Genomic DNA, 129,213 nt, shown 5'->3' with positions numbered 1-129,213 from the left:
AGTATCTGTTCTCTAACTGAACTGATTTTATGAAAATGAACGTGGTCACGGTGGGAAAGTGAAAGTGATCAGTGATTCAGTAGCTTTGGGAGTGGCCTTGTAGGGCAGCGAAGCATTCTGGGAATTGTTGTCTTTCATCCCCGTGAGACAAAAATACATGTTCTGTCATTTCTCAGTCTACCAAATAAAAAAATAATTTCACATTTCTACTACATTAATGACCTAGTTTAAATACAGATTCATCTTCATCTGAAGTACCCCTTTAACAGACGTTCTTGAACAGGTTCTGCTCGATCATCTTCACTAAAATGTTCTAGTTCCTTACGGCCTCAAATTGGTATGGTACAGAGTAAAGGTAAAGATAAGGGGCGTGACAATTCTGAAAAACACGCACTAGGCGGTTAGCCAATGAGAACATACTGGGCCAGCTGACCAATCTGAGCCCATTGCGTATTTTTGAGGAATAGGCTTCATAGAACCTGGAAACCATCAGAGCGCTTTTACAAAGAGGGACAGAGCAGTGTAAAATATATGAGAAATAATGCCATTTTTTAAAAACGAAGCATGAACACGTTACAGTGCACTCCACAAACACAATCAAGCCTTCCAAAGAATGTTTTACCACCCCTTTAAAACGTTAGGCTATAAAGTAAAATATCTAGCTTCCTATTCAACTTACACAGAAAGTGTCACAGTTCAAAAACTTACGCTACGTCCAACACCATCATTGTGCCATTTACGTTTTTTCTGTAATCACTTTGACAGTGAATAACTTTATATCAGAGGCGTTTAAAGACTCCATTTGTCCATTGTTTATTTATAAAGAAACACGACAATACATAAAAGACTCTATTACCCTGTATCTAACACTATCGCCCCTTAGAAGCTGTTTTTGTAAAAAATAGGCTAACGATTGCGTCATAACCAACGTGACTCTGTCGCACAGTTGAGAAATTACCGTATAGACAGGAGGAGACGCTCGCAGGCAATCTTTTACTATGAGACAGTCGGGGGGACGTGGAGACATAAAGACCGATACAGTCAAGGGGGTAGAATAAGGAGAAGCCCATAGAGAGCCAAAAGCAACGGGACAAAACATTTAAACAACATGATTCAGATTTTCCTTTCCACAACTACTAGAAGACCTACAACTGTCAGACAGGTTGGTTACGTCACATCCACATCCTCAAGCTGAGTCTGAGCCTGCACAGTACGCTCAGCCATCAGGAAGTGAGTGCTTCTAATTGACTTTATTTCTCGCTGTTGAAGTCTATGGGATCGCTCTGTCCATTTCTTTAAGAGGAGTAATTATCTCGGAACAGAAACTGTTCGGACCAATGAAATCATCAGGGCGGGCTTTAGACGATGACGGACAGATGATCAACAGTAACATAATCATGCACGTCATCAACGGGGCTTGGATTATATGTGTTCGAATCCTAAACGGAGAGCTTGTTTGTATAACCTTCACTATTTCTCTCAAAAATGATGATCATGTTGGGTAAGTTCTCTGTGTATCATTAAATTATTTTATTTTTTTACAACACTGGCAAAGATCGTTTATTCTAGCGCGCGTGCAGATAGGGTTGCCAAGTTTTTACAAACAAAATTTGTAACAGTTGAGCTCTGTTGACATTTGACAACTTCTCTGATTGGTTGTAGGTCTGTCCAATAGAGGGAATGCATCGATGTCACTTTCCCGCCGGAAAACGCCCCCTCAGCCAGGACTGAGTGGCAGAAAGGCTGCTGCGTGACCGCAGCTATTAGAGGAAAACGCGAGTATAGCAAACAATTGTCAGTTTATACTAAAGGTTGGGCTCGATATAGTGGTCCTTACAACTACCACAGATTCAGTGATCCATGGATAATGACATGCAGCCAGGAATCGTGTTTTCCTGACATTTTTATGAGCCTGATTTCGACATTTTTATTTATAACTGATCAGTCATCAAATTTTTTCAGTGAATCCCGCTTGTATATGTGGATGGGTTCGTGTATTGAAGCGTATATAGCCGCTTGTCACGAATGGAAAACAAATTTTATTCAAATTCTGAATATAAGACCTATTAATAAAGAAGAAAATAATAAATATTGCACAGACAGCATGCAAAGAGTGCTCCCTTTATAATCACCAAAAGCTGTCACTCAATAAACGCAATCTCACAGATTTCCGCAATGTCTGCACTTACTGAGACGCGCATGTTAACTGAACTCAGTCAGCACCCGGACAAAGAAACACTCGAGCGGTGAGTGGATTCCAAGTTCAACACCTGTGATTGGACAACTGCGTTGTAGATATCTAAAAACATGTCTGTGATTGGCTACATTACTCACCGAGGCGAAAACATGTTGGAAATGTAATCATTTCACGAGTGCAAATTCAGATATAGCCTAGAAATCTAGACGCACCCTAGCGGCAGCAAATTTAATTTGCCCGCAAGTGTGGTCTAGCAACTTTCAATTCCTATCTGAGCTGTATTCCTCAGAATCTGGACGGCCCAATCACATCGTGTAGGTAGGCTATAGAGTTGTCGGGCGGGGCCATAATGACGATGGCCGAGTTGCGTTTGCGTGCTTCTAGTAACACAGTCTTCTAGTAAACACAGAAACTGGCGAACTGCGGCGGTCTTTCGAATCAGCTCTGCCCGCGCCTCCGGAAGACTTGGAGTTAAGCTTTCCTCTGAGAAAAGAACAAAGAACGGCACTGAAGTCATTCTTAAAAAGGGAAGATGTGTTTGGAGTTTAGCCGACCGGATACGGCGAATGTTTAATCAGTCAGCGAGGAGCGAGCTCCCCTTCACCGTCGTTGCTCCGGTTGGTGTACCGCTATCCTATCGCGTGCAGAGGGAGTTTGAAAGACAACCGTTTATCCCGCCCCTCGGACTGAGCCCTGTCTATGGTGAATTTCCAGACCAAACTTGATGTGGGTCTGGCTTGTCAGGCTAATTCAGATACACACTGGATCATTTGCTTGCTCCTTTTTGCTAATAATATGCTTTTATTACGAATTCTTACGAAGGATTGCATATCCTAGACAAGCAGTTATGGGCAGCGTTTCCCTCTTAAAGCAGAAGCAGCAGCAGGTTGGTGGTTTGAGTGTGAAAATTGCACGCTATTATCAAGTCCGTCTCAAGCTCGGAACAGCGATGTCCATTGGGTTCGTGGACAAGCCTCCGTCTACCCCCCCTTCAGGCGCCGGGCCTGGTTTTGTATGTTTTCGCTGCATTCATGCTGTAAACCAATGCTGCCTCTCTGTCTTTCTGCCACTCAGCGGGGCGTAATCACAGTTGCTCCAGCTGACAGTGACGTCACGTGCTTCCCCTCTATTGAGGTCTTTCCTGGTTCGGTTGAAACACGCCCCATAATCACAGCCCAATGGAGCAGTATCAGACTCATGTTCTGACTAGAACTGAGTATGACCACGTCAGGCTAGGAGAATGCCCTTTGACCCCAACAATTTTGCACCCGACAAGGCAGTCATTCATTTCAACTGAGTGAATCTTTAACATTTAAAATTGTGTTTAAACAAACTTACAATTTAAATTTTTAAAATGCTACATGTCTCATGGATCTATATGATTTTACTTTTCCTACTTCTACAAAAATATTGATCTTTTAATATCAATTAAGTTCCTAGAAAATATAAAGTAAAAATATGATAACACAAAAAAAAAAAAAAATTTACAATATGTTTGCTGCAATGCTACTCCAAACAGTTCCTCACATCACTGTAAGATACACTACATATATGTAAAATAGTTTTCTGCAAAATCAAACCAGATTTTCTTCTTTTTGACGGACACAAATTATTTTCCCTGGGGTGTTGGAATAGGTCTTTTTCCGGTCATGTTACAATCATGCATTACATGAATTCAGATGAAACTACTTAACAAAGTATATTTCAATGTGTTATGCGATATTTGTACACTAGTATCACACTTTCATGCCATTTCTAATAGTCTTTTTTACCAATGCCTAATCCAGCTAGTTATCAGATAAGTTTGCTTCAGCTGTTTATTACCATTGTCTTTTTATTTAGCTTTCCTTTTTTTATCATTTTTGACTCAAATAAATAATCAATTTGAAGTTTACTGCTTCTTCCCTACATATAAAATGTTCTTATAGGAATGATGTTTGCACAAATTCGGGTGTAAATTCAAGAGTCCTAGAGTAAGAAAGCAATGACATTGTGTATAAGAAAAAGTGTCCACTTTATTGGGATATCCATTTTTCCAATTGTGATTGCCTATTCTTAGTGGTATGATAAAGATTACTGTTCACATTTTATTTTTCATGTCTATGTTTTTACTTTTAAGATTCCTATCTGGTTGTTGTCAGTGCAAGTTAATGCGAATCATTTTAAGCATTTTTTAAATATATGACTTTTGACAAACCTACATTTCAAACGATTGACCTCCAGTGTTTCGCAGCCACAGGGAAAACATATTGTTTTGCAATACTCATGAAACCTAATCTTGGTGAATTTTTCACCTAAAACATAAAAATTTTGTTCATACCAAACGAGTACTGTTTTATACACTTTTACTATTTAACTATTTTTGTAGGTAGCATTTAATATTAGAGGATTTACTAAAAGATTAAATGCACCATAATTTTGTAAATTAGTATATTTGTTATGTTATTAACATAATGTTAAATTGTTAACATTAGGTTTATGTTCGTAAATTGTTTTTTACTACTCCACTAGATTGATCATATTTAGTCCGATTTCAGATGATCATTTTGTTTATTTGACAGACTTTTGTTTGACAACAGCTCTTATTTGAGAACCATCAACATTATAGGAATAAATAAAAATTCTATTTGAGAGTGATTCACTAAATTGATATTTCTTTTAGTGCTCCAGCCTAGCCTGGATGCCAGCCAAACTCAGCCCCGCCCACAACATTTGAGCTTGGGCGGTTCGGTCTGGACTCGATCCATAGAGGAGTAATTATCCCCGAACAAAAACTGTTCAGACCAAGAAACTGTTTGGGGCTATTGTTTAAGCGCTCTGCGTAGCTCACAAACTTGCGAGCTCAGCTAAAGTGCGCAGAGGGTGCATAAGCCGCAAAGGGGGCGCTCACGAGCACCCTTCTTAAAGCTTAAATGACGAATGGGACACAGTCCCTGCGTCCCAATTCGCATACTATCCACCCTAAATAGTATTCGAAAATAGAATTAGTATGTCCCAAATCGTAGTATGTTGAAAAGAGTATTCCAAAGATTCCCGGATGGTTTATTATTTCCGGTCCGAATTCGTAGTATGGATCGATGGGCACTCTAACGGCTGATATTGCCCACAACCCCTTGCGAGTCGGACGAGGATTCGATTAGAACTACAAACGCGGATAAAAAGCATTAAAAAACTACAAACATGACGGATGTGCAAGTTCGACGTTAAGTAGAAAAGTTTAAATAAAGGGGTTTGAGTGACCAACTATCAATAAAATTTTAAAAAATTTAACCCGACAAAAATATATTTATTCAGTGTTGTCCACATTATATTTCACCTGCAGCAGCATTGTGAAATTTTTTAATGACACGTTTGGCCATTAACTTTTAAATGCATAATTATATTTAAACTGCAAACACATGAGGAGAGTCTCTGACCCACAAAGACCCACCCATGGCAGATCAACGAGCGTCTTCATTTCTCTGCGATACGATAGGAGATTAAATTGAATGTGGATGATTTGAAGTGTGACGAATCTGACGATGATTGACAGGGCAGATAAACGGTGACGGGATGCACGTAACTAAGCGACAGAGTCCGTTAAAGATGGCGAAGTAGTATGTCCCGAAGCTTGCATACTTTTCTGCTACACACTCAAAAGTATATACCTTTTCTTCACAAAAAGAGTACATACTTTTAGGACGTAGTATAAGTAGGCGAATTGGGACGCAGCACATATGGTCTTGTGGACTTAACGGACACGCGCACACAATGGCCATTGTAAGTCCACAAGACCGAAAGTGCACATGAAGTGTGCCATTTAGGACAGGGCCTCAGACTAGATCCTGGGTTAGTTCACCCAAAAATGAAAATTATTTCATTAATTACTCACCCTCATGTCGTTGGGCACCCGTAACACCTTTGTACATCTTCGGAACACAAATTAAGATATTTTTGTTGAAAGCTGATGGCTGAGAAAGGCTTCCCGAAAGGCCTCCATTGTACATTTCCACTGACCCACTCACAAGAGCCATAAAAGGAATTAAAAGCGTCGTTACAAAGTCCATCTCACTACAGTGGCTGTACAATCATTTTACCAAGCAACGAGAATAGTTTTTGTGCGCAAAAAAGAAAATCAAAAGAATGACTTTTTATCTGACGCGAACTCAGGCGATAGTGGCGCTCCTCCTCCTCTTCTGGGTCATGTAGTCGAACGGTGGAGCTGCGTCATATTCTCGCGCATGCGTCGAGTTCACGTCAATAACTTGGTGGAAAAAGTCATTATTTTGATTTTTGTCCAAACAATAACTCTTTTCGTCGCATTGTAACATTATTGTACAGCCACTGTAGTGAGATGGACTTAGAAACGAAATCTTTAGTGCCTTTAATTGGTCTTGTGAGTGGGTCAGTGGCAATGTACTGAATGCCAATGGAGGCCTTTCTGAAGCCTTTCTCAGCCATCAGCTTTCAACAAAAATATCTTCATTTGTGTTCCGGAGATGAACGAAGGTCTTAGGGGTGTGGAACGACATGAGGGTGAGTAATTAATGAAATCATTTTTATTTTTGGGTGAACTAACCCTTTAAGACCAATACAAAGAAAGGATTTTTAGAAATCTTGGCCAACTGAAAAGTATGAACATGAACAGCAATCACAGCACTCAATACTTAGTTGGGGCTCCTTTTGCCTGAATAACTGCAGCAATGCGGCGTGGCATGGAGTCGATCGGTCTGTGGCACTGCTCAGGTGTTATGAGAGCCCAGGTTGCTCTGATAGTGGCCTTCAGCTCTTCAGCATTGTTGGGTCTAGCATCCCTTACGAAAGGAAAATATATTTACCAATATATTTTCTTGAAATATATGGAATAATATATTGATGGTATTATAAAATATATTATATATTCATGCAATATATTGGAAAATATACAAATGATTTCCGCTTTCAATATATTGGAAAATATAAATATTAAATCCCATATATGTGAATATATTGCATGATATTTTTAAATATATTGCAATATATTTTTGTTTCGTAAGGGATATCGCATCTTCCTCTTCACAATACCCCATACATTTCCTATGGGGTTACAATCAGGCGAGTTTGCTGGCCAATTAAGAACAGGGATACCATGGTCCTTAAACCAGGTACTGGTTGCTTTAGCACTGTGTGCAGGTGCCAAGTCCTGTTGGAAAATGAAATCTGCATCTCCATAAAGTTAAAACCATCAGCAGCAGGAAGCATGAAGTGCTCTAAAACTTCCTGGTATACGGCTGTGTTGACCTTGGACCTCAGAAAACACAGTGGACCAACACCAGCAGATGACATGGCACCCCAAACCATCACTGACTGTGGAAACTTTGCACTGGACCTCAAGCAAAGTGGATTGTGTGCCTCTCCTCTATTTCTCCAAACTCTGGGACCCTGATTTCCAAAGGAAATGCAAATTTTACTCTTATTAGAAAACATAACTTTGGACCTGTCAGCAGTCCTTTTTGTATTTAGCCCAGGCAAGATGCTTCTGACGCTGTCAGTTGTTCAAGAGTGGCTTGACAAGGAATGCAACAGCTGAAACCCACGTCTTGCAAATGTCTGTGCGTAGTGGTTCTTGAAGCACTGACTCCAGCTGCAGTCCACTCTTTGCGAGTCTTCCCCACATTTTTGAATAGGTTTTGTTTCACAATCCTCTCCAGGGGGCAGTCATCCCTATTGCTTTTACAATATACTTATGTACAAGACAACCAATTACTTTTTTTCTACCACATTTTCTTTCCCATCACCTCTCTATTAATCTGCTTGGACACACAGCTCTGTGAACAGCCAGCCTCTTTTACAATGACCTTTTGTGTCTTGCCCTCCTTGTGCAGGGTGTCAGTGGTCATCTTTTTGACAACTGTCAAGGCAGCAGCCTTCCCTATGATTCTGTAGCCTACTGTACTAGAGAGACCATTTAAAAGGCCTTTGCAGGTGTTTAGAGTCAACAAGCTGAATGTGGCACCTGGTGACTGTAATATTGAACCGTCTCACAATATTCTAATTTGAGATACTGAAGTTGGGATTTTCCTTAGTTGTAAAAAAGACACACTTGAAATATATCTGTGTGTGTAATGAAAATACAAGTTTCAATTTTTAAAGGAATTAGTGACAATCAACTTTTTGAAGATATTCTAATTATATGACTAGCACCTGTATAGGGTATGATTTTACCCCAAAAGTTAATCGTTTTTACTTTTACTCTGTCACAACAGGGAATAAATGACTATCATAACTTGTTTTATGCCAACCTTAAGAACAGAGACGCACACCTTATTCTCATTCGCAAAGAATTTATTGCAAGGAAAGTCAGTGTATTAATCATCTGAAATAAAATAAAATTTAAAAATAAAAATAAAAATCCTACTCAAGTTTCAGCATACTAGTATTCTACCATTACCATTTCTGTCTCTACATTAAGAAAGTTGTTTCAAGTCCAAGATGGCATACAGATAGGCTACCGTATTCTGCAAGATAAAATAAAAAATTAGTGCGTTCATTCAGATTAGCAACAGATTTAAAACTAGCTGAAGCATGCAAATTCATTGCTCTATACAGCATCACTTACACACACAGGAGTAGGAGATGTACAAGTATTTGAATGTGCCAAAACATGGATCCGTGAAGACATTGTTGGAGGCTGCCATAGAGCATTTGTTTTTCCCTTCACATCTATTCCATACAAATAAAAATAAAAAGTGTAAATCAAACTTGATTCGAATATGGGTGGGTGGGTGGGGGGGAAGGATTTAGCTAAGCCCCTTTCACACTGCGATTCCGGCAAATACACAGATAATGCGACCCGGCATTTGTTCCCGGGACGCTAGATTTGGTCCAGTCACACTGCCAGCGAAATACCGTAATATGTGCGTTTTCAAACAACGCTTAAAGGGGGGGGGGGTGAAACACCCAGTTTCACTCAATCTCATGTCAATCTTGAGTACCTATAGAGTAGTATTGCATCCTTCATATCTCCGAAAAGTCTTTAGTTTTATCATATTTATAAAAGAAATATCTTTCCGGAAAAAAACGAGCGCCTGGAGGCGTATCGTGTGGGCGGAGCTAAAGAATGACAAGCGCGCAAAGCGGTGACGTCCTCAAGCGTGGACAAACCCATCGCTATCTCAGCTAATACAGATAATGATCCAGAATCAAATCTGAGAGAGAAATAAATTGAACAGGAGAAACGGCAACATCAGGACGTCCGTCTCTGTGGTATGTAAGTTACTGTATTTAATGGCCTCTCCACATTTCTGTGTGTTTACTCGCAGTTTATGAGGACATGATTCGGTTTATGGACTATTGTATGCGACTAGACCTTAGCAGTAGCAAGCAAAACGGTTTTGCACGTCAGAATACTGTAACGTTATACAGAGAACAACAATGGAGTAACCGTTAGCGCATTTGAATGACGAAGCACGCGATCGTGTCGTTTACTGATGTTTACTCATGCGTCCGTAGCCAAAAGCAGAGACATTTGAAGCAGTTTAAGTTAAGTTAACTCACCGGCTGCTTCCAAAGCTTTATCGCTGGGACTGCTCCGTCAAAAACACACTTCTTTGGTATGATTTGGTAAAGTCCTGACAGCAGTGGCGTGTAAATCCATTTTGAGACGCAACTGAAACGATGTTGTGAAGCTTCCCGTCATTTCTGCGTTCAAATCGGTTCAAATGCAGCGCTGCCTTCCCGGAATGCTGTGCTGAAGCGTTGAAGTCGCTCGATGTCACCCAGAGGAATAAAGAGAAGCGCGGCGCCACATAAGTGTTCACGGACGACTGGATCTGCATCTGAGAGACTGTTTACGCCATGCTCTAGTCACGCGCGCGCGCGCACCCTACCGGGAGAAGAGCCCGTACGGCCCATACAAGGACCTTCCACTCTTATTAACGTCAAGTAGACTCATACTCGAAAAAAAACTCGCCGAAACCGGAAGGAGTATTTTTGACACAGAAATACTCCATCAAACATCCAACATTAGTTTTTGAAACTTTGTCTATGTTTAGGATGGGAATCCAAGTCTTTAACAGTGTAAAAAGCTCAGTATGCATGAAACAGCATTTCACCCCCCCTTTAACTTTCCCGGGTCGAGTTGACACGTGACATCCTGATGTGACGTATAACGGCGAGCGATCTCAGCTTCAGCGTGGATAGTAAGGAGCTCCGTGGTCTCGACTTGTGTCCAGTTTGCGCACATTTCTGCTCGTTTAATTTTAGTTTATTTTGTGTACGAACACTTTGCGTTTAAAACACCGACTAGCTCTTCTGGCACTGCAGGGTTGTATTATTGAAAAAAACAAGCTCTAGGAGTCGCATGATAACTACGTACACGTTGCGGCATTAGTTTCGGCTTTTGTTCACACAGCGCTCTTAACAGGTCGAATACCGCAATATTACTAGGTCCCCGACCCAGGTCGAATTCGGTAATCAATCCCGGGACGTGGTTGCTTTCACACAGAAGGCGACCCGGCAATGTTCCGGGAATATTGCGGGTCCGACGTGCAGAGTGAAAGGGGCTCTAGTCTCTCAGCCCGGTTAGCATCGTTTGGATTGTCTACCAGTGTAGAGACTGAATTACATGTAAAAAAAAAAAATTGTGTATGTTAACGGACCCATTAGTGACTATTGCCAGTGAATTTAAGGCGTAGCAGTCCGTTTTGGCAAGCTGAGAAGCAGGTCGTCCAGTAGAACATGTGCTGTTATCAGTTCGCCCGTAGTTAGCGCTGAGAATGTGTATTTTAGTTCCAGCCTCTGAAAAACAGTTCAACATTTTACAATCTTTTAGAAGTAGTTACATACTATAACTTACCATTTATTAATAAACTCAGAATTATCGGTTGAAACATTAAAAATTAGCAGAAAAAGTACCAACATAATACACACCACAGCTCAGGTCATTCTTTGCATGTTCACAGACCAAACTTGAACCTACAAAAAAAAGATGCGGAATTTTTTTTAATTTAAAATGAAACCAAAACATTCATAGTGAAGTATTGTGGGCTGTATCACGCCTTTTAAAGTATAGCAAAGGGAAACTGTTTGTGCTTTGCCTTGTGGGGAAAAAAAATAAAAATAAGTGCACTTAGCTGTACTGATTTCTCTTGTGTACTTCATTTTAAATCCATGTTACCAAAATTAAAACTAATAATGAAAAAAAAAATGTTTTTAACACGATGTAATTAGCATGCAATGAAGTATCCAAAAACATTACATTGTTCAAACAAGAGAACTACTCACGGGTTTGAGATGGGAGGCAAAAATAGGAGATTGCAAGGTACTTGTATATACCAAGGCAGGGGTCGGTAAAGACTCTATCCGTCACAAAAACGTCACAACTTTCCAGGCCGTTGCAGCTTTACATGTCCAAAAAAAAAAAAAAATTAGTCAATGCACTATCCCAGCTAAAAATGTAACTTCATAACTTTGAGAGGACCTTGCCAGAATGCTCTTTGTTAGCCAAGATGGTAATTAAATATCAAGAATATAAATGTACATTCAAAAGACCAAATTATAAAGCAGTTTGGTCCATCTACCTTTTTGACACAGGAGCCAGTGCATTGGGAAAATAGCAATTGGTTTTTCTAAGCTCATTGGATGGACGTCCTTCCGAGCAGGTGGTTTTATCTGTACGTCCATAGTTTGCAGTATTTATCTGAATCTTGCCAGTTTCTTCATGGAGATAAAAACAATACAATTTCTTTAATCCATGTGGTCCGATTTCTTGAAACGAGATAAGGTCACATAAAAATAGCTCACCACATTTCAAGAAACTGTATCCACCATGACAAGTCACACTTGTTTCTGGAAGTTAGAGTACAGAAGATCGTCATAGGCTTGCACGGAGATGCAAACTAAGCAGGAAGGAGAAAAAAAAAAAAACCTGCTTGGATGCAAATATAGTTGGTAGTGTAGTACTTGTAGGTTCCGTCGCAAGGATCTTGTTCTGCAAGTCCTTGAGTGTTTAACTCGCACACTCTCAGTCCATCACACCTTTTGAACGATAAAGTCAATCACTAACAAAATCAACCAAGGAACCAAAAAACGCTTCTGCACTGAAAAATGTACTTAATTTTTCATGTTTTTGAAAGCGTATTTAAGTAAACACTACTTAAATTAAACTTGGTAAAAGGAACAGAAAACAAGGGTTCTGTCATACCACTAAGTATAGACTATAATAGCAGTTCTAATAGAGAATCGGTGTAACATCCCCCATCTGCGCAACCACAGCTCACGCTTTCTGCTGGTTAGATCAGCATTAAAGAACTCAACTGATAAATAACAGATACAAAATTAAAATATCAGATTTGTCTTAGTTAAAGAAATAAAAAAAACTGATGAAAAAGTTATATTAAACTTTTGCTTTGGTTAAAACTAAAGTTCCAAAGTTTTTTTTTAGCATTTTTCTCTAAAGAACATTCATATGGCAGAGAGTAAATACAAAGTTTCATAATCCTGACATGTGGAAAGTTTTTAAAACCAGCCCAGCGTGCCCCTAAATTAGTTTTTTTCTTTAGTATTTACAACACCACAATCATTTATCAGTGTCAAGTCACAAACAAAGAGACAATTAAAGTTACCTTCTAGAGGCCGCAGGAACATCCATTGAACACATAGTATTAGATGTTTCGCCTTTTGGTCGTCCAATGCTGCAAGTGTTGCCGTTTGTGCGGCCATATGTTGTAGATTGTACACTAATCACACCAGAGTCTGAATATAAGAAAAACATAACCTGTTGAAGCTACAACAAAAGCAGTACATAGAAAAAATAACTTAGCTGACTAACACTACAAAACCTTACCACAACTGAGACGCTGGACAAACCCATCACACGTAACTACGGTCTCTGAAAATTTAAAGAGCCCCTTTTAAAGGCAGCCTATTATGTCATTTGTAACCAAGTGATTGACAGACTATATACAAAGAGAAAAGAAAAATGAACTTAAGATACTACATAATTAAAAGAAATACAGTATGGTGACATTGACACCACAACCCGCACACACAAATTATGAAGTTTAAGACTGTACTTCACAATTAAGCCATATAATCCTTGCTTAACTGTGGTGATTGTTGATGTGGTTCATGGTTAAATGAAATACCTGCAGATATCAGCAATCTGGAGTTTTGAAGCACCACTGTAGACAACAACAAAAGAGAACCTATTAAAATTCCAATGCTAATCTTAAAGTCAATTATTCTATTATCTGTCATAAATTTAACCCAGAACAGCTGCTGTAACATCTAAAAATACAGTTATATATTAGCCAACTGTGCATATGAGTTTTAAACTTAGTCAGATGAAAGGCACTTACAAGTAAGCAGAAGGACATTGAGAGACACCATGGTTCTGCTATTACTGGTAAAGTTATAGACCGGTGTAGCCAAAAAGGTTGATTCATATTTATGTCCTGTTGTCTGATTGCTTGTCACATCAAATTGGTTGCTCTTCCAATAATCCCTTAAACTGTCACACCGTCACAGCCACAATCACCCACTCATCAGGACAGGCCCACTCGTTAACAATCACCAGAATACTGACTCGCTACACCTGCACGGTTGCACCTGATCAGAGACTCACTGCACCCAGTCACCATTCATGTCTCGTCTCCTTACGTGCTGAAACTACAGGCGGCTTACCAAAATGTGGTTAGTGGTGACAAAATGAGGCTTCCTGATCCACTGAGACCTCGCAGCTAGGGATGGGGAAATTAAGCCTCATGAAGCAGTGAGGCTTTACCCTAGGTGCAGTGGTGTAGTCTACGTGATACGCAGGTATACGCCGTATACCCACTAGGAAAGGACAAGGATTTCCGTATACCCACTTAAAAAAGCGTGAGGATACGTAACAATATCGTTTTGTGACAGAACTTTCATTCATAAATTCACCACGTCTGTGTTGCGTACACACACAGACTGTGGTTGCGATTGCGAATCACTAACGTTTTTGGACCATTGGGGCTTCCGTGGCCTGTGACATTGATCTGACGTCACCTACCAAGGAAAATCAGTTGCTTGGCGGTCTTTTTTGGCGCAAGTTTGAAATTAACTAATGTGAAAGAAGATATGAAACGAAAGTAGACTCTTTGAGTGTTTTCGGAAGCCTGCCCTTAGAGCTACAGCAGCTTTGCGTGACACTTCAGCTGTAGCAGATGACACGGATGTTACAGAAAATCCAGTGCGACTCGCAATTTTGACCAATCACCGCAACTTTTCTGCACTTTGATCAACTATTCGCTGCGTCCTGATGTTTACTCGAGCACATCTCTGCAGTCTGAGCGCGATGCACCGAAGCTCACTCTCGCTCATATCTGAGGTAAATCATTAACACCATTACCGCTTACATTACATGTTTTATTGAACTAAATGCATTGCAATCGGCTAAAACGAATACGCAGTTTACTTTTCTAAACAAAAGCGCTCCAAGTCCGTGTTTCTCATACTGTTTGTGTGAATCGCGCCACAGTTCTGCACACACACAAAATACTGGCATTTCAATGGGGGACGCGCATCTCTTAAAGGGGCCGCACTATATTCCTCCTCCAGGTATTGTGTGGTTCTGGTGCGCTCCCAGGTCCGCATGACAGCTTTCACATTACCAATTGTTCATAAAAACTGTTCCCTATTCTGAACTAAACTGCCAGTGTAGAAACTCAGAAGACAACAATCTTCAAGATACAGTAAAGCTCCCATATATAACGTATTGGCACCTCAAAATAAAATGTGTGTGTGTGTGTGTGTGTGTGATGGGTAGGTTTAGGGCTAGGGGTTTTAGTGTGTCTGTGTGTGATGGGTAGGTTCCGGGGTAGGGGTATTTGTGTGTTAGGGAATTTAAAAGCAAGCATCCTTGGTTAGAGTGGAGGCAGGAGGGACAGTACGTTAGGTAGATAACAGCTGATAAAACCTGTGTTTCAGGTACCATTTTCATATAACATTTAAGGCTAAATGTAGCTCTTAAAGGTAGGCTATAGATCACCCAAAAATGTAAATTGTGTTATCATTTCCTCACCCTCAATTTGTTCCAAGACTGTGTGAGTTTCTTCTTCTGTTTAATGCAAAAGATGATATTTTATTTATTTATTTATTTATTTATTTATTTGATTGGGACAGTGCATGTTAATGAACACAACATGGAGTACATGCATGTAAACATGCCGGATTGTAGCCGAGGGCTAATTTCCATCCGTAGTCCCACGAGCTAAGGTCACATAGCTCACAAAAACAACCGTTATCTAATGTCCTATAAACTATATTTACATAAAAATAAAAAATTAATTAGTCATCAGATATACATCCATATGCACAAGACGAAATACAAAAGTTAAAATACGACGCAACATACTCACTAATGTGTGCAACTTTGGTTTGCCCATAACCATTTTTTTAATTGGACTTTGAACAAACTATATGTAGGGCATTCTCTCAATGTTAGAGGAAGACTATTCCACATGTTCCCACCTCGGACAGACAGGACTGTCTGTCCAAAGGTGGTATACCTGTGGGGTATTATCAAGTCTCCTCTGGTGGAGGCGCGTGTGGTTCTTTGTGAAGAATCTTTAGTTTTGATAAAATCCTTCAGAGGTGGAGGAGCGAGGGAATGTAAAACCTTGTAAATCTGACAGGCCATTTTCAAATTTATCATATTCTGAAAACCCAATAGTCTATGTTTTTTCAAAACATGACAGTGGTGATGTGATACTGTTTTTTTATCAAATATTTTTAATGCCTTTTTGTAGAGACTTTCTATGGTTTGGAGTGTTGCTGGGCATGCAAGAGACCAGGTAGTCAAGCAATACTCAAAATGAGAAATAATCATTGCAAAAAAATATGTTTTAGCCGCACCCACGGTTAAATTATTTCGAATATGTCTAAAATTTTGGAGATTGAATTTAACAACTTGTGCTACTTTTTTTACGTGACTTTTGAAGCAAAATGTTCGATCAAGGACTACCCCAAGATATTTAAATTCTGACACCAGTTCAAGTTCCATTCCATTCAGAAAGACACTTGATCTAGTTATTTCCACATGACGTTTAGAAAAATACATACACACAGTTTTTCTGGTGTTCAACATGAGGCATGAGTCCTTGAGCCAATTCTGCACATGAGATAAAGCAGCTGTGAGATCAACAGATGCTTGTTGAATAGTTTTTGCTTGAGTGTAAATTACTACATCATCTGCGTACATCTGCGAGAAGACGTTTGGACATGAATTTGGTAGGTTATTAATAAAAAGAGAGAACAGAACCGGCCCAAGGATAGACCCCTGAGGGACACCTACTCCCGAATCTAAACAAGGAGATTTGACACCATCTACTACCACATACTGTTTCCTGTCGGACAGATAAGATTTAAACCATAAAAGTGCTTGATCAGAGATGTTAAACTGAGTCAACCTAGATATTAAAATCTGGTGGTTTACAGAATCAAAGGCTTTCTTTAAATCTAAGAAGACAGCCCCGACATAAGGACTCTTGTCAAGTAAACCTTTTATGTTTTCTGTTAACACACATAGGGCACTATCCGTGGAGTGATGGGTCCGAAAACCGAATTGTAGTCTATGCAATGAAGGTTGGACCTTTTCTAAGTGGGCCGTCAACAGCCTGACTACCCACTTCTCTGCGATCTTTGATATAACGGGTAGTATACTAATTGGTCTATAGTTTGACATGTCTGTTTTAGCACCTGATTTAAATATCGGTGTCGCTGCAGCCACTTTCCAATCTGCAGGGACTAATATTTTGAGAAATGTTGGTAATCAGACAGTCGGCAGCATGCATTGACTTTCATAGTCTATATTTGTTCCTACTGTGGAAGTCACTGGGTGCTGCCAACTGTCTGATTACCAATATTTATCCTTAAATGTTATATGAATATGTCACCTGGACCACAGGTTTTTGCTTAAAATGAGCAAAATAATCTGCCAAAGGGGGGAGAGAAATAGTCTTAATTCAAACAGAAAACAACATTATTTTTCTTACCCCAATGGCAGATTATTATCTTATTTTAAGCAAAAACTCTTAATTTTGTGTATTTTTTTCCAAAAACAAGACAATACTTTTTACTTGTCTAGTAAATGTTTCTTAATGTACGAATTTTATATATATATTTTGACTAGAAACAAGACGAAAAATACTAAGAAAAGCATTTTTTGCATTAGTGAGTGTGGTGGTGCCTGTTGTGTGTCGCTCTGGGATGGGTGCGTATGGGGGCGGGGGGAAATCACAGTATACTCACTACAAAAATCTAGACTACACCACTGCCTAGGTGTTTCTCAAGCTGTGTCCCAAAGTGAAGTGCGCGCACTTAGAAGGCCGCATTTGAAGTGCGATTACGTCATACCTGCACTTCGAAGACTGTCCTAATGTGAAGGCTGCACCCTCTGAAGGCCGCATTTGAAGTGCGATTACGTCACAGCGGCACTACGTAGGCTGTCCCAAAGGGAGAGCTGCACCTCTGAAGGCCGCATTTGAAGTGCGATTACGTCACAGCGGCACTACGTAGGCTGTCCCAAAGGGAGAGCTGCACCTCTGAAGGCCGCATTTGAAGTGCGATTACGTCACAGCGGCACTACGTAGGCTGTCCCAAAGGGAGAGCTGCACCCTCTGAAGGCCGCATTTGAAGTGCGATTACGTCACAGCGGCACTACGTAGGCTGTCCCAAAGGGAGAGCTGCACCCTCTGAAGGCCGCATTTGAAGTGCGATTACGTCACAGCGGCACTACGTAGGCTGTCCCAAAGGGAGAGCTGCACCTCTGAAGGCCGCATTTGAAGTGCGATTGCGTCACAGCGGTGCGACGAAGGCTGCCGCAATTCATGAGCGACTTCAAAATGCGCCCTTCGGTTCTCAGGCAAAGGAAGGGCACAGCAGATGGGACCTTCCCATAACTTTGCAGCCTTCCCTATCCCAGAATTCATAGCACACTGGTGACTACAGGATTTGACTGGTCCGCATTCCCGCGCCACTCGATCAGATTCCAGTTAAAGACGGTAGCGGTCGGTAACTCAAGTGTAGCCTGGGTACTATTGAACACAACAGCGCAAGCGCTAGAAGTAAATAAAACGTCCAACGTTAGTGCATTCACACAGTTCCCAGTTCCCTGCCCTGAGCAAGATAAACTTTAATTTCCCAATTTTTAAATGCTATTTATTTCTCAACCATTATCTCAAGAAGAGGAATCAGTCCATTATCACCCTTTTCGCTGTTTCTTTTTTTCCCATACAAAATTTCTTTAAATAGCCTTTAAAATATAATCTGCGGCGCTGTATTTTCGTCCTGCTCCCGCTATTCCGCACCGCACGATCCGCTCGCGCAAAATTCACTCGGTGCTCACCCGCTATACATTATTTTATTCCTGAACCGACTGATCCAGCTAAATTTAGATTTTGTTTCCAGAATCTATCTTTTAAATTTCCCTTACAGAGAGACACTGGGGATAGGAATTGTCCGTGCAATCATTTATTTTTCTTATAGCCTAGGCTCCTGTCAACACCGTAACTAAAACAAATATCACAGAAAAATAGGCTAAATCAAATGTGACATCTGTCACTCAGAATTATCAGAAAAAATACAAACAAACGAAAACTGCTGACTTAGCTGCTAAAATAAAGTTTTTTTTTTATATAAATGAATGAATGAATGAATGTTCACTGACGACGGTCAACGAAACATCGATCCTCCAAAGGCTGAATGCGTGGCCGACACAACAATTTAAATGGCTAGCTTATTATTTTTTATGCAAGTTATTTGTAAATTAAACGAACTGCTGTCTATTGTTCATTTTCGTTAACTTCAAACGTAGGCTAAAATAAAGAGAAGTGGTTCTCTATAGCCTAGCTATTGTTTATTTTTGTAATGCACGTTATAATTTGTAGCTACATTAAACACATTTATGTTTATACATATATTTTCTTGTCATGTAATTTAAAATGTGTAAATAAAAATAAATTGGTCTATTAGCCTATGTAGGCTTTTTACAACTATAGCCTATTTATAGACCAATAAAATAACTTAAGTTTAACATTAGAAACAACAATTTTTTATTATCAGCCAAACCAGAAGAAAACCCTTTTCTACAATTTCATTGCGCTGAGCGGGAGAAGCTGGACCGGGATGGGGAATAATGCACAATAGAGACTCTGGTAAGGCCTGAGCGGGACATCATCTTCTGGGATGAGTGCATATTTCCACTGTCCGCAGCTTTGCGGGGCCGAATCGGTCGAACGGCTGCATGGCATGCCATAAAAAAAAAACTTGGACGTATATAGGCTAAATGTAAGCTCAAAAAAAGTATGTATATATATATATATATAAATATATAAAGTAGTAGTATATGCTCCATTTCTCTTTTTAAATTTCCTCACGAACGCTGTCAGTTGTCAGAACCTGCTAGTCCATTAACGGCGCTTTGGTTCATTGTTGCCAAGTCTGGAATGAGGTTGCATTTAGGCTACTGTTGCTTTGGGGTGTTTGTAGCCTATAGTCCACAGGTTAAGTTGTCTTTACTTAAGCAATATTTCTACTGCCCGCGCCCCGCATTTTGGGATATTTTGGCCCATTCTGGCTGTGATTCCGATACTTTTGAATAACAATTGGAGGGGTTTTATTATTCAGACCTGGCAACCCTGTCCCTCGGTTCGCCCTTCGTGCACTTCGTGCACTTTGAAGGCGTGGCCTGGTCTGGCCTTCGAAGTTCATGGCCTTCGAAGTGTGCACCCTTCACTTTGGGACACAGCTTCAGTGTCAAGGATGCTTCCTTGACATTGAGAAACGCCTCCTGACTGTTTCGGAAAAAGATTCGAGGCACCGCGAGTGAGAACAGCGCCATCTGGTGCTTATTTAAAATAAAGCGGGAAGCCTGTGGAAGATCGAAGCTCTGTCCGATAAAGCAATCACAACACACCCCATCGTTTCAATGATATGTGTACAAATAAAAGCCTTGTGTTTAATTTGTCCATTAAATAAATTAACTTACCAATTAAAGTGTGTCATTAAAATATATGAGCTATATGTGATTCAAGAAGATCTAATGTAGGCATACTCTCCACACACATAAAGCCAGTCATATGATCATTAAATGCGCTTATGACACTTAGCAATGATAATGCTTGTGTACAGTGAATGACAGAAAAGTGATAAAGTTCTGAAATATTTTTATTAAGACATGAAAGCTGTTTTACAGTGTTGGGACTGAGTCTATTTCTTCTCTTGAACAATATTTCCCCATTTATTTATTTTGTAAAGCATACACACAATGGAAGCTATAAACTCAAAATATTCCCAGATAGGTAAAGGCCATTACCTCCCCCCCCCCCCATTACTCTAAATACAAACACCAACACCCTATCCCCTAATACCAAATTAAGACAAAGAAATAAATAGTGACACATACATTTTGGTTATCTAAATGTAATGTATTGATTAACTTTTAAAGTACACTCTCCTCACAAATACATCAACCAGACTGACTGAGCCAACAACTCGATCTTAAAGCCCATCTTTCAAGTTGAAGATCACTGTTAATGAACGTGTAGATAAATAGTATAGGAACTCGACTTGCGTGAAGAAATTAATCATAAATGTGCATTAAAACAGTTTTTTAAAAGAAATCGTGAGTAGAATTACTTCCGTTGTGAAAAACGCTCTGATCGGAAGTGACGCAACTGCCGGTAAATATCGTCTTTTTGTAATGGAGTCAGACAGCGAAGAGGTTGGAGTTGGGATAAATGTCAACTCTTACGATGAGCTATTGCCGTATAATTACGAGCCGCCTAGGCGAGAGAGGGGTCAGGGAGAGTTAAGGGGAAGGGTAAATGGACAGAGGAGAGAGATAGAGTTGTGGTGTGAGGAGAATCGGTTGAGAATTGGGCAGGTGTCTGGCAGGTGTCACACTGCGATTCCGGCAAATACACGAATAATGCGACCCGGCATTTGTTCCCGGGCCGCTAGATTTGGTCCATTCACACTGCCAGCGAAATACCGTAATATGTGCTCTTTCACACACAACCCGTAACGGTCCCGGGTCGAGTTGACACGTGACATCCTGATGTGACGTATAACGGCGAGCGATCTCAGCTTCAGCGCGGATAGTAAGGAGCTCCGTGGTCTCGACTTGTGTCCAGTTTGTGCACATTTCTGCTTGTTTAATTTTAGTTTATTTTGTATACGAACACTCTCTGCGTTTAAAACACCGACTAGCTCTTCTGGCATTGCAGGGTTGTATTATTGAAAAAACAAGCTCTAGGAGTCGCGCGATACGTACACGTTGCGGCATTAGTTTTGGCTTTTGTTCACACAGCGCTCGTCCCAGGTCGAATCCTACAATGTTACTAGGTCCCCGACTCGGGTTCAATTCGGTAATAAATTCCGGGACGTGATTGCTTACACACAGAAGGCGACCCGGCAATGTTCCGGGGATTGCGGGTCCGACTTGCAGTGTGAAAGGGGCTTTGGTGAGTGACCACAGGGTATAGCTAATTGTGGCTAACGTTGTCTCCATGTTTATCACATTGCAGTATCTTTAATAAATCATATTTAGCAATATTGTTGTCGACTTTGTTGTTTTTCAAGCATTCATGTAGATTGTCACCATCTATGCCAGCAATATGTGTCTTAAAATAATTAATTTAGATCCCAGATTTTAAATGAATGTTGTAGGATGTAGGCTATAGCTTACACCTGTGACGGTCAGACAGGGATAGACATTCTGTGCATTTCTACACAACATCTGGAATTCCGAGCTTAGTCGGCTGTTATACTACTCACCTCTTAGTATTTCCGACGGACATAATGTAAATGAGCTCACATGTACTGTGGAGTACGTGTATGAAACCAGTTAGTCTTTCGGCTAGGACGGGAATATGCTGTTCATGTAAATACAGTCATTGTAACAAGGATCTTTTATTGATTCACCATTGTGACAACAGAATTCCCCATTGTGATGACTCAAACCTACTATAACTATAATTACGATAAGGACAATCTCTATTTTCTGTTTCCACCGCTCAGACTACGTAAACCCACAATGAGAGCCAGGGCTGCAGCGCCTATGTTTGCCTGTCGTTGCGTCATATGACGCGTTCTCTGGGAAAAGGCGGGTTTTTGGAGCGTAGCTTAGAACAGGCACTTTTTTTTAATTAATTTCTGCCCGTGGGTGTTGTAAAACATATGTATTCTTATGTATGTCTTTTGAAATTTACATTTTCATACAATATTCTGTATAAATTAAGTTATAAAATTAAATTGAAAGATGGCCTTTAAATTCGGACCTTCTGAGATGCAAAGCGAAACGCGCACGTGATTGGACAGAAAGTGAGGCTTCATCTGTCATCAGTCACGTGACTCTGGGAAACCAATAAACACCCCGATACGGAGCTTCACTTGAAATGGTCTCACATGCGCAATACGCGCATCGAAGCTTCAGTGTCATAAGCCTACTTAACATCACTACTCGCAGCCCATTGCTTCAAGGGTTAGTTCACCCAAAAATGAAAATTTTGTCAAATTAGTAGTGATGGGCAGACCGAGGCTTTGTGAAGTGAAACAGTTGAAGCAAATGTGCTGAAACGACATCCATCTCCATGACGTAATCTAGTGGTCACTTGATCTGAAATAACCTTGACAGTGAACTATGTAAAAAACCTGTAGCCTCCTCATTGTGAATAAGGTTTTGTTTTGTTTTTTCATGAAAAATGAAGGTTGTCATGAACTGGCTTTTTTTATACTGTTATGCTTACTAATGACATTTGTGTGGTTTTTACAATCAAAAACATCATAACTAATAAGTAATAGGCTATTTTCTACACTGGTTTTGAGGCTCTCTCCTGGGTTATGATGGGTGTGATGCACTGGAGACTTGAAAGTAAACGCCCACGGCAAGGATTGGATAAGATTTGCATATTTAATGAGCTTCAGCTCTACTGTCATATCTATGCCCTGTCCATAGTTGCCAAGTCTGCGTATAACACGAGTTTTGACAAGTCGCGTTAAAAGAGTCGCGGGTGCGGTTTTTTAGGCTTATTTTAAAAAATGTGGTTGCTTGTTAGGAAAATATGACAAGCAACTTCGTTTCTTTACATTTATGGTCGCTACTTTGTCCAATACATTGCCTGACATTGTCTTCTCACAGCTAATGGCTATTCAATGCAATGATACAAGTGCTGTAGTAATTCATCCTCATACATTCCGCCTCCTTCTTCCCCTCATTGGGTGCTTCTCAATATCCCTCCTCGTTTCCTCGCTCCTTCGTCCTCCATCCTATGACCCGGAAACCAATGGAGCTCAGCCATCTTGTAGGAGATATCAGTTCTATAAGTGCACCACGAGGAGGCGAGGATGGAGGAGTGAGGAGGCTTCCTGAGGAGCGATGGGCTGCGTCCGAAAACCTAGGCAGCTGACTCATTGCCTCGCTGCCTCATCAGACAATCAGACTCTGCAGGAAGCGTTTTGTGCATGAAGGCACCTCACGAAACTAATTTCGGACAGACTTCTAAGGCAGTGTAACAGTTTAATGATCTACAGCTAAATAGAGAGAGCTCTGGTGATAACTAAACACATATTTAATTACTACAGTAGTGATTTCTCGCTAGAAAGGATATCAGAACTGGAATATGTTGGTAAAAAAACGTAGATTTACACACAAACTGACCCGCAAACACAACTTCTGGACGCCATCTTTTTTCCCCAGCTCAACTGTCACAGGATTGTGGGATATCAAAGGCAGCGAAGGACACTTGTGCTGCCTTCAAAAATCGATCAGATTAAGGTATCTCAGGAGACAGGAAGTGAAGCAAACATTAGATTCGGACTTGGCTCGATGCCTTCCTGCCTTGAAATGTGTCCTCTGAAGGCAGCATTTTGCAGGTTTCGGACGCAGCCATGAGCCAGGATACACTGGAGTATCCTTTGCGGAAGTGTTTTATCGACTAAACGTGACGCACTCATTTATTCTCCTACCCCTTCATATCATGCCACAGTTTATTCATCATTATTATTATGTTAACATGTACAAGACACAAATGTTTGTCAAATAACAACAATTGACAGTTGCAGAATTATATCAACACAAGAAAATGAACGAAACAAATAGAGAAACACATAGAAACCAATACTATACAATAAATAAAAAGCAGTTAATAACTGATATTCGTTGTTAATAATAACCGGTAATATTAATTAAAATATGGACAAATGTGGTATTTTGTGGAGGCTGAAGCTCACAATATAAATAGTTATCGCTAATGTTCAAGAATCCCGACTAAATCCAGCATTGCAGAGTCATCATTAACGCTTTGAAGTGACGTTAAAGGGAGCGAGGATATATCATTTCACTTGATTCAATTCCTCCGTCCTCGCGTCTTTTCCTCACGTCCTTCCATCGCATCCTGAAGGGGCGGAGCTAAGGAGCGAGGACAGGAAGCTAGAAAAGGAAACAAGGATGCACAAATAAGAATTGGGAATAGGGTTGGGAATCGTGAGAAATTTTCCGGATCCGGTTCCGATTCCGCCTAACGATTCCAGTTCTGATTCCAGTTCCATTAAAATTATTAAACAAATAGTGGTAAAGGAAAAAGGCACAATATGCAACTTTAAACAATCCTTTTTTGTGTTTATTACTTGCTCTTAAATGAATTTACAGGTTGGCAATGTCAAAAAAAAAAGTCCTGTACTATACATATATTACAGGATTAATCGAGCCAAATGGAATTTATGGAAATTAAAATAAACATGTTCAAATTTACACCTCTGAAATTGTCTTATTACATTTTCTCTCTCTGTTTTAGGGATGTTAACCGATGACCGTTTGACCCATGGTTGACCGTATCAACGTTAACTGATCAAAGTTGTCGGTTGTCGGTTAAAAAAAAAAAGTGATCTCTAAAGTAACTTAGGCTATTATAGACAGTGGACTAAACGCTACTACAGTTAGCCGTCTCATTATAAAATCTTTTTGTGTGAAGTGAACATATCCCTCGCACTCAATTTTTCATAACTCTCCTGTTTGTACTTAATAAACCAATAAGAACATTTGGGGCGAGGTCGCAGCGTTTGCGCGCTCACAAGGTTTGCAAAAAGTAAACAAGCTAAAACACTCGAGGTTAGAGCCAGAGCAGACGACAGAATGAAGTGTGCATTCCGCATAAGATGGGCTTACATTTGGAAATATAATATCTACATTTCAGTGGAAACACATAAGGTGTTGATCGTCTTTCTTTATTATTGTTAGCACTAACTTACCTCGAACTAAAGCGGCGTCTCTTCAGAGTTGTTATTTTCTTAAATTCAACCCTAATTGGGAAGCACTCACTGAAAAAAAAAATCGCGTTCAATGTGCAGCCATGTGATGTGACGTTATAAATGCACGTAATGACAATTCGTAGACCTAAATAGACAAATACATTTTTTACAAACAATGCAGCAGAAATGTACAGAGATGGAGAGGAAACAGGGAGGAGAGGCACCCAATTTATTTAAAAAAATATTTTTGTAATGTATTTATTATTCACATTCACATTGACATTTACATATCATTTAGCAGATGCTTTTATCCAAAGTGACATACAAAAAAGGGGAGAGCAATAGAAGCAACAAAAACATATAAGGGCAACAAGTGCTGTAAGAAGTCTCAGCTAATCGAGCATAGTACGCAATCCCCCCCAACAAACAAACAAACACAATTTTTATTGGATAGTTAAGTGCTAGTCAGTTGCAGTTGGAAAAGATGTGTCTTAAGATGCTTTTTGAAAATGGCTACAGACTCAGCTGCTCGAATTGACATCGGCAAGTCATTCCACCAGGTGGGAACGGTCCAGGAAAAGGTCAGTGAGAGTGATTTTATGCCTCTTTGTGATGGAACCACGAGGCGTCGTTCACTTGCAGAACACAATCTTCCGGAGGGTGTGTAAGTCTGAACAAGCGAGTCTAGGTATATTTGTGCAGAGCCAGTGCTTTGTAGGCGAGCACCAGTGCCTTGAATTTGATGAGAGCAGCCATTGGCAGCCAGTGCAGTTTGATGAAGAGAGGCGTGACATGCACTCTCTTTGGCTTGTTAAAGACCACTCTCACTGCTGCATTCTGGATCAGTTGCAAGGGTTTGATAGTGCATGCTGGAAGGCCAGATAGAAGAGCATTACAATAGTCCAGTCTGGAGAGGACAAGAGCTTGGAACAGGAGTTGTGCGGCCTGTTCTGATAGGAAGGGTCTAATCTTTATAATGTTGTATAAGGCAAATCTACAGGACTGGGCTGTTGCAGTAATGTGGTCAGTGGAATTTAACTGGTCATCAATCACAACTCCAAGGTTCCTGGCTGTCCTGAAAGGAGTTGTGGTTGATGAACCAAGCTGAATGGAGTCATTTTGATGAAGTGCTGGGTTGGTTAAGACAACAAGTAATTCTGTCTTTGCAAGATTGAGTGCTCCTTCATCCAGCCAGAAATGTCTGTTAGGTAGGAAGCGATATGAACACCAAATGTAGGATCATCTGGTTGAAATGAGAAGTAGAGGTGAGTGTCATCAGCATAGCAGTGATAGGAGAAGCCGTGTTTCTGAATGACAGAGCCTAATGATGACATGTAGATGGAGAAGAGAAGTGGTCCAAGCACTGAGCCCTGGGGAACCCCAGTAGCTATATGATGTGACTTAAACACTTCACATCTCCAAGACACCCTGTAGGACCTAACTGAGAGGTACGACCTGAATCACTGGAGAGCAGTTCCTGAGATCCCCGTCTTCTTAAGAGTTGACAGGAGGATCTGGTGGTTAACTGTGTCAAAAGCAGCAGACAGCTCCAGCAGGATGAGCACTGAGGATTTGGAAGCTGTTTTGCCAGTCTCAGTGCCTCAGTTACTGAGAGCAAGGCAGTCTCAGTGGCTGCTTTTGAAGCCAGATTGGTTGTTGTCTAGGAGGTTGTTCTGTTCAAGAAACATAGAGAGTTGATTGAACACAACTCGCTCAAGTGCCTTTGCAATGAAAGGCAGAAGGGATACCGGTCTGTAGTTTTCTAAAAGTGCTGGATTCAGAGAGGGTTTCTTAAACAGTGGGGTAAGCCGAGCCTGCTTAAATGCTGTGGGAAAGGTTCCCGTGTGAAGAGAAGTGTTGACAATGTGAGTGAGTGCAGGAGTGATTGAAGAAGAAATGGCCTGAAGGAGGTAAGTGGGTATAGGATCAAGCGGACAGGTAGTAGGTTGATTGGAAAGGATGAGTTTAGAAATATCTGGCTCAGAGAAAAGAGAGAAGGATGGAAGCGTGTTTGTGTTAGTTGTTGAGATGTGTGTGTCAGTTTGTGGTGAGGAGAACTGGCTGCTGATGAGGGAGGTTTTGTTTGTGAAAAATTATGCAATGTCATCAGCTGTAAGAGTTGATGAAGGAGGGGGAGGAGGAGGACAAAGAACAGAGGAGAATGTTTTGAAGAGAGTGCGAGAGTCAGAGCAATTGTTGATTTTGTTGTGGTAGTATGTTGTTTTAGCAGTGGAGACATTTGTAGAGAAAGAAGAGAGAAGAGACTGATACAAGGTAAGGTAAGTATAGCTTTTAAATTTCCGCCATTTCCTCTCTGCCGCCCTGAGTCCTGAGCAATGTTCACGGAGAACATCAGACAGCCAGGAGGCAGATGGGGTGGGGCGGGCTGGTCTGGATGAAAGGGGGCAAAAACTGTCTAAGCAAGATGTTAGAGTGGAGCAAAAATTGTCAGTAGCACTGTTAGTGTCCATTGCTGAGAACTGAGCAGGTGGAGGGAGTGAAGATGAAACCATAGTGGATAGGCGAGAGGGAGAGCAGAGCGTAGATTACGCCGAAAGGTAATCTGCAGAGGAGTGTGTGTTATGTTCAGAGTCAGTACGAGGTTAAAAGTGATGAGAAAGTGGTCTGAGGTGTGCAATGGAGTAACTAAAGTGTTGTCCGTGGAGCAGTAGCGTGTGTAGACGAGGTCTAATTGGTTACCAGATTTGTGAGTAGCCGTAGTAGATACTAACTTGAGGTCAAATGAGGTCATTAGAGTGGTGAAGTCTGTGGCTAGGTGTTTATCAAGATGGATGTTGAAGTCACCAAGAAAAAGTAAAATTAGTTGAGAGGGCTGCAGGATTTCTGCCGATTATCACAGGCTATTATAAAAAATAAAAAAACAAGTAGGCTACTAATAATAACAACAGTAGGTATGGTTCAAATGTATTTTATTATAAATATGTTGCTATATTTCAGCGCTCCCTTAGTGCTTTCATGTGTCCCAACTCCCAATCATAGACTGTAAAAAAAGTGCATATTATTAATCCTAAATAGTAGCTATGTGGCATTAGTAATTTTAAATACTATTTAGGGCAGATTTGCACATTGAGATGCAGGGCTTATCGTTTTCACGGTTTGCAGTGTGCATGTTCACCACTGCTCCTAATATGTGCACTTACTCCGACTGGAGTTACCATAATCCTTCACGTCATTTTTTCTCTTTTTCCATCTCCAAACCTCTTCTGTTCACAGCCTTTATTGCAATTCGAAGAATTTTGTAAAATCACAAATCACATCTGTTTTTGCTTTTCAAACTCCGAGGTTTCAATTTAATGTTGCAGGCTCATTTATTGATAAATTATTGATCATAAATTATATTGATGATAATAAATAATATCATAATATTGGGCTTGTTTTGGAAGCTGTGGTTGCTTATTTGTCTCGCGAGAGTTGGCAACACAGGCCCTGTCAGTTTACATGAGGGAGAGATTATTTTGAAAGCGGCAACTGCAAAGATTCTCTCGACCACAGGGCTCGTAAACGTCTTTATCAAGCAAACACAATGATCTATTTCTCATCCACCCGCGATTGATTGGAAGATTATTTCTGTATTGCATGGCCCCCAGGATCAGTCGATATAAGCGCGAACCGTGCGGCGCACACAAACACACACACATACGCAACCAGATCAAGAAAGAATTTCTGCCGATGGTCGTACGTTTTGGAAAACACACAGCCCCCGGACTACTGTTACTTCATGTAAAAAAGACGTTTTACACACATAAGTTTGTTGCACCATTCCTGTCGGATCCAGTATAGAAGGCACAACATTGTGTCTGCAAATCCACCTGAGACTTGTTTACAAACAATTCCGCAGTGAAATGAAGCGAACACACATATACGGTCTTCCCCACGTGAGCTGGAACTTTATTAAAAATAAATTAAGTATCACACATTCCTAATATTATGATCTGAAGGAAGCTTATGCAGCGACTGTGTTCTTCCACAATATCTTGCTATCTTCTTCCACATTGTTATTGATGATGGCTAGCGATCTGGGGCCCGTTTCAGAAAGGAGGTTAATAAGGCAGCTCTGAGTTTTTTTAATGTTAAACCCAAGAAAGCAGGGTAAGTCAAGCCCGTTTCTGAAAGGGAGGTAACTTATACTCAGTCAGTTAATGGGGTAACTTACTCTGTGAACCTAAGCTGGTCTGGAGCAGGTTTTCTTCGGTAAACCCAGAGTTTCTTTTGCATATTTATTTGAGCCGTGCTAGTTTTAATGATTTTTTAATATAATATCAGGGATGCAGAGCATATTAGCAAGGCCGTTGTATGCAGAGGTCAGGAAAGTTCGCCTCACTCTCACATGAGATTTTTTTTGCAGAGTTCCGCACATGACATGCAGTAAAAAACTAGTAGGCTAAATCATGCAGGATTTCTAAATCGAGGGAACGAAATAGTAAATCGTGCGCACGATTTATCTTTTTTTTCTTGCATGTCATGTGTGGAGCTCCGTACTTTCTGAATATTTGTGCACTGCAAAAAACTTCCTTCTACTTAGTTATTTTGTCTTGATTTTTGTCTAAATATCAAAAAAAAAAAAACTTAAATCAAGATGCATTTACTAGATAAGTAAAATTACATGATATTTTTCTTCATGTTTTGTTGAAAATCAACTCAAAATGAATTGAGTTTTTGCTTAAAACAAGCAAAATTATCTTCCAATGAGGTAAGAATAATAATCTTGTCTCTGATTGAAATCTTGTTTCTTGTTTCCATCCCAAACAGAAATAAGATTATTTTTCTCACCCCATTAGCAGACAATTCTGCTTGTGTTAAGCAAAAACTTACTTCATTTTGATTTATTTGGTCATTTTTATTTGCTAAATATAAAATCAACAGTTCTTTTTTTCCCCTGTTGGATTTTAATATTGTTTCTCCATCTTCTCTTTTTCTGTCAGTGCTGGTGCAGGTCCTCCCAATCATTTTGTGAGCCTCTTCCTTCTTTCTGTTGGCTGAGTAGAAGTTAAATGTTAATTTCATTACCTTAATTCACAAATGTAACAGGTTGGATTAGAGAACATTATATGAAAAGAGCATTAGACTATGTGGAAAAGCTGCTGAACAGTTAAATATACACTGAATGATATTTATTATGTCAAATGTTTGTAAAGTCATGAATTCTACACCAAAGAACGTGAAATGTACTGTTTTTCTCAAATGCTAAACAGTACCTCTATGTTCCCCAATGTCTAAACACAACATCCTTTTCTAAAGCTAGTAAGCTACATAAACACAACCACACTTTCTCACTTCAAAACTCAAACTTTCACACCGAAAGAGCAGCTCGAAGCTTTCAAAAATGTAAACACTATACACATCATTACACACTACAGCAAAACAATTGAAAACACAATGCTCAATTTGTGAGAAGGTTCTTTGTTTTATAACTGCCCATGTATATTTTTTAGAAACTTTACAGTAATGGATCTTCCTGGATCTCTGCAGAGGATTAGGCATTTAGATTTGTGAGTTTCATATGAAGAGTATAAATCTATAGTAAATTCTGTATGTACACTGCTGTAACACATCTTAATGCAAAAATAGAATCTATTGCACACAACAGTACTCTTGAAAACATGATCAGGATGTGAAGTTTTTTTGTTTACTTTATTCACACCACAATCACTGTGCGGCATCATGTCGCTGAGCTGCATCGGGCCACATCACCTCATCCACGTCACAGGCTGTATTGTCTCTTGCCAGGCACCGTGGGAAAAAAACCCCTGGAATGGCGAATCCATCCTTGGAAGGCCTCCACTAGGATGTCAACACAGGCCAGCTCCATTGCCCTTAGGAGGTTCTCTCTAGTGTATGGTTGTCTGTCATAAACCTTCCATCTCAACAATGAGAAGAACTCCTCTATAGGGTTCAGTTAAAGGGAAGTAGGGTGGCAGACAGACGTTTAAAAAGTGGTTGCTGTTGGTGGTGAACCACTCTGATTTGGTTTGTTCTGTGGAAGCGTACATTGTCCCAAATGATCACTTAAATATGATGTGCGGGCCCAGGATGGTCTTATTGGCAGTCCAGGAGGAAGTCTTTTAGCTCCTCTAGGAAGGTGAGGAGACGTTGGGTGTTGTAAGACCCAAGGACAGCATGCCGGTGGGCAAGCCCCTCCAAACCCATGGCCGTCGTGGTTTTTAACTGTTCATTTGACTTTAAAGGCCATAACATCAATAACTACCTACTGCCAGGACCAGCCTTAGGTCCATCCTTGTTAGGTGTATTCCTGTGCTTTCATGAACATCCAGTGGCAAAAAGCAGTGACATTAAAGGGATGTTCCATCAGGTTCGTCTCTTCCCAGAAGTGTGTATTGTGTATTGTATTGGCCCAGAATGCATGATCCATTAACTTAATTTTCATATATATATATATATATATATATATATGTTGACTAAATCCTTCACCAGCAGAGCAATTCATATTTCTGAATAAAAATGTTATGTAACAAATAACAAATTACACATTTTATTTCTTTTAATAATCTTAATTTTTCATGACAAAAACAAAAGACTAAAGTTATTTACAATGAGGAGGCTACAGGTTACAAAGCCAAGTAGTTGTCAGACAGATGTTAAAAACATGTTTTTTGTTGTTTTGTTTAGTAGTAGATCACTGTCAAGGTTATTTCAGATAAATACACGCAAGTGTCCACTAGATGGCGTCATGGAGACGGGTGTCGGGTGTTGTTTCGAAGCTTCGGCACATTTGCTTCAACTGTTTCAGTGCTTCACGAAGCCTCGGTCTGCCCATCAGTATGTAGAGCTTAGTAAGGTGCCTGTAGATTCAGCACATAGACTACTGACACGAGACCAGGCATGAATGGTGACTGAGTGCATATATAGTGAGTCTCTGATCATGTGCAGGTGTAGCGAGTCAGTATTCTGGTGATTGTTAACGAGTGGGCAGGTCCTGATGAGTGGGTGATTGTGGCTGTGCAATCAGACACAGGACATAAATATGAATCAACCATTTGGGCTACACTGGCCTTTACCAGTAATAGCAGAACCATGAGTTCTCTCAATGTCCTTCTGCTTACTTGTAAGCTCCTTTCATATGACTAAGTTTAAAACTCATATGCACAGTTGGCTAATATATAACTGTATTTTTAGATGTTACAGCAGCTGTTCTGGGTTTAATTTATGGCAGATTATAGCATAATTGTCTTTAAGATTAGCGTAAGCATTTTAATAGTTTATCTTTTGTTGTTGTCTACAGTGGTGCTTCAAAACTCCAGATTGCTGATATCTGCAGGTATTTCATTTAACCATGAACCACATCAACAATCACCACAGTTAAGCAAGGATTGTATGGCTTAATTGTGAAGTACAGTTTTACAGTGGGTGTGGTGTTTAGTTTTTTTTCTCTGTCTGTATATGTGTCAACCGCTGTTAAAAATGACAAATAATGCCTTAAAAGGGGCTCTTGACATTTTTTTAAAAAAATTTTGTTTAATTCTTTAGAGATGGCAGTTACGTGTGATGGGTTTGTCCAGCGTCTCAGTTGTGGTAAGGTTTTGTAGCGTTACAGTCAGCTAAGTTATTTATTCTATGTTCTGCTTCTGTTGTAGCTTCAACAGGTTATGTTTTTCTTATATTCAGACTCTGGTGTGATTAGTGTACAATCTACAACATATGGCCGCACAAACGGCAACACTTGCAGCATTGGGCGACCACAAGATGAAACATCTAATACTATGTGTTCAGTGGATGTTCCTGTGGTCTCTAACAGGTAATGATCTTTTTTTTATTGTCTCTGTTTGTGATTCCACACTGCTAAAAATAATTCTGTGGTGTAAATACTACAGAAAAGAACGAATGTAAGGGCACAACCAAAGTCTTGGGTAATACCTGGGTATAAAATAAAATAAATTCCACACTTAAGGTGCACTATGCAACTTTTCGTCCACTGGAGGGCGGCTATTCTAAACGGCTCGCGAGTACCGGGACTTTTATTATGACGGGACGGGACACAGTAATTCCACTTTTTCCGGTCAGGTAAAAACAGCTATTTTTATCATATCAGATACATTTAAGGGGCCAAGGGCTTCGGCCATCCGTCCACTCTCTTCCCTAAATTGAAATGAAGTAGTGGGCTGTACTTTCCACACAATTGACATCAGGTTCAAGTATGCCAGGTTGGCTGGTGGTTATGTTGCCCGCATACCGCCTCCCATGGCCGAGACTGGTATTGCCTGTCGGGCTGGGGCTAGTAATGCTACTGCTAATTAGGGTTGATATCTCTGCAGCACTATAACTTGACATTTTTTTTAAATGACATCATCGCCCTTATTTCTTCTCATTCTTTTGATGCATCTAGGTCATTTTTTAGATATTTTTACAGATGACACCTTTTAAGGATGATGAAACTCTGTATTTACCAGTTGAATGTTATTTGGAGAAATTGTCCCAATGAAAAAAAAAAACTGGATTTTTTTTTTTTTTTTTTTTAACCAAAGTTAAATATATTTTTCATCTGTTTTATTTAAAATAAGACAAATTATATTTTAATCTTGTATCTGTTATTAAACAGTTGAGGATTATTTAATACTGATCTAACCAGCAGACAGAGGGGGCAATGGTTTAAACCCCATTTGTGCAGATGGGGCGCATTGTCAGTGTGTTAAAATGATCCCATGTTAACTGCTATTATATTCTATACTTGAGAAAAGGGTGAATAATGACGTAGGGTCAATGTTCAGAAATTATTCATTATGTTTTTAACTATGTTGTATTACTGAATTTAGCAGTTATGTTTGTCAAACTCAAATTAGTTTATTTTTAATGATTGAATTAGTCTGGATGCCAGCTAAATTCAGCCCCGTCCACAACATTTGAGCTCTGGCAGTTCGGTCTGGACTTCATCCATAGAGGAGTCAATATGCCCAAACAGAAACTGTTTGGACCAATGAAATTGTTAGGGTGAGCTTTAGACGATGATAAACTGTAACGTAATCCTCCACGTCATCAAAGAGTGCTAGGGTTGAATTCATTCTAATCCTAAATGGAGAACTTGTTTGTATATGCTTCACTATTTCTCTCAGAAATGATTGTGTTGGTTAAGTACAACACTGGCAAAGATCGTTTACACATCTTTTACTTCTAACGTTTATTCCAATGTGTGTGCAGACAGGGTTGCCAAGTTTTTACAACAAAACCTGCCCACTACTAGCCCAAAAAAGCCCAATAGCTTTTCAGTAGGGTTCTCTGGGAAAAAAAAGGCATTTGGGGGGTGATGTTATTTTGGCAAGGTTGCCTGCTAAAATTCACATTCCTGGGTGTATATCTCTCAGTTGAGGTCGCTTCAACCTGCAGACATGGAAAACAACCAGTGGGAAAATCGCAGACTTGGCAACAGTGCAGTTGAGTTCTGTTGACATTTGAAAACTGGGGGCTAAATGGGTAACCGCGGTTGTACGACTGAGTGGAGGACCGCCAGAGCGGTATCCTAGCTTATCTAGTGGAGTGTCTCCCTGGTGCTCTTGTCTTTGCCGAGTATAAATCTCGGGCGTACAGCCTATAAAAGGCACCCATCGTCATGTCCGTTCTCTGGCCATTCTCGTCTACCCAAGTGACCAAAAATTGTGGCGGGCCTCCACTCAGTCGTAGAACCACAGTTACCTACGTACCTTTCAGTTCTACTTCCTTTCATTCCGGACCGTCAGAGCGGTATCCTAGCTTATCTAGTGGAGGCTGCATACCAAAGTCGTCACGAGGGTTGCATGCCCATCAGTACATTTGTAACAATAGAAAAAATAAATGTTTAATATGTTTTTAATATAAAATACACACGAAACACTTAATTCCATGCTGAATTAACTTTTATTCAATTTGTGAATCCTTCGTCACCATCACTGAACACACTGCAGGTATTGTGGCAACATTAAGCCTGTAAAACTTAGCAAAAGTAGCTGGAGTTTTCCATGTTGCTGCATCACAGATGTCAGATAGCTGCACCCCACACAGGGCTGCCCAGGAAGTGACAATTGCACGCACTGAATGGCACTTCACCAAAGCTGGAACTTCATGACCTGCATTAGAATAAGCTTGCATAACTACCTCACCCAATGAGATAATCTAGCCTTAGACAAAGCCATACCCTTTTTGTGGTCACCATAACACACAAACAGCTGATCAGTGATCCGCCAGGCTGCTGTAACGTCGACATACAGTCGACGAGCTCTGACTGGGCACAGTGCTGAACCTTGTACATCTGTAAAAGCAGACAGTCATGGGTTTATTTATGTATTGTTGTGACAAACCTTTGGAAGAAATGCAGGATTCGGCCATAGCGTTACCTGTTTATACTCTGGTCCCCAACGTAAACACCATGGGCTGACTGACAATGCATGTAATTCATGAACACGCCGTGCTGTGGCCAATGCCAGCAAAAAAGCTGACTTTAGAGACAGCCATTTAATGTCCACAGTCTAATGGTGAACCCAAGAGGCTACTTAACACCACATCTAAAGCCCATTGTGGAACCACGGTCTTATGACTGGGTCGAAGTCGACTAACACCTTTTAAGAAACATCTTAATTAACTGAGGCCTGTTGCATAAAGCTAGTTGAACAAACTCTGAGTTTCAGAGTAGGTTTAGAGTCGATAAATCCAAACTGGTTTAGATCAATCTCAACCGTTTCTCAAAGCTTGGTATAAACTTTCTCTGTCAACTCGGGTTTAATCCAGAGTTAGCAATCAACTCTGAAGCGCGTGCACCTAAAAGTGTGACACGTACCGGCAAACAGCCAATCACAGTGCCTGTCTGATTCACTTCTCATCTGAAGCTTGAGAGATCGTTTTGAAAATGATCATGAAATTAAATGTTTACAAAGCAGGAATAAACACTACTGCTGCGGAGAGAGTTTGAGAAGGCAGCTGAAAGATGATCTGACTATATCAATGCATGATGTGACTCAAAGAAATATGCCTAATAATTATAGGTTCACAAAGAGCTCAAATGAATACACATTGTTTAAAAGAATTATGAATGCATGTATTATATTTACTATTTGGCTACTTGTCAATCAATATAATATTTATATGAACATGTTGTATTAATTCAAAGTGATTATAATTCATATAATATAAATATAATTAATTAGCACCAAAAGATTTTAGAGAATTTAAAGAATTAGCACCACAATTTCATTTCTACAGTTTTTTTCTCATTATAAACTGCTTTAATTTGGAACAACAGATACAGGGGGCGTGGCTTCATTGTGTCTTTACTTGTAGCTGATTGGTCCAGTTTGGGTTTGTGATCTCTAACACAGAATAAAACCTGCTCCAGAGCAGGTTAGCCGTGCAGTGTAAGTTACCATGGTGATAAACGCTGCTAAAAACCAATCCATCTTGAGCCCGAAAAACCAGAGTTTGCTCAAACTAATCTCGAACTTATCTTGGTAACAACTGAAACCAGCTTTGCAACAGGCCACTGATGTGTGCCTACTGACACCCATTCTACTAGTCCTCTGTATGCAGAAAATCAGCCACATAAACTTGGGTTGTCTAGCTCAGCCTTTCTCAAAGTGGGTGCCGCGGCACACTGGGGTGCCCCCTGACTGTGTCAGGGGTGCTGCCAAAAAATTACCTAGGCTAAAAAAAAAAAATCAGAAATTTCATATATAAAATATATTTGAATTTATATAAATACATTCTTCTTCTTTGTATCCCTTTCGCACGTACGATCACACATTCACACCTGATAGAACGGTCAGTGCATCACGTTCATTCAAATGTAAATTCAAATGTGCTTTCGCGTTGGCTTGCACTGAGCCAGAGACAGGCGCGCTCAGAGCTGTCATATCACAACTTTTCAGTGTTTTCAGCCACATAATGTTTATTTAACGAAATTCCAAGGTGTTACTTTATAGTGCAAGTGTGAGGATCAATTTTCCTTTTTCACACCACTGAGAAAAAAAACTCTCTATTTGTCTGCATACTGCCTTGTGGAAGGTGCCCTTGCAGTTCAGTGGTGTGCTCGACCCCTTGTGAGCATTCCAATATGCCTGGTTTGCTCCTAGAGGCCAAACCCATAACTTCACTGGCCCTCATTTATCAAAAGTTTCAAATTTTCAGCGTACACCCAAACCCATGGTGACTTTGAGATTTATCAATATGGACGTTGGCTTACGGCACGCTCAAATCCTACGCCAGCTCAGGAGGTGGTGTGCGCACGTTTGAGTTAGGAATTGTTTTTCTGCGCATTTTCGCACTAACACCACAAAACGCACTGACAAAGATATGCTATATTATGACCCACCGTAAAAAACAACAACATAATTATAAACTTCAGTGTTTATTTTTGTGCAACATCAATGTTTAATTTGTTTGATACCAAGCATTTGATTTGTAGGCATATGTATTCCTCCAGCTACGAGCCTGTGCTCTTTACCAGACGTTTCAGGGTTCGGCCCGGCAGCTGCGCACGGACTGGGACTGAAAATAATTCAGACTGACAAAATAAAAAAATTAACATTGTCGTTATTATTATTATTAAAAAGAAGAATATTCTTCTTCTAAATAACAAGCGGCATTAATAATAAAAATCATAATGATAATAAGAAACTTACAAATTGCCATGCAATTATTAATGTGAATGAATGGTACTCCTCATCACATCATCACTATCGTACACCCCAATAGCCTACATGTGCCGTGATTACAAAATTAAATGCTAATTGTTTCAAAATCACTGTTCTGTAAAATAATGCATTGTGATAATTTATCATCCAAACAGCTATTTAAACTGCTGGAGTGCGCTTCTCAACCCCCACACTGTTAGGCCTACTCGTAATTTGGGTCCATATTTTGTTTTTGTAGGTGCCTTTTATCCCACTCTTTAAACTCCATAATAAATAAAACAATTTTGCGCTATCAGCAGAACTGTTTGCCTTGTCACCTGAATTCACTTCAATGTCATCCATACTAATGGCAGAGGTGGGAATGTATATAGGAGAACTTGCGGCCAATTGTGTGCCAATGCATCCTACCCCAACGCTTCTGGCTCGTCCTCGTCTGAAAACCACCTTGGACGATGAGTTGTCTGTCTGTCTGTCCGCAAATAAGTACACCCCTGCCCTGCCATAGGCGTTCCAGATTAACTGGATCACCTCCTGGTGACTCAGATTGGCCCAAGATAGCGAGTCTGCTAAAGATATACAGCTCTCAGTAAGTGGAGATGGACATCTGCCCATTTCCAAGGTCTGTGTGCTAACCTTTGCAGGCTCTGATATCTTGTCCCTCCTTGGTGGTTGACGTAAAACACCACTGTGGTATTGTCTGTCCTTACCAAAACATGTTTGGCTTCTAGCTGATGTTGGAAATGCTGCAGTGCTAGCCACACTGCCTTCAACTCGAGTACATTGATGTGCTGAGACGTGCTCTGCCACAGACCGCTGACTTTCCGGTGCCTCCATACAGCTCCCCAGCCTAGTAGGGATGCATCTGTGGTTACAACTTCCCTTTGTACAGGAATGGTTCCCAAGGACACACCCCTGAGGAGAAATTGTTTGCGAGACCAGTGCCTCAAGGTGTGCTGTTTTACATTGCTCTGGACTGGTGCGGTGGTGCTAACCCCTCCTGCATTCTGCCCTGCACAAAGCCAGTATTACGTTGCTGATAATGAGGATAAGAGCCTCTGTGCGACTACTGAACATATTGCCTAAAGATAGTTTGCCACCTTAAATGCTTTGAACGCATTTCTGATGCGAGAAGACGTCTGTCTAGTACTTCCTGGGCCTGTGCTCCAAACACCTGTCCTGGAACAAGGGGAAGCTGACACATGTTCTTACCAGCTTCTGGTAATGGAGTCTGGGCTAACTAAACCTGCTTTCTCAACTGTGTCAGCAGAACCAGGGACCTACCACATTCTGATACAGCTGCTCCAGCCGCTTGGAGAGAAGCTTGCAATATTTCAGCACATCCTGAATTGTCAGGTGAAGGAAGTGAAATATTAAGTGCCAACAGCAACTGTCAGCGAATTAGAAACGCGACCAACGTTTGCTACAGCACCATACGTTTTTTGCACAAGTGCATCTGTTTGTTTATATTCTGGCTGCAGACAGCGAGTTTCAGAACGTAATGCTTCATCAGCCTGCACAGCAAGGGATGCCACTACGGCTTCTACTAGTTGCATCGAATCCAACCCAATTGACCCTGCATTTGCCATATTAACCAGCATGTGCGTTACCTTATCAGGTCATATGGTCAATGCACTTTTAAAGCCAAATGATAGTTCTTTAATGAAGTCACCACACTGTGGAATAATTAACTCATCAACATGACCAGAAGTCCGACCAAACAGACTAGGAGCATGATCATCTGCAATAGTTGGAATATCAATATTTAGTCTTGCCATAGCCACTTTTAATTTGGCATGCAGAGAGCTTGCTGCTGATGTCGTCTCACCTTCATGATCTGAACTCTGTACACTGCTTGAGTGCAATGAAACTGGGCTTCCAGCTCTTCCTGTCATGCCAGGTTGTTCATCAAAAAAAGAATCTGATGAAGATACTGAAATTACACCAATCTCTGGCTGTACCAGGAACAGCTGCATTGGGTTCTGTCAAGCGCTGCCCTTCATTATGCTGCTTTATAGTAGCCAGCATTGCCTGGATCTGGCTATTACCTTCAATCAATTGATCCACTCTGTGCTCTAATGCAGATTTGCATTAGAAAGCGCTTTTTCAAGGTGCTCAGGTCCCAAACAAAACACAACAATCGTGACCGTCTAATTCCTTTGGTGAATCACACAGCGTGCAGCTCGCCATTAGAACAGAAATATCTTCAATAGTAAACTCAAAATTAACTTAAACAGTCCAATCACATTGGCCCTCATTTAACAATCTTTCTTAGAAACAGGTATATATGTTGGCGTAAGATTATGCTTGCACTCCTCTCACCGCCTGATTTATGAAGCTGTGCGCACCTCTGCAATCCAGGTGTATGCAGTACTTGCCCTTGATAAATGCCGCAGCTGAAAACGATCATTAGAATAACACACCCCTATATATTCAAGTCTCCGCCTCCCCCACGCCCTCATTTTACGCCATGGACACACGGAAGACGGCAAAGAAGCGAAACTTCTCCGACGTGGAAATCGGGCGCATCTCAATCATCTTACTAGTCCACTAGTCAGGGCACTGATTAAGACATAAGTAAATGGGCTGACTCCCTGATCAGTGTCCTGACTATTGAACTAGTGAAATGATTGAGACGCGCCCATCGAGACCATCACCAGGGAAGTGGAAAAAAGCCAAATCGTTTTGAGTTTAAAGAGTGGGATTAAAATCACCCCCAAAAACAAAACGTGGACCTAAATTAAGAGTACTGTTAATAGTGTGGGGGTTCAGAAACGCATGCAGTTTAAATAGCTGTTTGAATGAGAAATTATCACAATGCATTATTTTACAGAACGTGTTTTGAAACGATAGCATTTAATTTTGTATCACAGCACAAGTAGGCTATTAGGGTGTACGATAGTGATGTGATGTGGAGTACAATTCATTCACATTAATAATTGCATGACAATGTGCAAGATTCCTATTATTGATGACGCTTATTGTTATTTAGAAGAAGAATGTCATTATTATTATTATTTTTTTAAAGAATGTCCTTTATTTTGTCAGTCTGAATTATTTTCAGTCCCAGTCCGTGGGTAGCTGCCGGGCCGAACCCTGAAACGTCTGGTAAAGAGCACAGGCTCGCGACTGGAGGAATACATATGCCTACAAATCAAATGCTTGGTATCACACAAATTAAACATTGAAGTCCATGTTGCACAAAAATAAACATTGGAGTTTATAATCACTATGTTGTTGTTGTTGTTTTTTTTACAGTGGGTCATAATATAGCATATCTTTGTCAGTGCGTTTTGTGGTGTTCGGAATTGTTTTTCTGCGTATTTTCGCATTTACTCAAACGTGCGCACCACCTCCTGAGCTGGCGTAGGATTTGAGCGTGCCGTACGCCAACGTCCATATTGATAAATCTCAAAGTCACTGGGTTTGGGTTTATGCAAGGTGTACGCTGTAGTGTTGTCAAAAATATCGATATTTCGATATGTATCGATACTGGAATATCTGAAACGATACGATTCTCAGTTTTTACAGTATCGATACCAGCTGTGCTCTCCTCTCCGACCGAAAGCGAGTTGACACACCGGCATATTCTCACTCAGCCCGGTTAACCTGAGCACGGCGACAGCACGTTCTGCTGGACTTTTTCCTCATGACAGTGTGTTAGTGTTAGTGTGTGTGTGTGTGTGTGTGTGTGATCGGTCTGAATTTGCGCGGGATTGCTCATAAATTAATTCTACTAATCCCGCAGATTTCGTGCTCCCATCTGAAGCGCACACACATAGCCTACCGTAATAAAGCCGCCTCTGACATGATACAAGTGCAAACATTTGCTTCTTTTTCCAGCTTATTATTGGTCAAATACACTCAAAGAAATATCAGTGCACATCTGGAAGAGTATTAACGTAAACAGTCGCAAACAGTTCAGGAAGAACGAGTAACAGGAACAGTGTTTAGGATCCATGCGTCCGTTAGTCTTAAAGGGACCGCAGTCATTTGTTATTCAAACTACAAAAAGACAAACGATCAACTGCTCTTGACTGATCAACTTGTGTAACTTTAATAGTTTCATCTGTACGCTATTGAATTTTTTACAAAGAACATTATCCAATGTTGTTTTAAATGTAATTACTATGAATTTTTTTATTCAGTTTCTTATCTGAATGTTAGACCTACCTGAAAAAAAATAAAGCAGTCTATTTAATTTGTATCTTCTATTCTATTGCATTTATTTGTGCTATTGTTTGTAATCTGTTTATTTGTTCTTATTTTATTACTGTTTACTCGTCTTTTAAAATTCAATTTACCATTTCTACATCAAGCTTTCTTGTGCTGTCTAAGCTATTGCAACACAATTAACCCATTGTAAAACAATGAAGATCAAGAACATGCTGGCCACATGAATTTTTAGTAAAATTTACAATGAATAATAAGTTCTGTTGTCATATTAAGCATCTTATTTTTTATTTTTTTTTAACTGTGGTATTGATATTTTAGTCTGGTATCGAAGTCATAATTTTGGTATCGTGACAACACTAGTACGCTGGAAACTTGGTGTACGCACTTTTGATAAATGAGGGCCATTATTTCTACAAAAAATTATTTTATGGTCAGCTGCACCAACGATGTAAACAAAACGAGATTTGGTGAACAGCAACTACTTAACGTTAACCCTTACTTCACAGGCGTTCAAAATAGCAGCAAAAAGCAGTAGGGATTGAAAAACTCTCCGAGCATCTCCCGCAACTTCACTTCCGAAAACTTCTCCGCAATGACGAGAATCGAAAAGAGCGGACATGACGCAATGGGTTCCTTTTAAAGGCTGTACACCTGAGCGCCATGGTCACGGGGTGACAACTATGACATTTATACTCTGCAAAGACAAGAGCACCAGGGAAAGACTCCAGTAGATAAGCTAGGATACCGCTCTGGTGGTCCGGAATGAAAGGAAGTAGAACTAATATGCGTTGCTCTGATTTGTTGTAGGTCTATCCAATTTAGGGATGGGCAACAGTGGTCGAGTACTCGATTACTCGAACGTGACCGTGACGATCGATCATGAAAACGATGATCGCCCTGACTTTAAAAAATATATTTGTATATTTCTCGGATTGGTTATCATTAGACAGCACGCCTTCCAGACCACGAAATAAAGTGAAATTAAAGCGCGCAGTGATGCCTGAAGCACTGAGAATGATCATGAAATACAGTACAAGATGTGCGGCAGCCAATATATCGCATACACAGCATTTCAATGAGAACATGATTGTCATATAATGTTGTATTCTCCGTGCTTTAGTTCCACGTGGATCAGCGCGCGCTGTTAATAAAGGAAATCCCCAACCAGAGTCAGAGCGCGGTCAAGTTCATCTGCGTATCCGCGTCCTTTTCCACAAATGAAAGTTGTAAGATTATTTGTTTTATACTTGATTATATGTTCTCTATATCAGATTAATCTCGTATAGGACGGCGTTTGGTTGAGTTTAATAACCAGCTAGCAAAGCGCTGCCGTTATTTCGGCTGGTGTTCATTCTCTTCAGCTTCAGCTCAAATGCAAACAGCCCGACATTATCGACTCTGGGTTATTTGAGACGGTCATATTATTTTTAGATAGGCTATTTCTTTTTCAAAATCATTGATATTAATAATGCAATCTGTTTTAATGTTTCTCATGGATTCAAAAACGTGCAGTGACGCTGTTCTCACTTTGATCATGAAAAATACAATTACGTGCAGCGCCAATCTGTCATGTAGGCTACATAGAATTATAATAAGAACACGATTAAAGTGTTGTAAATTATCTGTTGTTTCGTTGCCCGTGTATTAGCGTTGAAGAGCATTCAAAATCAGTTTTGTTTTCAAGCCTGTTGGCCAGGTTCACGTGCGCATTTGCGTCCTTTTGGGCTGATGTAAATTGTAATAGGCATATACAGTATTGTTCAAAATAATAGCAGTACAATGTGACTAACCAGAATAATCAAGGTTTTTAGTATATTTTTTATTGCTACATGGCAAACAAGTTACCAGTAGGTTCAGTAGATTCTCAGAAAACAAATGAGACCCAGCATTCATGATATGCACGCTCTTAAGGCTGTGCAATTGGGCAATTAGTTGAAAGGGGTGTGTTCAAAAAAATAGCAGCGTCTACCTTTGACTGTACAAACTCAAAACTATTTTGTACAAACATTTTTTTTTTCTGGGATTTAGCAATCCTGTGAATCACTAAACTAATATTTAGTTGTATGACCACAGTTTTTTAAAACTGCTTGACATCTGTTTGGCATGGAGTCAACCAACTTGTGGCACCTCTCAGCTGTTATTCCACTCCATGATTCTTTAACAACATTCCACAATTCATTCACATTTCTTGGTTTTGCTTCAGAAACAGCATTTTTGATATCACCCCACAAGTTCTCAATTGGATTAAGGTCTGGAGATTGGGCTGGCCACTCCATAACATTAATTTTGTTGGTTTGGAACCAAGACTTTGCCCGTTTACTAGTGTGTTTTGGGTCATTGTCTTGTTGAAACAACCGTTTTAAGGGCATGTCCTCTTCAGCATAGGGCAACATGACCTCTTCAAGTATTTTAACATATGCAAACTGATCCATGATCCCTGGTATGCGATAAATAGGCCCAACACCATAGTAGGAGAAACATGCCCATATCATGATGCTTGCACCTCCATGCTTCACTGTCTTCACTGTGTACTGTGGCTTGAATTCAGAGTTTGGGGGTCGTCTCACAAACTGCCTGTGGCCCTTGGACCCAAAAAGAACAATTTTACTCTCATCGGTCCACAAAATGTTCCTCCATTTCTCTTTAGGCCAGTTGATGTGTTCTTTGGCAAATTGTAACCTCTTCTGCACATGCCTTTTTTTTAACAGAGGGACTTTGCGGGGGATTCTTGAAAATAGATTAGCTTCACACAGACGTCTTCTAACTGTCACAGTACTTACAGGTAACTCCAGACTGTCTTTGATCATCCTGGAGGTGATCATTGGCTGAGCCTTTGCCATTCTGGTTATTCTTCTATCCATTTTGATGGTTGTCTTCCGTTTTCTTCCACGTCTCTCTGGTTTTGCTCTCCATTTTAAGGCATTGGAGATCATTTTAGCTGAACAGCCTATCATTTTTTGCACCTCTTTATAGGTTTTCCGCTCTCTAATCAACTTTTTAATCAAAGTACGCTGTTCTTCTGAACAATGTCTTGAACGACCCATTTTCCTCAGCTTTCAAATGCATGTTCAACAAGTGTTGGCTTCATCCTTAAATAGGGGCCACCTGATTCACACCTGTTTCTTCACAAAATTGATGACCTCAGTGATTGAATGCCACACTGCTATTTTTTTAACACACCCCTTTCAACTAATTCAACTAATTGCCCAATTGCACAGCCTTAAGAGCGTGCATATCATGAATGCTGGGTCTCATTTGTTTTCTGAGAATCTACTGAACCTACTGGTAACTTGTTTGCCACGTAGCAATAAAAATATATACGAAAAACCTTGATTATTCTGGTTAGTCACATTGTACTGCTATTATTTTGAACAATACTGTATCTGATTAATCACATATAGGATGACTGAGTTTATTAATTCTCTAGTAAAGTTCTGCGGGGTGGTGTATTCACAGTTGCAGCTCAAATACAATGCCCGATATCATTGACTGGGTTATTTGAGACAGTTAGGCCTATTTAGTTTCTTTTTCTTTAAGACATTTATGCATCATAATGCAAGTTATTTTTTTATAGTCATATGTTCATATTTGCATGGACATCTCATGTTTTTGTCGCATACATTTTCATAACAGTCTTAAAATAGTTTCATATCTCCATGACGGAGACGCCCTGCCCATGGTTAATCGATTACTCGTTTTTGAGACCTATCGATGATCGAAATGAAAAATTGACAAAAATGCCCATCCCTAATCCAATTGAGGTCTTTCCTGGTTCGGTTGAAACACGCCCCATAGCCCAATGGCGCAGTATCAGCCTGACATCATACCCAATTCTACAAGTCTATGATTTAATTGCCTTTTTATTTAAAAGTTAATTATTTTGACAAAATATTTTTGTCTTGAGATAGGAGAGAGCGGGGTTCTAATTTCTACATTAAAGTTAGTTCAGGAATTCATTAATTAAACTCTAGATTAGTACTCAATTCAAGCTTGTAGAAAATAAGGCGTAGATATCAACATCACAAAATTAACGCTTCAGTCTGTAACTTTGCGCTCTAGAGGTTAATAAACAGAACTGCAGGTCTTGCAGAAGAACACGTGGCAGCCAGAGTGACAGTTTCGGTTCGGGGAAAATTACTCCTCTATGGATTGAGACCTGGCCAGACCGAACCGCCCGACCTAAAAATGTTGTGGGTGGGGCTAAGTTCGGCTGGCATCCAGGCTACACTTTTACTATGTAATTTTAGTAAATCTTGAATGGTTACGGACAGCAACTTTAAAGGGTGGTTCTGTTTTTATTTATTTTTCTAGGCTTGGTTGTTTATGGGGCGCAGTGTAAAGTCTTAACTTTTTTTTTAATGCTTTTTTTGTTTACTTTATATAGTTGACCTTTATTCCACACTGCTGTCTCCTGTCCTTTGAACGGCTTATTTGCTTCCTGCTTCTATGAAGCCCATCCCTCTAAAAAAAAACCTCAGTGGTCTTACCGTGGAGATCCACTTTTGCGACACGACTGAAGTGTGATGTTTTGACGCTTCCCATTAATTGCGCGTTCAAATGCAGCGCTGTCTTTCCGGAATGCTATGTGGGTGCTTTAAAGATGCTTGACATCACCCATAGGAATAAAGTGGAGTGTGGCGTAACAGAAGTGTTGCACGGAAAAATGGATCACCACCTTGAGATTGGTTAGATGGCCAAATGCAGTTTCCTGTATTTTCATTGGCTGAAGTATCAAGCACAGGTTTGCCAGAAACGCCACGCCCCTTACCATTACGGGCAGAAGTGATGCGGTGACTAGCAAGGGTTTATGATGTCACCAACCCGGGAAGAAGTTCATTGTAGTCCAAACCGGCTGTTTTTGTAGGCAATAAACTGCCATAACTTTAAAAGACTATCTCCGTTTGCATTGAACTTCCAGCGCTGTAACTTTGCAGATACTGTTTATGCTCAAGCAGCAACATTACACACTAACTAAAGCTAAAAAAGTGAAATCGCATGCAACCACCTATACTTAATTCTACTCAACTGTTGTGCCCATCATGCACTGGGGTTTGAATATTTCATGAGGCTTTTATTTTCTTTACAACTTTTTATTTATCCTTTTTTTTTTTTTACACATTGTTTTCTTATGCAAAGTTATCACCGTTGTAATTGATGTTCAAAGTGCTTTACATAAAATTCCCATTGTGTATGAAATGTGCTATACAAATAAATTTGCCTTGTCTATAACTTGCCATTTTGTGACATCTGGAGTTCTTTCTACTCAAAATGACAAACTGGCTCAAACGATCCATTGACTGTTACAGTCACTGTGTCTTGTGTACCAAGTATTGAGGTGTCTGTTGAACAGATACTGTTCCATTATTTACTTGGATATTTTATAATTAAACTGTACACTTTAAAAGCGGGTTTACTTTAGTGTTATATTTGTTTAAGTAAAAAGTATTTAAGGAGATTTCAACTAAGATGTTACTCATAGCCTGGATGCCAGCTGAACTCAGCCCCGCCCACAACATTTGAGCTCGGACAGTTCAGTCTGGACTTAATCCGTAGAGGAGTGATTATGCCCGAACAGAAATTGTTTGGACCAATGAAATTGGTTCAGAAGAGTTTTGCTTACTGTGTTTAGTTGATTTGTTAGTGATTTGACTTTATCCTTCAAAAGGTGTGATGGACTGAGAGTGTGCGAGTTAAACACTCAAGGACTTGCAGAACAAGATCCTTGTGAGGACACCTACAAGTACTACACTACCAACTATATTTGCATCCAAGCAGGTTTTTTCCCCCCCTTCATTTGTTTAGTTTGCAACTCTGCAAGCCTATGACGATCTTCTGTACTCTAACTTCCAGAAACAAGTGTGATTTGTCATGGTGGATACAGTTTCTTGAAATGTGGTGAGCTGTTTTTGTGACCTTATCTTGTTTCAAGAAATCAGATTACATGGATTAAGAAATTATATTTTTATCTCCATGAAGAAAATGGCAAGATTCAGATAAATACTGCAAACTATGGACGTACAGCTAAAACCACCTGCTCGGAAGGACGTCCATCCAATGAGCTTGAAGAAACCAATTGCTATTTTCCCAATGCACTGGCTCCTGTGTCAAAAAGGTAGATGGACCAAACTGCTTTATAATTTGGTCATTTAAATGTACATTTATATTCTTGATATTTAAATACCATCCCAGCTAACAAAGAACACTCTCTCAGAACATTCTGACAAGGTTCTTTCAAAGTCATGAACAAATGTTCTTCCAGTAACCTTAAAGGAACGTTAGCGTGTGCGGCAGAGGCTGATTTTACAAATGTGGAAACCTGATTCTGTGCTTATGTTTGAAACCTCCATAAGTAATATTCCCATAACGCGCTCTAATGTTTGCATAAAATGACCGAAAACATTTCTGAATGTTTTTTAATGTTTTTATAAATGTTCTCTGAATGTATATTGTTAGCTGGGATAAATATGCAATGATTATGTAAGCATCCTTTTTTGACATGTAAAGCTGCAACGGCCTGGAAAGTTGTGAGGTTTTTGCGACGCATACAGTATTTTCCGACCCCTGCCTTGGTATATACAAGTACCTTGCAATCTCCTATTTTTGCCTCCCATCTCAAACTCGTGAGTATTTATCCTGTTTGCTACCATTTTATCCGGTTTGGATACAGTTAAAGGTCCACTGAAATCAAAATGGAAGTTTTTTAGCTTTTAGTAGTAGACTGTTAGCCTTAAAGTTATGAAAACTGGTATGTTCCAAAACATGACGATTTGCATTTAGGAGATATGCGCATTCAAAATGTACAGTCTCACTTTAAAACAAATCTCAGATTTTGATGACATCATCGCAGACTTAACTTTTTTGTCAAATCTTCTGTCCAATCAAATGCTCTATAGAATCTAAAGCTACACTGCTGAAGCTGCGGCTGAAATCGTCAGTTGGTTATTATTGACACGCTAACTAATTTCTACATGGTGAAAGGCACAGCACACTGATAGGAAACGATTCAGTGTAAATATGCTTTCATTAGAGGCGAATAAAGTCTGTTTTCTTGTTAGTTTCACACACCGCAGCAGCGCACACACACCAACGGCTCTGGTCTAAATTTAGACCCGAGACACAAGTGCAGCTCTGATCATATGCGCTGATCATGTCCGCACAGACAACAAACATATCAATCCATTTGAATTCTGCACAGTGCTGCATTTCAAAGCGATATGAAGATTATGATAAACAGTGTTAGAGGAACTGGCTTTACCAAATAAAGAAGGTCCGCTCTTGCACTCTAGTCAAACTGTATATTAACAAAACTCTATTGGCGGTTTCAAAAAGGGGGAGGAGCTGCTAACAGCTGAAACCGTTTCAGGGGAAATTACATCAACACATTGATGCTGCGCGTTCCAAAGCACTTCAGTAGGCATTTAACAATTCGCCTTATTCCCCTGGCGGCCATTTTGAAAACTCTACCGCTGTTGTGGGGTACACAAACCCGGAAGCTGGACTCCGATACAGTACTAATCAGTAGCAGCATTTTGTTTCACTGCACTTCGTCACTCAGGAAAAAATCCTACAGAGGACAAACCTTTTACTGTTTTCCGGAGGATAAGGGATTACACGGAGAGTGGATTAAAAAAATATCCAAATGGTAGGGTTGGGCATCGAGAACCGGTTCCAACTTGGAACCGTTTAAAAAATAACGATTCCATCGGAATCGTTTAGAAAATTTGTTTTCGGTTCCGATCTTCGGTTCCAAACGCGCAAGTTTTGGTTTCCATGGCCACCTGATTTCCGGTGCGCGCCCGCTTGTTCTTTTAGCCATGGAAGTCCGGTAAACGGCGCGCTGAAGTGTGGATTTATTTCACTTTTAAAAAGCCTGGGTCGAAACAACAGTGCAACTAGTGTTGTCAAAAATATAGATACTGAAATATCTGAAAAGATACGATAGCCTGCTCAGTTTCTACTGTAGCCTATCGATCCCAGCTGCGCCCTCCTCTCCTCTCCTCTCTGACTGACAGCGAGTTGACGCGCAGCCGCATATTCTCACTCAGCCCGGTTAACCCTCTGAACACGACGGACGCGCATTCTGCTGGACTTTTCCTTACGACAGCGTGTTAGTGTGTGTGATCGGTCTGAATTTCGCGCGGGATTGCACATAAGTCTACGAATCCCTCAGATTTCAAGCTCACATCTGAAGCGCACACACACACATACCGTAATAAAGCCGCCTCTGACATACAAGTGCAAATATTCGCTTTTTCCGTGCACATTTAGAAGAGTATTAATGTAAACACAGTCGTGAACAATTCAGGAAGAAATGAAGAATGAGTAACAGGAACAGTGTTCAGGATCCATGAGTGCCGCAGTTCTTAAAGGGACAGCAGTCATTTGTTGTTCAAAGTCAAACTACAAAAAACATTATCCAATGTTATTTTAAATTTAATTAGCCACTATGTTTTTTAATTCAGTTTCTTACCTGAATGTTAGACCTACCTGAAAAAATAAAGCAGCCTATTTCATTTATATATTCTATTTTATTTATTTGTGCTATTTTTTGTAATCTGTTTATTTGTTCTTATGTAATTACTGTTTAGTCGTCTTTTTAAATTCAATTTACCATTCGAAATCAAGCTTACTTGTGCTGTGTGTAAGCTATTGCAACATAATTACCCCGTTGTAAAAAATACATTGAGTTAGCAAATATTTGTGAGAATTTTAATAGTAATTGATCAATGTTTATATAAGAGAAAAAGCTTAAAAGCTTTATCATATAAAGTGATCTCTTCAGAAGAACTTTTTGATTGCCTAGACTTTCAAAAGACAGACAAAAAAAAAAAAAAATATATATATATATATATATATATATATATATATATATATATATGTTATATAAAAAATATCTAATTGACAGTATATGCAGCGCTTTTCCCCCGTGGTATTGAAAATAGCATTGAATATCGATGTGACATGTTTTGACTCCACCCCTCAAAGAATCGGAATCGAGAATCGAAAAGAACCGGAATCGAAAGTAAGAATCGGAATCAGAATCGTTCAAATCAAAACGATGCCCAACCCTACCGAAGGGATCCTGGTCGTAATTTCTGCATTTTACTACAGACGAAGTTCGAAAGACTCAAGCAATAGCAAGACTGGGACATATCAAGTCAGCTTTATTTAGCGCTTTTACAATACCGATTGTTCCAAAGCAGCTTCACGGTGTAAACAGGACAATATTGCAACTAAATTTGATTCGGCTGTAATCATTCTGGAGAAAACGGTGATTTTATCATCTTATTTTAATCTATCATATAGTGTCAACGTGGGCAGATCAGTATTATAGTTGATACAGTTAATTTACATGTGGGAGATATGTGTATGTATAAGCTACTGGATCTTCATATATGTAAAATAAAATGTCCATTTATCTAAAGAATAAAGTACAATTTTATTACACATGGATGTATCATAACTTTACAACTGGTCAGAACATCAGAAAGAAATAAGTCATTCAAAAACATTGATAGGCATACTGGTCTAGGTTTGTAAATGGTAACTATGTACGTTTATTGGTATGGAGGAATACAAATGGCCTGCTTGTATATTGTAAGTATGGAAAAACGTACCAGAAAAGGGCAGAACATTAGAAATTACATTAGGAGGAAAAAAAAAAAAAAACATTAACAAATGAAAAACTATATACATAAACATATTATCAGTGATGCATTACATGATTGTTACACACAGCAGGCAGAAAGTGAGTGAAACAGAATGCTGCTACTGATTAGTACTGTATCGGAGTCCAGCTTCCGGGTTTGTGTACCCCACAACGACGTTAGTTTTCAAAATGGCCGCCAGGTGAATAAGGCGAATTGAGGTGTTTTTGTTTTTAAGCATGTTTTATCCTGTTTGGACAATAATAGATTTAAACATAGTTTAAATATATGTATTTAATTCAGTTACCCTAACTTGATGGTGCTTTTTGGCCCACTTAGGAATTAAGTACCCTGCAATTTTATTTCTTCTATTCTTTGAAATACAGTTAGTGTAATTTAATATAATGTAAGACATTTAATTTTACATTACAATTTAAATAAATTAAAACAAAATTGTACTGCCAAATACACTTAAGATAATGTACAAGCACAATTTTTCCATTTGATATTCTTTAAAAGGCATGATCACATTGCACAGCACGCACTGACTCACTGTTTTACTTTTATTTTACATCTTTACTTTTTTAATTCCTTAACCACATCTTTTTCTGTAGGTTCAAGTTTGGTCTGTGAACATGTAAAGAATGACCTGAGCTGTGGTGTGTATTCTGTTGTTCCTTGATGGCTTGTTTGTAATGTTTCCGCTGATAATTCTGAGTTTATTACTAAATGGTAAGTTATAGTATGTAATGAATTCTTCTAATAGATTGTAAAATGTTGAACTGGTTTTCAGAGGCTGGAACTAAAATACACATTCTCAGCGCTAACTACGGGCGAACTGATAACAGCACATGTTCTACTGGACGACCTGCTTCTCAGCTTGCCAAAACGGACTGCTACGCCTTAAATTCACTGGCAATAGTCACTAATGGGTCAGTGCACAAATTTTCATTTGTGATTTCAGTCTTTGCCCTGATAGACCATCCAAACTATGCTAACCAGGCTGGGAGACTAGCTAAAACTAGCCTTGGCTATAGTTTGTTTGCTAAGCGTTCTCCCAGCTGGGTACGGAAGCTTATTGCATTCACTTGAGAAAAAAAAATCTACTCTGTTTTTCTGAATTAATGACTTAATTATCTCAGAATTATGAGAATTTTTCATGAATAATTTTTTTTGCTCTGTTTTTCTGAATTAATGACTTAATTTTTCATTAATAATTTTTTTTGTTCTGTTTTTCTGAATTAATGACTTAATTATCTCAGACTTATGAGAGAATTTTTCATAAATAAAAATTTTTTTGCTCTGTTTTTCTGAATTAATGAGATCCCTCAAAATCCAGCCAAGAGCTCTATTTTAGCTGGATTGCATGGAAGTAAACATGTCCCACCTTTCAAATTTGTGCAGACAGCCGATCTCATGAAAATTCGTATAAATAGTAGTATAAATAAGTGTGCAATCTTGTGGAATGTATACGCTAAAATGAGTTTTGGTGTGCATATGGTACACAGTTTTTCACGTGCTTATACGCACTTTATGGCATATACGTGCAAGATGATGCATCTGAAATGCATTAAGGCTACGTGGTGACACAAGAGACAATCAGGCAATTGTTGAAAATACTGGATCCCCATGGAGTGCAATAGCAATGTCAAGCAGATCAGAATGTTCATTTCTGCTGTCATGAGCTGTCTGCACAAAGTTGATGCACTAAAAACAAGACAATTTTTATTACTTAAAGACAATGTCTCAAACCCAAAGTAAAATAAATCCGGATTAAATTTGAAAGGCGGGACATGTTTACTTCCATGCAATCCAGCTAAAATAGAGCTCTTGGCTGGATTTTGAGGGATCTCATTAATTCAGAAAAACAGAGCAAAAAAATTTTTTTTTATGAAAAATTCTCTCATAATTCTGAGATAATTAAGTAATTATTTCAGAAAAACAGAGTAGATTTTTTTTTCTCAAGTGAATGCAATAAGCTTCCGTAAATTTTCATGAGATTGGCTGTCTGCACAAATTTGAAAGGCGGGACATGTTTACTTCCATGCAATCCAGCTAAAATAGAGCTCTTGGCTGCATTTTGAGGGATCTCCTTAATTCAGAAAAACAGAGCAAAAAAAATGTATTCATGAAAAATTCTCATAATTCTGAGATAATTAAGTCATTAATTCAGAAAAACAGAGCAAAAAAAATGTATTCATGAAAAATTCTCATAATTCTGAGATAATTAAGTCATTTATTCAGAAAAACAGAGCAAAAAAAATTATTCATGAAAAATTGATAATTAAGTCATTAATTCAGAAAAACAGAGTAGATTTTTTTCTCAAGTGAATGCAATAAGCTTCCGTAGCTGGGTAATAGAATGATTTTTAAAAAAAAATTGTATATAATGTGTATATACTAGACCTGGGCAAGTTATCGCGTTAACGCATTTATTAATTAACGCCGACAATTATATATCGCGCATTTACGTAGTTATTATATTGAAAGGCCGTGGCTCACTGCCTCTGAATACATACAGAAAAGCCATGGTCAAAGGAAAATACAGTGCTGCCTGTAGCCTTAGCCAAGGGCTTGGCATTCTTTGTCTGGGACAAATAAAATATAAAAATAACCAGAAACGCGAGAATGATCCAGATTCTTTGGTTATTTTTATTATATTCAATGTAAACAGCGATTGATGAGTGTATCTCTGCCTCTGGTAACGTTAACAAGTCGCGTTGAGGCTCGCGCTGCCTGTCTCTTTGTGAGAGACATTCGTGGAGAAATCAAAACAATTGAGCAGCAATATAAACTCACAGAAGAAACATAACGTTAACGTTACTGGGTTAAAACTAAGCTTTTTGTAGTTGTTAATATTTATGATATTGTTAATAACACAAGTCGACTTTGCAATCGTGAATTGTGTAGAGTAGCCTAGTTCAATAAACAAGTAGCCCAATTAATATTAAGTTACTTACATTTTAGATCCAAACAAACTTTTTTTTTTTGTTCCATTTCACCGACGAAAATGGTTCCAGAGGAAAGCAACACTCAGCGCGGTGTTTTGATACTAAATGATTCAGCGTTTTGAATGAATCATTTTAATAAACGACTCAATGACTCGCTCATGAAGACGATCACTTGCTGCCCCCTATTGGCGGTTATGTTCAAAAGTATGATTGCATGTTTTATTTAGAACATCAATTTGATACCCTTATTAATTGCAGCTGTATTTTTTTTGCAATTATTTAAATGATTTAATTTGATTGGTAACAGCCGTGTTTTTACTATTCTAACTGAATTTATTAATCAAATGTAAGAATTTAACAGGAAAGATGATGCATACATTTAATAAGATTTTAAAAAATGACCTTTTATAAAATTAAATAACGCCCTGGGGTGAATATCACAAATATGCAGATTTAAGTCGGCCTATGTAAAAGCTGACAGAACACTAAGACTATTACTACAGAATCAATATATGTATACCACCAATTTGATTTAATTTTATTAAATCAATGTTTAAGTTGATATTTACAAGAAATATTGTAACTGTTACTAACTTTTAACTGCTGTAAAAAGCACCTTATTTGTTTAAAGTGTTTGCAAACCATATGTTGTTGCACTTTTGTTCATTTTAGCAGCATTTTTGTATTCATTATTGAATTTTGCGCATACTGTCATTAATCGCGATTAATCAAAGAAAATAATGTGATTAATTGCGATTAAACGTTTTAATCGTTGCCCAGCACTAGTGTATGTATGTATGTATGTATGTATGTATAATTATATTGTGTGTTTTCTTGTTTTTTTGTGTGTGTGTGTAGATGTGAAGGGAAAAATGCATGCTCCATATCAGCCTCCAACAAGGTCTTCACAGATCCATGTGGTGGCACATTCAAATATCTGTACATCTCATACTCCTGCATAAATAAGTGTAAGTGCTGCTGTACAGAGCAATGACTTTGCATGCTTGAGCTAGTTTTTTAATCTGTTGCTTGGTTTTGATTTGGTTTTACTCGTGCCTTTTTTTTCTTTCAGAATACGGTAGCTGATCTTGTGGATTTGGGCTCTTCATTTCTCTAACATCTCTTCCACTTGCTGCGCTGAAACTAAATACATTCTTTTTAACAGCCTATCTGTAATATGCCATCTTGGTAAATTCAAATGTGACACCTTTCCTAATGTAGAGACAGAAATTGTAATGGTAGAAACTGGTATGCTGAAATGTGAGTATTTTTTATTTTAGATGGTTAATACATTGATTATCTTTGCAATAAATGCTTCGCAAATGAAAATAAGGTGTGCGTCTCTGTTCTTAAGGTTGGCAAACAAAACAAGTTGTGATAGTCATTTCTTCCTTGTTGTGATATACAGTAGGCCTATATCTAAGTGAAACGGTTAAATTTAGGGGGTAACATAATGCCCTATATGCTGTCTTGCAATTAAATCTTTTCCATTTGTATAGTTTTCAAATAAGTGATGTTCATAACATAGTTTCGGGGGGAGTGAACCCATGTAATCTTTCCAAAGCAGACACCTACCCCCTTCTGGCATCAGCTGTTTTTGCACCCTCCTCCTCATCAACTCCACCAACATTTAGGCATATTGGTTACTATATTTATCCTAGCATTAGTAGTCCCTGGCGGGTAATTCGAAACACGAGTTGAAGCTGCTTCCTTGAGGCCCTTCACCGCAGACAGCAAGCCAAATACACTTAAACCTTATAGTGACATATTATTCTGATGTACATCTGTTCGCTCTGTGAATATATAATAAAGTGTCATTTATTTCTGTGATCAAAGCTGGTTTTATCATCCTTTCTCCAGTCTTCAGTGTCACTAATCATTCTCATATCAGGATTTGATGCTCAACAAACATTTATGATTACTAGTGTTGAAAACAGTTTTGCTGCTCATGGTGCTGCTTCATTTTGTGGAAACACCATACCATTCAAACATTTGTGGTAAAATTTAAAGAGAGAAATTAATACTTTCGTTGATCAGACATAGGCTACATTAAATTGATCACAAGTGATATTTTTAATATTACAAAAGCTAATTTATTTAATAAATGCTGTCCATTGAACTCTCATCAAAGAATCCTGAAAAATAAAATGTATCATGGTTTCCAAAACAACTGTACAACTGTTGCAGCACAACTGTTTTCAAAACAGATAATAATCAGAATAGTTTCTTGATTATAAAATCCTCATTATGAGTAATTAGTTAAAGGATCATGTGACACTGAAGACTGGAGTAATGATAAATTCAGCTTTGATTAATTACACTTTCCTTTTTCTATGTGAATATAGTATGTTTTCATGTGTAATGGTATTTCACAACATTACTGTTTTAACTGTATTTTTTATTAAATATGTGCAGCCTTGGTGAGCAGAAGATAGGCTACTAAACATTAAAAAAGCTGCATTATTCATATGATAGGCTACTTTATTGCAAATAAATAGGCTACATTGAGATGGCTTAAAAAACACAAAGCATATATTGTCGCAATCGTCTGATTGTCGTCGTCACATTTCAGCTCATTTCAGCTCATAACGATTGTTTTCCTTCAGCTGCAGCTCCAGCGTGACAAACGAACCCGCGTTTGGACTTTCTGTGAGAGCGCCCTCCTCGTATTTAGATACGAATAAAATGACAGGTCATGCATAGATTATTTTTTCTCTCTGAATTAAAATCTTGATGTATTCACATTGGTTTCTATGTATAAATACAGTTCCGTTTGTTTTTGGATTATTAGTTTGATTTTTAAGAACGTACTTTTTTTTTTTTTTTTTTTTGCTTGTGATTTTTAAAATGTCAAACTTTCAAGCTATGAGTCATAGAAGCTGGTGTATATTAAACAACTTTTCTCTCATATAATATTAGCAATCTTAAATTGTTCCCAGTGTTAGTCGTAATTGCATTTAGTTATTCAATTGTAGAGCTCTCTGAATCCGTTCTTACCCGTAAAAATGCGATTAGCGCTGGGAACAATTTAAGATAAACTGGCTTGCCAAAGTAAAGGGCGAATTAAATTAATAGACTTATAATAAGATTATGTCCACATTTTTCCTCCCTTCTGCCGTTTTGCGCATTTTTTGGACAGAAGCAACGACTCAATCCATTACTGTAGGGCTAGCGGACGCGTTTGTGCAATTAATCATTTTTGTATTATTTTCAGTGGAAAAATAATTCCACCGAAAATAATTGTCTAATAATAATAATAATAATAATAATAATAATAATAATAATAATAATGACTGTTCAGAAACCACAAATCTCATTTTAAAAAAACGTCAAAATTAAGTTTGTAGCTATTTAATAAAGTATTCAGATTGGATGTGTGATCACGTGCGCTACTCATGCACGTGCATTTTAGTTGCTATAGCGATGCGTGTTATGAATTCTGAATACAAATATACACACGCGAACGATCTCTATCTGTTGGTTTGATTCACCAATTCACACACTTGGAGAATATTTTCTGTGCTGCTGATTTTGCGATCTTGAAGGAAATTTCTGAGAGCCTTTTTTTCTTGAAGAACATCGGAAGATAATATCCTTTATAACGTTATATTTTTGTTCATATTATCTTTTATTTTATTGTTCTTTTCTTATTTTAGAAGGAGTTTGGAGTTTTATTTAATTTTTTTGTTTTATTTTATTATTATTTTATTTTGGGAGGAGTATTTCTAAGGAGAGTTGTAGGTTATTGTATTGTATATTGTATTGTATTTTGTATTGTGTTGTGTTTTTTATTGCAGTTTGGACTCGAAGGATGTCGATGGCTCACATGATGGGTGAAAGAGGAGGTGAGTGTGCTTTTGGTTTTCACTTGTTTATGGTTTGAAGTTGTACAATGATTGACTACATTAATGTGAAGAAAATTGTGTAAGGTTAAAAATCCCCCAATGTTCTCAGCTTAGTGATCAAATGTATTTGATTCCTTGCATATAAAATAAAACTTTTCAATTTGAGTAACGTAACTATAGTAACAATATTTGTAATTGATCACTGACATTGTTTATCGATTATTATCGAAACTAGCAACTAACGTTATGTGTTGTGTGAAATATTCCAGACTCAGGCCGCTCTAGATCCAGAAGAGCTGCTTTCTCTCAGACGGCTGGTCGGGAGATTTGGAGACTCTGTTCTGATGACCGCGATCTGCTGCCAGACCCGACCCAGGCGCTTTCCAGATATTTAGCACCTCCGTCTCTGTCTGAATTTTCTGTTTCTGTGTCCACAGGTCAGGCGGACAGGAGGAAGATGGCGTGGCAGAGCGGAGGCCAGCAGAGCTCAGATGATGATGAACATCCCCTCAATTCAACTTCATCTAAATGCTCTTGCATGGGTCAGAATAGTATTTTAATAAATAAGTTATGGCTCCATTTCTATTTCTAATTTCAATGGCTGATTTGATGTCTAAAATTTTCCAGACTCAGGTCACTCCAGATCCAGGAGTGGATCGGACAGCTTTGATTGGTCGTGCCCTCCGCTGCCAGGTCAAGTTCCTGTCGAGCCAACGGGGACTTCTAATGGCCGAAATGTTCAGGGTGCCATGGAGGCTTCTCCCCTGAACAAGAGCTCAACAGGTGAGACTGAAATAAGGCTGGCCAGTGTAAAGTGTACAGACAGAGATTTTGATAATTCATGCATAACTGCTTTATGTTTTTATCATGGTAATGTCCGTTCACATTTACTGTTGCTCAGCACAATTTCGCTGACATTTTCTTAGTTTTTTTAGAAAAGATTTGAATTGGACATTTGTCTAACATTTTCAAAACATCTAGAGAACATTCAAAAGTAAATTTCCCATAATGAAAAAGTATAAACTAGAATGTTCCTTTAACCAAGAAAAAAAATATTTTTGAAAATTGACGTTCTAAACATTCAGGGAACATTTAATTGTAATATTAACAATCTTAAATTGTTCCCAGTGTTACTAATCATAATGGTATTTTTACCAGTGAGAATTCAGTTGTAGACATTTAGCACCTCTGTCTCTGTCTGAGTTTTCTGTTTCTGTGTCCACAGGTCAGGCTGACAGGACGCTGCAGAGCGTCAGCCAACAGAGCTCAGATGATGATGAACATCCATTCTCCTCATCTTCATCTTCATCTAAATGCTCCTGCATTGGTAAGAATAGGCTTTTAATAAAGATGTTATGTCTCAGTTTCTATTTCTGTTTCCGATGGCTGATTTGATGTCTGAAATTTTCCCGACTCAGGCCATTTCGGATCCAGAAGAACTGCTTCCACAGATTCTTCGCTGGGCATCATGTCATCCTTGTCCCTGAGCAGCAGAGGCTCATTCAACGTCATTTGGAGGTGGAGTGGCGATGGATTGGACAGCCGAAGCGAACAGGGCAGGTCTGACAGCTTTGATTGGTCGTGCCCTCCGCTGCCAGGTCAAGTTCCTGTCGAGCCAACGGGGACTTCTAATGGCCGAAATGTTCAGGGTGCCATGGAGGCTTCTCCCCTGAACAAGACCTCAACAGGTGAGACTGAAATAAGGCTGGCCAGTGTAAAGTGTACAGACAGAGATTTTGATAATTCATGCATAACTGCTTCAAGTTTTTCTCATGGTACTGTCCGTTCACATTTACTGTTGCTCAGCACAACTTCGCTGAAATTATTTTTTTTTAGAAATACTTTAATTGGACATTCGTCAGAACATTCAAAAGTAATGTTCCCTTTAAGGCAAAATTATAAAATAGAATGTTCCTTTAACAAAAAAAAAATTTAAAACACTGAAAAAACTGGACGTTTTGAACATTCAGGGGAACATCTAGAAATAACGCTTTATTAATTTAATGTTAACATTAGAAAAAATTTCTCAATAAGACAAAATCAATTTTTGAGCAATTCATAACCAGCCAGTGTTCAAAATGATCTTCTTACCTTAGTCCGATTCACAGCGGTAAACTTGTAATAATGTTTTATAATTTGAGTGGTACTGGTGGGTTTCCGCTGGAAATTCGAGCATGTCGTTGCGTCATTACGTCACATCTGTATAAAGAAGGAGTCCGGCTAGTAGTAGTATCGCGTGTGAGGATGCTGCAGGTGGCGGATCATTTATAGCCTTTACTCACAGCAGCTGGAATATTTAAACTTGTCATTTTGATGGCAGATTGTAATCCAGAAAGGTCCAAACGACAATCATCAGTGACAACTGGAGATTCACCCGTAGTCAAAAGCAAAAGATTCGTCTGTACAGAAATTAAAACCTGCAGGAAACGCTAATACACGCTAAATACACGGAGTCACGCAATACTGATGTTTTTAGCATGAACAATTTGAGAACAAAGTTTTGCAGGGAAATTTTTATTTTTTGCCAGAAATTTAATGGAATTGTTTTTAGATACTTCACCTTTAAATTCACGTTTTTATAATTTGTGGAATTGTTAATTTGCAAAGCTTTAATTATTCATCATAGCCCCTAAGCTAACTGAGTAGCGACAATCAATTCATTCAGTTTATCGACACCCCTTCAGTCCAAAAATATAGGCGTTTAATTCAGATGTATTTCTTTGATTTGATTTTAAAGAATCCATCAGAACAGTGAAGGCAAAGTTTTGAAGTTTTATTTTATTCATATAGCCTAAAGATAATTTTATTTGGATAATTTTGTTTTATTACATTACAATATTCCTAACACTTCTACCTCCGTAATATTTCAGTCCGGATCGGCACATGACAGATTAGTTAAACTGTTAATAACTTAAACATCTGTTAAACATGTTTTAAGAAAGATAGTACTTAAGATTACATTAGCAATTTTAATATTAGCGATCTTAAATTGTTCTCAGTGTTACTAGTCATAATGGCATTTTTACCAGTGAGAATTCAGTTGTAGACATTTAGCACCTCTGTCTCTGTCTGAGTTTTCTGTTTCTGTGTCCACAGGTCAGGCTGACAGGACGCTGCAGAGCGTCAGCCAACAGAGCTCAGATGATGATGAACATCCATTCTCTTCATCTTCATCTTCATCTAAATGCTCCTGCATTGGTAAGAATAGGCTTTTAATAAAGATGTTATGTCTCAGTTTCTATTTCTGTTTCCGATGGTTGATTTGATGTCTGAAATTTTCCCGACTCAGGCCATTTCGGATCCAGAAGATCTGCTTCCACAGATTCTTCGCCGGGCATCATGTCATCCTTGTCCCTGAGCAGCAGAGGCTCATTCAACGTCATTTGGAGGTGGAGTGGCGATGGATTGGACAGCCGAAGCGAACAGGGCAGGTCTGACAGCTTTGATTGGTCGTGCCCCCCGCTGCCAAGTCCAGTTCCTGTCGAGCCAACGAGGACTTCTAATGGCCGAAATGTTCAGGGTGCCATGGAGGCTTCTCCCCTGAACAAGAGCTCAACAGGTGAGACTGAAATAAGGCTGGCCAGTGTAAAGTGTACAGACAGAGATTTTGCTATTTCATGCATAACTGCTTTAAGTTTTTATCATGGTAATGTCCGTTCACATTTACTGTTGCTCAGCACAACTTCGCTGAAACATTTTAATTGAACATTCGAGAACATTCAAAATCGAATTCTCAGTAAGCCATGAACTCAGTGGTACTTGTGCTGTCTGACACACACCCGATACATGCGCACAGAAAGCCGCTTCTCAGACGGCAAACAATCCAGAATAGATTTTTTTTATTTTTATTCTATTTCAAGACTTTTTGCTTTTGAATTGTCAAATACACAGAAAATGATCAAACTAGCTGTCATATTACAGAGTCGGTTATGGCATAAATAACACATAGCTATGCATTTAAAAATTAACCTTTATTTAATATTGTATTTAATATAACATAAATATATTATATTTGCCATTACCAGAACTGATTTGGTCAAATGAAACCAAAAAGATGAGATAAAGCAAGAAAAATAACTATATTGTGACCACTAATATTTGTAAAATAAGATTTTGGGACATTTATGCAGGCATTATCTAGAAGTCAGGAGGATAGCTTGGAAGTATTTCCATTACTTTGTATTTATAACATTACAGATGAGAATTTAAAAGTAAAATGTAAGTTGTCATTATATCGTTGCTTACTTTGACGTCATTCAAATGAAAATCTTAATTTCAGAAAATCCTCCAGGATGTGGGAAATGGAAAAGAATTCGTTCTTTCTTCACGAGGGTATGGAAGGCTCTGAAGAGTCCTGTCTGCTGCTGTCTCAGTAGTGCTGTGGATGTTGTGGAGCCTTTTTCCCCTGATCCTGAGCCATCATCATCTGCGTCAGATCACTCCGGCGTCAAGCCAAATGATGGTAAATCGCTGATCATTATTTCTCCAACATTGTTTTAAACAGTATTGTCATCTTGTTTTTCACTAAAAATAATGCTTATGGCTTGTTTTTGAGGAAATATTAAAATATATATTTTTTAGGTCATATATTTCTCATATTTTTCTCTTTGTTTTTCAGAGTCTTTTGAGTCTCTCTATAATGTGGGAGAGATGCTTGGATCCGGAGGATTTGGCAGCGTGTACAAGGGAACACGCAAATTTGATGGCAAAAAGGTAAATCTGACTGAATTGTTCATTTTGCTCTTGAATGCATGAAAACATATTTAAAACTAACTTCCTTTTTTGTTGCAGGTTGCCATCAAGCAGTTAAAAAAGACTGAAAACAATCGTTATCTTTATATTGTAAGTTGGCCAAAACCTGAATATGTATTTAGTCGTTTCAGTGCAGATTACTGTAGTTAATAAACCCGTAGAAAGCATTAAGTGTAAATGTGACTGATAAATAAGCCTAGAGGCACCAAATAACTTTGAGCTGAAAAGGCTCATTTGAACGTATCTAAAAAATATACTTTAAAAAAAAGGACTTTCAAATATACTTTGATATGTTTTCTTCAGATTTTTACTCAGCTAACCTTCTGATTACTCTTTTTCTCTAGCCTGGGCATCCCAAACCTCTGGTTACAGAAGTGGCGCTGCTGCTGATGATGAGGCGAAAACCCATAAGCCCGCTCATCATACAGCTATACGAGTGGTTTGAACATCCTGGAAAATTCACTCTTGTTATGGAGTTCCTTGAGCCTTGCATGAGCTTGCGGGACTACATCGTTCGTAAACCCGTCCTGTATGAACCCACAGCACGGTTCATCATGAGACAGGCTCTGCTGGCAGTACAGGTCTGCATCGAGCATGGTGTTTTTCATAATGATATTCATGCGCAGAATTTCCTGTTAAATGAAAGGACGTTGGAGCTCAAGCTGATAGACTTCGGCTGCGGTCAGCTATTCAGTAGTGATGGCTACGAGAGCAAAACATACGTTGGTGAGCATTTTGAGAATGTGAAAACCTGAATGTAGTGACTTATTATTTAATGCTTAAAAAAAAGCTCATCAATGTGCAAATGTCTTCTTTACAGGACTGCCGTATTACTATCCACCTGAAGTCTTAACAGAACCTCGTTTCCACGCCATACCAGCAAATGTTTGGGCTCTAGGAGTGCTGTTGTACACTATGGTGCACGTATCTCATCCTTTTGCCAATCAGAAAGAAATCAGACGAGCCAAAATTCCATTTCTGTACTACAACTTATCCAAAAGTGAGTGAATCATAATGATAACATTGATAACACACACACACACACACACACACACACACACACACACACACACACACACACACACACACACACACACACACACACACACACACACGTATATCGAGAGTTTGGGGCGTGGCTAATGTAGCAGGCGGAGCCATGGGAAAGGAAATTTAGCTAAAGAAGTGAAAGCCAAAATTCCCTGCATTTATACCTTAAACAGGTCGAACATGTCAAAGTGAACAAAGTATTGTGATACAAAGCACGCTTCAATAATAATAATAATAGATTTTATTTTTAATGCACTTTTCATTCCGAAGAATCTCAAAGTGCAACAAAGGGAAAAAATAAGAAAAATGATTAACAAGTAAGAATATAGAATAATACAAACAATCAACCAACACAGAAAATTGAACAGAAAACAGAGCTGATGATATATCATAGTCATGCTCCCGTTCAGAAAGATACATTTTAATAAAGACAAATGCAACACAGCTAAAAGTATTCCTAATATGTTGAACCTTAAACGAGAGCTGTGTTTGTGATGTTGGGGAAGACGTAATGCACGTTGCAAGGTTTTTTGAAAATATTATTTATTTTGTAATTCCGCCCTGTGCCACTAGTGTCACAGAAACTACATACTTCACTTTTAAAGTAAAGCTAAAGAACATTTTACAGTATAATAATCATGTTTTAGATGCTGTTTTCAGAGATGCATGACTAACTCCTTATTAAAATGTGTACAGAATACAGGGATCTGATTAGCCAGTGCCTAGCCCGGGATCCAACTAAACGGCCGACGTTAGAGCAGATGTCACAACATAAATGGATGAGATGACCTACTGTAGATTGGAGAAGTTCAGGAGATTCACTCGATCAGTGATTTCAGCAGGTGTGAGGAAGTGTAACAGACAGAGTAGGATTATTATCATTTGTCTCATTTCAAATTTGCATTCTTGTTATAGTCAAGTCACCTTCATTTATAAAGTGCTTTATACAATACAGATCATTTCAGAGCGGCTTTACTGTAATAAACAGGAAAATATACAGTGTAATAAACTCTAAAAATCATTCATGAGTTGATATAATCTTTGTATTGAATAGGAAACAACATACTTGCTGTCCTTGGTGGAGGGCTTGAGCTCGAGACTTGAGCCGAAGCCTGATGTCCAACCCCAACCTGACTGGGAACTCAGAGCCTGTCCACGTCTGAGCAAGAACACGAGAGACTGCAAGACTGGAGAGAAGTCATCCGTCATCACAGCCACATTTGCTTTGATTTTAAACGTCAAGACAAATCATCTTTATTTATATAGCGCCTTATATACGACCGATCTTTACTCACAGCAGCTGGAATATTTGAACTTGTCATTTTGATGGCGGATTGTAATCCAGAAAGGTCCAAACGACAATCATCAGTGACAACTGGAGATTCACCTGTAGTCAAAAGCAAAAGATTCGTCTGAAACCTGCAGGAAACGCTAATACACGCTAAATACACGGAGTCACGCAGTACTGATGTTTTTAGCATGAACAATTTGAGAACAAAGTTTTGCGGGGGAAATTTTTCTCATAAATTTAATGGAATTGTTTTTAGATACTTCACCTTTAAATTCACGTTTTATAATTTGTGGAATTGTTAATTTGCAAAGCTTTAATTATTCATCATAGCCCCTAAGCTAACTGAGTAGCGACAATCAATTCATTCAGTTTATTGACACCCCTTCAGTCAAAAAATATTGGCGTTTAATTCAGATGTATTTCTTTGATTCTGTTATTTGATTTAAAATAATCCATCGGAAAAGTGAAGTCAAACTTTCAAAGTATTATTTTATTCATGTAGTGAATTTTAATTTGATGTATGATTTTGCTTTACTACCGTACAGTATTCTGAACGCTTCTGCTTCTGTTAAACGTCATCAGTCGCTGCCCAATACTGTTCCATTTCAAAGTTTACATCTAGCCAAGAATAGTTTAAATCCCCGGATGTGTCCTTGATCCACCCCTTTTATCGAGGATTTATCGACAGGTGACTTTAGCGGACTTGAGAAAGACAGGTATCCCAGTGCCAAACAACAAGTGTCAATAGCAGATGAGAAACCCTAGCCTGACAAGCCAGACCCACATCAAGATGTTTGGTCTGGAAACTCACCATTGACAGCTCAATCCGAGGGGCGGATAAACGGTTCTTTCAAACTCCCTCTGCACGCGATAGGATAGCGCTACAACCAACCAGAGCAACGAAGGTGAAGCAGAGCTAGTTGACAGATAAAACTTTCACCGTATCCGGTCGGCAAAACTCCGAACACATCTTCCCTTCTTAAGAATGACTTCAGTGCCGTTCTTTGTTCTTTTCTCAGAGAAAAGCTCAACTCCCAAGTCTTCCAGAATCGCAGTCAAAGCTGATTCGAAAGGCCGCCATTCGTTAGTTTCTGTATTTACTAGAAGCACACAAACACAACTCGTTATTATATTAAGCCCCGCCCACCGACTCTATACATGATGTGATTGGCCCGACTAGAGTTTGGCGTTTACTGCTCAGAAGTGAATTGAGAGTTGCTAGACGACACTCACGGCAGATTAGATTTGCTGCTGCTAGGGTGCGTCTAGATTTCTAGGCTAGAGAAGCCCAGCGTAATTAAAAAATACTACTGTTAATGTGTCACGAAATGTTCTTGTTTAAAGTTCAAACCTGTGGTTTATTCATAAAGAGAACACCTTTTTGAATTTGATCTGCCGTTTTGAGAATTGTGAGATCCAGTCGATCACCGGGCGCTCAGCGCTCTTTAACCCCGCCCGAGAGCAGCCTTTCCTCGGCTAGTTCTTCTGATGTTTGCCGCTGACTCTGATGTCTGTAGTGGTTAAACATGAGATATCATTTGTCTAACTGGCAAATCATTTTGGCTGAGCTAGGGCAAAGTGAAGTTTCATAACTTTGTATTTTTAGGCGTGTTTAACTGTTGTAGCCTAGCACTGACTTTGTATGTTTGACTGGATTGTTTGCTTTATTTCTTGTATAGCTTCTTATACCTTTATAATGTCTATTTGATCTTACATAAACTGATATTTTACAAAGACTCAGTTGTTGCTTTTTTATGTCATATTTAATTTATTGCATTGATAAATATATATGCACACTTATTGTCTGAACCACATATTAATATTTCAAATATTTTTTAATAAAAAAAGTAAACAAAAAGCGGCAGGGTTGTTTTTTATATTTTGTTTTGTTATAAATATACATGCAGTGAAGATAATAAAGGTACACTTTACCTAAACCACATTTGTGTGGTTATTAATATGTTTAAGATTGTTTTAAATTTAAATGGTGTTTTATCACTGTAGTTTAAATTACACTCAGGGCCATTTTTTGGGATTTCCGCAAGGATTTGGCCTACCCAAATTGAAAAGCTTCCTATACACACATACAGATGGTCTAGGTTCAAAATTTCGGTGTCATTTTACAGGAAACCCTTTGAAGTTACATAAAACACTGCTAAAAGTCATAAAAATGGAAGTATATGTTGTTTAAGATGTAATAACACCCCCAAAAAGTAGGCGCTTTTTGATTTGAAAGAATCTGCTGATGATGAGCAGATAGATGAGCAGCTGTGTGCTCTAGGACCCTGCAGACAGTTTTGGCTATTTCCACAAAATTCCAGAAAATAGAGGAAAAAAGAATTTTGTTTGTGTCATGTTTATGCAAGATTTATTCAAATGGGTCTGAAGGGATGACCCCCCTTTTCCGCCCTCCCCCTCCCCTGCTACCCCCATAGACATAATATACGTAGACGCCTCATGACGTGCTGGAGCGTGATCCAGCGTCGCCTCCATATTGGTTGGGTCTCTCCACTCAACGCTAGCATTCAGAGTCAATCGGAGTCAACGGAGAGCGAGCAATTATGCCTGTATTTTGTGCAGCTTACGGTTGCAATAACCCAATATTGATACCAGATTGCATGGGATAACATTTCACAAGTAAGATTGAACAATAATTTAGGTTATTTTACAATTTATACATTATTATCATTTCATGCTTGTGTCATTTGTAGTGTCTGTATTTCGCAAAGTAAGGCTGCACCACATCGCAAAATTAACTACCCTGGAGTTACAGAGTGCAAGCAAGAAGCTGTGCAAAACAATTATTTTTAAAGGATTTTAGCTCCCCAGTCCCAGTTGCAAGCCTGACAGGGTAATGTAAGATGCTGAAATGACCTGGAATTATAATATAACGTTCACTTTAGGCCGTTAAAAATAATAATTCTGAGCTGGTACAGTATATATGGGAGCTTGTATGTATATGGGTTACATAAGGTGAGTGAGTGAGTGAGTGAGTGTGTGTGTGTGAGTGTGTGTGTGTGTGTGTGTGTGTGTGTGTGTGTGTGTGTGTGTGTGTGTGTGTGTGTGTGTGTGTGTGTGTGTGTGTGTGTGTGTGTGTGTGTGTGAGTGAGTGAGTGTGTGAGAGAAATTAATTCAAATGAACAATCAAACTTGTTTCTTTATTAAAATATAAAATTCATTCATTTATACATGTATCAATATGTCATAGTCTACCATGTCTTACTTAAAGCTCGTAATACAAAGTCTTTCTACATGAAAGCAGAATTTTTCAATGTGTGACAGCGTCCTGTATCATAACTAAGTCTCTGCAGTTTGTAACAAACCAAACTGTGTGAAAAGCCGGTAAAAACTCGGGGAGTTATGATCATTGTAGTTGAGAATACATCTTCCTCAGTAGAAATAAATGCGAGGGGCAGCGCATTGGGGACCCATCCAAGATGGCGCCGCGCTGATACGTCCGCGCCAATAGGCAGCGGCAGTGTATGAGGCGTCTACGTATATTATGTCTATGGCTACCCCCCTCCACCACCCCTCCCACCACCATATATAGTGATATAAATGCAATATCCCAGTGTCATTAAATTAATTATACATGCTGGAAACATCCCAAACTGTCTGCAGGGTCCTAGAGCACACAGGGCCTGAGTTACACACTTTCAAAAATGAACTTATATAAAAAAATTAAAAAAGCACCTCATTTTTTAGGGGGTTATAACAGCTTACACAACATATACATACATGTTTATGATTTTTAGCAGTGTTTTATGTAACTTTAAAGGGTTTCCTGTAAAATGACACCAACATTTTGAACCTAGACCACTGTATGTGTGTATGGGAGGCTTTTCAATTTGGGTAGGCCAAATCCAGGCAGAAATGACATCAGAGTAAATCAGTGTAAATACATTACTTTGTGTTAAACAAATGCCAAAGTGATCCATTTATCCAGAAAGTAGAGACTCTAAGCTTTCAAATGGTACCACATATGACATCATAGCTCCTCCACAGACATTTAAAGGTAGGAATTGGTTAAAAACCTTTTTTTTCAAATTTGTTTAAACTTTCTTTATATATCAATACATAATTAAAATGTAAGTACTCTGAAAAAGAAAGTATAAAACATGAGTGTCTGTAGACCTCTCATGACTGTTTTAAAGACAGCTCATTATTTCCATTCACTCCACCTTCTCCCTTCTGGGCTCTTTCCAAAGCCACCCCCCCAAACACCGACCGCTCAGCTCAGCTGGAAGACGCATTATTTACCTCAGAGGAGCAGTGTGCATGTAGTGACATCATGTCAGAATCACATGTAATAAAAAATCGAACTTTATCAGTATGAATATAAACAAATAAGATGTCTTTTAGTACTCGCTATCAAGCTAGAATACCTGTACTGGTAAAGTTTAATATATTTTTGTTTGATTTGGTAACGAGCTAGTTATATTTATAAGGCAAAGAAAACGGATAGCATCATGTTTTCCCAATAACATTAGTTATACTGTAATGCAGATTAATTTCGTGTAAGATTCATATACTGTGTTTTGCATGTAAGAGTTTCCATGATGAAAGCATTGTTGATTAGTAGTAGCTAAAGCTAACTTAGCTCTAAAAAAAAGTTCCTGGATGCGGTGTACTAGCTTTTACACATGCATTTTGTTATCTAAAGTTAAATTTTGCGAAATTCAACACAACAGCGATCAACTTGAGCTAAACATATTGAGTATTTATCATCTCTACTACTGGCTAAGTGTATAACATTGTAACTTTATGCTAAGTAATGTTATGTTAGCTATATTAGGCAGCTTCATGTGCTCTTGATACATGCGTCATGAAAACATAAACCAAAACTTTTTATAATCAAAATGAAAGATTACCTGTCCAGCAGAATTACAGCCAGCAATGAGTCGTTTTTCAGGTCCCTCAGTTCTCACCATCGTTGATAAGCCAAGCAGATATTTACTCGCGTTTGATTTCTTTGTTTATCCAAAGACTTTCTGTGCATTGCCTTTTCTCGTATTGTCTTCCTTTTTTGCATTGTTTGCCTTCACTGACCGTAAACCCCTGCACTGGGAATTTTGAATGCTCTTTCTCTGCCATTATTTTGCCTAGGTTTCTTGCCTCTTGAACTGCTCCAATCAAACGAGCGCGCGCATGTGGGCGGATCCTGTAATGAAAGCGGTGGTTGCCATGGTAGCGAGAGAGAATGACAGTCGCACAAGCCAATCATTTGTTTCGTCCCGAACTAAAATAATGAGCGGTGTTTATTGCAGATTAAAAAGTCTAGAGTCACTCGATTTTTATACTCTCCTTTTCAGAGTACTTACATTTTAATTATGTATTGACATATAAAGAAAGTTTAAACAAATTTGGACAAAAGTGTTTTAGATCAGTCCTACCTATCCCACCTTTAAAATGGAAAGTATATACGTGACAATGTCCTTGCCGTCCCTGTACAGGGTCCACGGAGTTTAAGAGGTTAAAATTCACATACAGAGATAACCAAATTAGATTAGAGCGAGCTGAGTGACGCGATGAAGAACGCGCTCCAGCACGCAACAGTTTCAGAACCACGTCGTCCACATAACCGGAAGTGAGCAGCACTACCCATACACGTGATTTTCTTTCGTTAAAAATAAGCTTTTTACGGAAGTTTTCACCAAGGGGGTAATCTAGCACTCGGAAAGCGTTCCAGCCATTGCTAACCAAGCCATCACCTGCTGTTAGCATCCCATTGACTCCCATTCATTTTTGAGTCACTTTGACAGTGAATAACTTTACATCTGAAGCGTTTAAAGACTCCATTTGTCTATTGTTTATTTCTAAAGAAACACGACAATGCATAAAAGGCTCCATTACCTTGTATCTTACACTATCGCCCCGTAGAAGCTGTTTTTGTAAAAATAGACTAACGATTGCGCCATAACCAACGCGACTCTGTCGCACAGTTGAGAAATTACCGCATAGACAGGAGGAGACGCTCAGCAATCTTTTACTATGAGACAGTCGGGGGGACGTGGAGACATAAAGTCTGATAAAGTCAAGGGGGTAGACTAAGGAGCCCATAGTGAGCCAAAAGCAACGGGACAAAACATTTAAACAACGTGATTTAGATTTCACTTTCCACATCTACTAGACGACCTACAGCTGTCAGACAGGAGGCTCACGTCACATCTACGTCCTCAAGCTCAGTCTGAGCCTGCGCAGTTCGCTCAGCCATCAGGAAGTGAGTGCTTGTAAGTGACCTCATTTCCCGCCATTGAAGTCAATGGGATAGCTCTGTCCATTTCTTTTACTGTCTATGGTTTTCACGTGGATTTTAATCGGAACAATGTCTACAATATTTAACAACAATAATTTTTAACAAAGTCCCTTTTCTTTTCATATCCTTGAAACGTGCATTTAAGCCAATGAGACAATTTCTGTCATGATGTGTTGAGTGAATTCACGTTTCGTCATGAAAGCTAAACATACTTTTTTTTTTTTGCATTTGTCAAAATATATTATTTGTCGTAATATTAAAGAATTATTAATTAATAAAATGTATTAATTTCGTTTTCATGGATGGCAAGACTAATCCTATGAAGTCTTTCTGCAGAAATGCCATGATATGGGCATAAGAGTCACAAGTTCAGCCATTTAGATCTGTTTTAAACCTATTATTTTACCTAGCCTATATGTTTTCATGCAGAAAAAACATGTTTCACTTGTTCAAGCCATTATATTAAATGGTTATTTTTATTTTACATTTGAACATTTTAAATATGTCCTATTCTCTGTGTCTAAGAATTATGTGTAACAACATGAACGTGAAAGAAATAATATGACTGAATATACAGTCAAATGGGAAACACTTAACAACATGTAACACATTTATTAATATATTTTTTAAATAATAAAACGTTTTATAGTTGAAGTAATAGTAAACTACAGTTTTTGTGTCCATTAACATTAAATCTCCTCATACTATGTCTCGTCATACTATGTCCTAGTATTATTTTTAACATGAATGTGAAGGAAATACATACATAGGCTACACTACCAGTCAAAAGTTTCAGACCAGTAACATTTTTAAATGTTTTTAAAGAAGGCTCTTCCCTCCAATACTGAAGGGGTAGAGCTAAGGCGCGAGGAAAGGAAGCTAGGAAAGGAAACAAGGATGCACAAATAAGAATTGGAGGTTAAGGCTAGGGCATGGTGCTCTAAACAAATCACTGAAAATGATAGGAAAACACGAGGCAGGCTTGTGTGAGTGGTGTCAGGAAGAGGAGTCAGTGGAACACACATAATTATAAGATGTAGGAGGTATGAGGTACAGAAAGTGATAATGAGGAATAATTTGAGGGAATTAGGGGGGCAGGAGGTAACATTAAAACGAGTGTTGAACAAAGGTGACAGAGCACAGGTTAGGATATTGCTAACTTTCTTAAGGGGAACTGGTTTGTTTTATAGGTTATGAGGATAAAACAGGGAGAAGTTTGTTGGGCAATGAATGAATGCGAGTTGTAAAATTATTATTTTCTTTTATTTATTTATTTTATGTGGAAACTAGATTGTAAACCTATTGTCTAAATCACACTACGGAGCAGAAGGGGGCGGTAATGCACCAAAAGCTGGATGCCAACCGCCGTCAAAAACAAAAAAGAAGTCTACTCAACTGTAGTACCATGGTAGTACCTCCAAAGAACCATTCGATGAAAGAAACAACTGTTTACTGAACTGAAGACGAGGGAATCAGAATGAAGTGCGCATGCGCGTTGCGATTCAAGGCGAAAACGCTGCAGTTTGTTGAGTGATTTCATCCCGGAAAGACTACCGAATATCGAGATGTCCATGTTCTATCCCTTTTCCCGACGACACCTTTTATATTAAACGCCGGTAAGGGAAATTTGACACTAATATATGTATAATTGTAGCACTAATATAACGTATCTGTAGTAAAGATGTAAGTTTGACAATAACAATAAGCTGTATTAGCATGCATGCTACCAAAACAAAATCAGTTTCGTACTGATTTGCATTTTAATCATGTTTACACTCTGTGTGATTTGTTAAATAGTAGTATTTTCAAATATTTATTTTATTAATCATTCGTACAGTATTTTTTTCTCCTCAAGGCACAGTAGCCCCTAATAACTTAACTTACATTAACGTTAACGTGTAACCTTTGAATGTCTCTGGTGATGGTGAGCATGATTATACAGTCTCTGTAAGTACGTTAACGTTACACCATACTGGTTTGGTTTGCTTTTGATCCTTAAGCACATCCTGTGCCCTGGGTGTGCTCTAAAGTATTTGTTTAGTGATTGTCTAAGTAAAACGTGCAGGTGGTGTAAATTATGTGGGTTGGTAGCATGGGCGGATCTACAAAATTATTTATGGGGTGGCATGAGAACTTTGAGGGGTGGCAAAACTGAAGTAAGTATCCTTGCATGGTTCTTGTGGATTCAAGTAATTATATACAAATTTAGTGTATATACACGGGGGCACACATTTTTAATGGTCTATAAAGATTAAAGACTGTTGTGTGATAGATTTTGCCTGAAACTGATGGCTGGACTAAAACCTTAAAGTGAGTACAAATTCATATCAATATTAATTTACAAAGCATGACAAACAATACAGATAATATGAATATATGCATCAAGTACTGGTTTATTTAATCACTAACAGATAGCAAATACATATAAACCACAAGTAGTAGTGCATCTAGATTAAGATGTGGCGCATTCAATCACTAACAACTATTTTCATTTTTTTAATTTTTTTATTACAGGTTAATTAGCGCAACTGATCATTGATTGTATAGGCCTACCACAAACACAACAATTATTAATTAATTTTTATTTCAAATCCAAACGTTTACTGAACATGATGGCTTTTCAGCATTACAATCCACCCTTAGATGTCACATTTTAACGTACTAGGCCTACATTTAAACAACGTTTTATTCAGTTAATTACTTTATATTCATATACCTTATACTTTATATTTATATACATTGCTCACACAAGTGACAAAACATAGGCCTATGTTAAAATCAAAAACATTTTACATTAAAACTTACAATAGACAAAAAAAGCTAGTCTTTAATTTCTTTTATTTTTAAATAATTTTACAAGAAAGCCTATAGGTCATAAAGAACTTTGTTTCTCCACCTGCAAGAAATAATGTGTGCTCTCCATTTTGTCTTCCTATTTACCTAAATCTGTTGTTTTCCTTGCTTTACCCGAGGCAAAAAGTCAGATGTTGACTTTGAAACAGATTAGACTTCAAATGATAACTAGATTTTCACTTCAATACATGTTTATTTTATTGCAAACAATGCTCTGTCATTTTAATTCAGCACGTCCAACAAAAAATAGTGCAATGTTAAAGCTGGGAAAAAAAATATATACGCTCTTGGGCTGCAACAAATGATTATTTTAGTAATCGACTGATCTACCGATTATTAGAAAGATTAATCGACTAATCATCGATTTTTTTCCATTGATGACTAATCAGTAAGTTTTGAACGATTATTCAATTAGTTAAAACATTGAGGTATACATATTCTAACTCTTAATATAAAAAAGAAAATCACTTTAGCTTTTTGAAATGGTTGTTTTAATGAACTTTGAACCAACTAAACAGTTCATTTCCTTTAAGATCTCAGATTTCTGTCCAACTCAAATCACACACACATGCTTTCTACGCATTGTTTAAATATACTGTTCTCTTCCAGTTAAAAAAATAAAATAAATCAGCTGCAATTCCTCTGATGAGAAAAGTGATCAATAATAGGTGATGCTTAAACGGGACATTTACTTTAGGACACAAAGAATGGTAAAATATGAATCTGCAAACAATTATTACAAGTATACAAATTACAATCTTTTTTAAATGACAATTGAGCTGACAGATTCTCATTCATCTTTTAATTAACAGTATGAAATCGTAACTGACATGAATGATCCGATCTCTTTTTCTAAGTCTTCATGCATATGGAACAATGTATATCGTGTATATAATACGCCATAAAGTGCATATCATATGCACTCGAAAAACGGTGTGCATAAATCTCATTTTGGCGTATACATTCCAGGGCAGGATTTTTGTTGGGAAAGTCAGGGAGAGACGCACACTTCGATTAGACTGGATAAACACATGCAGCATCTTAATTGTTAAGAAAATTAGACAAAATAAATGAATAAATCAAGCATTTATTACACAACACTAGGCTATATCATACAGCATTCAGAAAAAAAGAACAGTTTGCAACATTGTGCTCCTAAGGGCTTTCACACTTTTCCAAAAGTGGGCTTTCTCTCAGTTTACCTGCTGATGAATTCTCCAAGTAGGGTCGAAACATAAACATTGCATTCATCAATAATATGCATCTAAACAGCTGAAATGGAAAATGATGGGCCGCTTCAAGAACTGCCTGCTCTCACCGCTGTACCACGTCAGGGATTGAAACATTTCTCTACTCCACAGGCTGGATTATTGAATATTATTCCACGGAGCATTTACTACTTTTAAAAAATGCGGGTCGGGTACAATATTTTCTTTTTCGCGGTCTGAGTTGCGAGCAGGTTAGTTGAAAACATCGGTCGGGGGCGGGTTGTTTATACATTGACCCGCACATCACTGATATCGAATATTTACCAACTATGTATATCAACTGTGTCTAAAGTGCTGGAAAAGAGGGAGTCAATAGTTTCTGTTGCAACATCGAGTTCCTCTCAGCTATCTGAGATGCTGAGGAGATGAAACTGATGAGGATGGAGACAGTGACAGTCCTGCCATATTTCAAGCGAGGGGACGACTTTGCAGCCTTAGCTAAATTAAGACTACAAGATACTTGGCAATGATCTGAGATGTTGTTGCTCTGCTGCAGAATTTCAACGTTCAACATCAACATTTATCATGTGACATTATTAGGATTATGACGAAGACTGGGTCCTGAAACATGTTTCCTTACTCCAGTAGAGTCTAAAATGTCTCTAAATGACAATCCCAATGTGTCTTTTTCAATGTCTACATGGATATTAAAATTAACAACAATTAGTACTTTATCTGCAGCCTGTACTAACTCTGATAGAAAATCAGCAAATTTAACAAATGTCAAACGGGATTTATCAATTACACTACACAACGTTACATAAAGCACCAAGTCTTCATAGGAATTATATTTGAAACAAGACTTCTGAGTAATACTGAAGATATTATTATAAATTATAGCAACCCCTCCCCCTCTACCTTTCAGACGTGGCTTTTTTTTGTAACAATAATCTCGGGGGGTGAACTCATTTAAAGTAATGTAGTAGTCAGGTTTTAGCCAGGTTTCTGTCAAACACAACACATCTAGATTATTATCTGTTCATTTTAATGATAAGCGCTTTTGGGGAAAGGGATCAAATATTCAGCAACCCGTGCTTTATCATTTGTTCATCTGTATTATATCTGTTGTTTATTTGTTTGACATAAATGTTTTACTTTTGAATGGTTGTGATGGGTTTTTGTATTTACTAATTCGGGGAACAGACACGGTCTCTATGTGATAATATCTATGTTGTGAAAGAGTCTGTATGTGTTGAAATTGATCTGACTTCTGTTACATGAGACAGCTAGCAGACAGTCATTTAGCCAGTTTGTTTGCTTCCTGACCTAGGCCCCAGTAAAGCTCTAAGACTGATATGTCTTGATATGTGGCATATTACAAGAGAAGAGCGGCACCACTCCAAGAAGGATGGATGCTATCCTTATTCAACAGATCAGGTCTGCCCCAAAAGCTTTTCCAATTGTCTATGAACCCTATGCTATTTTGCAGACACCACTTAGACAACCAGCCATTGAGTGATGCTAGTCTACTAAGTATCTCATCATCTCCTTTAACAGGAAGAGGTACGGAGCAATTGACTGCATTTGACATGATACTTGTGAGTTCACAAACCTCTTTAATGTTAATTTTGGTGATGTCCGACTGGTATAGTCGAACATCATTAGTGCTGACGTGAATAATAATCTTAGAGAATTTACGATTAGCTTTAGCCAGCACTTTTAAATTTGCTTTGATGACAGGATCAACAGGATCCTCAGTGGGTGCGTCATTGAGTGGGGAGAACCTGTTTAATATTCTAATCAGAATGGAAGAGTGTTATGAGCTGTCTCACAGTTGCCCTGATGCACGGGCTGTACTGCAGGAACCAAACAATCGACAAAAGTACAGAGTAGGGGTGGGCGATATCTCGATATTTAAAATATATTTTTTCAACTCGATATGGATTTGGACATATCGTATATATCGATATATTGTTTATATTTAATTCTGATTCCGCCACTTTGCTTGTTTGCCTTCCCTGTGCTGTGCTCGCCCCCGCTCGCGTGCCTCCCGCCTCTTGCTTTTGTTCCCCCTCCCCTCGCGTGTTGTCTCATTGAACACGGCTGCTTCCACAACCAGGTGAGGATAAGTCATTATGTTGACAAGCACGCGTTGTTCAGGACTCAGTTTAGAGACCATGTTTTCCTTGCTTGCTAACAACTGCTTGCTAAAATTCATAAAGAAATATTAATGTTCATCATAGTTCAAATCGCAAGTTTCACCCACAGTCTTGACACTATTGGTGCGAGACGCGGTCGCAATCATGCCAGTTTATGATTTGTGTCTAACTGATTGCATGGTTTTCGGTTAAAATGTCAAAATGATCACATATCATTTGAAAACATTAAAAAAATATTGCAATATCATTACTATTATTATTTTGTCAGCTTTATCACGGGATTATGATGAATAGGTCTATTCATATTTTAACCAGGAGGGAAAAACGCGACATCCCTGGTGTCCTGAGACACGCGGTGCTCTTCTGTAAGTTGTACTGTATCATATTATCAAATAGCCTACCTTCTGACATTCATATTTCGTTCTGTTTCCTGTAAAGATATCGAGATATATATTGTATATCGAGATATATTTTTTGCTCCATATCGCCCAGCCCTAGTACAGAGTTCACTAAGCTCTTCACATCCAAATCAGTGTCTAAAGCTGTTACGTTCTCACTAGGGCTGCACAATTAATCAAATTTCTAATCGCGATTATGATTATGGATGCTACGATTATGTAATCATTCAAAGTCGTGATTACAAAAAACAAACATTATTCTGCATGCTTAGATAGCATGTTACGCTGTGACAGCAGTATGCTGACTGATCGATGCACGCAAAATAACACCGACACCGTGCACACAGCCTATATGTTGTTTCTTTAAGATTCTAAACAAATGAAGATGTTTGTTATAAAACCTGTGATTTCTGTCTCTCCATTTAAGTCCATTCCCAGGGCATCATAAAGCATTGATGCTTAGGGCATCAAGACGGTCAGCGGCAGGACTGTCCATTCCTCTCAAACTTTGGGCCAAAAAGATCCAATAAATGTCATAAAAGCATTGTAAAAAAAAATTAATCGAGTGTCTAATCCAAATCCAAGTCTTCTGAAGAGACACAATGGCTTTGATGACCAAATTTACCATGACTCGCATACTGTAGTAAACGGACATTCAAATTATTGCGAGACACGCAAAAACAACACGAGTAAGTAAGTGCAGAATAACATTTTTTAGATGAGCTAAACATTTACAGTTTAGGAATAGTCATTTTGACACTTTCTTGCGATTAGAACTGTGACTGATTGCATTGATCATATAAATCACGAGCGCTGCTGGAATGACAAGCCTCACAGTCAAAGCGCAAACATTATTTATAGCGGAACTCCTTATAGTGAAAGCGCAAATCACCAGATCACATTTGGTTTTAGTAGTATGATTATTTAAAGCATTTCAGATGGTTTATTCTTAAATGTATAGTGCATTAATAGCAGGAGAGGAGGGACATAGCGACCGGGTGAGAATGCTGCCTCCATTGAAAGCATTAGTAATGCGTCGAAGGAAAACATTTTCGGAGTTTCAGTGACATTGCTACATTAAACCACTTTATACCATGGTCTGTTTTAATACTCGATTCTGATTGGCTGGAAGGTGTGCAGTAAAACCGTTTAATGCACCGGTAGTTCCAGTCAGTTTGATTACAGTTCGAAATTAATCCGCCACTATAAACACTGGTAACCATAGTAACACAGTTACGCTTGCAAACAGAGTGACAGTAGGTGTTTCTCAATGTCAAGGATGCTTCCTTGGAAGGACTGATCCTTCCAAGTCACTTCCTTCAGAGGCTAGGCGAGGATCCTCTTTAGCATTCGGAGAACACGTAAATGGAACAGGCTAGCAAGTGCACGTCATTGCGTCATTACGTCAGTGAAAAGGTCCGTTGGCCATCAATAACGTTATGTGTAACGTTATTTGTATTTTTTTTATTTTATATCAATACAGTAGTAATTTGTACCGGTATTTAAACGTTAAACTTTACTTATATTTACTACGGTAACATGTTTGGTAACGTAAATAAAAGCATTGTGGCAATCAGCGAGGTGAGGGACCGTGAGAGCGGGCCGGTGGAGTGATAATGAGCGGCAGCTGATCGCCACACCGGTCTCGGCTCACGGCAGTGACGGGAGTATAATTAGAGGAGCGTGGAAGACGAGAGAGGACCAGGCCTGGACTTTATATTATGGTTTGTTTATGTTTTATTATGTGTGTGCTGGTAGTCGCCCGTGAGGGGCTTCCTGCGTTACTTTAGTTTTGTTTATTATTTATTATAAAGTTGTTGAACGTTTGCCGGTTCCCGCCTCCTTCCTTCCCATCTACAAACCCCGAAACAAGCATATTTGCCTCGTTCACGCTTCGAGTCCGACTCCGGGAACGTCTGGAGATAGCTGGAGAAGCTGCGCGCATAGGATTGTGGGTGATTTGAGAGCGCGAAGGCTATTCCGAGGATCCTCGACATTGGAACAGTCCTTCGTCGGATGTCGATGACGTAGCATCTTTAGAATTCTGGCTTCCGAGGATCCTTCCTTGACATTGAGAAACGCCTAGTGGCAGCTGGCAGTATCAACCACAGGTATACATATCTATGGCAACATTAAGTGACATGAGACATGACGTGACGCACAGAAGCCAATGGCACATATGTCACTATGCGCAGATATGTATACGTATACATATCTATAACTATGCGTGTATGGTATTGGCACCTCCGTGGCACATGCGTTCTTCATTGTCATGTCACTTACATTATCGCGACTGACACTGACACCTGCATGACACCGAGTTGCGGAACATGTTGCCGTGTGTCATGCGTTTTTTACAGTCTATGATGGTCGTGACACCTACACTGACAGACTCGAGCACCTATATTATTATATAATTTAATGCATTAAATGTAATGTGTCTTTATGACGCAGGCTAACGTTACATAATGATGATTCGTTCAAATAAAGATTGCCTTGTCACTGATGTGTTTCCTGTCATTCATAAATAATTTTAAAGGGGGGGTGAAACACTCAGTTTCAGTCAGTGTCATGTCAATCTTGAGTACCTATAGAGTAGCATTGCATCCTGCATATCTCCGAAAAGTCTTTATTTTTTTAATAATTATATAAGAAAGATGCGCTGTTCCGAGTCTTTCCGAAAAAAGCCGAGCGGGTGGGGGCGTGTCGTGTGAGCGGAGCTAAATAATGACGTGTCCGCGCTGCTGCTATGTTGAGTCGAGTGCGTCGTAAAGCTGTGTCATCCCTAACAGCGGGAAAAAAACTTTATTCAAAATAAAAATATGGCTTGTAATCAGATACAGCCATACATCTATGATCCGGAATCAGACCCAGAGGCTGCAGTTGAACAGGAGCAGCAGCAAAAACGACTAGAGCAGGACGTCTCTATGTGGTACAAGTTATACACTAACTATATAATATGCTTAGCGGCTTGTGTTATTTACATATTTATACTTGAATTATATCGTCGTATTTTTGTCTTTGAAGGTGTACATGTGGGAAGTGCAGTTGTGCACGTGTGTTTGTGTGTTTACGCGTGGTTTGTGTAGACAGTAAGCGGACTAAAAAAAACACAGACATTTGAAGCAGTCTCACTCACCGCCTGCGGTTCTAACGTTGGGACTGCTCCATCCTTCAGCATTAGGCGATCGGGAAAATCCGGCGTCGAGCTGGGCCTTGTTTATGAAACAGTCGGCACCGAAATGCAGCGAACAGATATAAACATTCGCGCAACTCAGTTGCTGATCCGGAAAAGCAAATTACATCCACTGTTGCCTTAACGCGGGGTTTTGGGGAATCTGTGCAGGACTGTCTTGGTCTGGCAACAAAAAACGCACTTTTTTGGTGACATTGTTATGTGCACATCACCTGTCCAGCAGCCTACGAGCCAGCGCTTTGATGGGGGTAGCCTGTTACTTTCGCTCTCTCCCTCTCTCTCCCTCTCTCTCCCTCTCTCTCTCTCACGCGCTTCCGGTAGAATTGTCCGTAAGGCCCATACAAGGAAATTCCGCCCCCATTAACGTCAAAGGGGACGCATGATCTCAAAAAACTTGCCGAAACTTATGACTAACCGGAAGTAGTATTTTTGACAAAGAAATACTCCCATCAAACGTCCCCCTTAACTTTTGAAACTTTGTCTATGTTTAGTATGGGAATCCAAGTCTTTAACAGTGTAAAAAGATCAGTATGCATGAAACAGCATTTCACCCCCCCTTTAATAAATCCATTAAATAACCATTAAATAACTCTCTCTCTGATCTTTCTATTTCAGTTCTCTGTCTCTTTCCTTTAATAATGAATTTAAATAAATTTGATAATTTGTTCATATAAAAACATTTCAATTTCAAGGGATTAATCGACAATTATGATCTTTTTTAATAATCGTGCAGCCCTGATTCTCACTACTCTCAAATAAAGTTTGAATGCGTGTCTCTAATTCTGAAATCTTCTCCGTCAGCCAGACTATTGCTATAATTGATAATAATATCTTCAGTTCAGGTTTACTCAGAAGTCTCGTTTCAAATATAATTCTTATGAAGTCTTGGTGCTTTATGTAACGTTATGTAGTGGTAATGATAAATCCCGTTTGACATTTGTGTTGGCTGGCTACTGTATACAGGCCACCAGGGCACAGACTTTACCAAAGACTTTTTGTTTTACAAACTTTAATGTTCCATCAGTCATTCACGTTAGTGCTTGGCTAACAAATAATGTTATTGATACATGTGCACCACAATAAATTAGAAACACACACACACGCGGGTCTGTTGATGGACGTCAAACTGAGTAGCATCGTTGAGAAACGTCATGCTCAAGGTTCGGGTTGAATAACTAGTTTTTCCAATGTTTCATCGATTTGGACTCACGCTGGGAATGGTGTAAATTCGACGTCATCGTTACTGTCTTTACCGTGTGTACAATCGCTGAGCTTTAAGAAGCTTCCGGACGGAGCTGAAGTTTAGCTATGGTATTGGCCATTTGTTTCTGAAATATGCGATGTACGCAGTAGACCAATCACAACAGACTGAGCCATCTGACCAATCAGAGCAGATTAGGATTTAGAGAGATTAATTCATCCATCGAGTCGTTTGAGAATCATTGAACATTGTGGTGATTTGCAACGTATATTATGAGAGTACTATTTTTTTTTTAAACCTTTGATGCATGTTAACCTTGTTGGAGACTTCCAAAACTAAATTAGGAAACTTTAAAATAGCATAATAGGGGCTCTCTAACACAGTACCCAAGTAGTAGGTAAGATTCCACAGAAATGTACTGTCTATTTTAGCAGGCATGTTATGATTTCCAAAAATTAGGACTAGATATTTTTGCTTTGCCTCACTTGGTTTTGAAACAGCTCACTTTTTTTCTTTTTGCATTTGTTTATTTCTATTATTGTGGCTTTAAATGTCTATATAAAGTTTAATGTTCTCTTTCAGAAACCTATCTTTAAAGGTGTTTGTGGAACTGTGATAGAGCATGATGGGTGCACTTGGGAATGGTCGACGTGGCGGCCGCTCTTCATCTTTACTGTTGGCGGCTCTCATCACCTGCATCCTCCTGCTCGGCTTCAACTATTGGGTCTCAAACTCCAGAAACGTCGAGCTGCAGGTTTGACACAGTGTGACTGGATGTAGTCTGTGGCGAGTGGTGGTGTGAGGGGCTGTTTAACTGTAATAGGTCTGTTCAGAAAGGAGTTTTGTGTTGTTCTCCAGAGCAAGATATTAGAGCTGGAGGACCGCATGAGAAAGCTGGCTGTAGAAAGCGACAGAGAGCAGCAGAAGGCAGAGGAGGAGGCGCGCAGACAAAATGAGCAGATGGAGTTAATGGAGCAAACACACCACAAACAGCAGGAAAGCTCTCTGAACACCTGGATACAAGAAAAAGTATGAAAACACTCATCTTGCACTCAATAACAACAGTTCGAAGCCAGTTCGGAGCCAGTAATCATGCAGTTACTGGTCAAGATTTGATCATTTTTATTTAAATCACTTTACCCTATTAATTTGATAGGCAGATCAGTAGGTTTTCATGCTGTCCTTGTGAGCAGGTAAGCCGTCCTGCCCAAGGAAGCAGGCTGTCGTTCTCTTTTGTAGGACCATTTTAATGCCCTTATTGTCCACAACTATATTCAAAGGCACCTTGACTTCTCCAGTGATTTACTGGATGAGGATTAAGGGATACATTTGCTGTCATCTGGTGGAATATTGACCGTTCTTGTGAAAATTACAGATTTTAACAGTTGGATTGAGCCTAGTGCAATATGGGTGTTAAAGTTTTCCTACCTTTTTGGCACAGGCTTTTTTCTCAGTTTTCTCGAGTCATGTCACCTTTCTTCTGCATAGACAGAGTTTTATCAAAGCCATCTTGCCAGCTGTGAATCAGCACTGTTTGTATGTGGATTTTTAAAAATATGTTTGCTCATAGTCAAAAATATTTTTTCTAGCATTGTAAAAATGTCATGAAGTTATGGGATTTTTTTCTTTTATTTACATGACTTTTCAAAGTCTAGAAATAATACTTTTAAAATTAGTGACCTAATACACAAAGCTGTACGGTTTTAGTTGCTTTCCAGGTAACTTCATTTTTTAGGCTCAAAAAGAAGGATTGCTCTTGAGCAGGTTTTATTCTAGGTAAGAAATAGCAAACCAAAACTGGACCAATCAGCTATGAGCCAATATCTGATGCAATAAAGCGGTTATTTAATATATTTACTCCTTCTGCCTCTGCACACTAGAAGCGTGTCTGACGCGGCACTGCTGCTGCTATTGATGCGGAGGGAAGCACTATTCCTAATGTTAAACATAAATAGCCTACTGATACAGCAAAGCCAACGTCGGCAGTAGCCACATATCTATGGTATTGACGGCAAAATAGGCTACAGAATATTTCGTTCTGTATTGACAGGCCTATATCTGCATTTATGTAAACCTACAGACTTTCAAACATGAAAATGTAATTTAATAATATGTATTCGTGTAAAAATGATATATAAACATCTTTTCCTATTCTATTTTGCCTGGAGACGCTCCCAACACACGTGAAAAATAGGCGCTCTTCTATTTCTAGCATGCACGCGTTTTCCGCGCGTCACAGGCAGTGTGCAAACTCCAACCTGTTAACATGGGAGCCGAAACAAAAACGGACACGCCACGCAGCCGAGACGCTCACGCTTGCATTGTGTCCCCGGATTAGATTAACCAACTTGTTGAAATTTAATCGATGGGCATAGCCTGTAGGCAGAGTTGCATACATAGAAAAATCGTATAATGTGTTTCTTTGTTGTAGGTTTATACTTATTTGTGTGTGTGTGTGTGTGTGTGTGTGTGTGTGTGTGTGTGTGTGTGTGTGTGTGTGTGTGTGTGTGTGTGTGTGTGTGTGTGTGTGTGTAGCCTACTTTATGTTTTCAAGGTTTTATTAAAACTTATGTTTACTCAGTTTTAACTGAGTGTTTAACAAAAAAATGTATATGTCACTATCTTGACTAAGGGTTATTGATGCCCAGAAATATAACCAGGTTGGCAATTATACCTAAAATGGCTTTGTATTTAAGCTGGTCACACTGGGATTTGATAGCCAAAATGGGATATTGGATATGTTCAGTGTGTTTTTTGGTCTAAAAGGTTTCTCTCTGTCATAGGCGAATCTGAAGCTCAACATTTCCTCCAGTGCTAAAATGGTGCAGGACATGAAGAGTAAGTGTTTACCTCATATTTGTCCTATTATATTTACTCTGTGACACATCATCTTTCCTTCACATTTATGTTGATTTTCTTTTATTAGATCGTATGAAGTCATTACTGGAGGATGTGAGTAAAATGCAGAGCGAGGTGAAGTCCTGTCAAAATAACATGGACACTTTCAGTATGAAAGCCAGCATTGAAATGTAGGTCCATTCCGAATGCTCTAATCTAAAATACTAAAGACATTATAGTGCTTGGTCAGTATGATAATGGCTGTGTGTTCGGGTGATTGTGCAGGACTAAGTGCAACAAACAAATTGAGGCCACAAAAGAGGAATGCAATAGGAAAATTGCAACTGCCAAACTGGAAAAGCAAAGGACACCTGAAAAGGAAGATCCACAGGTATGGCTATAAGAAAAAATGTCCTTAAATGGTTCCTTTATAGTGATTCTTATTTATTGGGTCTCTCTAACCCCTTTTCCACTGACACAAACTGTCCTTCACAGAATGCTGATGGGTCCAAGCAGAAACTCTCAGTTTCAAATGCAAAATCGGATGTTCCCGCTACAAACCATCCTGATAAAAGTGTGGCAGAACCTCAGAACGGCAAACCAGATGTGAATTCACAGTCCAATAATGATGCTAAGGTCCAAACCAATGAGTTAGTGGTAGAGAAAAATGAAGAAGGTGCGAGTTGCCTGTTTGAGTGTGGTTTGTAAATGTTTGATTACTGGCCTATCAGTTTAAAGAGTCTCAAAAAAAATGTAGATCAGGATGAAGTCCATCATCAAGTCTGATAACCTGCAAGAGTTCCCTACGTCTTGTGACTAAAGTTAATTATAGCCTATTATTCACGCAAATACACAGTACAGAAGCTGTGGTTATAATGTGATAAAAAAAAAAAAAGTTAATTAAAATTTTAAACAATATTGTCCTTGAACATAAAAAACAATAGAAATTATAAAACATTTTGGAACTAAGCCAAGTTTAATTATATGTCCCCTCAAAGATAAATTTGTCGTCATGCACTGATCAGGCATAACATTATGACATTCCTAATATTGTGTTGGTCTCGCTTTTGCTGCCAAAAAAGCTCTGACCTGTTCACCTGAAGGTGTTCTGTGGTATATGGCACTAAGATGTTAGCAGCAGATCCTTTAAAGCCCTGTAATTTGCGAGGTGGGGTCTCCACCTCAATCTCATTGTTGTGCTCCTCAAACCATTCTCGAACCAGTTTTGCTTTGTGGCAGGAGCATTATCCTGCTGAAAGAGGCCACAACCACCAGGGAACACCGTTTCCATGAAAGGGTGGACATGGTCTGCAACAGTGCTCAGGTAGGTGGTACATGTCAAAGTAACATCCACATGGATGGCAGGACCCAAGGTTTCCCAGCAGAACATTGCCCGAAGCATCACACTTCCTCCGCCAGCTTGCCTTCTTCCCATAGTGCATTCCTGGTGCCATGTAAGCACATGCACCCGGCCATCCACGTGATGTAAAAGAAAACGTGATTCATCAGACCAGGCCACCTTCTTCCATTGCTCCGTGGTCCAGTTCTGATGCTCACGTGCCCAATGTTGGTGCTTTCGGCAGGGGTAAGGGGTCAGCATGGGCACCCTGACTAGTCTGTGGCTATACAGCCCCATACGCAACAAACTGCGATGCATTGTGTATTCTGACACCTTCCTATCAGAACCAGCATTAACTTCCTGAGCACTTTGAGCTACAGTAGCTCATCTGTTTGATCAGACCACACAGACCTGGCTTCACTCCCCACGTGCATCAATGAGCCCTAGCACAAGCAAACCTCTCCACAACAAACCACATGATTTTCATGTCTGTAGCACAATGTACCCATATTGGCATTATTAATATTCACTCCATCTCCATGACCCTATCGCCGGTTCACCCCTGTCCCTTCCTTGGACCACTTTTGATAGATACTGACTGGGAACACCCAGTCGTCTAGCCATCACAATTTGGCCCTTGACAATACTTGCTGCCTAATATATCCCACCCACTAACAGGTGCCGTGATGGAGATAATCAGTGTTATTCAGTTCACCTGTCATAATGTTGTGCCTGATCAGTGTATACAGGATACCACTCAATATGCCACTGCTGTTTGAGAGGGATGTGGGACAGGACATAGACCAAATGTCTCCCTATGTTCGAAAGCCACTGAGACTTGTTGTAAAGGTCTTAAGAGAACATTTTATCTTCCACCGGTGCGACATTCAGGCTTATAGTATATTTGATTTTGCGCTGTCAGAAAAAATGAAACTAAATTACAGGCATGTGTAAAAGTACTTTACCACATTAAAGGATGCAAATATAGTAGGGCTGGGATAAACGATTATTTTTTAAACGATTAATCTAGCGATTATTTTTTCGATGCATCGATTAATCTAACGATTAATTTTTCCTTGCCGATTCGGTTGCGATTCGATTCGATTACCGATTATCTACCCATTAATTGCCTAATAGCAATTTATACATGTTGATTTAATTATCTGAATGAAAAAACGAATTCCTTAACATTGCAATATATGTTTATTGCTCTTAAAATTCCAAACTAAGACTATACAAGAGCAATGCATTCAATAAAACCTTGAAAACATAAAGTAGGCCACACACACACACACACACACACACACACACACACACACACACACACACACACACACACACACACACACACACAAATAAGTATTAACCTACAACAAAGAAACATATTATACGATTTTTCTATGTATGCAACTCAGCCTACAGGCTATGGCCATCGATTAAATATCAACAAGTTGGAGACGCGTGAGCGTCTCGGCTGCGTGGCGTGTCCGTTTTTGTTTCGGCTCCCATGTTAACAGGTTGGAGTTTGCACACTGACTGTGACGCGCGGAAAACGCGTGCATGCTGGAAATAGAAGAGCGCCTATTTTTCACGTGTTGGGAGCCTCTCCAGGCAAAATAGAATAGGAAAAGATGTTTATATATCATTTTGACATGAATACATATTATTAAATTACATTTTCATGTTTGAAAGTCTGTAGGTTTACATAAATGCAGATATAGGCCTAATTGTAATAATAAAAAACGTCAATTATCGATTTTGAAATATTGCAACTGTCAATACAGAACGAAATATTATGTAGCCTATTTTGCCGTCAATACCATAGATATGTGGCTACTCCCGACGTTTTCTTTGCTGTATCAGTAGGCTATTTCTGTTTAACATTAGGGATAGGGCTTCCCTCCGCATCAATAGCAGCAGCTGCGCCGCGTCAGACACGCTAGTAGTGTGCAAAGGCAGAGAAAACGCCACGCAGCCCCGTGGCTGACACGCAACAGAAACGCCACGCGCATCCGCGGCATGACAGTGAAAAAAGTTACATGTAGAGTGCATTACGGGCGCCAATATTCCGTTTAAAACCGGAATAGTCCTGGGATGAAACTGCTCACTTAGAGGATGGATACCCTCGGTCACATCGGGCGATAAGACATTGAACATTTTAAATTTAAAACAGCTTATTATGTAGGTAACGGAGCCAATGTGTCCGATGCTTTCACTTGATGCACACGTTTGTTTTTGTGATTAAAATACATCAAATATTACCAAAACATCTGTCTTCCTGTGTGCAGAAATTTGTTTATGTAGCCGTGACAACAAAACGCGTGCGCGCATGCCTGTGATGCTCCGTGCGCACCGCGCGCCAACCCCATAGACTGAGGCCAACCCGCAAGCCTTGCACTTCTTAAAGTCTGAGGAGCCACTCGTGTTGCTACCATAGATATACATAATAAATAATATACTTATTATGTACATCTATGGTTGCTACTACTCTCCGGCGCCGCCATCTTTATTTTGAGTCTGACGAATCGACGCGCATATTTTGCGTCGACGTATTTTTTGCGTCGACGTCATCGATGACGTCGACGCGTTGTCCCAGCCCTAAAATATAGTAATTAAAAGTGAACAAAAGGAAGAAACGTATATAATCCCCTGTAAAATAGGTGAGACATGAGTGAAGATTTGGGAAAAGAAAAGTGTAAAACTGCATGCACATACAAACCACCGCGGTGGGGCGGTTGTCAGGTTGACCGGCACAGCCCTAGCACAAGCAAACCTCTTCACAACAAACCACATGATTTCCATCCCTGTAGAACAATGCATACCCGTATCGATATACAAAATGAATATTAACTACATCTTTCGGATGAGCCATTAAACCGAGGTCCCGACTCTCTGTGGTCGTTAGAAAAAAAAAAACATTAAAAAACCCAGGTTGTCTTTCGGAACAAGAGTAGGGGTGTAACCCTGTCATCCTGGCCAAATTTGTCCATTGGCCTCTGTCCATCATGGCCTCCTAATCATCCCCATATCCTGATTGGCTTCATCACTCGGTCTCCTCTCCACCAATCAGCTGGTGTGTGGTGAGCGTTCTGGCGCAATAGGGCTGTCGGTCACATCATCCAGGTGGGTGCTGCACTATGGTGTTGGGTTTAAAGTTCTTTGAGTGCCTAGAAAGCGCTATATATATTGAACAAATTATTATTATTATTATTATATCTTTTCTAAATGCACGTTACTGATCTTCCGGTGAAATGACAGACTTCTCTCTGGTAGCGAATGCAGGACTTTTCCAATCATTTAGTGTAGTTAAACCCGACATCTGCAAGCTTGTGTTAATCTGACTCTGTATTTCGGTGCAGTGCCTACACCTCAACTCCAGTCAACTTGCGTACTGTTTTATCGCCATTAAGCTGCTTTGAATCAATGATTACGTTTACATGCATCCTCAATTGCAATTGGATTAGGCAATATTGCAATTAAATCTCATGTAAAATCCATACTTCAATCAAATTAAGCTCAATACATTTATTGTAAAATATACTAATATGTATATTTTGTATACTAATTTTTAAACACAATAAATAGGCATGTAAACACTTTATTGTGTACTGTGAAAATCTGAATTAAAAAAGTATGTTTTAGGGATCCGTGTGCACTGTTAAAGCCCTTTACTATAAGGACGGCAACATTTTAATAATTATTCTAACTCTAAGGGAATAGCAAAGTGTACGCCACAACTATTACTGTAGCAACCATAGACCGTAAAAAAATATGGACGACTCGACATCATCCGTTTCCGCTTGCCATATTTGAAGCTTTCTGGCGGGGGTGCACGGCGCTGACATCTTGGGACCGAGTCTGCGCAGTAGCGATTTCGGGACCGGAGTTGCGCAGTAGAGCGCAGGAAGTAGAGCAGGAAGTACAGCCGCGATATCAAAAGCCCGCCCACACTCTCGCAGATGCAGAACAATGAATTATGTTGGTGTGAAATAAACAGTTATGGAAATGTAGAAATTAAAGCTAAAGCTCTAATCTGCTCCCAAAAATTTCGAAAAAAGTCCGTTAGTGCCTCAGTGACAACTTCATTCAGAGAAGCCGTCAGTCTCAGCTGTCAATCATGACGTCACACCCCCCGTTTTTATAGCATCAAATAACTAACTCAAACTAAACTTATTTTAAAAACGAACACTGGAAATGAAATCATCGTGATGATAACTGCCTTCAGTGACATAAACTAACTTTGGGGAAAAAAATTTAAAGTGTAATTTTATTATTTAGTTTGCCTCGCGTCCATTAGAAACACAGAGGTGCGGCTATACTGGGACCGGTCACCGGGGGGCGATCGAGGCGCGAAAGCTTCAGTAAATGAGAGGGAGACTGCAGGCCTGGTAGCAACACAGAGAAACTAAACCAGCTGGTGACCAATAAAAACATTGACAGCCAATCAGAATCCACCTGTCTGAGCATTTAAAGGGGCAGATTTCATTTCTGCAGCATGTGCTTATAATAAATAACATTAGAAAAACTAAATTCTCTGTTTCTCCAGAATGTGTTTTAACAGTATTTTGTCTGCTCCTCTAAGATGCTGTGATTTTACAAGACTCACCCACCCCCACCTCAAAACGGACCAATAAGAGTGAGACTCTCAACAGAGCAGCCAATGAAGAAATTCCAGAAGCAGTGGTGGATGTTAAAGGACAGGCTTCAAAGGCCATAGGTAGGGTAACAGAGAGAATCCAGTCATTAAAGCACGACACACACACAAACACATATTACTAATTTTATCTGTTTTCATGCAGATACTGTGCTGGATGAAGCTGGGATTTTAGACCCAAAGGAAGATGACATTGGGATTGGAGACGAGGAGGAGGAAGATGTCAGAATTGGGGAAAGGAAAGAGGAAGACGCAGCAAATGGGAAGGAAGATGCTGTTATGTATGACAATGAGGGCGAGATAGAAAAACAGCTCTCTAAGATTAAAGGTGGTTTTCAACAACAAAAGGATCACACTGAAATATTAAACTCAATCATACAAATATACTTTTTTCAATTTTGAAATTAAAATGACTGGATAAAGATGTTTTTTGGGGGTCTTTTTTACAGACTGAAGGATGACTCATTTTATGTGGTAATTGAAGACAGAGGAAGTTGTTTTTATGCAATAAATCATGAATAATTTCCTGGGTTTTGCAGATGAAAATCAAGGTGCAGGTCAAGATCTAGAGGATGATGTGGCTAATTATAATGGCGATGATGACAACCAACCGGAGTCTGAGGATGAGAAGCAAGCGGAGCTCGCAGGGATGTGACAAACATGTTCCATCACAGCTCACATGATGTTACTGCAACATTTTCTTCAGCTGAAGGCTGTCGCAAACCGTTATTAGTGGCCCTTTTTACCCTCCCAACAGACGTTTAAAAGGTGGGAGAGGAAACCTGCTGTAAAGACTCATTTATGCTGGTGGATACTGCGCTACTGTGTAATGAAGGATATGAGTTCATGTCATTAACAAACTATCTCACATGTCTTACCAGGACAGGCGTGATGAAGACATTTATTTTACAGGGACTTATTTCAGTTTAAACTTGAATGTAACTACTAATGACATCAAGCCTTTAAATGAATGCTTCATGGTGAATTTTCCCTGTCAAACCATCTCTTAAATGTAAAATGCTTTGTTCTTGGTCAAGTACAACTTGTACAACTGCTGATCTGTTGCAAGAACTGCTTTATTTTGTCTTTACAGTTTATGTTCTGTTTTGATGAAACCGGATGTCAACATTTTAGCTGCTGAAAAACACAGGAATATTAGATGTTAAGACTAAAAGACACGTTTCTCTTCATTCATTTAATTGCAGTGCAATCCAGTCTTTTATTTGCTGTAAAAGGTTACTTTTATGTTAATGTAAGAATTTTTTAAAAATTCTGTTGGGAGGTAGAATATGTTTTTGGAAAATATGGGTTTCTTACTGAATTTCTGATCTCAAAATAAATGTTTTTGTTGCGCTCTACCTATTGTGTCCATTTAATTGCTTAACCATGTAGATGATGAGCAATGACTGGCATTATAATTAAATCCTATTGTACTACCTACAGTACCGCATGGTATATGCTGCATTATGAGGACCTCACAATGTATTAATTTAGCAAGTTATTGCAGTTTATTTGCAATTTTGCATAGAAATGTCAACTTTGGCACTTTCAAATAATATTTTAAGAAGGTGTTAGAAATCCAGATTAGTATCTGGCCCTTATCACACTAAATAGAAGAAAACGTTGGGTATTAGATATGGGGCAGATATGTGTGGCCCCTTTAAGAGATGCAAGCTATTTATTGAACTGCCGTTATTTTGTGTGTGTGTGCACCAAACTGCTGCGATTCTTGCGAATAGTGTGAGAAACACAGACTCGTGAGCGCTCTTGTTCAGTAAATTAACAATCAAGATTGTGTCAAAGCAGCTTCACAGTGTCAAACAGGATAATATTGCATCAAAATTAGATTTGGCTGCACAGTCGTTCTGGAGAAAACAGTGATGTTATCAGCTTATTTTAATGTATCATATAGCGACAATGTTGGCAGATACGTATTATAGTTTATAGAATTAATTAAAACCTCATTCATAAATTTTATCTGTATAACTAGTTGAATAACTTTGATCCTAATTTTTGTGTCCCCAACTGAGCAAGCCAAGCCAAAGGCGACAGTGGCAAGGAACCAAAACTTCATCAGGAGCATGATGGAGAAAAATAAACCTTTGGAGAAACCAGACTCAGTCGGGGTGCCAGGTCTCCTCTGGCCTATTAACACACCGTGTATGATTATTATTCTGGCAACCTTACAGGTCAGAAATCATATAAGATCGGATTATTCAAAATTTCAGGGTATCAGAGTGTGTGACAGAGTAAACTGACAGAGTGTGTCTGCTTCCCGAACAATGCTAGGAAGACTGTTCCAGAGTTTAGGTGCTAAATAGGAAAAGGATCGTCCGTCTGCAGTTGATTTAGATATTCTAGGTATTATCAACTGGCCAGAGTTTTGACACCGCAATAGACGTGATGTTAAGAACTCGCTTAAGTACTGGGGAGCTAAACTATTTAGTGCTTTGTAAGTAATACGCAAGATTTTAAAATGTATGCGATGTTTAATAGGGAGCCAGTGCAGTGTTGACAGAACTGGACTGATATGATCATACTTCCTGGTTCTAGTAAGAACTCGAGCTGCTGCGTTTTGGACTAGCTGGAGTTTGTTTATTAAGCGAGCAGGGCAACCACCCAGTAGAGCATTACAATAATCTAGCCTTGAGCTTATGAACGCATGTACTAACTGTTCAGCATTTTGCATTGAAAGCATGTGCCGTAATTTAGATATATTTTTAAGATGGTAGAATGCGATTTTACAGATGCTAGAAACGTGGCTTTCAAATGAAAGATTGGTATCAAAGAGTTCCTCACTGACGACGAGGGCTTGACAGAGCAGCCTCTGAATGTGCTGTTGACATTACATCTGTCAATCTTTCCCTCATTGACCAGCCTTTGGAAAGAGCCTTGGGCATTTACTGGCATCTGGAACATGATAATTTCAGATTTTGTCTAAACCTAAGGGACCAGCCAGCAACCCGTAGAAGCATACTGTCTACAGTGGCCTCATTGAATGACCCCCTAGGGTTTCTTGCACCATTCGTACTTAAAGGAAAGGCTATTTTTCAAGAAATGTGCAGAAAAGGCATGGGCTGGGATGATCCTTTACCAGATGGTTTGCAGCCAAGGTGGGAGCATTGGAGGGCTGATCTTGCTAACTTGGAGAAGATTGAGGTACCACATGGTATTGTGCCTGCTGAATTTGGGATAATCACAAGGAGAGAGATTCATCACTTCTCAGATGCCAGCACAAAAGGATATGGCCAGTGCCTTAGGCTTGAGAACGAACAAGGTGATGTCCATTGTGCTTTACTCATGGCGAAATCTCGAGTAGCCCCACTTAAGGTCACAACTATCCCTCGGTTAGAGTTGGCCGCGGCGGTTGTGTCCATTGCAGTTAATGATATGTTAAATGAAGAAATTAACCTTGCAGATGCAGAGGCATATTTCTGGACGGACTCTCAAGTGGTGTTAGGCTACATAAACAACGAAGCTCGCCGCTTCCACAAGTTCATCGCAAATCGAGTTCAGAGAATTCATCACAGTACAACTCCTCAACAGTGGCGATACATCCCCTCGGAAGACAATCCAGCCAACTATGCATCACGAGGTATGAGTGTCAAACAAGGTTATTTTCGTAAACGAAAACTGAAACTAAGACTAAAACTATTGGTCAAAAAACATTTTCGTAAACTGAAATAAAATTAAAAAATCTGAATAAATAAAAAACTAAAACTAAACGAAACTAACTACTCTTACTAAAAAACTAACTGAAATAAAATAATAATTAGCAAAAATAAATATTCGTTTTCGTTATTAATAAGCTCTCTTTAATGTGGTGGAAAATCTGACTGTGGCGGTTGAGGGAGTGTCTGTATTGCGCAACTGCGCGTGAAGTGATCTGAGTGACGGACGCGGGCAGACAGGCAACACATCGCTAAACGGCAGTTCACAAAGAATCAATGCGTCCGTGGCAGTGAAATGGGAAATAACACAAGGTAATGAGATGCACGTTGAACTTCTTTTAACTTAAGCTCACTGTTTTAGAATGGCGTTTCTTACGCGACGAGAGACGCAGGCGCAAAAGTCAGCAACTAGTAGCATGTACTAGCCTACTGTGCGTTTGAGATTTCATGTTTGCATAATATTGACAGGCTCAAAGGTGTTATCATAATCATTTACATTATATTATATTATTAGCTGTGTGGAGACATTTCCCCACAAAGTAGGGAATACCAGGATACACACACACACACGTTTGTTTCACTATATAAGTGAGGACATTGCATAGACTTCCATTGATTTTATATCAGGTTAATGATATTTTCTATCCCCTAACCCAACCCCTATCCCTAAACCTACCCATCCCAAGAACGTGCAAAACAATAGATTTAAATAAAAACATGTTTTGGCCGATTTATAAGCCTTTTTAACTAGTGAGGACCAGTCAAATGTCCTTATTAGTCAGTTATCATAATATTTTACTAGATAAGTGAAGACATTGGCCCCCTTTACAATTATAGCACAACACACACACACACACACACACAGCACAACACCGTGTGTTGGCTGTATTAAGATGACATTAGCTGTGGTCTTACACTGCTAGCCTACATTGTACTACTGAAGAAATTAAAATAAGCTTTTAATTGTTTAACAATATTTCATCTTTGTTATGAATGAGTTTGTCTGGAATTTATAATTTTTACTTTTATATTTTACTTTGTACTTATTTTGTTCTTTAAGATAGGCTAATACTCAGAGGATCTATGTCAAAAATATCAAATATAATTTTTTAATATCAAAATATAATTTATTTTAATTTTTAATCTCCAGATCGTTGTTTGTATAGGTCATAGTTTGACTCAAGCTTTTTTGCTCAAAGGTGAAGACCCAACTTTATGCATGTTTTGTAAGACCGTCCTGGGTTTAAACAATAATGCTTGTTTAACAAGTTATTTCACTTTAGGATTTTTCGTAAGATTAAACTCTAATCTGTGCAAACATTAAACTTTGCTGAAATTAAAAACCTTGATTTGGTCTCTACACTTAATTATGCTAACTCTGCTAAACTATAATTACTAAAACTAAAACTGAAACTAAATAAATAAAAACTAAATAGAAATGTATTTGCAAAATAAAAACTAAACTAAAACTAGCAAAACCATTTGTAAAACTAACTAAAACTAAACTGAAATTTGTAGCAAAATTGAAAACGATACTAAAATAAAAACTAATTTCAAAAAGCAAAACTATAATAACCTTGGTGTCAAATGATCTTGTCAATTCTTGTCAATTGCCTTGGGAAAGGCAAATACCTCCACCTGTGGATGTTAACACACAACTTCCAATTGGAGACCCAGAGGTCAAGAAGGCTCAGTCACTGAACATGCAAACAGTACAATATTCCTGCTTATCCAACTGTCTCACAAGGTTGTCCTCATGGTCCAAAGTCATCCAAGCTGTTAAACGTCTACTTCGTCGAGTTAGTAAGGAAAAGTCAAGTGACCACAGTACAGAGCAGAACGTGAGGATGCTAAGCATCATTATCAAGGACTTACAGAGTCAGATGTATGCAGAAGAAATAGCCTTACTCCGTAAGGGCATGCAACTCCCACGCAGCAACAGGCTATACAATCTAGATGCCTTTGTTGACCATGACAGATTGCTCAAGGTGGGAGGAAGGCTTTGCAATTCTTCTGTCCCTAACTCCATTAAACATCCAGTGATAATTCCAAAGGAACACCATCTTACAAAACTTCTGATCACTGATTGTCATGAAAAAATGGAACATCAAGGAAAAGGCTTGACTATAAATAAGATCAGATCAAGAGGAATTTGGATAACGATTAAATAGGACTGTAGCCTACTTTGTACGAGTGTGTGTGAAATGTCGCAAACTTCGCAGACCCACAGAAGAGCAAAAAATGGCTAACCTGCCCTCAGAGCGTATAGATCCATCCCCTCCATTCACATACTGCGGAATGGATGTTTTTGGTCCATTCATCACCAGACAAGGTCGCAAATCATACAAGAGGTATGGACTAATTTTTACCTGTTTCTGTTGCAGAGCCATCCATATTGAGATGCTGGATGACATGTCCACGGATGCCTTTATCAACGGCCTGTGTTGTTTCATCGCTATCAGAGGAGCAGTTTGTCAAATAAAGTGCGACCAAGGCAGTAATTTCGTTGGAGCCAAGAATGAGTTTGCTAAGGCCATGAAAGAGATTGACACCAATCGTCTGGTAACATTCTTAGCAGAAAAACAATGTGACTGTCTTCAACACACCACATTCAAGTCACACAGGAGGACAGATTAGAACTGTGCAAAATATTCTTAATTCCACTCTGTCCTTATCTACTGGAAGGCTAGATAATTCTTCCCTTCGGACCTTCTTCTTCGAAGCTAGCCGACCGCTTACAGTAATCTGAATGATCCTAAAAGTCCTGAACCCCTTACCCCAAATCACCTGCTCACTTTAAAAACTACCCAAGCTCTACCACCCCCTGGCAAGTTCATCAGAGAAGACATGTATGCTTGCAAGAGATGGCGCCATGTCCAATACTTAGCTGAGCAATTTTGGGGCCGTTGGCAGAAGAAGTATGTGTCTAACATTGCAACAAGACAATGCTGGCTTACACTAAGAAGGAACATGCAAGTTGGAGATAGTCTTAGAGAAGGCAGATGATCTTCCCAGAAATGAGTGGCGCTTGGAAGAAATTATTGAGACTGTCATTGACAAGGATGGTTTGGTAAGAAGAGTGAAGATACGTTTCGGAGACAGGAAACTGAGGAAAGATGGTAAACGTCTGAACAAACCATCAATGGTTGAGCACCCAGTGCAGAAGCTGGTCCTTCTCAAGGAGGCAGCCTGAACTTCTTGACATATCCTTTGATCTATACAGTCCATGTAGAATGTTTCAGGTTTACTTTTCATCTAGCTTAAAATAGGTAATTTATTTTAGAAATCATTTTTGATTTAAAGTTTGAGATTTGTAGCCACTCATGATTTGGTGGGAGTGTAGATAACCCTCAGTTTATTTGAATTAGTATTGGAGCTTAATATAGTATTCTGATATTATTTCATATATTATATAACGTTAATTCTATATTTTCTTAATATTAGTTATGTTTTATTATATTTTGGGATGTTACATTGCACTCTTATTTATTCAACCTATAGAGACTTTTATTATGAAAGGCGTCTTGCCGGAAAAGTCAAACAGATAGCTTGCGCAGACGTGCACAGAGAGAGCTCGCACACGGAAGATAAAAAAATTGACGGAGACACCCCAGATAGCAACTAGACGCTGTAACGGAACAGGGCTGCAAACGCAAAACGATAGAGGCCTTCTGGCCTGCATCCGCCTCACGGACTCGTTCCTGAGTCCAAACGCACATCGGGCCGAAGCCGTTTCTGGTCTGTTTTTAGGGGTTGTTGCGGATATGTGCCAACGCGGATCCAGCACCGCCTGATCATCCCGTTACAGATGCGTAACGAGTGCGTGAAACGATTCCGCCTGCCGGAGCTGTGCCGGATGTGTTTCGATTCCGCTTAAATCACCACTGGATTGTTATAATAACCTATGCAAAGGCCTACATTTTTCACAGTCTGTGGAATGTGCAGAAAAACATTTTCAGCCTTGGCTATAAATAAAAAGCTTGACTTGACTTGATAAAGGCTAGTTTCACTTGGAACAATGCGTAGGCCTATAGGCTATAGCTGAAATAAATCGTTTTAATGATTAAAACGCATGCTAAAACAACGTGAACAAAGTTAACAAACAGAATTAATGACCACAAATTCAGATTTAATTATACAAAACGAACAACAAAGTAATGAACAATTAATGAACAAAGTCAACAATTAACAGAACAGTCAACAACAAACACATAATGGATAAAAATCCAATTAGGCCTCATAAAAAGAATAAGAAGAATAAACAGAAGGCATTATTGTTGGTGTATGCTGTTTTACGAAGACGTCAAAACTGGAAGAATTGAATCTCTCGCGATAGGTCATTCCAAAATGATCGCACTTGGTAGGTCCACCACACTAGCCATTATTTTTATTGGAAGGAGATGTGTGTTATCCAAGCATCAATGGCAAGGAAAGCCCCTTAGTTAAGCGACATGGATATGAGGTGTGTGTGTGTGTCAGATCTGCTTCAAGGTCTTCATGATAATGTAGCATTTCTGCGTTTAGAATCCAGTATTACTGTAATCCTATTGTCTTTTTATGAGTCCAATAAAGAACTCCATCTTGTCTTCTCTCCAAACAAACCGAAACCGTCATCTGTAAAGAATGATCGACTTTTACGCGCGCCTGGTTGAAGCATATAGAAAAGAGTGAAATGTTTGAATTTGCATGGTAACTCAAATGTGTTTTTTTAAGTTGTTTATTTTTACCACATTTGTTATTTTGGCTAGACATTTAGTTTGTTGGGCATATTAACTGAATTTAGAAATGCTTTGGAAAAGAAAACATTGGCATTTAATAAACAAAATAATTTTTTTGAAATGAAGACAGCGTTTGGAGTGAGTGCATGCAAAATAACTAGTTCCCCGAGTCCACAAATAAAAATAGACAGTTTATAGTTTATAATTATGTCTTGAACTCATCTGTATAGCTAAATGACAGAGTATTGTGAATTGTTTCATCTCTCTTAAAGGAAGAAGGAAAAAATGAGAACACGTTGGCGCTTTTATCGGCCGTGGGTTAAAGAAAACATAGCCTAACTACGAAACTAAATAGACCTTTAGGCATAATTAAATAAATATTTAGGCATATTATTATTTTAATTTATATGTTGATTATGAAAAGTGAGCAGCATGAGTAAGAATCGCAATATGTTTGAGACCCGGGGAGTCACATGATTTTGATCACTTCGAGTATTATTTTCTAGAAAGTCTTTCTTAATTTTTTTTTTAATTTTGTATAAATTGTATTTTTATTTTGATCGATGTTTCATCAATTAATTGCCTGTTTATTAAATAAGAAGCAAACCAAGATCATCTGGAATGGATTGACGTGCGTAACTGGCCTTGTTTCCTCTGCCTTTGAGTAAGGCTGAAACTATAGGCTATAGCTCTTTCTGTTTAATACATTTCTTGAATATATGTCTTAATTACAGTATATATAGCCTGTAGTCCTTGTTAGGAGAAAATATATGTCCTTTTAACTACATTATATCTTATTATTACGAGACAATTGAGTGGAAAATATAATATATAGGCCCTATGTTGCAGCAATGCGTCACCGCAACAGGTGACATTTAAATGCGGAAAAAACATTGCAGTTTTGCTAAAATGTCCTTTTTCCAATTGCCTGAAAAACCACCTCATGAGAGCGTAAAAACGTTTTTGCGATATATGGGAGTTTTTGCGAAATTGCCGCGTTTCCATTGGGTGTATTTTCAATTCGCAATTTTAATTTGCGTAATTTGAAGGGTAATGGAAACGCGCGGCTAGTGAAAGTTGCCTAATTATTTGGCAAATGTGTCAAAAAGACCGAAGCCCTCTGATACAGGAAAGATAAGGAATAGGGGGATAAAGACAGAGGTAAAGTGATGAAATGAATGAACAGTTTATCTAAATGCATTATCTAAATATGAATGTTTGCTAATTAATTCCAGTTATTTTTTATCTTAAACTTTATGTAAGCAACTGTTCTGGGTGATCAGAACACTCTTAAAAATGATGTGTTAAAAATGAACACAGAATTTATGTTAAAGGATTCGTAATACATTTTGTGTTACTACACATGATGTGTAGTGTTCAACTGTTCACACAATTACTGTGTAAAACACATTTAGTAGTATGTTTACATTAAAGGCATCTTTTCTGTTGCAAATACTCAATGGGTGGTGGCAACTTTAACTATTGGATTTATTTATCACGTTGCAAATGTGAATATCAGATTTTAACACTCAACTGGGACAATATACTGGAATGACATTGGTGCGCATGCGCAGTGGCGTCCGTTTCCAACAGAACCGAAGCTGGCCAGCCGTCAGTTCGTCAGTCTGCCTCAGGTGAGTGAATTTAATTAAACGCGTAAAATAGTACATATTTCTCCACATAACATGAGAAATATTTGTGTTAATTGTCTAGGAAACATAATTTGTTTGTTTTAACCGTTATTATGCCGTTGACATGTTCCCACACCGAATGTTAGTGTGTTAGGCCAGAAAAGACTTAAAGGTTAATATGCATGGTTCCTTAAGTTTGAACTCGTAATAGTCATTGTGGCCACGTGTGTTGTGTGTGTGTGTTTTTTTTTAAGTCTATGGTTGCGTTAGTTTAAAAAACGCGCCACTTTGTGCCAGCGGCTTGTCACTGACTAAGTTATTTAAAGTTGTATGGATTACGGGATGAAAACATTTAACATTTACATGTTACATTGGTTTAAATTATGACTCTTCTATGATTACAGCATTATAATTTGTTGTTGTTGTTATTATTATATATTTTATGTAGGTAATGGAAGACCAGTCACATCATATTACACTTGGTAAGTTAATAACGTTACATGTTTAACAAAGCTGCTAAACACTTTACACAAAGGTTGTTTTATAATAGTTAATATTAATATTTCATTGTTTCTGTTTTATTCACTGCATGTGGACATTGAATTTTCCAAAATGACCGGTGGGGAAGAAGACATACTGCGGAAAGCTGATAATCAGCAGCATGGTAAGGATTTATTTTATTTCTGTGGCATGTGCACACATTTCTAGATGTGGTAATGTGACAATGACATGTACACTGTAACACTCGATTCATAATTTAAAAGTAATCATTTCTTCAAATAGACACTATGTTAATAATCATTCATTATCATCTACATTTACATTTATGCATTTTGGCAGATGCTTTTATCCAAAGCGACTTACATTGCATTCAAGGTACACATTTTACATTTTTGTCAATTCTTGCTTTCCCTGGGAATCGAACCCATGACCTTGGCGTTGCTAGCGCCATGCTCTACTCATTGAGCTACAGGAAAGACTGTTCTAAAGACTGATCTACCTTGGAGTAGCGTCACTGTCAGTAAAAGCTGTTAATGTTGCTCACATACTCCATTGGAATTGGTGCCAGTGTGCATTATGTTAGCTTTTAATGAAGTTGCAATGTCGCATGCAACAACATTTTCTGATGCTTTTCATTGTTTCATTGTTTTAGGCTGGTACCATTGTAACGTCTTTGCTTACAGAAGGCATAAAAGGATCACCAAGGTCAACACAGCCGCAGCTGGTTTCCATCAGCTCTGCAGGACATTAAAAGGTTCGTTCACCCAAAAATGAAAATTATTGATAGCTGATTTCAGGGCTGAGGGGGTAGCTCCGTCCAGTTAGTCTCGACAAAGTTGGTCCAACAAGATCTAAAAGCTGCTGAATTTGCTGTTGTGGTAGGTAAAAATATTTTTAACAGCAGCTTCTGACATGGTAGCAAGGGGACGAAAGTTTTCACGTATGAAATATAGTGAACATATACTAAACATCTTTGATTTAGCACAATTCTATTTGCTGCCTCGCTGCCAAAGTTTGACTAAACTCCCCTCCACAATCATTCCCTTTAAATAGGCTCCTAAGCTTTTCCTGTCTAATGGTTTGCCAGCTGATGTACCTTTGAATATCATTAAAAAGCTAACAACCATTAGTGTTTGTAATGACAATTTTAATCCTTGCATAAAAAAAACAAAAACACAATTCAACTAGCCTAATTGAACACTGGGTGTATATTACACAACACGATCTCATGGTCATGCGTATAAATAGTAAGAGTGTGAAATCTCATGGAATGCATACGCCTAAATGAGTTTTGGCGTGCAAATGCTATGCAGTTTTTTGCGTGCATATGATACACACTTTATGGCATGCATATGCACACTCTTGGGTAGGTTTAGGGTGGTGGGGTGGGGGGTTCGTACGTAAATAAACCAACAGCTTATTTAATTCTAAATCGCTATATAAATCGCTAATGATAAATTAAAATAAGCTGATATCATCACTGTTCTCCAGTACGACTGTACAGCCAAATCTAATTTTGTCGCAATATTATCCTGTTTGACACTGTGAAAGCTGCTTTGACACAATCGTGATTGTAAAAGCGCTATATAAATAAAGTTGATTGATTGATTGATTGATAATACACCATAAAGTGCGTATCATATGCATGCCAAAACTCATTTTGGCGTATACATTCCATGAGATTGCAAACTCGTACTATGTATACACATTTTCGTGAGATCGGGCTCATATTACAACTTCGGAATTATATTCGTATAGACTGACATATAAAGAAGCTTTTTACACAGTGGTGGCCACTAGTGGAATGAACTGTCAATAGTGATAAGGTATAGCTTAAGTGGTCCAGACCAACCTTACGAAAGTATGACTTACAGAAGGTATTCTTAACTAAGTTCGTTTCGGGAAACACATATTAACGTTAAGGGATACCTTAAGGTATAACTTAAGAATGACGTAGTGTTAAGAAGGTTTCGGGAAATGCAGCCCTGAAAGGTAATAAAAACATCATCAAAGTAGTCCATATGTGACATCTGTGGGTTCAATCTCTTGAAGCATTGGAAATACATTTTGGCCCAAAAATAACAAACACTACGACTTTATTCAGTATTGTCTTCTCTTCCGCGTTTGTTTTAAATTGAGGTGTTATGTGTTATCTGGTGCGCACAAGCTTCGTTTATAGTCTGAGGGAGTCTGCGCAGTCCCGAACCATAGACCGTAAAAAAATATGGACGACTCGACATCAACCGTTTCCGCTTGCCATATTTGAAGCTTTCAGGCGGGGGTGCACGGCGCTGACATCTTGGGACCGAGTCTGCGCAGTAGCGATTTCGGGACTGGAGTTGCGCAGTAGAGCGCAGGAAGTAGAGCAGGAATTACAGCTGCAATATCAAAAGCCCGCCCACACTCTCGCAGATGCAGAACAATTAATTATGTTGGTGTGAAATAAACAGTTATGGAAATGTAGAAATTAAAGCTAAAGCTCCAATCTGCTCCCAAAAATTCCAAAAAAAGTCAGTTGTGACAACCAAAATAGTGCCTCAGTGACAACTTCACTCAGAGAAGCCGTCAGTCTCAGCTGTCAATCATGACGTCACACCCCCCGTTTTTAAAGCGTAAGATAACTAACTCAAACTAAACTTATTTTAAAAACGAACACTTGAAATGAAATCATCGTGATGATAACTGTCTTCAATGACATAAACTAACTTTAGGGAAAAAATATTTGAAGTGTAATTTTATTGTTTAGTTTGTCTCACGTCCATTAGAAAACACAGAGGGGCGGCTATACTGGGACCGGTCACCGGGGGGGCGATCGAGGCGCGAAAGCTTCAGTAAATTAGAGGGAGACTGCAGGCTTGTCCCGAACGCGTATTAAAAACAAACCCGGAAGAGATAATGCTGAATAAAGTTGAGCTTTTGTTATTTTGGGACCAAAATCTATTTTGAAAATCTAAAATTCTAACTAACCCACAAATATCACACATGGACTACTTTGATTATGTTTTTATTACCTTTCTGGAAAGGGACAGTATAGTGTGCATATCTTTTCAATGGAGAGACAGAATCTCTCAGACTAAATATAAAATATCTTAAACTGTGTTGCGAAGAAGAACGGAGGTCTTACGGGTGTGGAACAACATTAGGGTGAGGAGTTCATGACATAGTTTTCATTTTTGGGTGAACTAACCCTTTAAGCCGGGGGCTAAATATGGGGCACCAGGTAAGTGGCAGGTCTAGGGCAGCAAATTGGTCAGGGCCGGCTCTGGTCATCCTCTTTTGTAAAGGTAGCCTACGGTATATGTCGTTTTTCCTCGTACTTCCTAGTAAGTAAAAGTAGGCTACTTCACTCATCTCCTCACTACACAGGGTTCGAGTTAGATGGGAGCTGAGCTCCTGTAGAGGTCCGGCTCACATGAAAGCAGAAAACTCAAATATCTGTGTTTTTTTTTTAAAGTACAGCAGCATAATATAATAAAGCCTGATATAGCCTAACAGGCAGGTTGTGACCGAGTTTCAGGCAATGCATAGTATATATAAATATATATATACACACAGTACAGGCCAAGTTTGGACACACCTTCTCATTCAATGCGTTTCCTGTATTTTCATGACTATTTACATTGTAGATTCTCACTGGCTACTTTAAAGAAACTAGAATATAAGACATATTTTCAGTTATTTTTCAGTTATTTCACACTTTTTGTGTACATAATTCCACATGTGTTCATTAATAGCTTGGATGCCTTCAGTTGGAATCTACAATGTAAATAGTCATGAAAATAAAGTAAACGCATTGAATGAGATGTCCAAACTTTTGGCCTGTACTGTATATACTATATACGTATTAGTATAACAATCAGTTTTGAATGCTAAACACTTTTCCAGGAGTAATCTGTAAGACGTTTGAGTGAATAAATACTAATTTACTAAGGGCATTTGAAGCAATAGCCTACTTACGGCTGAGGAGGGTCCGTGATGCCATCCTGAGGAAGGCCCTCTTCTTGTTCACACACTTCCAATTAATTGTTCGGGAAAGGGGGCAGGAAAACAGGTATGACAGAATGTTCCATGTCACCCTCTTCAAATCCACACCCCCAACAGCAGACAGAGTATTCACCTAGGGGCATGAAGATAGTGGTTGGATCACAGTTGCAGAAGTTTTTAAACAGGTAAGCCACTTTTTTGACAGTTTTTATTTCACAATTAAGACATGTGGGCAATTGGATGATGCTTTTATTCATAACATTTAAGTTACATCATCATAAAGAGTTTAGTCTAGCAATAAATATTACTTTAGATAAATTAGATTACAGTTACATCATCATAAAGTGCTCAGTCTACTGTAGCAATAAATATTACTTTAGATTAATTAGATTTCGTGAAAACGGCAGTACTGATTCTGAAACTGAGCAGACTCCAAAAAGAAGACCAGAGTCTCGGCCTCGGCCTCAACCTCTCCCTATTAGCGCTACCCTTCCTTGTCTCCCTCCAGCCACCCTCTGTAAGTTTTGATTTGATTGCCAACTGCAACAATGTACAGTCCCGTGATTTGTACCACTACAATATGTTGATTCACGGTTATCCCTTTATCCAAAAGAAGACTTTGCAGTGGACATGGGTCAGGAGTCTCTGGACAACACAGGACAGGAAACCTTTACAGACATAAGCTGGAATGTGAGGAGGCAGTCAACACCACCACCACCTCAATACTTGAGTCCAGTGTTCGACATTAATATGGGCTTCCCCTATTCACATAGTGACTTTTTTTTACAATAAATATCCTGTATATATAATTATTTTTTTCTTGTTTTCTGATTTTAACATTTACATACCTCTCCTCAATTTGCCAGTGGTGGTGGAGAGCCTGGAGGTCACCTCCTCTTCAAGCCAACCTTCAGAGTTGGCCATGAAACAGGTCCAATTCCTTGCACACGTAAGAAAAAAAATAAAATAAAAGTGTTAACAATGTTTACAACATATATATATATATATAGGCCATAAGGCCAAAAGTTTGGACACATCTCATTCAATGTGTTTTCTTTATTTTCATGACTATTTACATTGTAGATTCTCACTGAAGGCATCAAAGCTTTTAATGAACACATGTGGAATTATGTACACAAAAAGTGTAAAATAACTGAAAGCATGTCTTATATTCTAGTTTCTTTAAAGTAGCCAGTGAGAATCTACAATGTAAATAGTCATGAAAATAAAGGAAACACATTGAATGAGAAGGTGTGTCCAAACGTTTGGCCTGTATACAGGATAGTGGTTGATTTTTATTGACCATCATTGTGTGTATTATTTCTTTTCAATTAAGTCTTTTCTCCAGATTAACACTTTTTTTTTTCAACATTTACAATGTTTCAGCGGCTTAGCTACATGGCCTATTGCTTTTGGAAAACCTAAAGCAGCAGGTTGCCCAACTCGCCACCACCGTGAACCTGCTCATGGCCAAGGTCAATAACGGCCTCCAACCAACAGCCTTTGAGTGGTCCGGTGAATTTCAATTCCCCCTGGAATCAGATGCAGAGCTGGACCGCTTTGAGGCCTGGCTGGTGGACCCTGTCAACGATAGGCAGAAACATGCCCTTGTAAGCATATTCCCCCAATATGTTCTCATTGCACTCAAGAAACTTGTTTCATCTTACACAAAATCTAATTAATCTAAAGTAATATTTATTGCTACAGTAGATTGAGCACTTTATGATGATGTAACTGTAATCTAATTTATCTAAAGTAATATTTATTGCTAGACTAAGCTCTTTATGATGATGTAACTTAAATGTTATGAATAAAAGCATCATCCAATTGCCCACATGTCTTAATTGTGAAATAAAAACTGTCAAAAAAGTGGCTTACCTGTTTAAAAACTTCTGCAACTGTGATCCAACCACTATCTTCTGTAGTGTTGCTATCACTGTCTGCTGTTGGGGATGTGGATTTGAAGAGGGTGACATGGAACATTCTGTCATACCTGTTTTCCTGCTCCCTTTCCCGAACAATTAATTGGAAGTGTGTGAACAAGAAGAGGGCCTTCCTCAGGATGGCATCACGGGCCCTCCTCAGCCGTAAGTAGGCTATTGCTTCAAATGCTCTTAGTAAATTAGTATTTATTCACTCAAAAGTCTTACAGATTACTCCTGGAAAAGTGTTTAGCAGTAAAAACTGATTGTTATACTAATACGTATATAGTATATACAGTACAGGCCAAAAGTTTGGACACATCTCATTCAATGCGTTTACTTTATTTTCATGACTGTTTACATTGTAGATTCCAACTGAAGGCATCCAAGCTATTAATGAACACATGTGGAATTATGTACACAAAAAGTGTGAAATAACTGAAAAATAACTGAAAATATGTCTTATATTCTAGTTTCTTTAAAGTAGCCAGTGAGAATCTACAATGTAAATAGTCATGAAAATACAGGAAACGCATTGAATGAGAAGGTGTGTCCAAACTTGGCCTGTACTGTATTTATTTATGGCCTGTACTTGGCCTGTACTGTATTTAGTTTTGATTTGATTGCCAACTGCAACAATGTACAGTCCCATGATTTGTACCACTACAATATGTTGATTCACGGTTATCCCTTTATCCAAAAGAAGACTTTGCAGTGGACATGGGTCAGGAGTCTCTGGACGAAATCAAAACTTACAGAGGGGGGCTGGAGGGAGACGAGGAAGGGTAGCGCTAATAGGGAGAGGTTGAGGCCGAGACTCTGGTCTTCTTTTTGGAGTCTGCTCAGTTTTAGAATCAGTACTGCCGTTTTCAAATCCTGGGTAACTAGTGAAGACAGAGGTCAAATTGTAATGACAAGGCAATAGCATCATTCAGTGGGCAAGCATGAACAAAGGCTTTTTTTGTACCCTAAACCCATCACCAGCCATAGCTTTTGGAGTAATACAACAGTTATCTATAATGCACCTACTGTGTCGCTTTTCTTCTCCTTTTTGCCATTGAGCCCTCATCCTTTGACTGGAGGACTGACGTTCCATTTCTGTTGTAGTCCTTCAGCTTTTGCCTGGCCTTACTGAAGTCATCTACTATTATAAAAAAAATTAAAAATAAAGAAAGACAGATATGGAGATAATTAAGGACAAAGGAAGTAGGGCATAACTGTTGTCCTAACATGGAAAGACATAGAATTACCCCGTTTGCTTGTTTATTTACCTTTTTCAAAGAGTGTTCTTATTTTGAAGATTTTCCAGCCAGGTCCTGGCATTTCATGCCTCTTTATGGCCTTTTAGGTTTTTTCCTCGGAAATGAATGCTGGCCAAAAACATTCATCACCTTTAACCAATGACCTCGGCACAACTTCTGTAATTTCCTCGTCGAGGAAAATTACTCCACAAAATGTCTTTTAAAAATCATTGTGGAAAAAATAAGATGATTAAAAAAATAGATAACTGAACTGAACAATGATTTTCAAAAATAAAGTCTAGTCCTTCATATGAAACAACGGTATAACCACAATTGCCTCATTGAAAGGGACAGCCATGCATTTTTGTGTGAAAGATGACAGTTTGGAGAATTTTATTTCATGGCCTAAGTCAGCTGGTATCACAATGTTTAAAATGTCCGAATTAAAAGGATAGGTAAAAAAAAATTCAACCATCCCGTACTGTCTGTAGGCAATTATGATATCACTGTGACTGTCAATTATATTACTTATTTGACACACATTTTTGCCCATCAGAAATGTGTTGTTTCGACATGTTGTAGTCATGGTGAACCTCTGATATCAGTTCATCATACTGGTGACAGATCAAGTTTGGTACTGGTATAGGGCCTCGGGCATGTTCTTTGCACAGTTTGATGGGCTGATCACTTGTAACACCACCTTTTAATCCCTCGGACAGCCGTCTGATTATTTGAGCCAGGGGATTTAAGGGTTTGCGTACAAAACCCTTGAGTTTTTGCAAATAATTTTCATATGGAAAGGATGATATAACATCCAGATTGCCAAAATGTTTTGCATCCTGTGCAAGATGGGTCAACTCATGCACATTGTACACTAGCTGATCATTTCCATACAGGCGGGCAAAATGTTCCACAAAAGCATGAAGGAGGCTGTTGGCATATTCGTTGTACTTTCTGGCAATGAAAGGGGAGACCAGAATTGCTATGGCTGTCGACAGCAGCAGGAAGTTTGCATATAGATCAGGTCTTAACACCTCATGCAACACCACTGGCCCTGTGTATAAGAGAAACTGACGGAACTCAGTCGCCTTCCACCTATCCACTTCGTTTAGTGCTCTTGGCCTTCTAGCAAATTCGAAAGGAATGTGGGGTCTTAAGCTTTGAAGATTTCTGGATATTCTGTCCACATCTCTCTCTCTCTGGTACACGGACAGTCAGAGGACCTTTTATCCACAGAAAGATGAGGCGCCTTACCACCCCCAAGCACACCAGGTGCATGTAGTCCAGTGGGACTTGGGACAACAAACCAAAATGTACATTTGTGAAGGCATGAGGACCATGGTGGTGTTCCTCATTCTCCTGCCTGGCAAATGCCTCATCAGACCGTGTTTGGCTATTCATGAGGGGGTATGTCATGCGGTGGTTGAGGTACACCCCACTCTGAATACACTTGTCACAGCCATAGTAACTGTTAAAAGCCTTTGTGACTCTTACAAAGGATTTTGCTGGTGCGTCACAGATCATGAATGAACTTTTAAAGTGAGCCTTTTCCCCTCAAATGTAAACCCCTCCTGTAATTGTGAGTTCATTTGCCAAATCTGTGAGATACATTTTTGATGACTCAGGTTTCTTTATACCTGAGTACATCCCGATGACTACAGGTTTTTTCATGAGTACTCCAACCAATCTACCTAAAATGGGCCACAACTGAAGACCTGAACTTTTAAAAAGTGGCAGGCCATCCACTGACATTTGAAGATGTAAACAACATCAATCGACAAGCTTGTCTTTCCACTGGGAAAGGGGATGTTTTAACGCCTCAATAATGCCAATGTAGTGGTATAATAGGCCACCGCAGAGCTCCTTAACAGAATAATCTCTTCTTGTGTTAAGAAGAGTTTGTGCATCTTTTGGCAAGTCACAGTGGTGGACCGTTAATATTGCCAAAAGAGCCGAAAGTGCAGTATGGGAAATACCATATGTTAATGCCCAGTTGGAAAGGCGATTTCTGAGTTTTTCTGGTTCCTCCCAGTCGGATATTTCTTCTAAATCACTATCATCTTGATAATAAGATCTATCTTCTGGGTCAGACACAACAGCTGCCATTGGATCTAATCCAAGATTTTCTTCCATGATATCATTTTCAGGTTCTGCAACATCAACTGTTGGAGACCCAATATCTCTGGGAGGAAGTGTGGCTGCAGGTGTTTCCCGGCCGATATCAATTAACCTTCTATTAAGGTCCACCCTGGCTCTTCTCCTTAACGCTGAACTGGAAACAGGTGGTTTGCGTCTATTCATTTTTTACATTTAGGTATCTATCTCAACTGTAAATTGAATAATAATAATTAAAAAAAAGTATGGAGATTTGGTAACAGGTATAACATTTATCTATCTATCTATCTATCTATCTATCTATCTATCTATCTATCTATCTATCTATCTATCTATCTATCTATCTATCTATCTATCTATCTATCTATCTATCTATCTATCTGTCTGTCTGTCTGTCTGTCTGTCTGTCTGTCTGTCTGTTCGTCTGTCTGTCTACGGCTGACTCAGGAGACTCACTTTTGTTTACAAGAAAATTAATATAAAATACCAATAACAAAAAAAATCAGCTGGCAGCCTATAATTTGAGTGTTTAAATGGTCGGTTAAGGTGTAAAATAAGCTCACGTTGCTGCATGTCATTTTCATGAACTTGTTGCTCATGCCCAGTTCCAGAATCAAATCACTGAGGGTGCTTCTGAAATTACTGAGGGTGCTCTAAGTTACAGCTTTAGCGGTGTAAAGTGAGAAATTTATGATGATTTATTTACAGGTCATTTACTTTAATGCGTTACTAGTATTTTAACATGTCATCTTCCTGAGAACCAAAAAAAGATTATGTAAATTTAGATTTTTTTTTAAATTCCTATGTTATATGCAATATATTCTACTATACAGAGGACACCAGAACGCCTTTATTGAGGAAATTAAAAGACATGAATAGACAAACAATAGGATTTTTTTCATTCATCCAATCCATTTATTTTACCCAAACTTTGTATAAAGATGATTCTCAATGTTATGAAAGATATAGAATAATTTCAATATAGGCTACTATTTTATTTAATGCAATATGTTTGTAAACATGGCCATAAATGCCATTTCCTTTCTAATTTGCATTTTAATTTTGGGACTATATGTAATGGACAAAGACATGTAATAATATTTTCATTAGAATGTCGTATATTCTATAAGAATACTTAAAACTGTGTGTTGTTAGAAAAATTCGCTAAATATGTCCTCTACTGATGCCAAACCCTTTATTCTGGGTCTCGGGGATATTTCTGTCTCGTCCAGAGTTCCATTAATATTTAGATGTCAATTCCAAAACTTTGCAGCAAGCAATATTGGCCGTCGATTTTATAAATGAATGACTGTAGCCTAGAAAGAGCCAAGATCATTACGATCACTACAATGCTGTTGCTTTGTCAGTTCATCGTGATCTCACAAAGTTGCGTATTAAAATTAAGTAATCAACAATAAATCTCTTACTTACATTGTGGCTTGACGAGCCTGCATTAACTCCGCACTGAATGAGAGCTCTGCAGTTTTGAGCGGTGAGATTTCTGATCGTGTTCCAGAGATCAACAAATATCTGTGATTGGCTACACCACTCACCACTGCAAAAACACGCTGTTGTTACGACCCCCCGGTCTAGGAGTGCAGGGGTGAACATAAAAAAAAAACAGTCCCAAAACAGAGTACGTTTAAAAGGAACGTTCTCGGGTTCCTGATTTTAATTTCTTTGTGAGGACAAAAAGATGAGTGTTGCCACAAGTCAACAATGAAAAGTAAATCAAAACTCAGGGATAACTTCGGGGCTACCCTAGTGAAAAAAAAGTATACTTTATTGTATTTAAAATATATTCTCTTTTCCGATAGTATATTAGAAATATACTTACAAAAATGTACCATTTCTAAATATATGAAAAATATATTAGCAACATATTTCACAATACAACTTTTAACACACTTTAAAATAATTGTATTTTAGTATATTTTCTAAAAATATATTTTCTAAAAATATACTTTAAATGAAAGTTCAGTGTACTTTTGTAAAGTGTATTTATTTGATCATTACTTTAAAATATATTTTTTATATATTTTAAACTTATGCTCAAAATTGTCATTGTTAACAATGCACTAAAAGCATATTTTAAAAATACATAATTAATATCATTAAGCTGTGTAAAAAGTTATAAATACTGTTTAAGGTTATTTATTCATGCTTAACTGTTCAAGCGTAAGCATTAATAAATAAGTGATAATACATTATTATTATATAAATAAATTATTATATGGACTAAAAGCCCATTTTTAAATATATGCAGTGTATGCTATAAGCCCTACTTTAGTTGTGATTTAAGTGTAAATATGTTTAATAAGTTTACACTGGCAAAGAAGAATCCAACAGCACACTTAAAATACAACGCAAGAAAATATGAGTTAAATAGTTGTTTCTTATCGGAATTCAAATGTCTCTTCATTGATCTGTGACCAATCAGATTGTGTTGCTCAATGCCTGCAGCCAATCAGAGGCAGAGCTCCTGACAGTACTCTGTATGACGCTCGCTCACTCGCGGGAGGTTTGCAGCCTTGCAGGTGAAGTACAATGTCGCTACATTAATTATTTAATAAAACACTGAGAGCGGAAAGTACATTGCTCATTCTTCGGACCAGTTCAATTACGCCACATCGCAGCCTGACCTTGATGGTGACGAAACTGTTTTGGAATAAAATGGCCAAACGTTACGCGATCCCGAAAAGCACCGGAAAAAGTCCTTCTGTTTGGAGGTAAGTAATATGTCACTAAACGTGAATAAAAAGTTGAATGAACATGCACCTGACCTTATCTCGTATATTCTGTTAACAGATTGCGTTCTTCACGAGTGTTTGCTGTCAACTGTCCCTGATGATGTGATGAGCGGCCATCAGACGTGTAATGAGCAGCTCACCAGAAAATTGAATATAGGCTAATGTGTAATTTATATTTATGTATAGAGATGGTCAGTGGAATTAGTTCAATTATATGTTTTCCAACATCTTCCAGTGTTAATTTAATGAAAAACATAGTAAGTTCATTTTGTTTACCTTTGCTGAAAACACGTGAAACCATTTATAAAAATCGTTGGGCCTGTTTAATGAAATGTCTCTTCATTAGTTATGTGTGTTAGATTTGATTAATTTATTGTAATGTCCTTGAAAACAAATGCATTCAACATTGGGAAAGTAAGTCAGTAAGTAATTCATTAAAATGTAAGGTAGCACATTAAAATACTGTATTGTGTGACATTATGTAATTCAAAGTATATTGTACAATGTATAGCTAAGTAATAACACATTGTATTGTTATTGACTACAAAGTGTATATTTTTAGTCATTTGAATGAGTCAAGGTAAATAAAATATATATTATATTCATAGTATATTGTTTGTGTGTTCTGGATATACTGGTAATTAATTTGTAATTTATTAAAACACAAATAAAGTATGCTATAACACAAAGTGTACTTATAATACAAATAAAGTGTACTATAACACGAATAAAGTATACTTATAATACAGATAAAATATACTTATAATACAAATAAAGCACATTTAATATCACTAAAGCATGTAATTAGTCACTATACTTAAAGTGTACTAAGTATACTTAAAGTTGTTCCAATTTAGCACACAAAAGTATACTAAATACACTTAAAGTTGTGCTTTAACACTATTTAATTACAACTTAAATATACTTAGTACAAAATTAGTTGTGTCAAAATAGCACACTTCAAGTTAACTAGTCATTAACACACTTCAAGTATACTGAAAATGAGTCTGGCCGCAAGTATACTTAGTATACTTTTTTTTCACTAGGGTAGGCCAGGCCAAAATAACAAACAAAAAGTCAACTAAATTATACCTGGAGAAACTAAATTCCCTGTCAAACGAAAAATAGAACCAAAGAAAAATACAATGTCTTACCTATCTCCCTACCTAAACATAAACAGGAGAAAAAAATGTATTTAACAAAATAAAAAGCACCTAGCCCCTACGAAACAAATAATATAACCGTGGCACACACGCCGCTAAAGTAACCAAAAACAAGTGATAAAGGAGAGGGAGTAACTTAAATTAAAAGAACAACACCAATGGCTCACTCACTAGTAATTCACTCATACAACTTGTGTTTTACAACAGTGCACAGGACTAAAATCACACGGATCAGTCTCTAGCTCTCTCCCTCTCTCGATGACGCGCTTCCGCTCCTCTTTTAAAGGGCCGCCGCACCGCAGTGACCAAACAGCGCTCTCTGATGTCACGTCCAATTTGGGGCGGAACAACCTATTAGAAACAATAGGAGGAGAGACAGTGGAAAACAACGGGAAGAGAGAAAAACAGCAACACATCCGAGATTACAGTCACAGATGTAACACTAAATAGATGCAGTTGACGCTCTCCAGAGCACGGACACAAATGTGAAAATCTGCTAAATCTGTTTCGCCAATATTATTATTGTGTTAACTGATGGTGCTTTTGCTTGCGTTTGAGGGTGCTAAGCACCCTCTAGCACCCCCGTAGAACCGGGCCTGGTGTTGCTGCAATTCAGCACTTTAACGGCATAACTTTATAGCAGCTAAAGATAAGGTGACCAGATGTCCGAGACCAAAACCGGGGACATAATCCCAAAATTTAGGAAAAAACAAGGATATTTTTAGTTTGACTGTCAATCTGATTGAAATACATACAAGTTTTATCTTTAAAAAGCAGAGGGTTTTTTTCTGTATTTTCCCGGAGGCAACCAAAAACAGGGACTGTCTGGACATCCTAAGCTAAGATATCTTTTAAAATTCAACACATTAGCGCAAATATATGATATTAAAAAGTTAATTCGGTTATCCTATAACTGGGCCTATTCTGTGCTACACTCATAGGCTATTTGCAGATGCGGCTTTAACACAGACTCTGGTGCGCAAATAACAGCCTGTAACTGCTATCTACAAAGCAAACAGCATTTCACTTGCACGTTTAAGTAATAGACAGTAAATTAGAATAAACACATACAAATAGATGTACATAATAAACACATAGAATAAACACATAAAAACTTACGTGTGATCGCCTAGCTCGTCAGATAAATCTGCGTTGACAGCTTGATTATTGTAACAATGTTCGTATAGGAGGAAGGAAGAGGACACGGGGGTCGGCAGGACTGTTGATGCTCTTTATTTTCAAACTCAAATCTCAACGTGCACACTTCAGCGTGTGTCTGTTTCTCATATGCTCAGTCTCAGTTTCACTTCCGGGTCACGCACTTCCGGGTTCCGGATAACTCAGGGGGTCGCATCAACAGTCCGACTCTCTCTCTTCCTGGTCTCCGGTTCCGCTGGTGTTTTATCCCGTCTCCGCGCTCATTACTGGAACAAGAGACAGGTGTTATTAATCTGCGTCCAACCCACTCACTTACCGCTCGTCCCACGGCCCTCTCTCCCGCTGCAGACCTTGCTGAACCACGCCCCCCTTGCCACATACCCCCACCGCCCGACTCAGGCCGGGGAGCCGTCCGGCCTGCAGCCCCCCCCCCCCCCATTTCTGGAGAGGAAATCGGCCACAGCCATCTGAGCACCCGGCCTGTGGACCACCTTGAACTTAAACGGCTGAAGAGCCAGATACCAACGGGTGATCCGCGCGTTGGTATCCTTCATGCGGTGGAGCCATTGGAGAGGAGCGTGGTCCGAACAGAGAGTGAACTCCCGCCCCAGGAGGTAATAGCGGAGAGTGAGAACGGCCCATCTGATGGCCAAACACTCCTTTTCTATGGTGCTGTACTTAGCTTCCCTCTTGGAGAGCTTACGGCTAATGTACAGCACCGGCCGCTCCCCCCCCCTCCACCTCCTGGGCCAGGACTGCGCCCAGCCCCCTGTCCGACGCGTCAGTCTGCAACAAGAAAGGGAGAGAAAAGTCAGGGGAGTGTAAAAGCGGCCCGCCACATAGAGCAGCCTTTACTTGGGTAAAAGCCTGTTGACACGGCTCCGTCCACTGGACCGTATCTGGTAGCCCCTTTCTAGTAAGATCAGTCAAAGGGCTGGTGAGGTCCGAATAATTTGGTATAAACCGTCTATAATATCCCGCCAGCCCCAAGAACTGTCTTACCTCCTTTTTGGTCTTGGGTCTCGGACAGGTTGCAATTGCGGCAGTCTTATCAATTTGGGGACGCACCTGCCCATGACCCAAGTGGAAGCCCAGATACCTTACTTCCACCCGCCCAATCGCACACTTCTTCGGATTGGCCGTGAGCCCCGCTCTCCTCAGCGACCTCAGGACCGCCCTCACATGCTGCATATGCCGCTGCCAATCGTGACTATAAATCACTATGTCATCCAGGTACGCAGCAGCATATGCAGCATGGGGACGCAAAATCCTATCCATGAGTCGCTGGAAGGTTGCGGGCGCCCCGAACAAGCCGAAAGGAAGCGTGACAAATTGGTGTAATCCAAACGGCGTGGTGAAAGCTGTTTTTTCTTTGGACAATGGAGACAAGGGGATCTGCCAATAGCCCTTTGTTAAGTCCAGTGTCGAATAAAATCGAGCCGTGCCTAACCGATCAAGCAACTCGTCAACCCGCGGCATTGGATACGCGTCGAATTTCGACACAGCGTTCACCTTGCGGTAGTCCACACAGAACCTGACCGAGCCGTCTGTTTTGGGGACCAAAACTATCGGGCTCGCCCAGTTACTGTTGGACTCCTCGATTACTCCCATGTCGAGCATTGCGCCTAATTCGTCCTGAACTACTTTTTTCTTGTGTTCAGGCAAGCGATACGGCCGGCTGCGAACTACCACGCCCGGCTCGGTCTCGATATGGTGCTGAATCAAGTCGGTACGTCCCGGTAGGGGCGAGAACACGTCAGCGAACTCCGCCTGCAATTTCGATAAATCAGCGAGTTGTAACGGTGAGAGGTGATCTCCCCCAGGGGCCAGCGCGACTGATTGCGCTTTAATGCTCGCCTCTGGCCCGAGATCAACCTCTCCCCCGATCACCGTTGCCAACAACACTGATTCCAGCTCATTCCATTTTTTTAGCAGATTGAGGTGGTATATTTGACGTGCCCCTTTCCTATCGGATCGTATCATTTCATAATCGAGCTCTCCTATCTGCCGTGCGACCTCAAACGGCCCCTGCCACTTTGACATTAATTTTGAGCTCGACGTTGGGAGTAGAACGAGCACTTTCTCTCCCGGTGTGAATTTGCGTAGTTTAGTACCCCTGTTATATGACCGGCTCTGGCGGTCCTGGGCTTGCAACAAATTCTCCCTAGATAGCCGCCCCAATGTGTGGAGTTTTGTTCGCAAGTCCATGACGTACTGAATTTCGTTTTTGGCCAACGAAGGCCCCTCCTCCCAAGTTTCTCGTAGGACGTCCAGCACCCCCCGTGGCTGTCGACCGTAGAGAAGCTCGAAGGGGGAAAACCCCGTGGAGGCTTGCGGGACCTCGCGCACAGTAAATAAGAGGGGTTCTAACCACCGATCCCAATTTTTGGCGTCTTCCTGTACGAATTTACGGATCATGGATTTAAGAGTGCGATTAAATCGTTCGACCAAGCCGTCTGTTTGTGGGTGATAGACGCTGGTTCGAATGGATTTAATGCCCAATAATCCGTACAATTCGCTTAACGTGCGTGACATAAACGCCGTGCCTTGATCAGTGAGGATTTCTTTCGGAATCCCCACCCGGGAGATTAAACGAAACAGTGCGTCCGCAACACTCTTCGCCGAGATGTTGCGGAGAGCCACTGCTTCCGGATATCGTGTTGCGTAGTCCACGATAACTAGCGCAAAACGATGTCCGCGTGCGGATCGCTCTAATGGCCCGATGAGGTCCATCGCAATTCTCTCGAAGGGGACCTGCATTAATGGAAGGGGGCGCAATGGCGCTTTTGGGGCGGCCAGTGGATTCACCAACTGACATTCCGGACAAGACGCGCACCACCTGCGCACATTGTCATGAATGCCTGGCCAAAAAAATCGGGTCATTAAACGATTCAGCGTGGCCGCCTGTCCCAGGTGGCCCGCCATTGGGTTAGAATGAGCCGCCTGGAAAAGCATTTCCCGGCGGCTCTTTGGGACTAACAACTGGGTTGTATCTAGCTTTGTCTGAGTGTCTTGGGTCACTCGATACAACCGATCCTTAATTATGGCAAAATATGGATACGAGACAGGCAAGGCAGGTTGGAGAGACTGACCGTCAATCGATCGGACCTGTTGGAAGGCATTTTTGAGGGTCTCATCTTGTGACTGCTCCAGCGGAAAGTCATCGCGGTCCGAGAGAATCAGTCTCTCGATCCCGCTCGGTTCCGCTGCAGCCGTCCTCAAGGGTCCCGTCTCAGTCTCCCCAAGCTGCACTCGCGCCGCCCCCCTCCTCGCCTTCTTCTCCCAAGCGGCATCCGCGCATAACGACCCCAATAACGCCGAAAAGGCGGGCCAATTTGTCCCCAGAATTAACGGATGCCGGAGGTGTGGACTAACCGCCACCTCTACACTATGCTTTTTCCCCCGAAATTGTATCGTGACCGGGACAACCGGGTATTCCACCACATCCCCGTGCACACACCGCACCTTAACCACGCGGCTTGTATCCAATGCCCCAGGCTGCATCAGGCTTTGATGGATCGAGGTTTGGTTACATCCTGAATCCACCAAGGCCTGATATGTACCCCCCTTGATACTCACAGGAATTTGGTACTCTCCTGCCTGATCGGGGGTGGTCCGCTGGACGTCCGGGATCCGGATCATTGTTCCGATGTCCATCATCGGACATCGGTCCACAAAATGATCCGGATCGCCGCACCGCCAGCAGGCCAGCCCAGGCCTACCCGCCGCCCCGAATCAGCTTTGACCGCGACTCTGGAAGACTTGGAGTTAAGCTTTTCTCTGAGAAAAGAACAAAGAAGTCATTCTTAAAAAAGGGAAGATGTGTCCGTAGTTTAGCCGACCGGATACGGCGAATGTTTAATCAGTCAGCAAGCTCTGTTTCACCTTCGTTGCTCTGGTTGGTTGTAGCGCTATCCTATCGCGTGCAGAGGGAGTTTGAAAGACAACCGTTTATCCCGCCCCCTCGGATTGAGCCCTGTCTATGGTGAGTTTCTAGACCAAACATCTTGATGTGGGTCTGGCTTGTCAGGCTATGTATCTCATGCTCTAGATAGGAAAAAAAAATATGCAGACAGGTAGCCTAACCATGTTGTTTTGAAAATGTTTATTTCTTCACACAGTTTGAGAAAGTATTTCGGATGTGGTCCACATCAGGCAGTCTCTGTCAAAACAGTGTTGGCTCAAATCCATTTTGCAGATATGGGCCAGAGCAGTTTTTAGCCCTTTTTTAAATGCAGTCGGCTCAGATATGTATCACAGATTCGGGCCACACCAGTGTAGCCTATGTGAAAACAGTATCGGCTCAGATTCATATTGCAGATCTGGACCAAATCAGTGTCAGACACAGCAAATGTCTTTCTGTTACCTATGGAAAAAGTGATCTGGGCCAGATCTGTAATATGATATAAATACTGAACTGATGGCAGTTAGAATGTTTAAGCTGAAACCTCTATCTGGCACAGATCTGGTTCACAATCAGAAAATGTCTCTAAGATAGAAACGGAGGCAAGGAGCTTAAAACGGATACGGGCCAAATGTAATTGCTATCTGGGAGAGAGCCATGCGGTCACGGAGAGAATACGTTTTTTAAGGGCACTTATAAGTGGATTTAAGCATTTAGATGCTGTTTGTTGTTTTCATTTTGTAGTATTTTTTTGTTGGTTTTGTTTTGCACCTTGTTGAAAAGGAGTACAAGGTACTGATTTATATTTAAGCACTTCTATACATATCATATCTTGTCTTAATGATTGTTTCATGTGTTTGGTTTAAGAGTAATTTTATGTTTTTAGTGTAAATGTTAGTATTCATTTCTGAATTTGTTGCTAAAGTCAATTATTTTGGTTCATTTATATGAACGTGTATTATTTTCAAATTGCAACTTTTGTGCAACTGTTGTTATCTTTTCTAGCTCTTACGTTGTTGTGAAGTCAACAAGGGCAATAAAAGGACAAAAGACAGTACAACATCAGCGCATGAGCAAAATTCTTTATTAAAGGGGGGGTGAAATGCTGTTTCATGCATACTGATCTTTTTACACTGTTAAAGACTTGGAATCCCATACTAAACATAGACAAAGTTTCAAAAGTTAAGGTGGACGTTTGATGGGAGTATTTCTTTGTCAAAAATACTACTTCCGGTTAGTCATAAGTTTCGGCAAGTTTTTTGAGATCATGCGTCCCCTTTGACGTTAATGGGGGCGGAATTTCCTTGTATGGGCCTTACGGACAATTCTACCGGAAGAGCGTGAGAGAGAGAGAGAGAGGGAGAGAGCGAAAGTAACAGCCTACGCCCATCAAAGCGCTGGCTTGTAGGATGCGCTGAACAGGTGATGTGCACATAACAATGTCACCAAAAAAGTGCGTTTTTGGTTGCCAGACCAAGACAGTCCTGCACAGATTCCCCCAAAACCCCTCGTTAAGGCAACAGTGGATGTAATTTGCTTTTCAGGATCAGCAACTGAGTTGCGCGAATGTTTATATCTGTTCGCTGCATTTCGGTGCTGACTGTTTCATAAACAAGGCCCAGCTCGACACAGGATTTTCCGATCGCCTAATGCTGAAGGATGGAGCAGTCCCAACGTTAGAACCGCAGGCGGTGAGTGAGACTGCTTCAAATGTCTGTGTTTTTGCCTATGCTCATCGAGTAGCCCAAACATGATCACGTATAGTTAATTGATCAATGGAGCATGCGATGTGTAGTGCGTGTACATTTGTTTAGCTGGCCACTATATGTGTAACTTTATGTTTGTGTATTGTAAAAGCACTCCAAACAACAATACACAAAGAGGGGGGAAATATGTTGAACTAAATAAGCACGCTTCTTCATTCAAATGCGCTAGCCTTTCTGGCACCCTAGGCGAGATTCATATGTTGCTCCGCCCCTTTTTTTTAACTACAACTTATTAAGTAAATATGACTTCCTTATTTCATGGGCATATTGTACATGCATTAATCAAATAATGTAGCTAGGTTTATTATCACTGAGATCACAGATGTTCGGGGGCATGCTCCCCCGAGAAAATTTTGATTTCTATGATCTACATGTGTATTTTAAGATGTTCTGAAGGCCAAAAAATTAGATAACAATAGCTTGAAAACCATGTCTGCGCCGCTGCGGATTGAAGAACACAGTGACACAAAGACTAAAAGACGGGACGAAGCCGTAGCCGAAGCCTCGCGCCAGTTTCATATGTTTTAAAGGTTAATCACATATTTTTTTAGGGGGGGCTGATGCATAAGTTCATAAATAAGGGCCTAGTGAGGCCCATGGTTATGACAGTATTAGCCTACTTGATCAATTTACACTAAACAGCTATCGCTGATGTAAAAAAAATATATATTCAAATGAACTGCTATAATGTTCTGCACCTGAAATGAGCATGGCGTGTGGTCCGTCCAGTACTAATATTCAGTGTAATGTTTTGCTCAACGTTATGATAGAGCGACCAGCTTAGTAGAGAACAATTAACCAATAAGTAGGCTAACATACCTGTATATTTCGCATTCTTTTTTTATATTTCCTCTTTTTTCTTTTTACGATACTGAGCCCCTGATGGCTTTAACCTTTTCATGATGATGAAACTAAAGCACGCTGTAACGAGTAGAAATATAGTGTGGCCCCTTTAAGAGTTGCGCGCGCTCCCTGCAAACGAAGTCTGCATTTTGTGTATGTGCGCACTGAGTCTTGAGCTCCAATGTGTGGGGATTATTTGCTGTTTTCTGTTGCTAACAGTCAGTTATTTTGTTTTATTAAGTAATGCTGTGGACGGAAAGGGAGTTTGTGATGAGAGTTCAGCGGGGAATAAAGTGCGATCTGTTTGATGTTAATCGCCTCCGTGTTTGAATCCACTCCAGTTACATTAAGTGAGCTATCCGCATTTTTCACTCGGACACAAGCAACGCCACGGATGACGACGGTCCCTGCCGCCCTCTACATGATCTCATTTCATTACAGCAGCGCCACTATCACCATGGCGACTTCACTCCAATAATCGCAACTAATCATAATGCCTTAAAATAGCAAAAGTACGAAATAATAATAGTAAAATATATATGAAATAACTAAAAAATCTTGTTGGGGCGGGGGCTCATTGTCGCCCCTCAGCTGTTGGCGCCCTAGGCGACCGCCTAGTTTGCCTATGCCTAGAAACGGCACTGCGTGTCTTTCTATGTAAACACTAACTAGCCTGCCGTGCAAAACCAGTCCGCTTACTGTCTACACAAACCACGCGTAAACACACAAACACACGTGCACAACTGCACTTCCCACATGTACACCTTCAAAGACAAAAATACGACGAAAAAAATCAAGTATAAATATGTAAATAACACAAGCCGCTAAGCATATTATATAGTTAGTGTATAACTTGTACCACATACAGACGTCCTGCTCTAGTCGTTTTTGCTGCTGCTCCTGTTCAACTGCAGCCTCTGGGTCTGATTCCGGATCATAGATGTATGGCTGTATCTGATTAAAAGCCATATTTTTATTTTGAATAAAGTTTTTTTCCCGCTGTTAGGGATGACAGCTTTACGACGCACTCGACTCAACACAATAGCAGCAGCGCACACACGCACACGTCATTATTAAGCTCCGCTCACACGATACGCCCCCACCCGCTCGGCTTTTTTCGGAAAGACTCGGAACAGCGCATCTTTCTTATATAATTATAAAAAAAATAAAGACTTTTCAGAGATATGCAGGATACAATGCTACTCTATAGGTACTCAAGATTGACATGACACTGACTGAAACTGAGTGTTTCACCCCCCCTTTAAATTCAACCGGGCTGTAACAACTACAGTTTGGTTTTTCAGACTCGGAAGCCAAATGGAGAGTTGCTAGACGACCCTGGGTGCAAATTACAATTGATAGGGTGCGACTAGATTTCTATGCTAGTGTGTTGATGTTTTATGCGCAATTTATGTTGATGTGATTGTTCTGAATTTTGTATTGACTATCAGGATATTGTGTCAAGCTTCTGTGCTTATTATGTAGCCTTTTTGACTGGTGTAGGTTGTGAATGAATGAATGAATATTTTTATTTTAGTGTCATGCACTCATGGTACCAAGCCCACATGGGCTTATATGGTACTATATGACACTAACTATGGTGTACCGGACTCCCCAAAAGCGGGGAGAAGCCCGTTTGAACTGAAATCGTGTAGCCAAGCCTGATAGTCCTCGCAACCCAGCAGGACAGTCCCGGAAGCTGAAGTTAGGCTCCCATTAACTGCACCAGTGGGGTCATTCGGACCACAGGTGTACCACAGGGGCAGCGAGGCAGCGTTACCGGCCTGGACATGTCATAAGTGTCACAGACGAATCATGGCAGGGGCCGGCCCCAATGTACTCGCTTGAATGGACGGTGGGTTCGGTGCATGAGAGAGGGGGTGTGGGCCGAGGCATGAGCGTCGGAGCTTTGTTCCACACAGTCACTCTCAGTGGCTTTGTGGTGTAATGCTCTATTTAATAACTGATTGAAATATGCTTGGTGGATTAGATATGGAAATTGGCGTATGTATCCTTTAATATGATGGTGGTTTAAGCAAATTGAAATTAGTTATAAGAGAAGACTATGAGCCTGACTCTCCAACGACTTGCCACTGCACATCTCACAGCTTTATGACCAAACAAACCATCTTAAACAATGTGTCTCAGTAGCATTTACATTTTCCTTGTGGGCTTTACTAATTGTTTCTTTTACAAAGGTTCTTGCTCAAAACCTGATTTCAGCTTGGAAGGAGATTACTTACTGGGTGGCCTTTTTGCTTTACATGAAATTGAACAAGCAACACCCTTGTTCATTCCAGAGACCACTGAATGTTTCAGGTAAGCCAGGAACTTTTTATCAGCCAGGTTGTTAGTATATAATAATGAAAAATCAAAGCAGCATTTCCTCAGTTACATTTATAAATTAAAACTAATACATGCTATTAACTTCTTCACTGATGTTTTCAAGGCACCGTACCTTAAAATCTGGCTATCAGATGTCACAAGTAATGAGGTTTGCTGTTGAAGAGATTAATAACTCCACCACTCTTCTGCCAAATGTTTCTTTGGGATATGACATTTTTGACCATTGTTCTAATACCAAGAATTTCCCTTCAATCTTAAATTTTATTTCAAATAATGGATCAATAAACCCTAAAGAAAAACGGAACAACTTTAAGCCTAAAGTGATTGCTTTAACAGGGCCATATGGAAGCACAAGAACAATTACTGTTGCACAACTGATCACAACAGACCTTATACCAATGGTAAATTGTTTTTTATACTGTTTACATAATAAAATACTGAAACACTTACTTAGTGCTGTTGCTATATATACAGCATTTTTTAATAACATTTTGTTTTTTTTCTGTTTCAAAGGTGAATTTTGGAGCTACTAGCTATGTATTAAGTAACAAACTTCAGTATCCTTCTTATGTAAGAACAATCCCTAGCAACAAAATCCTGATAGAAATGATCATTCGTATCATACGATGGTTTGGATGGAACTGGGTTGCCTTTCTTGGTAGCCAAGATGATTACAGTTCAGACGGACTAAAGCTGTTTACAGAGTATATAAGAAATTCTGGAATTTGTATGGCCTATCAAGATAGTCTAACCCTAAACGCAAACTACAGTCTACCACTTCAAAAGATTGATATGCTCAACATCAATGTCATTGTTGTTTTTGCTCTGCCTCAATATGCGATCAAAATTATCAAAGCAGCCATAGCGAACAACATCCAAGACAAAGTATGGATTGCAAGTCACAAATGGGCTATGAATCAACAGCTTCCCAGAGAGCCAGGAATCGGGAAAATTGGCACAATCATTGGTATTACAGAGAGATTGCTGTCATTGCCTGGTTTTAATGATTTTGTCTATAAAGACAGAAGAAGAACTGATGTTAACCATAATGAAGAGAGTGACAACCAGAGTAAGAGTAAGACGTGTAATCAAGTTTGTGCTTACTGCCCATTGCTGACCGCAGAGGACATTATAAATGAAAATCCCACATTCTCCTTTGCCATCTATGCTGCCATAAACACCATAGCTCATGCATTACATAAGGTTCTGCAGTGCGACATGAATGGATGCCGCAAAAACACAGAGGTTAAGCCATACATGGTAAGGGAATTCATTTGAATTTATGACAAGTTTAATGATTTTAATCAAATTATTTAAATATTAAATAATATTGTTTTTTAAAAATTGTACCTTATATTTGTTGTTATACAATAATTTAATAAATACATCAAACTATAAGTTATATAATTGTTTTTTTGGTGCTTGTTTTTTTTTTTTTTTTGTAAAAACAAAAAAACCCCAAAACAAATTCAAAACAGCTTCTGGGAGAAATAAAGAAGTTGGATTTTCCACTCAGTGGGCGTCAGGTGAAATATGATGTTAATTATGATCCAACTATCAATTTCGCAGTTGTGCTCTGGCACACTGATGTAAATCCTCCACAGTTTGAGATGGTGGGAACGTATGATACATATCCAGAAGTGAATTTTACAATCAACGACTCTCTCCTGCCCTGGCATAACAGCGGTTCTGTAAGTCTTCATTTGATGAGCTTTTATCTAAACATTTAGCTTTATATGGATTCCAGTTTTTCTCAATCATTTTTAAACTGATATAAAGACTATTAGATTGTTCTCTGTTGAATGCATATGCAAGTACACTACTGAAAAAGCTGACATATATTTTTTTTCCCAATGTTTGAAAGCAAGATTTGAGAACTTTGCGGGTGTTTAAGGGAATTATGTAAATTATATTTTGTAATCTGCAATATGTTTATGGGACTGTATATTGCTTTTTCCATTATTTAAAGGTTCCTTATTCAAACTGCTCTGCTGAGTGCAAGGAGGGATTTTCAAGGCAACTTGAAGGTTTTCATAGTTGCTGTTTTACGTGTAAAGAATGCCAGCGTAACAGCTATGTGAATTATTCTCGTAAGTAAAAATTAAGTTTCCAAAAATGAAATGTCCAAAATCATTATTTCATTCATTTCAAATTATTATTATTATCATTTTTTTAATGATCTTGTGGGGACTTTTTGATCCCCATGAGGAAACAAGCTTATTAATCTGACAGAATGATCTTTTTTGAAAATCTAAAATAGCAGAACATTTTCAGTGATGGGTAGAATTAGGGGTTGAATTAGTGTAGAGATACCCTTTTTAAAAGTCTGCTGAAATGTACTGGTATACTGTACTTTTTTTTCCAAAAAGCTTTTGGGAAATACAATTAGTAAACATTCATATTATTTTACCGTTTCTCAGGGGACCCCTATACCTGTTTTCCATGTGCAGAAAATGAGTGGTCTGATGAAGGCAGCACAACATGTAAGACACGTTCTGTTGTCTATCTTCAGTTCTCAGAAAACTCCTCCATCGCTGTCCTGGTTTCTGTCTCATGCCTAATTATTTCACTCATTGCCATATTTTTCCTTTTCGCCTACAATTACAACACACCATTGGTGAGGTCTGCTGGTGGTAGCATGTGTCTTCTTATGTTGGTATGTTTGATTTTGTCTAGCATAAGTACATTCTTTTTCTTTGGAAAACCCACATCTGCTCATTGCCTTCTGAGAAATGCCATATTTGCATTTTTCTTCACGGTCTGTCTTTCTTGTTTAACTGTCCGTTCCTTTCAAATTATTTGTGTTTTTAAAATGGCCGCTCAGTTCCCTAAGGTGCACAGCCTTTGGGTTAAGCACAATGGCCAATGGCTCTTCATTGCATTTACTTCTGTCATTCATTTCATTTTTTGTGTTATATGGATGACTGTATCTCCTGACAAACCAATAGCTGACTCATGGACTTTTCAAGATCAAATTATGCTTATGTGTAAAATGGGGAACACTGTAACCTTAGCCATAGTTGTGTTTATAAGCTGGTTTCTTGGTTTCCTGTGTATCTTGTTTTCTTACATGGGACGAGATCTGCCGAAAAACTACAATGAGGCCAAATCTATAACCTTCAGTCTCATCTTGTATTATCTGACCTGGATTGTTTATTTCACAGCATACCTTTCTGTCATAAGCAAGTACATCATTCTTTTGAATGCAATGGCCCAGATATCCAGTATAATTGGAATTCTCTTTGGGTATTTCATACCAAAATCTTACATCATGATATTCCAACCACAAAAGAACACTCCTGCATACTTTCAAACATCTATTCAGAATTACACCCAAACCATTAGTAGGACTTAGACATTAGTCTTTGTAGACCCACCTTATTTTTAACATAAGAGCATGTGCTGCTATGTGTAATTTGAATGTGCGAGGCTTACGGTCTGATGTGGTCTCATTTTTGCTATTTGAAAACAGTCCTTTATGCTGATGACTTCCTGGTTCCTGCTTAGCTACTGTTCAGAGGCTCTGGCTTACTGCTCAGCGCTTTAGTCTATCGCTTTTACATTTTATCTCCTAATTTCAACTTCAGCAACTCAACACAGTGCTCAAACAACAAAGCCTGACTTC

The 129,213-nt window shown here is 39.2% G+C and overlaps 5 protein-coding genes and 3 long non-coding RNA genes across 13 annotated transcripts; 6 read left to right on the top strand and 2 right to left on the bottom strand.

Annotated features, from left to right (window-relative positions):
- Window positions 1–8,479: 8,479 nt before the first annotated feature.
- LOC137038053 (rhamnose-binding lectin-like) lies at window positions 8,480–13,631 on the bottom strand. Its single transcript, XM_067412492.1, has 12 exons — window positions 13,516–13,631; window positions 13,303–13,338; window positions 13,002–13,046; window positions 12,781–12,910; window positions 12,084–12,193; window positions 11,960–12,004; window positions 11,737–11,872; window positions 11,441–11,556; window positions 11,087–11,131; window positions 10,816–10,954; window positions 8,775–8,878; window positions 8,480–8,673 (listed from the first exon to the last, which is right to left on the bottom strand). Coding segments are annotated over exons 1-12 (939 nt in total). The 5' UTR covers window positions 13,547–13,631; the 3' UTR covers window positions 8,480–8,671.
- A 737-nt stretch (window positions 13,632–14,368) lies between these two features.
- On the top strand, window positions 14,369–56,360 carry LOC137038052 (rhamnose-binding lectin-like). Of its 3 annotated transcripts, none has more exons than XM_067412490.1 (12): window positions 14,372–14,516; window positions 32,697–32,732; window positions 32,942–32,986; window positions 33,080–33,209; window positions 47,903–48,012; window positions 48,088–48,132; window positions 48,214–48,349; window positions 48,742–48,857; window positions 52,499–52,543; window positions 52,678–52,816; window positions 55,694–55,803; window positions 55,908–56,358. In XM_067412490.1, coding segments are annotated over exons 3-12 (876 nt in total). In that variant the 5' UTR covers window positions 14,372–14,516; window positions 32,697–32,732; window positions 32,942–32,943; the 3' UTR covers window positions 55,910–56,358. The 3 variants fall into 3 exon arrangements, with proteins under 3 accessions (XP_067268592.1, XP_067268591.1, XP_067268590.1); XM_067412489.1 differs by lacking the exon at window positions 14,372–14,516 and adding an exon at window positions 32,468–32,519 and having other exon boundaries at window positions 55,908–56,360; XM_067412491.1 differs by lacking the exon at window positions 32,697–32,732 and having other exon boundaries at window positions 14,369–14,516; window positions 55,908–56,359.
- Window positions 35,293–54,935, bottom strand: LOC137038495 (uncharacterized). Its single transcript, XR_010897493.1, has 3 exons — window positions 54,845–54,935; window positions 35,577–35,690; window positions 35,293–35,508 (listed from the first exon to the last, which is right to left on the bottom strand). It is a non-coding gene; the product is annotated as an uncharacterized lncRNA (long non-coding RNA).
- A 1,939-nt stretch (window positions 56,361–58,299) lies between the features above and the next one.
- Window positions 58,300–67,572, top strand: LOC137038051 (uncharacterized). 3 transcript variants are annotated; one of them, XR_010897358.1, is made up of 14 exons: window positions 58,300–58,680; window positions 58,950–59,222; window positions 59,308–59,463; window positions 59,906–60,007; window positions 60,099–60,368; window positions 61,777–61,878; window positions 61,970–62,239; window positions 62,960–63,142; window positions 63,299–63,393; window positions 63,472–63,522; window positions 63,777–64,158; window positions 64,253–64,432; window positions 65,179–65,324; window positions 65,537–67,572. XR_010897358.1 is itself a non-coding variant. In XM_067412487.1 (13 exons), the coding sequence occupies exons 1-13, from the start codon at window positions 58,647–58,649 to the stop codon at window positions 65,584–65,586; spliced, it is 2,148 nt and encodes a 715-aa protein (XP_067268588.1). In that variant the 5' UTR covers window positions 58,300–58,646; the 3' UTR covers window positions 65,587–67,572. The 3 variants fall into 3 exon arrangements, 1 of the variants encoding a protein (XP_067268588.1); XM_067412487.1 differs by lacking the exon at window positions 65,179–65,324; XR_010897359.1 differs by lacking the exons at window positions 61,777–61,878; window positions 61,970–62,239.
- A 5,883-nt stretch (window positions 67,573–73,455) lies between these two features.
- golm1 (golgi membrane protein 1) lies at window positions 73,456–93,233 on the top strand. 2 transcript variants are annotated; one of them, XM_067413084.1, is made up of 10 exons: window positions 73,456–73,645; window positions 83,627–83,798; window positions 83,903–84,073; window positions 85,828–85,882; window positions 85,971–86,073; window positions 86,168–86,273; window positions 86,378–86,558; window positions 91,804–91,938; window positions 92,021–92,203; window positions 92,415–93,233. In XM_067413084.1, exons 2-10 carry the CDS (start codon window positions 83,667–83,669, stop codon window positions 92,528–92,530), a joined length of 1,182 nt encoding a protein of 393 aa, XP_067269185.1. In that variant the 5' UTR covers window positions 73,456–73,645; window positions 83,627–83,666; the 3' UTR covers window positions 92,531–93,233. The 2 variants fall into 2 exon arrangements, with proteins under 2 accessions (XP_067269185.1, XP_067269186.1); XM_067413085.1 differs by lacking the exon at window positions 73,456–73,645 and adding an exon at window positions 77,447–77,527.
- Window positions 93,234–106,820: 13,587 nt separating this feature from the next.
- Window positions 106,821–108,440, top strand: LOC137038050 (uncharacterized). The gene is made up of 5 exons (XR_010897357.1): window positions 106,821–106,897; window positions 106,997–107,070; window positions 107,247–107,329; window positions 107,767–107,990; window positions 108,306–108,440. It is a non-coding gene; the product is annotated as an uncharacterized lncRNA (long non-coding RNA).
- Window positions 108,441–113,904: 5,464 nt separating this feature from the next.
- Window positions 113,905–115,015, top strand: LOC137038049 (uncharacterized). Its single transcript, XR_010897356.1, has 2 exons — window positions 113,905–114,387; window positions 114,467–115,015. It is a non-coding gene; the product is annotated as an uncharacterized lncRNA (long non-coding RNA).
- Window positions 115,016–125,440: 10,425 nt separating this feature from the next.
- On the top strand, window positions 125,441–129,146 carry LOC137038048 (taste receptor type 1 member 1-like). Its single transcript, XM_067412486.1, has 6 exons — window positions 125,441–125,989; window positions 126,102–126,848; window positions 127,067–127,279; window positions 127,558–127,678; window positions 128,009–128,071; window positions 129,061–129,146. The coding sequence occupies exons 1-6, from the start codon at window positions 125,660–125,662 to the stop codon at window positions 129,093–129,095; spliced, it is 1,509 nt and encodes a 502-aa protein (XP_067268587.1). The 5' UTR covers window positions 125,441–125,659; the 3' UTR covers window positions 129,096–129,146.
- The last annotated feature ends 67 nt before the right edge of the window (window positions 129,147–129,213 follow it).

This window comes from Pseudorasbora parva, chromosome 13 (assembly GCF_024679245.1).
Source record: "Pseudorasbora parva isolate DD20220531a chromosome 13, ASM2467924v1, whole genome shotgun sequence".
In the NCBI taxonomy this organism is placed as follows: Eukaryota; Metazoa; Chordata; class Actinopteri; order Cypriniformes; family Gobionidae; genus Pseudorasbora; species Pseudorasbora parva.
Note: the sequence above shows the minus strand (reverse complement) of the source record. Positions and strands in the feature narration are given on the sequence as shown.

Bases quoted from the DNA above. Each gene is read 5' to 3' on its own strand.
- LOC137038048 (XM_067412486.1), top strand. From the start codon at position 125,660: ATGCTATTAACTTCTTCACTGATGTTTTCAAGGCACCGTACCTTAAAA. The intron at 125,990-126,101 runs GTAAATTGTTTT...TCTGTTTCAAAG, and splicing joins CAACAGACCTTATACCAATG to GTGAATTTTGGAGCTACTAG. The intron at 126,849-127,066 runs GTAAGGGAATTC...AATTCAAAACAG, and splicing joins CAGAGGTTAAGCCATACATG to CTTCTGGGAGAAATAAAGAA.
- LOC137038052 (XM_067412489.1), top strand. From the start codon at position 32,489: ATGAGTTCTCTCAATGTCCTTCTGCTTACTT. The intron at 33,210-47,902 runs GTAATGATCTTT...ATCCTTCAAAAG, and splicing joins GTTCCTGTGGTCTCTAACAG to GTGTGATGGACTGAGAGTGT. The intron at 48,350-48,741 runs GTAGATGGACCA...TGACATGTAAAG, and splicing joins CTGGCTCCTGTGTCAAAAAG to CTGCAACGGCCTGGAAAGTT.
- LOC137038051 (XM_067412487.1), top strand. From the start codon at position 58,647: ATGTCGATGGCTCACATGATGGGTGAAAGAGGAG. The intron at 63,143-63,298 runs GTAAATCGCTGA...TTTGTTTTTCAG, and splicing joins CGGCGTCAAGCCAAATGATG to AGTCTTTTGAGTCTCTCTAT. The intron at 64,433-65,536 runs GTGAGTGAATCA...TGTATTGAATAG, and splicing joins GTACTACAACTTATCCAAAA to GAAACAACATACTTGCTGTC.
- LOC137038053 (XM_067412492.1), bottom strand. From the start codon at position 13,546: ATGGTGTCTCTCAATGTCCTTCTGCTTACTT. The intron at 12,194-12,780 runs GTAACTTTAATT...ATCGTTCAAAAG, and splicing joins GTTCCTGCGGCCTCTAGAAG to GTGTGATGGACTGAGAGTGT. The intron at 12,005-12,083 runs GTTTTTTTTTTT...TCTAACTTCCAG, and splicing joins CTATATTTGCATCCAAGCAG to AAACAAGTGTGACTTGTCAT.
- golm1 (XM_067413084.1), top strand. From the start codon at position 83,667: ATGATGGGTGCACTTGGGAATGGTCGACGTGGCGGCCGCTCTTCATCT. The intron at 85,883-85,970 runs GTAAGTGTTTAC...TTCTTTTATTAG, and splicing joins AATGGTGCAGGACATGAAGA to ATCGTATGAAGTCATTACTG. The intron at 86,274-86,377 runs GTATGGCTATAA...TGTCCTTCACAG, and splicing joins CTGAAAAGGAAGATCCACAG to AATGCTGATGGGTCCAAGCA.